A 144,179-nucleotide genomic window follows, 5' to 3' on the forward strand; every position below is an offset into this window, starting at 1 on the left:
ATGTACAGGGAAAGATCCCGTTTCTGGTGAACACGAAGACTGTACTGTCAATGTACAGGGAGAGATCCTGTTTCTGGTGAACACGAAGACTGTACTGTCAATGCACAGGGAGAGATCCTGTTTCTGATGAACACGAAGTCCGTACTGCCAATGTCCAGGGAAAGATCCTGTTTCTGATGAACACGAAGTCCGTACTGCCAATGTACAGGGAGAGATCCTGTTTCTGATGAACACGAAGTCCGTACTGCCAATGTCCAGGGAGAGATGCTGTCGTCTAGCCACACACCAGGAGTGCTGCAATGCCTAATGTCGTCGTTTTTTTCATACGCGGGTATTAAATAAAAGCTGCAGGGGACAATGAGTTTCGTCAATGAATTGCCACGTGCGCCTTTTATTTGCCTTGATCTGTAGAGAACAATGGACAAAACAGGAGCCAACACGGGCGACAATGACTATTGTTTATTCGCCATTAGAGAAAGTTTACTGGCGATGTATTGGGCATCAATTGTTTTACGGACACATAATTACAGATTGTTTTCAACAGGAAGCATTCACATTCTAGAAGCACTATGACAACAAAACGGTTCCTTTAGTCAAATAATAATTTGAATAGAAGATGTTTAAATAAAATGTTAATAGTTAATGTTTTTTAGTGTAGAAGTACTAAAGACGTTCATCATCAGAGGAGTTTGGTTAGAACCTTTCGGGTACATTTTACCGTGTTATACAAACGATGGAATTGGCAAACATCATTGTTCGGAGTTATACAGCACGTGTAGGCGTCACGTTGGCAGCAATGTGAGGCTATTTGATGTCAGTTACCACGTGCAGCAGAGTGGAATATGTGATATAATTACACTATGGCGTGTCAGCTTATGTTGGACGAAAGCCCCAAGGACGCATGTCCTCAACGTTTATCACTTACGTAAATTCACGCGCTCGGGTATGAACTACCCCCGAGGATCGAGTGGTCAGGCTCGGCGACGTGGCTGAAAGCTTTGTTTGTTTGTTTGTTTGTTGGGTTGTTTTACGCCGCACTCAGCAATATGACGGCGGTCTGTAAATAATCGAGTTTGGACCAGACAATCCAGTGATTAACATCATGAGCATCGATTGGGATTGGGATTGATGACAGCGAGCCTAACCACCCGAAACCCGTTTGTCACCTCTTACAACATACAGTCGCCTTTTACGGCAAGCATGGGTTGCTGGGGACCTACTCTACCCCGGAACTAACGGGCCTGAAAGCTTGGTATTGTATCCCGACGGCGAGGATCGTTGATCACACTGTCAGTGAGCTTTTTAGTCTGTTCCAGAACCGATTAGTTACAAGTCATCGTCGTAGAGCTGAAACATCAACAACAACAAAGTGCAACATCAACAACAACAAAGTGCAACATCAACAACAACAAAGTGCAACAACAACAACACCAACAAAGAGAAACAAACAACATCAACAAAGAAGACACGTCACGTATCACTCAAATGTCTACACTGTCTAGTTTTACACTGGATATGTAGTTGCTAAGTATTAAGCGATATGATATTTTGAAATATTTTAAACAAACTGATGAAAAATTCCTTGTCCTTTCAATAAGCAAATTTGTTTGTATCATATTTTTACGTAAAGGAACATCAGTGCTTAACGTACCAGTATGATAAACTGATTAATTTCCATTCAGCTAAACCGTTCAAATATTCAGTTAAAACCTTGTGTTGTTGCTATTATAAAACTATATCGTAATTGGTGTATTATAGGGCGTTTGGTCACATTAGACGGAATTAACAAATATTATGCACGTGAAACTGATGCAACTATAGGTCATTATGTAAATTATAGAGAAATAATATATCAGCCATGACACTCGAATATATGGGTTCTTGAAGTGGAATCAACGAGCCCCGATTCTCATAATGTCTCCATAATCTGATGTCGGTATTTCACTTTTGTGTATTTTTGGAAAGGTTTTTATCGGGTCATATATTTAAACTTTATGCTTTAATTAAAAAAGAATATGAGAGACTGTTCATTGATTTTAGGGTTAGATTAATGCCCCTTCGCCTCAAATGCCTATGGCATTCTTTCATGACACATGTCGACCCGTGAAGATCCGGGGTAGAATAGGTCTTCAGCAATCTATTCATGCCGTAAAAGGTGACTAACGGGATCGGGTGGTCAGGCTGGTTGACTTGGTTGATGCATGTCATCGTATCCCAATTGCGTGGATCGATGCTCATGATGTCAATAACTGGATTGTCTGGTTCAGACTCGATTATTTACAGAATGCCGTCATATAGCTGTAATACTGCTGAGTGCGGCGTTAAACAACAAACAAACAAACAAACAAATCATGACACGTGTCGCTCTCAGTGAAAAGTGTAGATATATCAGTAACGCACCTAAACCTTTCCCTGACAACGACAGCTGTATCGGCCAAAACACCTACGCTTACAACAAAGAAACCATGGCAACGAGTCCGGAATTATACATAACGAGTACGCATATTGGCTTATCATATGTAACTCCATCTTGCTAAAACGTGGTAGAAATGAAAGGGATTCAAGTATTAAACAGACACTGTTCTCTAGCGGTAGAGGTTTTGTAAGTCTACATCGTTCTGCTTGTAAAGCAAACACGTTTTTGTGTTAAGTGATCGCGTGATCGACGTGTGCTATTAGAGAGAGTAGTTAATAAACGATACGCTCAAGTCATATATAATTTCTCTGCACAGGCCTGAGGCGTGGAACCTTTTGCCAATAACTCCGGAGTTTGCATTACAATGTATTCAACTGAAGTAATTTCGCGTGTCACGTACTAGTCTGCACAGTTGTACGAAAGCCTCACGTTGCCACTTTTGGTAGCATAGTTGTTGTTTTTCAATTTCGATTCCTTTTTCTTCATTTCGATTATTTTCATGGCATTCAAAGTTTGAAAAATCGAAAGTTCGAAAAATTACACAAATAATTGAAGTAACGAGATATTTCGATGTAAAAAAATATAATTATGCTACCAAAGTGGCACCATTATTGTTTGGGTGCAGTAGCAAACAGGTGCTTCACCTGTGTCATCGACATGGTATGTATGGAACTTATCATGCATTATTACCTGTGTATGGATGAGTGAGTGAGTTGGGCTTAACGTCGGACTGAACAGTATTCTAGTTATATCACGACGTGTCAGCTTCATGTAAAGGAAAACCCCGAAGTGGTGCAGGTCTCAGACATTTACCGATTTGTTTAAATATGGAAACAAACTGCGAACAGTAGGATCGTTGTAACAATTTATACATATCAAGAAGAAGTTTAACTTCGGGATTGCCCTTAGATAGTAGTTAAAGAACAGAGGATCAAATGATTTTACTTCTGTAACAGTTCTTTTTATCTATACCCACTGACAACACAATCTTCTCCACTGTGTGACATGTGGTTCTATACCTAATGACAACACTATCTTCTCCACTGACTGTGTGACATGTGGTTCTGTACCCACTGACAACACTATCTTCTCCACTGATTGATTGACGTGAGGTTCTATACCTAATGACAACACTATCTTCTGCACTGACTTTGTGACGTGTGGTTCTATACCCACTGACAACACTATCTACTGCACTGACTGTGTGACGTGTGGTTCTATACCCACTGACAACACTATCTTCTCCACTATGTGACATGTGGTTCTATACCCACTGACAACACTATTTTCTCCACTGACTGTGTGACGTGAGGTTCTATACCCACTGACAACACTATCTACTGCACTGACTGTGTGACGTGTGGTTCTATACCCACTGACAACACTATCTACTGCACTGACTGTGTGACATGTGGTTCTATACCCACTGACAACACTATCTACTGCACTGACTGTGTGACGTGTGGTTCTATACCCACTGACAACACTATCTTCTCCACTGACTGTGTGACGCGAGGTTCTATACCCAATGATAACACTATCTACTGCACTGACTGTGTGACGTGTGGTTCTATACCCACTGACAACACTATATTCTCCACTGATTGTGTGACGTGTGGTTCTATACCCCCTGACAACACTATCTTCTCCACTGACTGTGTGACGTGTGGTTCTATACCCACTGACAACACTATCTACTGCACTGACTGTGTGACGTGTGGTTCTATACCCACTGATAACACTATATTCTCCACTGATTGTGTGACGTGTGGTTCTATACCCACTGACAACACTATCTTCTCCACTGACTGTGTGACATGTGGTTCTATACCCACTGACAACACTATCTACTGCACTGACTGTGTGACGTGTGGTTCTATACCCACTGACAACACTATCTACTGCACTGACTATGTGACGTGAGGTTCTATACCCACTGACAACACTATCTTCCCCACTGACTGTGTGAGGTGTGGTTCTATACCCACTGACAACACTATCTTCTGCACTGACTGTGTGACGTGTGGTTCTATACCCACTGACAAAACTATCTTCTCCACTATGTGACGTGTGGTTCTATACCCACTGACAACACTATCTTCTCCACTGACTGTGCGAGGTGTGGTTCTATACCCACTGACAACACTATCTTCAGCACTGACTGTGTGACGTGAGGTTCTATACCCACTCACAACACTATCTTCTCCACTGACTGTGTGACGTGTGGTTCTATACCCACTGACAACACTATCTTCTCCACTGACTGTGTGACGTGTGGTTCTATACCCACTGACAACACTATCTACTGCACTGACTGTGTGACGTGTGGTTCTATACCCACTGACAACACTATCTACTGCACTGACTGTGTGACGTGAGGTTCTATACCCACTGACAACACTATCTTCTCCACTGACTGTGTGACATGTGGTTCTATACCCACTGACAACACTATCTACTGCACTGACTGTGTGACGTGTGGTTCTATACCCACTGACAACACTATCTTCTCCACTGACTGTGTGACGCGAGGTTCTATACCCACTGACAACACTATCTACTGCACTGACTGTGTGACGTGTGGTTCTATACCCACTGACAACACTATATTCTCCACTGATTGTGTGACGTGTGGTTCTATACCCACTGACAACACTATCTTCTCCACTGACTGTGTGACGTGTGGTTCTATACCCACTGACAACACTATCTACTGCACTGACTGTGTGACGTGTGGTTCTATACCCACTGACAACACTATCTACTGCACTGACTGTGTGACGTGTGGTTCTATACCCACTGACAAAACTATCTTCTCCACTATGTGACGTGTGGTTCTATACCCACTGACAACACTATCTTCTCCACTGACTGTGCGAGGTGTGGTTCTATACCCACTGACAACACTATCTTCTCCACTGACTGTGTGACGTGTGGTAATATACCCACTGACAACACTATCTTCTGCACTGATTGTGTGACGTGTGGTTCTATACCCACTGACAAAACTATCTTCTCCACTATGTGACGTGTGGTTCTATACCCACTGACAACACTATCTTCTCCACTGACTGTGCGAGGTGTGGTTCTATACCCACTGACAACACTATCTTCTCCACTGATTGTGTGACGTGAGGTTCTATACCCACTGACAACACTATATTCTCCACTATGTGACATGTGGTTCTATACCCACTGACAACACTATCTACTGCACTGACTGTGTGACGTGTGGTTCTATACCATCTCACAACACTATCTTCTCCACTGACTGTGTGAGGTGTGGTTCTATACCCACTGACAACACTATCTTCTCCACTGATTGTGTGACGTGTGGTTCTATACCCACTGACAACACTATCTACTGCACTGACTGTGTGACGTGTGGTTCTATACCCACTGACAACACTATCTACTGCACTGACTGTGTGACGTGTGGTTCTATACCCACTGACAACACTATCTTCAGCACTGACTGTGTGACATGAGGTTCTATACCCACTCACAACACTATCTTCTGCACTGACTGTGTGACGTGTGGTTCTATACCAACTGACAACACTATCTTCTCCACTGATTGTGTGACGTGAGGTTCTATACCCACTGACAACACTATATTCTCCACTATGTGACATGTGGTTCTATACCCACTGACAACACTATCTACTGCACTGACTGTGTGACGTGTGGTTCTATACCATCTCACAACACTATCTTCTCCACTGACTGTGTGAGGTGTGGTTCTATACCCACTGACAACACTATCTTCTCCACTGATTGTGTGACGTGAGGTTCTATACCCACTGACAACACTATATTCTCCACTGACTGTGTGACGTGTGGTTCTATACCCCCTGACAACACTATCTTCTCCACTGACTGTGTGACGTGTGGTTCTATACCCACTGACAACACTATCTTCTCCACTGATTGTGTGACGTGTGGTTCTATACCCACTGACAACACTATCTTCTCCACTGACTATGTGACATGTGGTTCTATACCCACTGACAACACTATCTACTGCACTGACTGTGTGACGTGTGGTTCTATACCATCTCACAACACTATCTTCTCCACTGACTGTGTGACGTGTGGTTCTATACCCACTGACAACACTATCTTCTCCACTGATTGTGTGACGTGAGGTTCTATACCCACTGACAACACTATATTCTCCACTGACTGTGTGACGTGTGGTTCTATACCCACTGACAACACTATTTTCTCCACTGATTGTGTGAAGTGAGGTTCTATACCCACTGACAACACTATCTTCTCCACTGACTGTGTGACGTGAAGTTCTATACCCACTGACAACACTGGGTATAGAACCTCACGATCTTCTCCACTGTGTGACATGTGGTTCTGTACCAACTGAAAACACTATGTTCTCTTCTGACTGTGTGACGTGTGGTTCTATATCCAATGATAACACTATCTTCTGCACTGACTGTGTGACGTAAGGTTCTATACCCACTAAAACGCTATCTTCTGCACTGACTGTGTGACGTGAGGTTCTATACCCACTGACAACACGATATTCTCCGCTGACCGTGTGAATATTGCTCTTTGGCTTATCGCAATACTTACTAATAAATCCATTCCTTGTGGCAAAAGAACAGGCAGTACAGAAAGTATTTACTACATTGCTTAAGTGTCAAAATGTCAAATTACAAATTGTGAATGTATAATGTGAAATGATATACTCAGTTGAAAATACTGACATTAGTGAATGGCCAGCAAGTCACAATACTACAAAAAACAACTTCTAGACATTCAATCAAACTGAGACGACATATCTTATACTGAATACATATACACTACACACGATCACACGTTGGTATTCAGAGTACTTGGAACACGTGCAGCAATCGAGTTCAGACAGAAAAACAGTTTTAAAGCATACGTGGCTTTTAGTATCGTGTTCACAGTGGTCTTCGTCATAATATCGTATTGATGTAAGCATATTTTACAAAGTATTTACATCACATAAAGTACCAAAAGTTGTCATTTGGGCATTATTATTATTATCATTTACAGATTAACATAAAAAAATGCAGCAAAGAGGGTTTGGGTGATCCTGGCACAGACAGACTGGTTAGGCTCATCACCAGCTCAGGGCCCTTGCCCCTCTACAAGCATCCCAGACAGCGAATGTGACTCCTCCCAGGAAGCGCTGCCTAAAGAAACCCACCAAGAACTTTTCGAAGAATGTGAAGACTCCCCAACACTGCAGCTTTCTGCATTAACCAGATTGTCAGAAGGGATGTATTCCTGGTAGCAAACCCGTGTTCTCTCCCAATGTCAATAAAATAATCGGGATGTTCCAAATCTAAGGCACTGAGAACAATGGGGAGTTGGGCAACTTGATAATCGAGATGCAAGCGTTACATTTCGAAAGCGGGGTCTGCATATTTGCCATGTTTTTCCTGAATCTTGTCAATCACATTAGTGTCCAAAGGGACAAAAGATTCAGACATATTATTATTAAAATCTGGCCACCAGCCACTGTATAATGAAATGTTGAAAACAAAACGTTTATCACAATACCACAGTGACTGGTATGTTATGCTATATACGAAACACAAGTATTGAGAGTGCGGCCATCAACACAAACAGGACAAACATAATTTTATCGAGTCTGTCTGCTGCTTCATCGTTCTTGATATCATCGCCTCTCTCCAATGGACTTGTGCTTTGAACTGCGATCTTCTTACGGAGGCGACAAAGCAACGCTCCCTGTCGGTGGTGAGTGTTTATGACCAGGAGAGTGGCGAGCAGAGCCAGGGCGCTCTGTGACAGAAGCAGAACCAGATAGATGGTGAGGCGGGAGGCAATGCCGGACTTGGGGATAGCGTCATTGATGTAGTTGAGGAACACTGCTTCGGACACGAAGATGGAGACGAGGAAGGAGACCTTCTCCCCCGAGGCCGCGGGCAGCAGGAATACACAGGCGTTGAGGAAGGAGAGAAGACACATTGGAAAGATGACGCTTAGGGTGTAGAAGATGCTGTGACGCCGTAGTCGGAATTCGAGATCAACGTACGGAATACGGTCAGCGACTCGTTTAACGCTAATGGTTTTGTTAACCAAATCCCATTCACTGCTACCAGTAAAGTATGTAGAAAAAATGTTGGTATATTCTTGATTTCCCAGTCCAAAATCTGAGGAGTTTAACAAACTGATAACAGTTATGCGACACACCTGTTCATCATAAGGATACCGTACCACATCCAAATTACAAATTGTCTCAAATTCATTAATCATGAACATGATTGCCGTGCCAGAATGGTCAACGGAGATGGGCACACTTGCGGACAAAGAGGAAATCTTGCTACCTACACCGTTTGCAATCACGATCTTCGGGGTCCATATCTCCTCAGGTTCAAATTCAAGCTTTTCGATATCATTGCTCCTGTCCCATGTCAACCAAGGATCCGTCCAAGACAAAGTCAGAGCGCCACTTAAGCGGAATATCTGATTGGCTTCTTCCACGGCTATCACAGCTATGACAGCGAATGACACAGAGACCATGACCCGACTTGCCGTTCCTTTGGGCGACACCGTGGTGGAGTAGTTGTACAGGAGATCCTGCTTCAGTCGTTGCTGTCGTCGTCTCTCAGGGTCCGCTTCACCATGGCAACATCTCAACAAAAACACCACGGACAACATCAAAGCAGCATAGTTGAATAGAACACTCTGCATGTTTTCCTCAAAATCGAAATCAGAATTTTTAAACAATAAGGGCGTGATATGTTGTGGATGATCCAGATTCAATCCCCTACATGAACGCAATGTGTAAGCGTATGATACGGGTACTTGTTTTACAGTTGTCTATTCTTCAAGGTTCGAGAGTCCTATATGCAGCACATAACACAGGTGTCTATTGCCGATGTTGGCCACCACAGCGTCGGTATAGCCAGGCTGAGGTCTCCTTCCCAGCAATGGCGTCCACAGTGGAATGTAAATCTGCAATACACACAGTAGGGTGAGTCTTTTCTCAACCCAAAGACGGAGATACACACCAGAAGGACGTTCAGAGGGACCTTCAAAACAGTTCCATCAACAAAAGACGATATTCAGTCTCATGCCAAGTAACACCTTCAAGAGAAATTCGGTCTTAATCCAAGACCGAAGCCAACACCAGGAACACTTTCAGAAGAGATACTATGTCCCCAGCATTGACCGAGGTCACACCAGAAAAACATTCAGATTCTACCTGCAAGAGACCGTGGCTAACACAGGTTCTCCCAGTTGCTCCAGCGCTGTCATTACTTCTGTCATGTAAGAGCCGACCAATTGCTTTTAAACTATATATTACAACTAAATCAATGAATTAACATTGCTCAGTTTGTAAATGACTGGTAATACCTCAACCGCCTATCTGCTAATGGACTTGATCTGTTTCTATCTGTTGTTTCCGTTGCTAACATACCGAACACTCCGTTATGTGCTCTACAACCAACAACTATGAAGATATAATATTTCCACATAACTGAAGAGATTTTCAATTTTTTTAATTGATCTAACTTATTTGCACAATTGCATACTGTACAATAGAAACTCCGGACCATACAACTCGATACACTTATCCTATCTCTGCAAACGCTTGTTTCTGTCACAAATCTATTATAATACATACATAATCAACGCAATGGTGTCGTTGCTAATGGGAGGGATGGGCATATTGATTTTAAATTGTGAATAGACCTCAATTTAAGATGTTTCGTGATAAGTGTAGATACAAAACCTTAATGGCCTGCGTTGTCATATTTATTACCCTCACATACTTATACAATAGATCTTATTATCTGTCACTACACGTGTATTTACACTTGCTCTGATTATAGCGACATTTTTGACACCCTTCAACAGTCGATACGTTAATTTAACACTGGCTCTCAATGTCTACAGCGTTGTGTGCTTCCAGTCGACACAGCAGAAAGCAATACAATATAATGGATGGGCAAATATTTTAATGCTAGTATCGGATTAAAATGATAATGAATTTCTTTTAAAAAAACGATCGGAACAGATAATGTTCACTGTTTCAGGCTTGATCTATAAGAGCACTTGGGACGGCTACATCCAAGACAGTGTTTGTTGTGTGATTGAAGCTGTTGGTTATTTCAACGATACAAACACGATGGAGGGAACGTGGCTTTCCAGCAGGGAATGGGTACCCGATATGTGAGATGGATTCAAAAACCCTCTAGCGCCAGTAGGCAGCTTGCTTGTATACTCATCAGGGAGTTGAGAATGATAACTGCAATGCAAACCACTGGTTGGGAAACAAAAAAATCGCATTTGAGCAGATAGTATTACCTGGATACCTGCAGTATAAAAGTGTATACAATGATGATGATGATGATGATGATGATGATGATGATGAAAAACCATACGTAAAGCATAGTGTACAGAGGCGGAAACATATAGCTACTTTGACCAGGGACCATAAAAGTCTCTCTCTCTCTCTCTCTCTCTCTCTCTCTCTCTCTCTCTCTCTCATAAAGAAACGTTTTCATGTTATGATCCAGGATCTAAGTTTCCAGAGACAAGGCTGGACCCCAGGGCGAATGCTATTGGCAAAATGTATTATTCTCTTCATAAGAAACAAATGTATTCAATATGTATCTCTTTATTACATGGTGGGGATAATATCAGCTTGCTTGTTATGGTCAAAGTTCTAACTCAGCCCTCCATTTCTCCAAATTGAATCTCCACCATTGGAGAATGTTTCCAACCAAAGGTTGATATATGTCTCATAGTTCCAGAGAAGAAGTCGTTCAAAGCAATATCGCCAAAATACCCCTATTTTGCTCCACCCCTTGGGGGGTGATCAGCCCTTCCATTAGTACAACTGTAAATTGTTGATATCTATTTCTTAGTTCCAGAGAAGAAGTCGTTCAAAGCAATATAGCCAAATTACCCCAATTTGGCCCTGCCCCTCAGCCCATTGGGGGTCAGCCACACCATTTGTACAATTTTGAATCCCCACCACCTATGGATGCTTCCAGTCAAATTTCGTTAATTTCCGATTGGTGGTTCAGAAGAAGAAGTCGTTTGAATATATTGTTAACGGACGGACGACAGACAGATGACGGACGCCATGGTATGGCATAAACTCACCTTGGTCCTTCGGACCCGGTGAGCTCAAAAAGGAGTCAAACTCAAGTCTAGAATGATCTGGCAAGTCTAGATTGCCTCAGCCGTAGGAAGACTTATTCTGGGCTCCATTTGGATTATTTTTTTAATTTTTGTAGAAACATATTTTTAAATAAGATAACTTTATTTCTGGAACTAAATATCTGTCTATGGTTAAGATTACAACCTGTGTCATCTGGCTGGTGGAAAATTGCTGACTGCAGTGTAAAACAATATCAACACCAACTTCCTTACAATGACAGGGAAGTCACAGTTTGGCTGAACAATAAAAACATACACAAATTGTTTTTTCTCTCATTTATTCAGTTAGAAAAATATAGCGTCAAAATCAGAGTGTTCATAATGCACAGTGCATATCACATTCAATACCATCCTATATATAGCAACCATCATCATCAATATGTTAAAAATAAACATTGATACAGATTTCACATACATCTGAGTTAAAAATGTGGATGATTGGAGTGGAAAGGATACTTCTTTTGATGAAAAATTCAGCTTATGTAATAAGGGAATTAAAAATACTGTAAACAAGCTTACAACATGTAGGTGTGACTAGATTATCTAAACAGTTGTATACTTACACCGAAACAGCCTTATGGATGGTGTTATTAACTGCCGGTGTCAGCAGGTGTAATGACTCGTTTTGTTTGTTTGTTGTTTAATGCAGCACTCAGCACTATTCCAGCAATATGACAGCGCCTGTAAATAATCGAATCTGGACCAGACAATCCAGTGATTTATGTCATGAATCTATACTGAAATGTCGCCTTTACAGTGCATGAAGACGTTGGAATCCACACATCATCTCCACATACACTGTAGCGGTTCCCAGTAGTGAATTGATTGCATACGATTATCTGTCCTCGACTGCTGCCACATTAATCACAGATTTCTTTGACCAACAGAGACTGTCAAGCATTCACAGCTCACTGGACGGCCAGCACCCCCTCCACCCCTGCTGTTGATAATGACTCATGGTTAATGCCGATCCACAGGTCCAGTTGTCAGGTTTGTTTAGCATCTTCCCATGATCATAAAAAGAGATGGTGTTTATTTTCAAACTGTTTGTGCTGGGATGTCATGGTAAGGAACATGTACACCCTATTCTAGACATGGTTAACGCCATATACTGGACTCTTCCAAGTCTGTCTGGCATGTAAGATTTCTCTGAGAATGTTTTAAACATAAAGTGTAGTTACATCTCCCTCCTTGCAGCTGTCTGTGTGGTCAGACTTTTGAGAAACCCTGTGTGGCATTAAAATGGAGATTCTTTGAATCAGATAGATACAGCCTTCAAAATTCATGCTTGTCCACTAGCCCGAGACCACTAAATTGTCCTGAGGACAAGTAAAAATCCAATGATGGCAGTCCTCACTTACTACCATAGACGCATTTGACCAGTTCTCAATGCTTCAATTTGCTACAGAGGGAACTTTGAGTGAGTGAGTGAGTGAGTGAGTTGTGTTTAATGCCGCTTTTAACAGTATTCCAGTTATATCGCCGCGCGTCAGCTTAATGTGGGAGGAAAGCCCGAAGTGATGCAGGTCTCAGACGTTTACCACTTTGCTGAAACCCACGAGCACCAGTATGGTGCTGACAAACCTAGAAATATAATTGGGGCGAACCGGGATTCAAACCTACAATCATAGGTTTTTGGCATGCCCAAGGGACGCAACTCTGCACAGCAAATTGTGGTGCCTTAGACGACTGGGCCACCCGTGCACCCCCGTCTTGAACTGAATAAATGTTTTGTGTCTGACTCAAGCAGGACTAGTTACAAACACAGAGGACTAGTGAAATAAGGCTTACATAGTCATCTGGAACATGAAAACAAAATGAATTTCTACGGCTGTAGATAAGGTGAATGAGGCGAGCAGTGGTGTTTATAAGTGCATGGCATGATAGAAAAGATTAAACAGAATTGCACAAGTCGAACCATATACTTGTTCTGTGTAAATAGTAGATCAAAGGTAAGACACCTAAAACTCTTTTACATAAAATCAAATCAATGACATGATTTATGAAATGAACATATCTAAAATCCTTTTGTAAACCTTCTGAGCACAATTAGGTACATCTTCCCCAGGCAAGGGAGTTAACTGACTATGAAAGTCCAGTTTCCACCCTTGCCGTACTAGGCTGTATGTATGGATGTTTATTTGGGCTGGAATTATGAGTCAGATGAGTCAATTATGCATAGACCAATCAAAATCGCCTACCAAATCAACGTCAGGTTTGTAACTGTGGTGCAGGTTTTGGTGGATTGCTGTATTTGCAAAGCATCTGTATGGTCAACTCTGCATCAACAGATATTTTCCTGATAATTTTATGTTTTTAATCAAGGTGCTGAAGAGATTTGATGCACTTCGCAAGGTAGGACACATTTTATTACAATATAGATCTTAATCATTGGTCAGATCTTTTTGCTGGAAGCAAATGCAAGTGATATGAGAGGTGGAATCTGATTGGTCATAGGAGGGACACAGAAGGGACATCACTCATACTAGCCAATGGTGATGGTGGTACTAGCGAGCCCAGTAATTCCAGCCTAGTCCGGCAAGGGTGGAAACTGAACTTTTATAGTCAGTTAACTCCCTTGCTTCGGGAAGATGAATTAGGTGTACCAAGATGTATATTGCGATCATGTGACTTTCAAGGTCAATCTTAGGTCACATATTCAGAAAGATCCTAATCGCTTTTGTTTCAATGATTGCTGTTGGGTGATGATATATCACGTCATGTGACATGCAGCCACAGTTGCCAGGCAATGTAAGGGGAGATAATTCCCGTGAGGAGTGAAGAAAGGAGGTTGACGCCATGGTTGTCGAGGACTGCGTAGCCGCTAATGTGTTCCACATGGGGCCCCGGGTGTTCCACGATACAAGCACGCCGCCGGTCGTACCCTGGGGGAGTAAGAGTACAATATAGCTCTGTTTACTTCTACATGTATATAATGTTACACCGCATGTGTATAATCAGGAAACAAGTATAGCCTGATCAATCATGCAATATTTAGAATTCGTCACATTTTCAGAGCTTGTTCATGCGATTTTATTTGTTTGTTTTTCAACCCAGCAATATTCCATCCATATGACTGTGGCCTGTAAACAATCAAATCTGGACCAGACAATCCTGTAGGGCTGAAACAATTCACCGAAACCTACAATATCATTGATACTTAGGTACACACGATACTTGATTCTTCAGTTTGTAACATAGGGATACACTATAAATAGAACAGAAACCAAAAGAGTTACCTCCCATAATGGCAGAAGTAGCATGGAGCCACAGTAAGCATGTCAGATTAAGGGAACGTGGTGGCTGAGGATGCGCCAACTAACTGATACATTCAGTAACCATCTCTTCATTTAAAACTGTTTTAAATTTGTTCTTGTGGTGTTCTTTGTTAAAGTTTTTTACAATCCAGTGATTGACATTATGAGCAATCATCCACGCCATCACCGAGTCTGATCACCCGATCCACTAAGTTGCCTAATACTACTGGCATAGAACCCGGGATTATGAACAAAGAAAGGTTAACTGGGAGAATACACATAGTCCCTGAAACAAGGTCCCTGAAACATGGTCCCTGACACATGGTCCCCGAAACATGATCCCCAAAACATGGTCCCCGAAACACGATCCCTGAAACACAGTCCGTGAAACATGGTCCCTGAAACAGGTTCCCTGAAACAGGGTCCCTAAAACATGGTCCCTGAAACATGATCCCTAAAACATGGTCCCTGAAACAGGGTTACTAAAACAGGGTCCCTGAAACATGATCCCTGAAACAGGGTCCCTGACACAGGGTCCCTGACACAGGGTCCCTGAAACATGATCCCTAAAACATGGTCCCTGAAACGTGATCCCTAAAACATGGTCCCTGAAACAGGGTCACTAAAACATGGTCCCTGAAACAGGGTCACTAAAACATGGTCCCTGAAACATAGTCTTATTATGGGCATAGAGTGGCGATACATCTGTACATGTTTTGGACTGATTCATGTTAGGCATCTCATAATTCCTGATGATATTTTTCTTCTCCCAACATCCCCGGACCCCAGGTATTGATATTTTACCTGAGAACTGAAGCAGAGCACCCAGGTAGGAGTCTATGATGGACCCCACGAAGCCTGCGGAGGTGGCGAGGAGGAGGATGGGCCACTGGGGGGGACTGTCACTCAAGGACAGCTCGGTAGTACACAGCAGCAAGGCCACATAGTAGGCTGCTCCAACAATAAACCCTCCGAAAATGCTGCTCACGGTTCCAGTAAATGTCACACCGCCATTAGTGCCTGCAACACAAATCAATATAACAAACATCACAAGGACTGATAGTGTAAATCATGAAATTAATTAAGGAAAAGATTTAAGGAAAAGATATATGGATGAACATCTTCCTTATTACAATTAGGAGCGATGTTTCAGTGTAGGTTCTAACACTGTTATAGATCAAGTATACTTATTACAATTAGGAGCGATGTTTCAGTGTAGGTTCTAACACTGTTATAGATCAGGTATACTTGTTAGAACCAACACTGAACATCACTCTTCATTGTAATAAAGAAGTTGTTCATCCATATGTCTTAACCTTACCTAGTATTGAAACTTCTAAATGTCTCTCAAAGAAATTACATCAAATTACTGCTTTCATTAAAAAAGTAAAGCATTATTATCATGATTATCCGGACATATTGCTGTTTGTTGTCAAGTTAGGTTCAGTGGACATGCCGGACATAATTGCATAAACAACAAGGCTCCAAGTAAACAAAGCAGTTGAGTTCTGGACTTAGTGCTTCTCACCAAGCATTGTGTCAGGTGTGGTTAGTTCAACACAAGTTCATGCAGCAGTTATGTCAGTTTAACACAAGTTGATGAGGTAGTTATGTCAGTTTAACACAAGTTGATGAGGTAGTTATGTCAGTTTAACACAAGTTAATGAGGCAGTTATGTCAGTTTAACACAAGTTCATGAGGCAGTTATGTCAGTTTAACACAAGTTGATGAGGTAGTAATGTCAGTTTAACACATGTTAATGAGGCAGTTATGTCAGTTTAACACAAGTTAATGAGGCAATAATTCAGTTTAACACAATTTGATGAGGCAGTTATGTCAGTTTAACACAAGTTGATGAGGCAGTTATGTTAGTTTAACACAAGTTGATGAGGCAGTTATGTCAGTTTAACACAAGTTGATGAGGTACTTATGTCAGTTTACCACAAGTTGATGAGGCAGTTATGTCAGTTTAACACATGTTAATGAGGCAGTTATGTCAGTTTAACACACAGTTCATGGGGCAGTTATGTCAGTTTAACACAAGTTAAGGAGGCAGTTATGTCAGTTCAACACAAGTTGATGAGGCAGTTATGTCAGTTTAACACAAGTTAATGAGGCAGTTATGTCTATTCCAACACAAGTTGATGAGGCAGTTATGTCTGTTCCAACACAAGTTGATGAGGCAGTTATGTCGGTTGCAAAACATATAGGACAGTATCTTGGTCCTTGGCAACCATATCAGATAATCTCAAATTACAAGGAAAACACTGTTCACCATGTCACCCAGGTGAATCGATCACCATGCTCAAGTACATGACAACACTTGGACCCATGCACAATCATTTGTTTGTTGACCTGACTTATCTCATTTGATTAAACAGCTTACTTTGAATTTCCTATTCTTGATGTTTCTCAAGTTAGATCACACTTGGAGATATCACTTCAGCGGCAAAAGGCATTCAGTATTATTCTTTGTTTGTTTGTTTGTTGTTTAACATCATACTCGACAATATTCCAGCTACAAGATTGGGGTCTGTACATAATCAAGTCTGGACCAAACAATCTAGTGATTGATATCATGAGCATCCATCCGCACAATAGGGATAGGAGGTCATGCATCAACCACGAGACTGACCACCAGATCCCGTTAGTTGCCATTTATGACATGCATAGTAACCTCTTACGGCACGCATGGATCTTCACGGTTACAGTATTATTCTATCGAATTGCTATGACCCTTTACGTTATCATGGAATTCTAAGTCTACAGTCTTAAAGTTGTCCTTCGCTGAATACGGTACCCAAACTATCAAAAAGCAGCTTAATTTTGAAACACTCTGCAAGACTGAAAATCTGAAATCACAATGGACACATGTCTTCTAAAGCCTCCTGTAACCATGGAAACCATATGTCCTTACCACTTACCTCTTGGCACCCTCTGGAAGTTGGTCACAAGCCATGGTTTTGAATGACCAAACACTGTTCCGACCTCAGAAGCAAATGTGTCCCCACAGCAACAAGCCAGCGATCCTAGTACACTGGCAGCCCACCACGTCGAGGAGTACCTTCTAGAGAAGTCAAACGTCTTCTCCGCACAGCCAACCTCGAGCAGGTACAGGATAGCAAACACTGAGGCTACACCACCGTTACACATAACCTGCAGCCAGTTCCGCTGACCACCTGTAACACATGACACATGTCTCAACACAGGACACTTATCTCAAAAAAGGGACATATGTCTCAACACAGGACACTTATCTCAAAACAGAACATATGTCTCTACACAGGACACTTGTCTCAATGTCTCAACACAGGACACTTGTCTCAATGTCTCAACACAGAACACTTGTCTCAATGTCTCAACACAGGACACTTATCTCAATACAAGACACTTGTCTCAACACAGGACACTTATCTCAACACAGGACACTTATCTCAACACAGGACACTTGCCTCAACACAGGACACTTATCTCAATACAGGACACTTATCTCAATACAGGACATATGTCTCAATACAGGACACTTATCTTAAGACAGGACACTTATCTCAACACAGGACATATGTCTCAATACAGGACACTTATCTTAAGACAAGACACTTATCTAAACACAGGACACTTGCCTCAACACAGGACACTGGTCTCAATGTCTCAATACAGGACACTTATCTCAAGACAGGACATTATCTCAAGACAGGACACTTGTCTCAACACAGAACATATGTCTCAACACAGGACACTTATCTCAAAACAGAACATATGTCTCAACACAGGACACTTGTCTCAGTGTCTCAACACAGGACACTTGTCTCAATGTCTTAACACAGGACACTTGTCTCAATGTTTCAACACTTGTCTCAATACAGGACACTTGTCTCAATGTCTTAACACAGGACACTTGCCTCAATGTCTCAATACAGGACACTTGTCTCAATGTCTCAACACAGGACACCTGTCTCAATGTCTTAACACAGGACACTTGTCTCAATGTCTCAATACAGGACACTTGTCTCAATGTCTCAACACAGGACACTTGTCTCAATGTCTCAACACAGGACACTTGTCTCAATGTCTCAATACAGTACACTTGTCTCAATGTCTCAACACAGGACACTTGTCTCAATGTCTTAACACAGGACACTTGTCTCAATGTCTCAACACTTGTCTCAATACAGGACACTTGTCTCAATGTCTTAACACAGGACACTTGCCTCAATGTCTCAATACAGGACACTTGTCTCAATGTCTCAACACAGGACACTTGTCTCAATGTCTTAACACAGGACACTTGTCTCAATGTCTCAACACAGGACACTTGTCTCAATGTCTCAACACAGGACACTTGTCTCAATGTCTCAACACTTGTCTCAATACAGGACACTTGTCTCAATGTCTTAACACAGGACACTTGTCTCAATGTCTCAACACAGGACACTTGTCTCAATGTCTCAATACAGTACACTTGTCTCAATGTCTCAACACAGGACACTTGTCTCAATGTCTTAACACAGGACACTTGTCTCAATGTCTCAACACTTGTCTCAATACAGGACACTTGTCTCAATGTCTTAACACAGGACACTTGCCTCAATGTCTCAATACAGGACACTTGTCTCAATGTCTCAACACAGGACACTTGTCTCAATGTCTTAACACAGGACACTTGTCTCAATGTCTCAACACAGGACACTTGTCTCAATGTCTCAACACAGGACACTTGTCTCAATGTCTCAACACTTGTCTCAATACAGGACACTTGTCTCAATGTCTTAACACAGGACACTTGCCTCAATGTCTCAATACAGGACACTTGTCTCAATGTCTCAACACAGGACACTTGTCTCAATGTCTTAACACAGGACACTTGTCTCAATGTCTCAATACAGGACACTTGTCTCAATGTCTCAACACAGGACACTTGTCTCAATGTCTCAACACAGGACACTTGTCTCAATGTCTCAATACAGTACACTTGTCTCAATGTCTCAACACAGGACACTTGTCTCAATGTCTTAACACAGGACACTTGTCTCAATGTCTCAACACTTGTCTCAATACAGGACACTTGTCTCAATGTCTTAACACAGGACACTTGCCTCAATGTCTCAATACAGGACACTTGTCTCAATGTCTCAACACAGGACACTTGTCTCAATGTCTTAACACAGGACACTTGTCTCAATGTCTCAATACAGGACACTTGTCTCAATGTCTCAACACAGGACACATGTCTCAATGTCTCAACACAGGACACTTGTCTCAATGTCTCCATACAGGACACTTGTCTCAATGTCTCAACACAGGACACTTGTCTCAATGTCTCAACACAGGACACATGTCTCAATGTCTCAACACAGGACACTTGTCTCAACACAGGACACTTGTCTCAATGACACAACACAGGACACTTGTCTCAATGACTCAACACAGGACACTTGTCTCAATGACTCAACACAGAACACTTGTCTCAACACAGTACACTTGTCTCAATGACTCAACACAGGACACTTGTCTCAATGTCTCAACACAGTACACTTGTCTCAATGTCTCATACACGTCATACCTTCCTTGTAATCTTCCTCAAATTTCTTTTTCTGGTGAGCTCGGAGTTTGGTAACCTTTGACCCTGCCAGGAAGAAAACCAGCAGGGCAGAGAAGAAACACAGACTGCTGAGTGTCAGGATGAATCCAACTAACAACCCTGGAATTACAGAGGTTACCAGGGTAACAGGTAACCAAACATGGAATACATTGAGGGGTAGCTGAAAAGTTCCGAGTCAAACTATGATGGACAGCTTTGATGGCGTTGGTTGCTGAATATTTTTCAACATAATCCCCTCCAAGGTCCACACACTTTTGCCACAGATGCTGGAATGTCTTCCCAGTTAGGCGCAAAACTTTTCAGCCCCCCTCGTATTAATTTCTTTAAAATGATTCTATAGACTAAGGCTAAAAAAAATAATAGTCTTGGTTCTCAGGTACCGCCCGCATCATCATAGAGAGTGACACGTTTTGGTTTTTTTTCTATGTAAAAAACTCCAAAACAACAAAATCCTTAAATATTCCAAGTCAAACGGTAGTCAAATACCGTATTCCAGTATTTTACTCATCAACGAATACATTCTTGTAGGGAGGCCCTTTCCCAAATTGATTGTACACAACTGTTTATTTGGTTACATATTAGTTTGAACAATCCCTCACAAAAAAAAACACACCGTCCCCCCACACTATATTTTCAAAAGCCATTGCCTGAGAACCAGTTCTTTTACTTTTTGAAGCCTAATGTTGCAGTCTTTAAACATTTGTGTGTTCCAAGAAAGGGACAGTACCTGCCACAGCACCGGACACATCCAGGCTCCTCTTCCTCAGCCCATACAGTGCAATGAGAACCGGAGCAATGGCTGCCACTAACCACCTCCAGGGGGCTGGGGCCGCATAGTCTGTAACCATGGTAACAGTTAGGTAGCAGGGACCACTAAGGGGTGAGGGGGAGTACTTGGGACCATTTCACTTTTACATTCTACATTTAAAGGTTTCAACCATAATACATTGCTCTACAGAGTCAAATATGGAACAATACCAGCAAATAGGATTTCATAAGTGCTGTGCAAGATTTCATAGTTTATTCAAAAACATTTCATTTGAAGACTTATTTTTTTTCTTTTGATAATTTGTAATTATTATTATTATTATTATTATTATTATTATTATTATTATTATCATTACTGTTGGTGTTGTTTCTTTTGATAATTTGTACATATTATTATTAATATTATTATTAATATTATTGTTGTTGTTATCATTGTTGCTGTTGTTGTTATTGTTATTATTGTTGTTATTATTATTAACAACTTTTAGAAAATTAATTAAATGGAAGCCACAAAAACCATGATGAGTTCTTTGAATTTTTTTTTGAAAGTTAGCAAGTCATGTACATGTACTTTACACACAGCTTATCTTTATTCATGAATCAACAGTCCCAGTCCCAGGTGGCCCAGTCGTCTAAGGCACAGCGATTCGCTGTGCAGAGTTGCGTCCCTTGGGCGTCCCAGAAACCTATGATAGTGGGTTCGAGTCCTGGTTGCCCCGGTTATGTTTCTAGGTTTGTCGGCACCATACCCGTGCTCGTGGGTTTCACCAAAGTGGTAAACATCTGAGGCCTGCATTACTTCGGGCTTTCCTCCCACATTAAGCTGACATGCCGCGCTATAACTGTAATACTGTTAAAAGTGGTGTGAAACCCAACTCACTCACTCACTCTTGAATCAACACCTGCCTCTTTACATACAGACAGCCTAAGATATGATACCTTGTGTTAATCATGGTAATAGAGTCCTAGAACCGTCAGTTGGTTAAGTGTATAGTAACAGTACACTGGACAGGCAAATTTAGGCTGAAGGGGTCATTGTCGGCACAAGTACTACAGATATTGACCCCAGGTATGTTTTCTACACATACAGAAATGCACGATCTCCAAAATCAGAATGTCATATATTTCAAATGATGATGCACCACAAGCTAAGCGAATCGGCAATTTCCCATTGCACTGAGTAAGTACATAAGTTGATGTAAGCTCATGTTTAGCACGTTTAAACATGTCTCCCCACTGTGCACTCCCCTTCCGGACCTTGTCTGCTTGTAAGAGATAGTAAAGCGGATGAACCAGTGTTTAGAGATTTGGAATGAATTTCCCATAATACTGTTTGTTTGTTTGCTTAACGCTGCACCCAGCAATACTCCAGGTATATGACGGCGGTCCGTAAATAATCAAGTCTGGACCAGACAGTAGAGTGATTGACATCACGAGCATCGATTTTTGCAAATTGGATCAACCAAGTCAGCGAGCCTGACCACCCGATCCCGTTAGTCGCCTCTTATGACAAACATGGGTTGCCGAAGACCTATTTTAACCTGGATCATCACAGGTCACAGAAAACTGCGAACATCAGTGACTGGCAGTGGTGTTGGTGCGTAATGAATGGTGTCTACTTTACAAATACTACATGGAACATGGCAGATTTTGTTCAGTTCCTAGAACGAAACTGTCATCCTGTTGTATGAGATGCATTCCAGTGTACAATATACAAAAAACATCATACACAGTGATTACATGACATACTTTGATATGCTGCGATGCACATCATTACATCCTGTATGCACTCGTAATCTGGCGAACCGACACTCAGGCGTACTCGTGCCGACAACGACTCCTTAAGCCAACTTTAGGTATTGTTTGAATGCGTCTTCTGTCCTTTCTGTTATATTGTGTAGTTGGAAATGGATGAGCACATTTTCGAATGGTTCAGTACGTCTGTGTACATTACAACTATAAATTAAAACGAGCGTTAGTTCTGCATGAACTATACCTAGGCCCAGCTGAGGCCTACGGGGTGACATGGCATGAACTCCGATTGAACTCGATAAATAACAAAATCAACCAACCTCTGTTGATTGTCTGATAAAACAGACTGATTAACCAAAACATTAGGCTAGCGGGAATAACAACAGCCAGTGATAACGACAGGAACATGACATTATACTTCTCAAGTCAACCATCAACAACATAAGTCAGCCATCTTTACAAGGTCATAGGTCAAGCCCTATATAACCAAAATAAAGTTATATAGACACAATTAAACTATTAAAACACATCTTTTTAAAAAAAGAATATCAAAGATCATACTTAATTATATAAAATTATTTGGTTAATTTCTGTAAAACAAAGCTTGAACTAAATATGTATGCTGCAAGCGAAATGGAGGAGTCACATGACGATCTATTTTTAGCAAGTCATGTGATTAGTGTCACATGAATGCTGGAGGATACAAGCTGAACAGCAGCAAGGTAAGGACGCTCTAAAGCATCACCCCGTGCGGTAACAATAGATAACGCTCATTTCAGGGGTGCATGTAAACCTGCGAGCCCTCTGATAGGGTAAATAATAATCTTGTCTAGCGTCAAGCTGATTATAAAACCAGACAACCGCGTTTCAGCACTCAGACATTTCGAATTAGGGCAAAACGTTTTGGCCAACTAATCTTAGTGGGCTTGAGTTTCTTAAGACATTTTCATAGATATGTTTCCATTGTGCATTTGGAAAAAGTACTTATGATAATTGTATATATATTCTCTCAATTTCACGTATTTTCATTATCACATGATATTCAGGGTAATTTTTCTCCGGGTATCCCCCAAGAACACCAGGTGTATTTGTTTACGCAGAAACACTTCCTTATTTCACGTCTAGTTTCGTTTCAAAAGGATTAGGAGATTAGCAACAGATTAATTCACACAAGGTTACATAACTTAAAATTTCAGGTTATTCAGTGTGATGTTTTTTTATTGTTTCTTTTATTCAGAATATCTGTACTTTAATTTCCTCATTGGAATACCTAACGTAGATGATTTTATTGGGTTTTTTATTTACACTGAACAAGTGATGCGGACTGGACTAAGTTGATAATTCCTGGAATTCTCGATGTATACATTTCTGTGAATTGTCATGCCACCAAGCAATATCATGTTACTATATATGTATTACCAATATAAAACCATGTGACCTTAGTAACTGCCGATCCCACACACGCCACAGGAAGTTGAGTGGGTCTAGACTCAACCCAACATGACCATGGTGATTAATACAACTTTAGCTGTTCTTGGAAAATGGCTGTTGGCAGATACGTGTATCGGGAAATAAAGCACTTGGGAGGCGCTTGGCTCGGGCCAAGGGGCATGCAGTTCTTGTTTCAAATATTTTGGTCTTAGCAACTTTAAGAAATGAAGTTCACTTTGTGTAAGTTTATTGGGGTATGAACCATCATAGAGGGCCTAACTGTATGAAGGTCTGAGCTTGCGACTCTCACAAAGTGAAAGTCAATTCTTATAATTTTCATATCACTCTTTTATACCTTCAATATGCAGTGATATAGACAGTTCTATTTTGTATGCTTGTCTTCATGTTTAAGCATGCCACTTTTTTACAAAATTGGTATTCCGAATGTTTAACACACCCCCCCCCCACCAACAGCAATACTTAAGCACAATTTGTTGACACATGAGTAGTACAAAACCGTACGTAAAGTTCAAAAAGATATAACCATGATAACAAGCATATTTTTTTGTAAGTGTCAACTTGCCAAATTTGCAGATAAAACATTGAGATATATCTTTAGTTGAGGAGAGGTTGCTACTCTTTTCTGCTAATGTAGTAACATATAATGCATGTTTGAATCCTAGCAATCAAAGTTAGTGAAAATTTAGACTGCAAAATATCACATTGAAAATTCACGTTTTGCGTCCATTGCAGTGGCTAAAATATCAAATACGTAATGGAAAGATGAATGTACTTAAAGTCATGTCAAGACAGTACAACTGCAAAATGCAAAAGTATACATATGACCTTCTTTTCGTCCTGTAAGTAATAAGCTTGTCTAAAAAATATGACCCCTGATTGTGACAAGGGCCAGTTGTCAGTCTAGATACGGATCAATTCGATACATTGACAGTTTAGATGTGCATTTCTTCATTTTGTTCACTAGTATGGATCTTTTTGAGGATATTCATGTACTATCATGCACTATCAAACTCTCTGACATTTCTCAGTGTATACTAAAACGCAGAGCTCAAGATCGAACAGTCTAAATGATTAGAAACAACACCTCTGTATTTATTTGTGCAAGCAAATTCCCAGGTTTTCACCAGGAATGTGGAAGCAGTCCATCAGTGGGCTTTCCTCCCACATTAAGCTGACATGCCGTGATATAACTGGAATACTGTTAAAAGCGGTGTTAAACCCAACTCACTCACCCTGTGGCTTGAATTTGCGAAAAAACAACAATCTTTATTGCCCTACATAGGTGCAGCCATAACCAGGACAAGTTATGAAGCACCACTGCTGAATAGCTGTATGATATATACAGGATTCATGTCATCCAATCAGAATACTTGTCTTCACTGTAGACATAAGACGTTTTATTATCGAAAATTAAGATGTGACGTACCAGTAGACTTAGTGAGTGAGTGAGTTGGGTTTAACGCCGCTTTTAACAGTATTCCAGTTATATCACGGCGTGTCAGCTTAATGTGGGAGGAAAGCCTGAAGTGATGCAGGTCTCAGACGTTTACCACTTCGGTAAAACCCACGAGCACGGATATGGTGCTGACAAACCAAGAAACAATCAGGGTGAACCGGGATTCGAACCCACAATCATAGGTTTCTGGCGTGTCCAGGGGACTCAACTCTGCACAGCGAATCGCAGCGCCTTAGACAACTTGGCCACCCGTGCCCCCACCAGTAGACTTAAATATAATGCGCTTATGTGAAAATGAAACAAATGATGTAAGTGAGCAGTTGTTGTGTCGTTATAAGGAGAGAAATTCGCCCGACATAAATTTCACTAGCCACGGGCTGTCAGTCTGCTTATATTTCGATCCCTGGAGTGACTTTCATGCAACAGCAACTTCTTTTGTCTTTTAGAACTTTAACATATTATTGGTCCTGTCATGCAAGGAATTTTGGAATTTGACTTGTAATAGCTTGAACTGTTTCCTGGGGATCGTTTGAGAAAGAACTGTAAATTCCTGCAATCTCACAGCCTCAGTGCAACACTGCCAGTGCCAGTCATATTAGGAACGCTACAAGAATGATGGAATCTTTTACTTTGGTGATACAATGATGCGTTCTGTTTTCAGATGATACTACAGCTGGCCTTGATGTGTTGTGCTGTACCCTGGGTGGCGGGGGATACGCTATACTTTGAACCACACAGTGCACCCGTACTGAAAAACTTCACATGTCCAGACCAAACCCAGTGTCCAGTCGGAAACACGTGCTGCCAGACCACACAGAACAAGTTTGGATGCTGCCCCTATAAAAATGTAAGCTGGTTTAGGGACTTATCTTCACCTCTGAGGCCCACTTTTAGTCCGCAAACGAGGAATGACATCATACATTGTGCACCTCACTGTCGTGTTGCCTATTGCATGCATTTATTATACACACAGTGGAATGAGCCATTAAAATCTGGCGTTCTTTTTTTGTCAACATAGTCCTTTAGCATTTGGTGTCCTTTTGTGCACACTGACATTCTCTAGTATACATTATTAGTAATAGCCGTGTCATGACGGGTACATGGGGTTTTATGAGTCACGCGTTAGGTTTCATACCAGGAGCCGGAGGCATAAAACCCTATGTACCCTGAGTGATCCTGCTATAACGAATTTATCTTACCGACATGTTTAATATGACATTGTAAAATAATTCATATAAATTCCACATTGATAGAAAACAGCTGCTCGATTGAGCTGAGGTTAGTTGCCCTATGTGACATACATTGGCTCGGAGAAAGTGTGCGGCTTTTTGCTTTGAAGCAGGTTATAAGGGATTTATTCTGTTTCTTAGAAATCTACGTACTGCCTGTATTGCTCGTGGCGGGGTATAAGGGATTTATTCCCCCTCTGAGAAAGTTATTCCCAAGGCGGGTTACGCAGTATTTGATCAAGATCATGTGGACCAATCAGATCTCATCACTCTGACATGGATGTATGATAAGTGGTTTTGCAGGAGCCGGAGGCAAGTGGTATGACACCCTACAAGGGATGCACAAAACCACATGTACCCCTCGTGTGCCTGCTTCTACGACTTTAGCTTACCGACATGTTTCAATGTGCCAAAGGAATTAAAACAATTTGAAAACTGATAGAAAACAGCTGTTTGAGCTGAGATTAACTTGAGAATGTTGATCTCATCATTCTGACGAGGAAGTAAGATAATGTTCTTTCTTTCATTTATGACGTCTAATGTGTTTTGTGTTTTGACTTTTATTAGTAACATTTAATACTTTGTAACATTTGACAATTTTTGCATACTTTTGAAGTTTATTTTAACTGGTGTATTTTTCACTGAATGTCCGCCCATGCATAGTGTAACATCCTGTGATACAGCTGCTTGCAGTGAATTTACTATTGATCACCAACATATCTAGCCCCGGCTCTGTTCCAGTGAGAGGGAAACAGAGTATGCTTCAGGGTTTTACGTGACGCACAAATCTGTGTACGTTATGCACAAATGTAGAAAATGAATGCAGAGAAAAAAAATACTGCTTCCAGGACACACAATATTTAGTGTTCATTGTACCTACAGCATATGAAGAACAATTTTTGGTGTTTATTATTTCATCAATCAATCATGACCACTGTCCACCTGATCATTGTTTCATTCCAGGCTTTAAAAAAATGATCTAAATGTAGTGAGTGAGTGAGTGGGTTGGGTTTAACGCCGCTTTTAACAGTATTACAGTTATATCGTGGTGTGTCAGCTTAATGTGGGAGGACATTTACCACTTCGGTGAAACCCACGAGCACGGGTAGGGTGCTGACAAACCTAGAAACATAATCGGGGCGAACCGGGATTCGAAACCACAATCATAGGTTTCTGGCATGCCCAAGGGATGCAACTCTGCACAGCGAATCGCGGTGCCTTAGATGACTGGGCCACCCGTGCCCCCATCTTAATATACAGACACTACACAATTACATTACTTACAGGACCCCCATATTGTCTGCTAGGACCCTTAAATTTATTTATTGGGGGTCCCCTGGACCATCCATGGGTACAATGTGTGAAGCTCATTTCTGGTGTCCCCCGCCGTGATATCGCTGGAATACTGCTAAAAGCGGCATAAAACCATACTCACTCACCCACTCCCTCTGGACCATCACTTTTGTAGGTCAAGGTAAAACCCTAAATACTTAGACCACATCACAAATCTCAGCAATACTTCTCATGCAACATGTGCTATAACCTTGTGGCCATCTACAAACCAATGGTAACACTAGTCATCTACTCTCAGTAGAGTATCTGCCTGAAGAATGGAAAGTCTGGGTTCGATCCCTGCCTGTGTCATACCAAAAGACATTAATAGATAGTTCTTGTTGTTACCCTGCCTGGGGCTCAGCATTAAGGGGATCAAATAAGGACTGGTCGGCTCAGAGTCAGTATACAGTGTCTGAGTGGGTATTCATGTAAAACTGCGGCATGGTATCTCAGTGCGCCAGCGCTGTAGGATCGGCATCAGTCCGGACTAGTACAAGCAGCCACACACAAACACGTGCATGCACGTTGTTATATAAGTGCAATAATCTTGAACGCGACATTAAACCCCATTTCACCTCACCTCACCTCATCTACTCTCAGGCATTTACCTAGACTTTTTCGGCCCTAAGTCTGCAGCAAATATCATTTAAAAATTCCAAAATCATTTTGATTTATGTACCCAATAACTGCTTTTATGGCTTAGAAGGATAACCAGTATGTCATAAATAACTGGACAATAAATAATAAAAGATTGCTTATTCCAAATTTCTCAAAATCTCAAATGAAAATGTTAAAATACCTCTGCATTTATGAAAATAAGTATCTACCATACTTTTTATAAACTCGACCCGGGGTAGAATAGGCCTTCAGCAACCCATGCTTGTGGTAAGAGGCGACTAACGGGATCGGGTGGTCAGACTCGCTGACTTGGTTGATGTATGTCATCGTGTCCCAGTTTGGATCGATGCTCATGATGTCAATCACTGGATTGTCTTGTCCAGGCTCGGCTTTTTTACAGACAGCAGTCGGAATATTGGAATATTGCTGAGTGCGCCGTTAAACAACAAACTAATTTTTAAAAATCACTACTTTAAACCCATATTATTGTAAATTATTCCCCACTTTTCCAACCAGTGGCACTTTGTATAGAACCTTGGATAAGTCCCTGATTCCCCACACTGCTACAATATGCTACAAGTTGGAGTCGGACACATTTGACTCCCCAAGGCCTTAGTCCATTTCTTGGTTAAAATTACTGAAATAAATGTTTTTCGGCAGGCGGTGTGTTGTTCGGACGGTGTCCACTGCTGTCAGAAAGGGTCCAGCTGTCACCCCAGCGGGAGGGGATGTGTCCATCAGCAGGTGGAGGAGCACACCCCTCAACCCATCAGGACGGACACGGTGAAGGGGGACCTCGAGGGCTTCGGGACAGAGTGGTGTCCAGACAAGGAGGTCATGTGTCCCAAAGGGAAAACGTGCTGTCAGGGCACAAACCAGGAATATGCGTGCTGTCCTTTTGCTGAGGTAGGTACCCATGCTGCAGTTGTGGGGCCAATATGTCTCCTGTACTGTTTCCTCGTTTCCAGAGTCACACAGTTCAGTTTTGAGATTGGTAAAACATAGCTGAATATTATTTAGATGGCCGACCTGGCTTATGGTTTTGCAAGGTTCTGGCAATGGATTACTTGACGCGATGCTCTATCATGTGCCTCAGTCGACACAAAGCATTACGTAGATGTAAATACGAAATAACAAAACAACTGGAAAAGTACTAGTCTGGATTTGCTAGTTTTATCTCAGTGCTCAATACAAAATGTACTTTACAGGAGGTAATTTGTAGGCACTTTCAACATTCAAAAATAAAACCCTTCCGATTGATCAATGTACACAAGACTTATTTATTTGTGTATAATACGCACTCGTGTGTTATATATACCCTTAATTATGGGCATTTAAGTCCTGGAAAAATATATCTGTCATATATAAACATTTCAGGCAGTCAGCATAAACCACAAAATCTACGATCTTTTAACACCAAAATAATATTCTGATAAGAGCCCCCTATTTCAAATTTTGAGAGCGCCCTGGGCGCTTATTACGTCGAATACGGTACCCTTGTTATAGAGTCCAGCATGGTATTTTTGCATCCTTTGTTTCCTATAGTCAAACAGACCTCCCTATATTTGAAGTCCCTTGTCCTGCTGTTGATGTTACATGCGAAAAATATAGATATCGTATTTTCAGTGTTGTCATGAAGGCCTGTTGTTAACAAATAATACATTCTACTTGTACCTTTTAAACACTGCGAAGCTCTGTTGTGGGCAAAAAATTCTCCCTTCTATGGTTGAATCAAGTGTAACAATCAGGAAGTTCAGCTTTTAAAGCAAGACGTTCTGATTTGATTATCTTTTACATTTTACAGACATGCATGGACATATCTCACTGTAGATTACACATAAGAGTGGACGTTTCTTGCACAGATCAATTTCTGTTACTGAGGCTCATTAACATAGGCACACATCTCATTATCATACCTCCATGTCAGAATGATGAGATCTGATTGGTCCACGTGATTTTGATAAAATACTATGCGATACACCTTGGAGAGTAATTTCTCAGCGGGAGAATAAATCTCTTATACCCCGCCATGAGCAATACATGCTGTACGTGGATTTCTGAGAGGCAGAATAAATCCCTTATACCCCCTTCAAAGCAAAAAGCTGCACGCTTTTTCAAAGTCAATGGAAGTTACATGACATAGCACAACTTAACCTCAGCTCAAAAGAACAGGTGTTTTGAATCAATTTTGAATTTGTGTTTATTCTTTTACAATGTCAGATTTAAACATGTGGGCAAGATTAATTAGTTGTAGCAGGATCACGAGGGTGTACATGGCTTATGGCATAAAACCCAACGCGGGACTCATAAAACCCTATGTCACACTTGTGATCCTGCTACACCTAATGGGGGGCACGGGTGGCCCTGTCGTCTAAGGCGCCGTGATTCGCTGTGCAGAGTTGCGTCCCTTGGGCATGCCAGAAACCTATGATTATGGGTTCGAATCCTGGTTCGCCCCGAGTATGTTTCTAGGTTTGTCAGCACCATACCCATGCTCGTAGGTTTCACCAAAGTGGTAAACGTCAAAGACCTGCATCACTTTGGGCTTTCCTCCCACATTAAGCTGCCACGCCTCGATATAACTGTAATAATGTTAAAAGCAGCGTTAAACCTGACTCACTCACTCACTCACTGCTACACCTAATACTGTAGACTTCCAATATGCTAGTAATTATTTCACAATAGGTTATAGATTTGCAAAGACATAATCTCACAAGCTGCAGATTGAATTGTGTCAGATGTGCTCTGCAAGCGACAGATTTGAATTTAAATGTCACTCAGTGCTAACAATACATGTATTTATGGTCTCACTGTAGTAATGAATGATCATGTTTCACTGGAGGCAGTATCTATGCCTTGATCTACTGGGCCCACTTGCACAAAGCGATCTTAGCGCTAAGATGATCGTAACTCCCATACTTTAGCATGGGCTTACAATAGTCGTAGCGCTAAAATCGCTTTGTGCAAGTGGGCCCTGGTCTGTACAGATTGTCATGAACATATATAACAAATGGCTACCGTTAGGGCTTGGCTGCAGTTTGCTTGTATACTGTAAATCGTGCAATTAATGCATCTCCAAAAGAATGCGACCGCTGCCCCCTGGCCAAAAATGCGACTCAATATGAATGTGACACCCCCCTCCTCTGACTGACTGACTGATATAGGAGATTTAACATGCACTTTCCGACTGTAGTTGAGTTGAGTTTTTTGAGTTTTGATATTGATTATGCCATTTTTGGGTCATTTTTTGTTTGTTTACACTTTTAATTTCTGATTTTGAGATGGGTAGGTTTAGGCTTATTTCTGGTATTTTGAGAGATAATTTAGCTGCTTTATCGGTGCTTTCGTTGCCGTAAATTCCTACGTGGGCGGGGATCCCCTCCTCTCATGCATCAGTGGATTTATTTTTAAAGAAAATGTCCTCTGTCAGGTTTTCCGGAGAACCCTCACCTTAATTCAACCTTACATTAATCCAATCACACACAAAATAGCACTGCTTATTAGCCCTGAGTCGAGTAATTCCGCTAAAACAATACATGCATGCTGGCTCGTGTCGGCCTTTGATGCAGTCGCAAAGATCAAAGACACTTTGTTGCGTCTGTTTGGACATGCAGGTGTGATCAGTGATGACATAAGTGAGTAGAACTCTTGTCTTGACCCCAGCAGTGACAATCCCCAGGATGTAATTAGTGTTTGAATGACATTGTTTATGTACTTGTTACAAGTGCTGCTCAATAAACAGTGATGTGGTATAGTTGTTTGTTTTCAGCATATGTCTAGGTTGGTACTTCTGCTATCCAAAATGTCTTATTGTTGATATAAATATGATGTTTAATAATGCGACCAAAGACCACTCGCATTATTCGCATTTAATTCACGCTCGCGTTAATTTCAAGATTTACAGTATTTGGATTCACTGCATTTGTTCCTTATGAATTCAGATTTCTCAAGGCTACCAAGATTTATGGACATGTCTCACTGTAGTTACAAATGAACTTATCTCACTGTACATGTCCTTGCATATCTCAAACAAGGCTACAGCATGCTACAGATTACAGCCATCTTCCAGAGGCAAGTGAGTTAACTGACTATAAAAGTCCAGTTTCCACCCTTGCCAAACTAGGCTGGTATTATGGAGTTACATTTTGGCTGGACTAACGAGTCTACGCATAGCCCAATCAAAATCGCGCACCGAAATCGAAATCCGTTTCGTTAAATGTCGTGCAGATTTCGGTCAATTGCAAGATTTGCAAAGCATGTGCACCGCCAACTCGTCAGCAGATATTTTCCAAATGTTTTCATGTTTTTAATCAAGGTGCTCACGTGATTTGATGCATTTTGCGATGTAAGACCCGTTTTATCACAATATAGATCTTGATTAGCGATCAGATCGTCCTGACCGGGCACCACCATTTTGTTTGAAGCAAAGGCAAAGGATACGAAAGGTGGAATCTGATTGGTCCAGAGGAGAGGATTAGAAGGGACATAGCAGGTAATAGGCACTGGTGGCGCTACGATCGAGCCCAGTAATTCCAGCCTAGTTCGGCAAGGGTGGATTATGGACTTTTAAAGTCGGTTAACTCTCTTGCCTCGGGAAGGTGGATTACAGTTTGCTTGGAGACTTCCATTTTCAGTCGTCAAATTTTCATTCATTTTATACGTCAATGAATAGGCTGCGAATATGCATGAACATGATGCTATGGAATATTTAAATATGAAATATGTACATATAAAGTGATGTTTAAGTATATTGTCTGGTAGGCCGTATGCTGTTCTGACCACACCCACTGTTGTCCTGAGGGTAATACCTGTGACTTGGTCACTAAAACATGTCGTAAGGGGGGCGTGGTTACAGCGTGGATGGAGAAGACATCAGCCATTAGGAAGGACGTTGGTGACATCCAGTGTGATGCCACACATGAATGTGTGAACGGGGACACCTGCTGTATGATGGCCAACCACCAGTGGGGATGCTGTCCTATGCCTCAGGTTAGTCTGACAGCTGTGTCTGTGTCTAGCATGTCGTGTGTTGGCAGTACCACTGCCAGTGTGAACTTCTACCCGAACAGAAGCACCTGCTATACAATGGCCGACCACTTTGAGACTATTGTCTCACTCTGATGTTACTCTGATGTTTGGTGGCTCTGTCTTGAGCTGACTTCCTTTACTTGATTACTTTCAAGCAGCTTAATATTGCCTAATTTGAATTGAGATGTCAAATTTTATGAAGAATGTGCACATGCTGCTGTTTGCTGCCAAATTACTGATGCAATATTGAGCATTATTTACTTCAAGCCAGTCCTCTGGTATCAAATCCAACAGAGACAAGAGAGTCCTAATTGAATGCTTCCCTTTCCCAGGCTGTGTGCTGCTCCGATGGCGCCCACTGCTGTCCCAATGGGACAACATGTGACATGCCACATGGCAAATGTAATAAAGCAGGGGGTGTGTCTGTTCCCTGGCTGAACAAACGTCCAGCTGTAAGGAAAGTGAAGGATGTGATGTGTGACCCCAGCCATTTCTGTCCTGGAAACAACACCTGTTGTAAAAGAGTGAATGGAGAGTGGGCGTGTTGCCCCCTCCCTCAGGTGATTACTGCATGGAATTACAAGCCAGTCACGCCTTGCATGTTGTTTGACCACTCGGTCCTAATTTACAAGTTTACTGTAGTCTTAGGGTTGAGATATATATTTCACATTGACAGATTGGAGGTTATAAGTGAGCATGGACATATTGCATGCAAAGTCTGTGTATGGACACATCTCACTGTAAATCTATGGATGGACACATCTCACTGTAAATATACGGATGGACACAACTCACTGTAAATCTATGGATGGACACATCTCACTTTAAATCTATGGATGGACACAACTCACTTTAAATCTATGGATGGACACATCTCACTTTAAATCTGTGGATAGAAACATCTCACTGTAAATCTATGGATTGGACATTTCTCTCTTTAAGTCCATGGACAAGCAAATCTCACTGAATGTCTAGTGATGAATGCTTCTCACGGTTGTCCTTGTGTGGACATATATCACTCTGATTTTGGAAGAAGATCCCACTGTTCTGTATGGATTGGACATGTCTCACTAGAGGCCTAACATATGCATGTATTACCTTATTTCAATGGAGGCCATGAATGTCCAAGACCACATAACGATGGAGGCAATGTATCTGCATGATCAAACTATCTCAGGAGGCCAAAGATATATGCACCCATCACTCTGTAGCATTAATACATGAATAGATATACGTCACTGAATATGCTGCGAATATGCATGGACATGATGTTATGGAATATTTAAATATGAAATATGTACATATAAAGTCATGTCTATGTATATTATCTGTTAGGCCGTGTGCTGTTCTGACCACACCCACTGTTGTCCTGAGGGTAATACCTGTGACTTGGTCACTAAAACATGTCGTAAGGGAGGCGTGGTTACAGCGTGGATGGAGAAGACATCAGCCATTAGGAAGGACGTTGGTGACATCCAGTGTGATGCCACACATGAGTGTGTGAACGGGGACACCTGCTGTATGATGGCCAACCACCAGTGGGGATGCTGTCCTATGCCTCAGGTTAGTCTGACGGCTGTGTCTGTGTCTAGCATGTTGTGTGTTGGCAGTACCACTGCCAGTGTGAACTTCTACCCTAACAGAAGCACCTGCTGTATGATGGCCGACCACTTTGAGACTATTGTCTCACTCTGATGTTACTCTGATGTTTGGTGGAGCTGACTGCCTTTACTTGATTTCTTTCAAGCAGCTTAATATTGCCTAATTTGAATTGAGATGTCAAATTTTATGAAGAATGTGCACAATTCCTAGGAGACAGCACATGCTACTGTTTGCTGCCAAATAACTGATGCAATATTGAGCATTATTCACTCCAAGCCAGTCCTCTGGTGTCAAATCCAACAGAGACAAGAGAGTCCTAATTGAATGCTTCCCTTTCCCAGGCTGTGTGCTGCTCCGATGGCGCCCACTGCTGTCCCAATGGGACCACATGTGACATGCCACATGGCAAATGTAATAAAGCAGGGGGTGTGTCTGTTCCCTGGCTGAACAAACGTCTAGCTGTAAGGAAAGTGAAGGATGTGATGTGTGACCCCAGCCATTTCTGTCCTGGAAACAACACCTGTTGTAAACGAGTGAATGGAGAGTGGGCGTGTTGCCCCCTCCCCAAGGTGATTACTGCATGGAATTACAAGCCAGTCACATCTTGCATGTTGTTTGACCACTCGGTCCTAATTTACAAGTTTACTGTAGTCTAAGGGTTGAGATATATATTTCACATTGACAGATTGGAGGTTATAAGTGAGCATGGACATATTGCATGCAAAGTCTGTGTATGGACACATCTCACTGTAAATCTATGGATGGACACATCTCACTTTAAATCTAAGGATGGACACATCTCACTTTAAATCTGTGGATAGAAACATCTCACTGTAAATATACGGATGGACACAACTCACTGTAAATCTATGGATGGACATTTCTCTCTTTAAGTCCATGGACAAGCAAATCTCACTGAATGTCTAGTGATGAATGCTTCTCACGGTTGTCCTTGTGTGGACATATATCACTCTGATTTTGGAAGAAGATCCCACTGTTCTGTATGGATTGGTCATGTCTCACTAGAGGCCTAACATATGCATGTATTACCTTATTTCACTGGAGGCCATGATTGTCCAAGAACACATAACAATGGAGGCAATGTATCTACATGATCAAAATATCTCAGGAGGCCAAAGATATATGCACCCATCACTCTGTAGCATTAATACATGAATAGATATACGTCACTGAATATGCTGCGAATATGCATGGACATGATGCTATGGAATATTCAAATATGAAATATGTACATATAAAGTCATGTCTATGTATATTATCTGTTAGGCCGTATGCTGTTCTGACCACACCCACTGTTGTCCTGAGGGTAATACCTGTGACTTGGTCACTAAAACATGTCGTAAGGGGGGCGTGGTTACAGCGTGGATGGAGAAGACATCAGCCATTAGGAAGGACGTTGGTGACATCCAGTGTGATGCCACATATGAGTGTGTGAACGGGGACACCTGCTGTATGATGGCCAACCACCAGTGGGGATGCTGTCCTATGCCTCAGGTTAGTCTGACGGCTGTGTCTGTGTCTAGCATGTTGTGTGTTGGCAGTACCACTGCCAGTGTGAACTTCTACCCTAACAGAAGCACCTGCTGTATGATGGCCGACCACTTTGAGACTATTGTCTCACTCTGATGTTACTCTGATGTTTGGTGGAGCTGACTGCCTTTACTTGATTACTTTCAAGCAGCTTAATATTGCCTAATTTGAATTGAGATGTCAAATTTTATGAAGAATGTGCACAATTCCTAGGAGACAGCACATGCTACTGTTTGCTGCCAAATAACTGATGCAATATTGAGCATTATTCACTCCAAGCCAGTCTTCTGGTGTCAAATCACCCAGAGACAAGAGAGTCCTAATTGAATGCTTCCCTTTCCCAGGCTGTGTGCTGCTCCGATGGCGCCCACTGCTGTCCCAATGGGACAACATGTGACATGCCACATGGCAAATGTAATAAAGCAGGGGGTGTGTCTGTTCCCTGGCTGAACAAACGTCCAGCTGTAAGGAAAGTGAAGGATGTGATGTGTGACCCCAGCCATTTCTGTCCTGGAAACAACACCTGTTGTAAACGAGTGAATGGAGAGTGGGCGTGTTGCCCCCTCCCTCAGGTGATTACTGCATGGAATTACAAGCCAGTCACATCTTGCATGTTGTTTGACCACTCGGTCCTAATTTACAAGTTTACTGTAGTCTAAGGGTTGAGATATATATTTCACATTGACAGATTGGAGGTTATAAGTGAGCACAGACATATTGCATGCAAAGTCTGTGTGTGGACACATCTCACTGTAAATCTATGGATGGACACATCTCACTTTAAATCTATGGATGGACACATCTCACTGTAAATATACTGATGGACACATCTCACTTTAAATCTATGGATGGACACATCTCACTTTAAATCTATGGATGGACACATCTCACTTTAAATCTATGGATGGACACATCTCACTTTAAATCTGTGGATAGAAACATCTCACTGTAAATATACGGATGGACACAACTCACTGTAAATCTATGGATTGGACATTTCTCTCTTTAAGTCCATGGACAAGCAAATCTCACTGAATGTCTAGTGATGAATGCTTCTCACAGTTGTCCTTGCGTGGACATATATCACTCTGATTTTGGAAGAAGATCCCACTGTTCTGTATGGATTGGATATGTCTCACTAGAGCCCTAACATATGCATGTATTACCTTATTTCACTGGAGGCCATGAATGTCCAAGACCACATAACGATGGAGGCAATGTATCTACATGATCAAAATATCTCAGGAGGCCAAAGATATATGCACCCATCACTCTGTAGCATTAATACATGAATAGATATATGTCACTGAATATGCTGCGAATATGCATGGACATGATGCTATGGAATATTCAAATATGAAATATGTACATATAAAGTCATGTCTATGTATATTATCTGTTAGGCCGTATGCTGTTCTGACCACACCCACTGTTGTCCTGAGGGTAATACCTGTGACTTGGTCACTAAAACATGTCGTAAGGGAGGCGTGGTTACAGCGTGGATGGAGAAGACATCAGCCATTAGGAAGGACGTTGGTGACATCCAGTGTGATTCCACACATGAGTGTGTGAACGGGGACACCTGCTGTATGATGGCCAACCACCAGTGGGGATGCTGTCCTATGCCTCAGGTTAGTCTGACGGCTGTGTCTGTGTCTAGCATGTCATGTGTTGGCAGTACCACTGCCAGTATGAACTTCTACCCTGACAGAAGCACCTGCTGTATGATGGCCGACCACTTTGAGACTATTGTCTCACTCTGATGTTACTCTGATGTTTGGTGGAGCTGACTGCCTTTACTTGATTACTTTCAAGCAGCTTAATATTGCCTAATTTGAATTGAGATGTCAAATTTTATGAAGAATGTGCACATGCAGCTGTTTGTTGCCAAATTACTGATGCAATATTGAGCATTATTTACTTCAAGCCAGTCCTCTGGTATCAAATCCAACAGAGACAAGAGAGTCCTAATTGAATGCTTCCCTTTCCCAGGCTGTGTGCTGCTCCGATGGCGCCCACTGCTGTCCCAATGGGACAACATGTGACATGCCACATGGCAAATGTAATAAAGCAGGGGGTGTGTCTGTTCCCTGGCTGAACAAACGTCCAGCTGTAAGGAAAGTGAAGGATGTGATGTGTGACCCCAGCCATTTCTGTCCTGGAAACAACACCTGTTGTAAACGAGTGAATGGAGAGTGGGCGTGTTGCCCCCTCCCCAAGGTGATTACTGCATGGAATTACAAGCCAGTCACACCTTGCATGTTGTTTGGCCACTCGGTCCTAATTTACAAGTTTACTGTAGTCTTAGGGTTGAGAAATATATTTCACATTGACAGATTGGAGGTTATAAGTGAGCACAGACATTTTGCATGCAAAGTCTGTGTATGGACACATCTCACTGAAAATCAATGGATGGACACATCTCACTGTAAATCTATGGATGGACACAACTCACTTTAAATCTGTGGATAGAAACATCTCACTGTAAATATACGGATGGACACAACTCACTGTAAATCTATGGATGGACATTTCTCTCTTTAAGTCCATGGACAAGCAAATCTCACTGAATGTCTAGTGATGAATGCTTCTCACGGTTGTCCTTGTGTGGACATATATCACTCTGATTTTGGAAGAAGACCCCACTGTTCTGTATGGATTGGACATGTCTCACTAGAGCCCTGACATATGCATGTATCACCTTATTTCAATGGAAGCCATGAATGTCCAAGACCACATAACGATGGAGGCAATGTATCTGCATGATCAAAATATCTCAGGAGGCCAAAGCATGCACACATCACTCTGTAGCATTAATACATGAATAGATATACGTCACAGAAAAGGCTGCGAATATGCATGGACATGATGCTATGGAATATTTAAATATGAAATATGTACATATAAAATCATGTTTATGTATATTATCTGGTAGGCTGTATGCTGTTCTGACCACTCCCACTGTTGTCCTGAGGGTAATACCTGTGACTTGGTGACTAAAACATGTCGTAAGGGGGGAGTGGTTACAGCGTGGATGGAGAAGACATCAGCCATTAGGAAGGACGTTGGTGACATCCAGTGTGATTCCACACATGAGTGTGTGAACGGGGACACCTGCTGTATGATGGCCAACCACCAGTCGGGATGCTGTCCTATGCTTCAGGTTAGTCTGACGGCTGTGTCTGTGTCTAGCATGTCATGTGTTGACAGTACCACTGCCAGTGTGAACTTATACCCTGACAGAAGCATCTGCTATACAATGGCCGACCACTTTGAGACTTTTGTCTCACTCTGATGTTACTCTGATGTTTGGTGGCTCTGTCTTGAGCTGACTGCCTTTACTTGATTACTTTGAAGCAGCTTAATATTTCCTAATTTGAATTGAGATGTCAAATTTTATGAAGAATGTGCACATGCTTCTGTTTGCTGCCAAATTACTGATGCAATATTGAGCATTATTTACTTCAAGCCAGTCCTCTGGTATCAAATCCAACAGAGACAAGAGAGTCCTAATTGAATGCTTCCCTTTCCCAGGCTGTGTGCTGCTCCGATGGCGCCCACTGCTGTCCCAATGGGACCACATGTGACATGCCACATGGCAAATGTAATAAAGCAGGGGGTGTGTCTGTTCCCTGGCTGAACAAACGTCTAGCTGTAAGGAAAGTGAAGGATGTGATGTGTGACCCCAGCCATTTCTGTCCTGGAAACAACACCTGTTGTAAACGAGTGAATGGAGAGTGGGCGTGTTGCCCCCTCCCTCAGGTGATTACTGCATGGAATTACAAGCCAGTCACATCTTGCATGTTGTTTGACCACTCGGTCCTAATTTACAAGTTTACTGAAGTCTAAGGGTTGAGATATATATTTCACATTGACAGATTGGAGGTTATAAGTGAGCACAGACATATTGCATGCAAAGTCTGTGTATGGACACATCTCACTGTAAATCTATGGATGGACACATCTCACTTTAAATCTAAGGATGGACACATCTCACTTTAAATCTGTGGATAGAAACATCTCACTGTAAATATATACGGATGGACACAACTCACTGTAAATCTATGGATGGACATTTCTCTCTTTAAGTCAATGGACAAGCAAATCTCACTGAATGTCTAGTGATGAATGCTTCTCACGGTTGTCCTTGCGTGGACATATATCACTCTGATTTTGGAAGAAGACCCCACTGTTCTGTATGGATCGGACATGTCTCACTAGAGCCCTAACATATGCATGTATTACCTTATTTCACTGGAGGCCATGAATGTCCAAGACCACATAACGATGGAGGCAATGTATCTGCATGATCAAAATATCTCAGGAGGCCAAAGATATATGCACACATCACTCTGTAGCATTAATACATGAATAGATATACATCACTGAATATGCTGCGAATATGCATGGACATGATGTTATGGAATATTTAAATATGAAATATGTACATATAAAGTCATGTCTATGTATATTATCTGTTAGGCCGTATGCTGTTCTGACCACACCCACTGTTGTCCTGAGGGTAATACTTGTGACTTGGTCACTAAAACATGTCGTAAGGGGGGCGTGGTTACAGCGTGGATGGAGAAGACATCAGCCATTAGGAAGGACGTTGGTGACATCCAGTGTGATGCCACACATGAGTGTGTGAACGGGGACACCTGCTGTATGATGGCCAACCACCAGTGGGGATGCTGTCCTATGCCTCAGGTTAGTCTGACGGCTGTGTCTGTGTCTAGCATGTCATGTGTTGGCAGTACCACTGCCAGTGTGAACTTCTACCCTAACAGAAGCACCTGCTATACGATGGCCGACCACTTTGAGACTGTTGTCTCACTCTGATGTTACTCTGATGTTTGGTGGATTTGTCTTGAGCTGACTGTCTTTACTTGATTACTTTGAAGCAGCTTAATATTGCCTAATTTGAATTGAGATGTCAAATTTTATGAAGAATGTGCACAATTTCTAGGAGACAGCACATGCTGCTGTTTGCTGCCAAATTACTGATGCAATATTGAGCATTATTTACTTCAAGCCAGTCCTCTGGTGTCAAATCACCCAAAGACAAGAGAGTCCTAATTGAATGCTTCCCTTTCCCAGGCTGTGTGCTGCTCCGATGGTGCCCACTGCTGTCCCAATGGGACCACATGTGACATGCCACATGGCAAATGTAATAAAGCAGGGGGGGTGTCTGTTCCCTGGCTGAACAAACGTCCAGCTGTAAGGAAAGTGAAGGATGTGATGTGTGACCCCAGCCATTTCTGTCCTGGAAACAACACCTGTTGTAAACGATTGAATGGAGAGTGGGCGTGTTGCCCCGTCCCTCAGGTGATTACTGCATGGAATTACAAGCCAGTCACACCTTGCATGTTGTTTGACCACTTGGTCCTAATTTACAAGTTTACTGTAGTCTAAGGGTTGAGATATATATTTCACATTGACAGATTGGAGGTTATAAGTGAGCACAGACATATTGCATGCAAAGTCTGTGTATGGACACATCTCACTGTAAATCTATGGATGGACACATCTCACTTTAAATCTATGGATGGACACATCTCACTTTAAATCTATGGATAGAAACATCTCACTGTAAATATACGGATGGACACAACTCACTGTAAATCTATGGATGGACATTTCTCTCTGTAAGTCCATGGACAAGCAAATCTCACTGAATGTCTAGTGATGAATGCTTCTCACAGTTGTCCTTGTGTGGACATATATCACTCTGATTTTGGAAGAAGATCCCACTGTTCTGTATGGATTGGACATGTCTCACTAGAGGCCTAACATATGCATGTATTACCTTATTTCACTGAAGGCCATGAATGTCCAAGAACACATAACGATGGAGGCGATGTATCTGCATGATCAAATCTCACAGAAGGCCAAAGCGTGCACACATCACTCTGTAGCATTAATACATGAATAGATATACGTCACAGAAAAGGCTGCGAATATGCATGAACATGATGCTATGGAATATTTAAATATGAAATATGTACATATAAAGTCATGTTTATGTATAATATCTGGTAGGCCGTATGCTGTTCTGACCACGTCCACTGTTGTCCTGAGGGTAATACCTGTGACTTGGTCACTAAAACATGTCGTAAGGGGGGCGTGGTTACAGCGTGGATGGAGAAGACATCAGCCATTAGGAAGGACGTTGGTGACATCCAGTGTGATGCCACATATGAGTGTGTGAACGGGGACACCTGCTGTATGATGGCCAACCACCAGTGGGGATGCTGTCCTATGCCTCAGGTTAGTCTGCCGGCTGTGTCTGTGTCTAGCATGTCATGTGTTGGCAGTACCACTGCCAGTATGAACTTCTACCCTAACAGAAGCACCTGCTATACGATGGCCGACCACTTTGAGACTGTTGTCTCACTCTGATGTTACTCTGATGTTTGGTGGATTTGTCTTGAGCTGACTGTCTTTACTTGATTACTTTGAAGCAGCTTAATATTGCCTAATTTGAATTGAGATGTCAAATTTTATGAAGAATGTGCACAATTTCTAGGAGACAGCACATGCTGCTGTTTGCTGCCAAATTACTGATGCAATATTGAGCATTATTTACTTCAAGCCAGTCCTCTGGTATCAAATCACCCAAAGACAAGAGAGTCCTAATTGAATGCTTCCCTTTCCCAGGCTGTGTGCTGCTCCGATGGCGCCCACTGCTGTCCCAATGGGACCACATGTGACATGCCACATGGCAAATGTAATAAAGCAGGGGGGGTGTCTGTTCCCTGGCTGAACAAACGTCCAGCTGTAAGGAAAGTGAAGGATGTGATGTGTGACCCCAGCCATTTCTGTCCTGGAAACAACACCTGTTGTAAACGATTGAATGGAGAGTGGGCGTGTTGCCCCGTCCCTCAGGTGATTACTGCATGGAATTACAAGCCAGTCACACCTTGCATGTTGTTTGACCACTTGGTCCTAATTTACAAGTTTACTGTAGTCTAAGGGTTGAGATATATATTTCACATTGACAGATTGGAGGTTATAAGTGAGCACAGACATATTGCATGCAAAGTCTGTGTATGGACACATCTCACTGTAAATCTATGGATGGACACATCTCACTTTAAATCTATGGATGGACACATCTCACTTTAAATCTATGGATAGAAACATCTCACTGTAAATATACGGATGGACACAACTCACTGTAAATCTATGGATGGACATTTCTCTCTGTAAGTCCATGGACAAACATCTCACTGAATGTCTAGTGATGAATGCTTCTCACAGTTGTCCTTGTGTGGACATATATCACTCTGATTTTGGAAGAAGATCCCACTGTTCTGTATGGATTGGACATGTCTCACTAGAGGCCTAACATATGCATGTATTACCTTATTTCACTGAAGGCCATGAATGTCCAAGAACACATAACGATGGAGGCGATGTATCTGCATGATCAAATCTCACAGAAGGCCAAAGCGTGCACACATCACTCTGTAGCATTAATACATGAATAGATATACGTCACAGAAAAGGCTGCGAATATGCATGAACATGATGCTATGGAATATTTAAATATGAAATATGTACATATAAAGTCATGTTTATGTATAATATCTGGTAGGCCGTATGCTGTTCTGACCACGTCCACTGTTGTCCTGAGGGTAATACCTGTGACTTGGTCACTAAAACATGTCGTAAGGGGGGCGTGGTTACAGCGTGGATGGAGAAGACATCAGCCATTAGGAAGGACGTTGGTGACATCCAATGTGATTCCACACATGAGTGTGTGAACGGGGACACCTGCTGTATGATGGCCAACCACCAGTGGGGATGCTGTCCTATGCCTCAGGTTAGTCTGACAGCTGTGTCTGTGTCTAGCATGTCGTGTGTTGACAGTACCACTGCCAGTATGAACTTCTACCCTAACAGAAGCACCTGCTGTATGATGGCCGACCACTTTGAGACTTGTCTCACTCGGATGTTACTCTGATGTTTGCTGGATTTGCCTTGAGCTGACTGTCTTTACTTGATTACTTTGAAGCAGCTTAATATTGCCTAATTTGAATTGAGATGTCAAATTTTATGAAGAATGTGCACAATTTCTAGGAGACAGCACATGCTGCTGTTTGCTGCCAAATTACTGATGCAATATTGAGCATTATTTACTTCAAGCCAGTCCTCTGGTATCAAATCACCCAAAGACAAGAGAGTCCTAATTGAATGCTTCCCTTTCCCAGGCTGTGTGCTGCTCCGATGGCGCCCACTGCTGTCCCAATGGGACCACATGTGACATGCCACATGGCAAATGTAATAAAGCAGGGGGTGTGTCTGTTCCCTGGCTGAACAAACGTCCAGCTGTAAGGAAAGTGAAGGATGTGATGTGTGACCCCAGCCATTTCTGTCCTGGAAACAACACCTGTTGTAAACGATTGAATGGAGAGTGGGCGTGTTGCCCCGTCCCTCAGGTGATTACTGCATGGAATTACAAGCCAGTCACACCTTGCATGTTGTTTGACCACTTGGTCCTAATTTACAAGTTTACTGTAGTCTAAGGGTTGAGATATATATTTCACATTGACAGATTGGAGGTTATAAGTGAGCACAGACATATTGCATGCAAAGTCTGTGTATGGACACATCTCACTGTAAATCTATGGATGGACACATCTCACTTTAAATCTATGGATGGACACATCTCACTTTAAATCTATGGATAGAAACATCTCACTGTAAATATACGGATGGACACAACTCACTGTAAATCTATGGATGGACATTTCTCTCTGTAAGTCCATGGACAAGCAAATCTCACTGAATGTCTAGTGATGAATGCTTCTCACAGTTGTCCTTGTGTGGACATATATCACTCTGATTTTGGAAGAAGATCCCACTGTTCTGTATGGATTGGACATGTCTCACTAGAGGCCTAACATATGCATGTATTACCTTATTTCACTGAAGGCCATGAATGTCCAAGAACACATAACGATGGAGGCGATGTATCTGCATGATCAAATCTCACAGAAGGCCAAAGCGTGCACACATCACTCTGTAGCATTAATACATGAATAGATATACGTCACAGAAAAGGCTGCGAATATGCATGAACATGATGCTATGGAATATTTAAATATGAAATATGTACATATAAAGTCATGTTTATGTATAATATCTGGTAGGCCGTATGCTGTTCTGACCACACCCACTGTTGTCCTGAGGGTAATACCTGTGACTTGGTCACTAAAACATGTCGTAAGGGGGGAGTGGTTACAGCGTGGATGGAGAAGACATCAGCCATTAGGAAGGACGTTGGTGACATCCAGTGTGATTCCACACATGAGTGTGTGAACGGGGACACCTGCTGTATGATGGCCAACCACCAGTGGGGATGCTGTCCTATGCCTCAGGTTAGTCTGACAGCTGTGTCTGTGTCTAGCATGTCATGTGTTGGCAGTACCACTGCCAGTGTGAACTTCTACCCTAACAGAAGCACCTGCTATACGATGGCCGACCACTTTGAGACTATTGTCTCACTCTGATGTTACTCTGATGTTTGGTGGCTCTGTCTTGAGCTGACTGCCTTTTCTTGATTACTTTGAAGCAGCTTAATATTGCCTAATTTGAATTGAGATGTTTAATTTTATGAAGAATGTGCACAATTCCTAGAGACAGCACATGCTTCTGTTTGCTGCCAAATTACTGATGCAATATTGAGCATTATTCACTCGATGCCAGTCCTCTGGTATCAAATCACCCAAAGACAAGAGAGTCCTAATTGAATACTTCCCTTCTTCAGGCTGTGTGCTGCTCCGATGGCGCCCACTGCTGTCCCAATGGGACCACATGTGACATGCCACATGGCAAATGTAATAAAGCAGGGGGTGTGTCTGTTCCCTGGCTGAACAAACGTCCAGCTGTAAGGAAAGTGAAGGATGTGATGTGTGACCCCAGCCATTTCTGTCCTGGAAACAACACCTGTTGTAAACGAGTGAATGGAGAGTGGGCGTGTTGCCCCCTCCCTCAGGTGATTACTGCATGGAATTACAAGCCAGTCACGCCTTGCATGTTGTTTGACCACTCGGTCCTAATTTACAAGTTTACTGTAGTCTTAGGGTTGAGTTATATATTTCATATTGACAGATTGGAGGATATAAGTGAGCATGGACATATTGCATGCAAGGTCTATGGATGGACACATCTCACTCTAAATCTATGGATGGACACATTTCACTGTAAGTCTATGGAAGGACACACCTCTCTGTAAATCAATGAATGTACACATCTCTCTGTAAATCAATGAATGTACACATCTCACTGCAAATCTATGGATGGACTCATCTCACTGTAAATCTATGGATGGACACATCTCACTGAATGTCGAGTGATGAACCATCTCACAGCTGTCCTTGTGTGGACATATCTCACTATTAATTTGGAAGAAGATCCCTCTGTTCTGTATGGATTGGCCATGTGTCACTGGCGATGTCTCACACCTCACTGTAAATCTGTGACTGAGCACATGTCACAGTTATCCTTGTGTGGACATATCGCACTTCGAATTTGGTAGAAGACTCAACTGCTTGGATTGGACATGTCTCACTAGAGCCCTAACATATGCATGTATTACCTTATTTCACTGGAGGCCATGAATGTCCAAGACCACATAACGATGGAGGCGATGTATCTGCATGATCAAATCTCACAGAAGGCCAAAGCGTGCACACATCACTCTGTAGCATTAATACATGAATAGATATACGTCACAGAAAAGGCTGCGAATATGCATGAACATGATGCTATGGAATATTTAAATATGAAATATGTACATATAAAGTCATGTTTATGTATAATATCTGGTAGGCCGTATGCTGTTCTGACCACGTCCACTGTTGTCCTGAGGGTAATACCTGTGACTTGGTCACTAAAACATGTCGTAAGGGGGGCGTGGTTACAGCGTGGATGGAGAAGACATCAGCCATTAGGAAGGACGTTGGTGACATCCAGTGTGATTCCACACATGAGTGTGTGAACGGGGACACCTGCTGTATGATGGCCAACCACCAGTGGGGATGCTGTCCTATGCCTCAGGTTAGTCTGACGGCTGTGTCTGTGTCTAGCATGTCATGTGTTGGCAGTACCACTGCCAGTGTGAACTTCTACCCTAACAGAAGCACCTGCTGTATGATGGCCGACCACTTTGAGACTATTGTCTCACTCTGATGTTACTCTGATGTTTGGTGGAGCTGACTGCCTTTACTTGTTTACTTTGAAGCAGCTTAATATTGCCTAATTTGAATTGAGATGTCAAATTTTATGAAGAATGTGCACAATTTCTAGGAGACAGCACATGCTTCTGTTTGCTGCCAAATTACTGATGCAATATTGAGCATTATTCACTCCAAGCCAGTCCTCTGGTGTCAAATCACCCAGAGACAAGAGAGTCCTAATTGAATGCTTCCCTTTCCCAGGCTGTGTGCTGCTCCGATGGCGCCCACTGCTGTCCCAATGGGACCACATGTGACATGCCACATGGCAAATGTAATAAAGCAGGGGGTGTGTCTGTTTCCTGGCTGAACAAACGTCCAGCTGTAAGGAAAGTGAAGGATGTGATGTGTGACCCCAGCCATTTCTGTCCTGGAAACAACACCTGTTGTAAACGAGTGAATGGAGAGTGGGCGTGTTGCCCCCTCCCTCAGGTGATTACTGCATGGAATTACAAGCCAGTCACACCTTGCATGTTGTTTGGCCACTCGGTCCTAATTTACAAGTTTACTGTAGTCTTAGGGTTGAGTTATATATTTCATATTGACAGATTGGAGGTTATAAGTGAGCATGGACATATTGCATGCAAAGTCCTTGTATGTACACATCTCATGGTAAACCTTAGAAAATGGATGGACATCAGTGACTGTAAATCTATCGATGTATCTCACTTGATCTGAGCATGGATGCCTCTCACTGGAGGCTACAGACATATTGAGATGTATCTCACTTGACCTGAGCATGGATGCCTCTCACTGGAGGCTACAGACATATTGAGACATATTGAAATGTCTCTCATTTGATCCGAGCATGGATGCCTCTCACTGGAGGCTACAGATATATAGAGACGTATGTCACTTGACCTGAGCATGGATGCCTCTCACTGGAGGCTACAGACATATTGAGACGTATCTCACATGACCTGAGCACGGATGCCTCTCACTGGAGGCTACAGACATTTTGAGACGTATCTCACATGACCTGAGCATGGATGCCTCTCACTGGAGGCTACAGATATATAGAGACGTATCTCACATGACCTGAGCACGGATGCCTCTCACTGGAGGCTACAGACAGATTGAGACGTATCTCACATGACCTGAGCACGGATGCCTCTCACTGGAGGCTACAGACATTTTGAGATGTATCTACATGACCTGAGCATGGATGCCTCTCACTGGAGGCTACAGACATATTGAGATGTATCTACATGACCTGAGCACGGATGCCTCTCACTGGAGGCTACAGACAGATTGAGACGTATCTCACTTGACCTGAGCATGGATGCCTCTCACTGGAGGCTACAGATATATAGAGACGTATCTCACTTGACCTGAGCATGGATGCCTCTCACTGGAGGCTACAGATATATAGAGACGTATCTCACATGACCTGAGCACGGATGCCTCTCACTGGAGGCTACAGACATTTTGAGATGTATCTACATGACCTGAGCACGGATGCCTCTCACTGGAGGCTACAGACATATTGAGACGTATCTACATGACCTGAGCACGGATGCCTCTCACTGGAGGCTACAGACATTTTGAGACGTATCTACATGACCTGAGCATGGATGCCTCTCACTGGAGGCTACAGACATAATGAGATGTATCTCACTTGGTCTGAGCATTGACATATCTTGCAGGAACTTGATATGCATGCACATTTCATTTAAGGAAAGGAATATTAATAGAAATCTACTTGTACAGTACTGTATATGTAAATATAGATTTGACACATGTTCTCATGATGTTAACTGGATGCAGGCCAAAAAAGCCATTCGGATGATTTTACTTCAGCTTGACGTTTTGTACATGTGGTTGTCCATTTCCAGATTTGAATGCTTAACTCACATCAAGCACACAGTGAACTCAGTTCATTACAAATGTTGGCTTTTGAATAGCTGCATATTTGCTTGCGTTAAATTTATCATTATGATTCACTCACTCGACAGTCAACTGGTATCAAATCAACCCGAGACAAGAGAGTCCTAATTGAATGCTTCCCTTTCCCAGGCTGTGTGCTGCTCCGATGGCGCCCACTGCTGTCCCAATGGGACCACATGTGACATGCCACATGGCAAATGTAAAAAAGCAGGTGGTGTGTCTGTTCCCTGGCTCAACAAACGTCCAGCTAGTCAGAAGATGACAGTCATTCAGATGAGCATTGGACATCAACCATAGATTGACAAAATTTCCAAATGACTGGCGATTTGGATTCCAGCTATAGGTCATTTTGGCTGGTTGTCCATAACTATGTAAGATTCATTTTGTAACCATATGAGGTTCATTCATCACATATTATTTGTCTTCTAACAGTGCATATGTTGAAAATTATAGCAAGGGTCAGAGTTCACTCACCCTTGCTGATTTGTGTTGATTCAAGGCTCTATGTCACGTGATGTGATTGGCTGTTGCCCAGCAACCAGCTATTGTTGACCTCACAATATTTCATTTGATTTTACTGTAGAGTAGAAGATTTGTTAAATATTTATTCAGGGTTTTACCTTGAACTACAAAACTGGTGGTCCAGAAGACCCACAGTTACTTATTTCAAGGGTTCTCTGAGGGTGTGAGGTATTACATATCTACATATTTTTTGAATGAGTAAACTTTAGGTTGAACCAGCATCTTGTTTTGTTCCATTCATAAAATTCAGTTCATACCTTAATGTATCAGATTGCTTCTGAATTAAAAATTTTGAATTATACAATATATCGTGATACGTATCGCAATACGGCCTTGTGCATTGCAAAATATTGTGATGCACTTTAAACTTCCAATACCATCCCTAGTCCTTACGGGAAATATGAAAGTCCTGTAAAGTAATGAAATGGTGTAGCATACTGTACTGTAAGATTTATTGATGACTTCACTTACAGGATTTTTATGTTTTAGTACATTGAATATTTTTGTGCATCCCTCGGGACACAATATTTATTTTTAATTGTCCATTGTTTACATTTCTGTGTCGCGGGGTTCTCACATCAATGACAATACCTCAAACTTTAAACCACACAAGTAAAAACCTAATTTAATGATAGTACTGGTAGTTTGTATTGTCAGTATATATGTCAAGTCTTTTTTCCCCAAAGGGTAGAGGAGTAGCCTTGTTGCCAAGATTTGGCCAGGCCTTAATTCGATTCCCAAAATTGGTACACTGTGTGAAGACCATTTATTGTGCCCTCTGCCGTGATATTGCCCAAATATTAAGAGCAGATCAAAACCTCACTCACTCACTCACTCACTCTTCCCCATCTGTGATACATCATATGATCAGCATATCATGTGTAGTGTTTGTAATGTAAGCAATTTCATTATGATTACGGGCGGTGGGGTAGCCCAGTGGTTAAAACGTTCGCTCGTCACGCTGAAGATCCGGGTTCGATTTCCCACATGGGTACAATGTGTGAAGCCCATTTCTGGTGTCCCCCGCCGTGATACTGCTGGAATATTGCAAAAAGTGGCGTAAAACCATACTCACTGACTCATTATGATTACAATGGCCAGAGTGCGGCCGGGTAGCCTAGTGGATAAAGCGTTTGCTTGTCACGCAAAAGACCCGGGTTCGATTCCAAACATGGGTACAATGTGTGAAGCCCATTTCTGGTCTCCCCGCTGTGACATTGCTGGAGTATTGCTAAAAGCGGCGTAAAACCAAACTCACTCACTCACTACAATGGCCAGATGCTGTTATCTAAAAACCTACACAAGTTGGCTTGTAGTCCTGTACAGACTGCATGACATCACTGGAAGGGCAGGACATGCTTACCCTTTTCACGAACATCTAGTGTCATCACTTACTTTCAGGGGCATCACTTACTTTCAGGGGCGGTCAGGTAGCCAAGTGGTTAAAGCGTTGGCTCGTCACACCGAAGACCCGGGTTCGATTCCCAACATGGGTACAATGTGTGAAGCCCATTTCTGTTGTCCCCGCCGTGATTTTGCTGGAGTATTGCTAAAAGCGGCGTAAAACCTTACTCACTCACTCACTTTCAGTGGTCCTTTGCCTTTTGCACCCTATGGAATCTGTTTCGTCAGATATCCAGGATGGTTGTTCGCTTGTATTACTTATTTATTTTTACTAGCATCTTCACAGTTTTCAAAGTTTTCGCAAACTGTAATACATTCTTTTCCCTGACTGACACAAGCTACATCAAAGGCCCACATAAAAATAGTCAGCAAAAAGAAATATATGTAATTCACAATGATGATTCTTTTTCATGTGTTACGATAGGATGTGCAGGATAAATGAGGTGCATGATGGTACACCTTGAGGTACACCTTGAATCTCCATGTATCGTACCACTCAGCAAAGATACTTCTGGGACTTGCTTTTACGTGCATTGCCAACATTGAATACATTTTTGCAAATGATATTATTGTTGTATTTTAGTCATATGTACATGTTACTTTAAGTGCTGTTTTGGCATTCCTCCTCCAGCTCTGTTCTTTGGTAACATGCCAGTTGTTTAATAGGATAGAACAACACGAGGTGTTTTATACAAATCCATTCATAATCTGTAAGTATCGTCTTCCTGTAATTGTCATAGTGCATTGATACATATTTAGATAAATAGACAGGTAGCCACATACTGAGGTCGCTGCTTGTGGATGTTTATGTAAATATATCCATATTTTAAATGTCTTGTATGAGATGTGTGTGAATAAACTTCTTTTGTTATCAACAAGTGTTTGTGAATCAGTATTGCAATATTAGTCATTTTTGACGTGACTACTTTGTCATTATTGGCTTTTAATCCAAGAACTTCACATCTGACATCAGATCAAAGGCATCACTTCACTTGGTCTGTATTTCCTTCACATCAAAGGCATCACTTCACTTGGTCTGTATTGCCTTCACATCAAGGGCTTCACCTCACTTGGTCTGTAATGCCTTCACATCAAGGGTGTTACTTCACTTGGTCTGTATTGCCTTCACATCAAGGGCTTCACCTCACTTGGTCTGTAATGCCTTCACAGACAGGGTATCACTTCACTTGGTCTGTATTGCCTTCACCTCACTTGGTCTGTATTTCCTTCACATCAAAGACATCACTTCACTTGGTCTGTAATGCCTTCACATCAAGGTCATCACTTCACTTGGTCTGTATTGGCTTCAAATCAAGGGCATCTCTTCACCTTGTCTGTAATACCTTCACATCAAGGGTATCACTTCACTTGGTCTGTATTGCCTTCACATCAAGGGCGTCACTTCACTTGGTCTGTAATGCCTTCACACCAAGGGCGTCACTTCACTTGGTCTGTAATTCCTTCACGGACAGAGTATCACTTCACTTGGTCTGTATTGCCTTCACATCAAGGGCATCACTTCACCTGATCTGTATTGCCTTCACATCAAGGGCATCACTTCACTTGGTCTGTATTGGCTTCACACCAAGGACATCACTTCACTTGGTCTGTAATACCTTCACTTAAAGGGCGTCACTTCACTTGGTCTGTATTGCCTTCACGTAAAGGGCATCACTTCACTTGGTCTGTATTGGCTTCACACCAAGGACATCACTTCACTTGGTCTGTAATACCCTCACATCAAGGGCATCACTTCACTTGGTCTGTAATGCCTTCACATCAAGGGCATCACTTCACTTGGTCCGTATTGCCTTCACACCAAGGACATCACTTCACTTGGTCTGTAATACCTTCACTTAAAGGGCGTCACTTCACTTGGTCTGTATTGCCTTCACGTAAAGGGCATCACTTCACTTGGTCTGTAATGCCTTCACATCAAGGACATCACTTCACTTGGTCTGTAATGCCTTCACATCAAGGACATCACTTCACTTGGTCTGTATTGCCTTCACATCAAGGGCATCACTTCACTTGGTCTGTAATGCCTTCACATCAAGGACATCACTTCACTTGGTCTGTAATGCCTTCACATCAAGGGCATCACTTCACTTGGTCTGTAATGCCTTCACATCAAGGACATCACTTCACTTGGTCTGTAATACCTTCACTTAAAGGGCATCACTTCACTTGGTCTGTATTGCCTTCATGGAAAGGGCATCACTTCACTTGGTCCGTAATGCCTTCACATCAAGGGCGTCACTTCACTTGGTCTGTAATGCCTTCACATCAAGGACATCACTTCACTTGGTCTGTAATGCCTTCACATCAAGGGCGTCACTTCACTTGGTCTGTATTGCCTTCATGGAAAGGGCATCACTTCACTTGGTCTGTATTGCCTTCACATCAAGGGCGTCACTTCACTTGGTCTGTATTGCCTTCATGGAAAGGGCATCACTTCACTTGGTCTGTATTGCCTTCATGGAAAGGGCATCACTTCACTTGGTCTGTAATGCCTTCACATCAAGGGCATCACTTCACTTGGTCCGTATTGCCTTCACACCAAGGACATCACTTCACTTGGTCTGTAATACCTTCACTTAAAGGGCGTCACTTCACTTGGTCTGTATTGCCTTCATGGAAAGGGCATCACTTCACTTGGTCCGTAATGCCTTCACATAAAGGGTGTTACTTCACTTGGTCTGTATTGCTTTCACATCAAGGGCTTCACTTCACTTGGTCTGTAATGCCTTCACTTGAAGGGCTTCACTTCACTTGGTCTGTATTGCCTTCACATCAAGGGCATCACTTCACTTGGTCTGTAATGCCTTCACGTAAAAGGTGTTATTTCACTTGGTCTGTAATGCCTTCACATCAAGGGCGTCACTTCACTTGGTCTGTATTGCCTTCACATCAAGGGCATCACTTCACTTGGTCTGTAATGCCTTCACTTAAAGGGTGTTATTTCCCTTGGTCTCTAATGCCTTCACGTAAAGAGTTACTTCTCTTCATCTGTAATGCCTTCACGTAAAGGGCATCACTTCACTTGGTCTGTAATGCCTTCACGTAAAGGGTGTTACTTCACATGTGCCCCATGAAGATCACCTTTCAATGAGAGGTGACTATGCTTGTAAGAGGCGACTAACGGGATCGGGTGGTGAGACTCACTGACTTGGTTGATGCATGTCATCGTATCCCAATTGCATGGATCGATGCTACCAGTTGATGACCGGTGGACAACAAATTTATCTTACCGCACACCCTATGATATTGCAGGTATGTCTCATGCATGCATGCTCTGGTCCAAATTTGATAGAATACCACAATTAGGCATTTAAGAAAACAGATAATTGCCCATGGATCTATTTCATCTAAGGCTCCTCAATTCGCTTTGCAGAGTTGCGTCCTTTTGGCACGCCAGAAACCTATGATTGTGGGTTCAAATCCCGGTTTGCCCCGATTTGGTTTCTAGGTTTGTCAGCACCATACCCGTGCTCGTGGGTTTCACCGAATTGGTAAACGTCTTAGACCTGCATCATTTCGGGCTGGGACGCCATGATATAACTGGAATGCTGTTAAAAGCGGCGTTAATTCAAACTCACTCACTCACAATATTTCATTTGGAAAATAACGTCATACATCATTAATTCGTAACTGCGGTTGGCATGTAATGCCAATAGTTCTGTAATTCAACACAAGAAACACAAGAAATGTACCTTACATGTTAGCGGGTGTATTGAAAATAATAGAATGGGCCTCACCCAATAAGATTCCAACATTTATGTGTGCTTGAGATAAAGGTGCAGATAGACATCTCACATGAGGCATGCATAAAGGTATCCCACTGGACAGGACGGAGGCTTTGTTCACACATAGGGTATGGTTGTTAACTTGTTACGTTGTAGTGATGTAACGTACAAGATTGTTGCTGATGTTTGTAAGTGCTTGAGTTTCAGTCTCCGAGTGGGGGTACATGTAGCATGTTACTGATTCAATACCCTGTGGTTTCCACCAGGGCTGGGATGGGTAACTCGGGTGTCCGGGTCGGGTGGGTCCTGAGAAGGACCAGGGTACCCACAGGACTACCCGGACCTGTGGTTAGTCATGTGATATATAGTTTAATGACAAAAATTATCTAAAACTCTATGGTTACACTACAGGTCACTAATGTTCACATTTCTTTCTGACTAGGCACACTTTCCTTCTGACATACCGTATTCGACGTAATAAGTGCCCCGCTCTAATGAGTGCCTACGGCGTTATTTGCTAATGTTATGGCTAGTGAACAATCCCAGTTAGCACCCTTTCCGATTGATCTGTTTACACAAGACTTATTTATTTGTGTATAATACGCAATCGTTTGTTATATGCACCGGTCCCTTAATTATGGGCAATTTAATTCTCGAAAATATATCTGTCGTGTATAATACACACAGATTCTTCTTTCATATCATTTCAGGCTGTTGGCATAAACCACAAAATTTACAGTTGTTTTTAATCTCACCAAAATTATATTCTAATAAGAGCCCCCTATTTCTAATTTTGAGAGCGCCCTGGGCGCTTATTATGTCGAATACGGTATATATGTTATTACGTCGAATACGGTATATATGTTTGAATAAAGATAAAGCTTCAGTCAACTTCAGTGTATGCATGATCAGATCGTTTTATACGTGTATCTCAAAACATTTTGACAGGGCTATGGTCAAACGTTTCCCAATCTTACATTTTGTACCTATCCCTTGAGACCTACAGCGGGTACTCGGGTAGGGTCGGGTAATAGAAGGATTGTTACAGGGGTAGTAAATTTGGACTCGTCCCAGCCCTAGTTTCCACATAAGGAAATGAAAATCTGCTCAAGTTTTGGCTATTTTTAACATTAAAAATCTCTTGTTCTTAAACTCTTTACATACAGAATTGATTTTAACAACCTGATTCATCATGTTCATGTTTCCAAATCACGAGTATCGGTTGTTGCCACAGTTTTCCTACTTCTGAAGAAACTATGTACCATATTTGATTATGTTGAACGGTAAACATATTTCATGATCCCTAACTTTGTTTTGTTCAGTATAGCTGGGGGCGGTGGGGTAGCCTGGTGGTTAAAGCGTTCGCCCATCATGCTGAAGACCCGGGTTCGATTCCTCAATGGGTACAATGTGTTATGCCATTTGTGGTGTCCCCTGCCGTGATATTGCTGGGATTTTACTGAAAGCAGTACTCTCACTCACTGACTCACTCACTCACTCACTCACTCACTCACTCAATAATTCATATTCCAATTAAAACGTTTTGTGTTATCACTGCTTCTTTCTGTTTCCAGGCCGTGTGTTGTCCTGACAAAGTCCACTGCTGCCCCTCTGGAACAACTTGTGACATGTCAGCCGGCAAATGTAACAGACAAGATGGAGTCTCAGTTTCCTGGATGCAGAAGTCTTCAACAAGCCAGTCTTCAGGAGGCATCACGATCAGTGACCCTGGTGCAGACAGCCAACAGATGAGACAGAAGACCCTGATGCATGTTCAGGTAAAACTGACCTAGCTGCTTCCATCCCTACCATATATCGCCAACTCTAATGCACATAAGGGCACGGGTGGCCCAGTCTATTGAGGCGCTGCAATTTGCTGGGCAGCATCCCTTGGGCACGGAAGAACCAAGGTTCCAACCCCTTTACGACCCGATTATGTTTCTAGGTTTGTCTGGGGGGCACGGGTGGCCCATTCGGCTAAGCCTTAACCCACTCAAACTATTTACAGAATAATAGTAAGCAAGGGGAGGTAAGTCATTCTTCACTGATGCTTTCAATGGCAGTACCATCTTATGTACCAGTATGTTCATGGTACTGTCCTGTGAGACCCCCCATGGACGATGTCTAATGACTTCTATCCATCATGGTGATATCCCACTTAATACCTAGCCCCACTATTTTCACGCAGTCGTGGAATATTTTGAAAGATTGTCCTTGTGCTGCCGAAGTGTACCTACGGTATATGACCATGGATAAGCCAAGTTATAAGGACAAGAAACAGAATTCTGTAGAAAGGGGTCGGCCTATGTAAAAGTTACACTTTCATCAAACTCTTTTTCTGTTGGTAAAAAAATTACATCGTATCTCTCCAGGTAAATGGACAACGCTGTGACAAAGTTTGTCAATGAAATTGTGATAATTTACGATTAAATATCACTAGACGTTATGATTTACTATTTCGATTGTATTTCTTGTTATGCTAGGCATTGTTTTATAGGGTTAAAGATTACCGTCTATATTGTCTTGTAAACAAAGCCGGAAATAGCAATCAGCTGTACACACGTTTTCTCTCAATGTACTGGTGATTACGTTAAGACATACTCAATAATATAACAGAAAAGAATTTTGATGCAATGATAACAATGGTAAGATGATAACATGTTCCAGTAACAGGAGGTGGGTGTGTCAGGGGTGAGATTCTCTATTACGTGTGTTATGTTCTAGTAACAGGAGGTGGGTGTGTCAGGGGTGAGATTCTCTATTACGTGTGTGTTCTGTTCTAGTAACAGGAGGTGGGTGTGTCAGGGGTGGGATTCTCTGTTACATGTGTGTTATGTTCTACAAGAGGTGGGTGTGTCAGGGGTGAGATTCTCTATTACGTGTGTTATGTTCTAGTAACAGGAGGTGGGTGTGTCAGGGGTGAGATTCTCTGTTACATGTGTGTTATGTTCGACAGGAGGTGGGTGTGTCAGGGGTGAGATTCTCTATTACATGTGTGTTATGTTCTAGTAACAGGAGGTGGGTGTGTCAGGGGTGGGATTCTCTGTTACATGTGTGTTATGTTCTACAAGAGGTGGGTGTGTCAGGGGTGAGATTCTCTATTACGTGTGTTATGTTCTAGTAACAGGAGGTGGATGTGTCAGGGGTGAGATTCTCTGTTACATGTGTGTTATGTTCGACAGGAGGTGGGTGTGTCAGGGGTGAGATTCTCTATTACATGTGTGTTATGTTCTAGTAACAGGAGGTGGGTGTGTCAGGGGTGAGATTCTCTGTTACATGTGTGTTCTGTTCTACAGGAGGTGGGTGTGTCAGGGGTGAGATTCTCTGTTACACGTGTGTTCTGTTCTAGTAACAGGAGGTGGGTGTGTCAGGGGTGAGATTCTCTGTTACACGTGTGTTCTGTTCTAGTAACAGGAGGTGGGTGTGTCAGGGGTGGGATTCTCTGTTACATGTGTGTTATGTTCTACAGGAGGTGGGTGTGTCAGGGGTGAGATTCTCTATTACGTGTGTTATGTTCTAGTAACAGGAGGTGGGTGTGTCAGGGGTGGGATTCTCTGTTACATGTGTGTTATGTTCTACAGGAGGTGGGTGTGTCAGGGGTGAGATTCTCTGTTACATGTGTGTTATGTTCTACAGGAAGCGGGTGTGTCAGGGGTGAGATTCTCTATTACGTGTGTTATGTTCTAGTAACAGGAGGTGGGTGTGTCAGGGGTGAGATTCTCTATTACATGTGTGTTCTGTTCTAGTAACAGGAGGTGGGTGTGTCAGGGGTGGGATTCTCTGTTACATGTGTGTTATGTTCTACAGGAGGTGGGTGTGTCAGGGTTGAGATTCTCTATTATATGTGTGTTCTGTTCTACAGGAGGTGGGTGTGTCAGGGTTGAGATTCTCTATTACATGTGTGTTCTGTTCTACAGGAGGTGGGTGTGTCAGGGTTGAGATTCTCTATTACATGTGTGTTCTGTTCTAGTAACAGGAGGTGGGTGTGTCAGGGTTGAGATTCTCTATTACATGTGTGGTCTGTTCTACAGGAGGTGGGTGTGTCAGGGATGAGATTCTCTATTACATGTGTGTTCTGTTCTACAGGAAGTGGGTGTGTCAGGGGTGAGATTCTCTATTACACGTGTGTTATGTTCTAGTAACAGGAGGTGGGTGTGTCAGGGTTGAGATTCTCTATTACATGTGTGTTCTGTTCTACAGGAGGTGGGTGTGTCAGGGATGAGATTCTCTATTACATGTGTGTTCTGTTCTACAGGAAGTGGGTGTGTCAGGGGTGAGATTCTCTATTACACGTGTGTTATGTTCTAGTAACAGGAGGTGGGTGTGTCAGGGGTGAGATTCTCTATTACATGTGTGTTCTGTTCTACAGGAGGTGGGTGTGTCAGGGTTGAGATTCTCTATTATATGTGTGTTCTGTTCTACAGGAGGTGGGTGTGTCAGGGGTGAGATTCTCTATTACATGTGTGTTCTGTTCTACAGGAGGTGGGTGTGTCAGGGGTGAGATTCTCTATTACATGTGTGTTCTGTTCTACAGGAGGTGGGTGTGTCAGGGTTGAGATTCTCTATTACATGTGTGTTCTGTTCTACAGGAGGTGGGTGTGTCAGGGTTGAGATTCTCTATTACATGTGTGTTCTGTTCTACAGGAGGTGGGTGTGTCAGTGTTGAGATTCTCTACTATATGTGTGTTCTGTTCTACAGGAGGTGGGTGTGTCAGGGTTGAGATTCTCTATTACATGTGTGTTCTGTTCTACAGGAGGTGGGTGTGTCAGGGTTGAGATTCTCTATTACATGTGTGTTCTGTTCTACAGGAGGTGGGTGTGTCAGTGTTGAGATTCTCTACTATATGTGTGTTCTGTTCTACAGGAGGTGGGTGTGTCAGGGTTGAGATTCTCTAGTACATGTGTGTTCTGTTCTACAAGAGGTGGGTGTGTCAGGGGTGAGATTCTCTATTACATGTGTGTTCTGTTCTACAGGAGGTGTCAGTGTCAGGGGTGAGATTCTCTATTACATGTGTGTTCTGTTCTAGTAACAGGAAGTGGGAGTGTCCCTGGGTGATATTTTCTATTACATATGTGTTCTGTTCTACAGGAGGTGGGAGAGTCGGTGGAGTGTCCCGGGGGTGAGACGGAGTGTCCATCAGGCTCTACCTGTTGTAAGATGGCGTCAGGAAGCTGGGCATGCTGCCCCATGACACAGGTAGATACATCCTTTCACAGTATACCCTACAGTCCTTGTATACAAGATGTATGATCTCTGGCTCATGGTCCGCAATGATGGCAGGCACAGTAAAACCTCGCTATATGAACAGGAGCACTGGCAGTGATTTATCCGGACCTGCTTTCAGACATGCTGTGCCCCATGTCTGCTGCAAAATACAGTATGATTACCAAATTGGAATTAAAATTTACATCCTCATAATATTTGACTAATATTTTGGCCTTGTAGAGGTGACTTGTATTTCCATGGTAACAGGAAAAGTAAAGTTAAAGGCCTTTTATCTCAGTTTTTAAATTGTTTCATTGAATTCAATGTTTTCAATGTTTAGATACCTCTGAATTTCAGACGAAAAAAACTAATTTTATAAATATCCCAAATTTGAACAAATTGATTTTTTTCCTGAATTTTCTGCCAATGGAACTTTGGTTGAAATCCGTGATAAATCGCTGATTTGTACCCCATAAATCAGAAAAAATATTGTGATTAAAAGAAATGTGAACTTGCATGCCATGCCCTGTTGTTATTATTAGTATTAAGACTTGTCAGAGTGGGTGTCGAAAAAAGCAGCGACTCAAAGCAGTGTCTCTTTCACCCAATCTTGAAAGGGGGAACGGGTGGCCGAGTCATCTAAGGCGCCGTGATTTGCTGTGCAGAGTTGCGTCCCTTGGGCACGCCAGAAACCTATGATTGTGGGTTGGAATCCCGGTTGGCCCGATAATGTTTCTAGGTATGTCAGCACCATATCCGTGCTCGTGGGTTTCACCGAAGTGGTAAACGTCTGAGACTCGCATCACTTCGGGCTTTCCTCCCACATAAAGCTGACACGCCATGAATAACTGGAATACTGTAAAAAGCGGCGGTAAACCCAACTCACTCGCTCACTCATATTTAGGTGTGGGGTGTTATAGTGACTTATCTATGTATGAAATTGAGGCTGATATGTTTTTGGTTGTTTTATTATCCATATCCATTAAGATATCCATAAACAACTTTGGAACAAGAATTTGTAAACATTGAAATAGATTTCTGTTTCTTGCAAAACTTTAAATATTTAATTTTTTACTTATCCTGCATTACTCCTTAATGCATTCACTGCTTGCTTTGCGACAAAAAACCTGGGACAGCCTACCGGCGATGGTCCTGGGTGAAGACAAATAAACTGTTCCTGAATCCCTCTTTTTCACCACACCGTCGATGTTTCTGTGACCTCACGTGACCTAGGTCACCTCTTCACATCACTGCCTGTCGTGCTACAGCTCAGATGTGTGCCAGTGGAGCTCTCGTTTGGATTTATTTAGACCTTCAGTTTTCGTCTACAATTCTAAAATTCATCTGCGACGGGTGATGTATTCTTTTCATATTACTTTCAGCATGTTGTGAAGTTGTATATGATTTGATTAGGCGTAAAAAGACTTTGTCTTTTTTTCCCGTCACGTGCTATCTGTTCACCGCCATTTTGAATTGTGTTACAATTGTTTGTCTGCCAGGGTGGTCAATTTGTTTACAATTCTCAGCTATGTATGTATAACATATTTATGTGTTTTTGAATACTACTAGCTTTGGCGTTTCATTGAGTTGCGTATATACAAATCATTGAATACACATTCAACTCGTTACAAAATTTGCCGATAGATTAACTAGTTTTCTACGGCACTTTTTCCAGTCCCTTTTTCATCAAAGTATCTATATCACGTAACTTATGCTTGCGCGTTGTACTAATTGTTGTGGAAAAAAATATATTTAAAACCCTCATCCACGTTGTTTGGCATGCACGCAAATTTGTGCACCAAATTCTAAATGTGTTTTTTTCGTAAATCTCTCTCCAATGAGTTTTACGAGGTATAGGCAGGTTACTCACGAACATATTTTGCAGCAATCCCATCGTGAGACCAGGAAAATGTCACAATCACTGATTAGCGAGGGACATGGTTCGGTCATTATGATGCAACCATTATCTTCGACGGGTAATATGTCGGGCGTTACTGTGACTGCGGAAGTGCACGTCCCGCCGAAAACGTCCAATCCTGAAGATATTGTGAGTATTATAATTGACCCTAATTTGCAGTCACCTGAGAAATCTACATCTGCTAGATCTGCGAACAGTGCACCAGCGTCTCAAGATGCTTTGTCGGGGGTAGCACAAACCCAAGCGCACAAGCCTACACCATTGAGTATTGCGCCTCATATGCTTGCGCCGAACGCAGCCACTGCCTACCACCCAAGCGCATCTACAATGATGCCAGCCCCAGGGCTATCAGCGTACAATATTACGCAAGCAGCACATGATCAGCTAAGCGCTGCACCAATGTATCCAGCGCAGCAGATGCAAGCTCAGGCAATCCATGTGGCAGCAGTCCATGACACAATTGTATCCTGCGCCCACGCCTACGCCTATGTATCAGACATATGCGTCAGTTACATCTACGGCACAGATTTTACCACCTACTCCAGTGCCTAATGTATATACTCCCATTGTGCGTCATAACACAGTGCATTCATCATTGAGTAGTACCAGTACACCTGCGTGTACTTAGACATCGACTTGTGACTCCTATTCACCAGGCAGTCCATCTAAGCCCTCAGTCATAGGTAGCACCAAACATCGGAGTAGAAGTCGTTCACCATCTCGACGCACACGTCAACATCGTTCTGATTTGTCGGATTATTCGTATGGTGAAGAGGTAGATTCCTCGACAGAATGGAATACTCACCTTGGCCAGGCACAAGTACCTGATTGGGTAGCTGACCGCCTCATTTCAGTACCCTCCCTGGGTAACAGGAAAAAAAGATACTATTTGGACACATCCTACGTCGATTCCGATCGACCCTATGATATCAGATATGATTAGATCTTTGGATGAGGACTTGTCCAGGCTGACACTTACTCCGTCATTCAAGCCTCCCAGGTTTAGGAAAGATGAATTTCCTATTCATGCCTTTGAGGCAGCAGACCAGGCACATAGTTTGGACAGGGTATACAGAGAATGACAGGCTTGTCAAGGCCTACTACTCTTAAGGTTCAGGATACCAGAGTTGCGTTTATTGAAACGGAAATTCGAAGATTATTAAAACCATTAACAGCTTTAGCATCGTCAACACGTGTGGAAGAGCAGGATCTGTCAGAGGATAACCCTAACCGACCAGATGACTTCCAAACTATAGTTGATTTTCAACAGCATCAGATTGACCATATGAGAAATCACTTCAAAGCCGAGTTGGAGGAAATAACTCTTACACGGAGACTTGGTTATTTAGCCCTATCTACTTGGGACTCAGAGTTTAAGGGCAGGTTGTTACGTCAACCTTGGCCTTCCACGTCTCTGTTCAATGAACAGATTACAGACACGCATGCCAAAGTTTCCAGTTACGCTAGGGATGAAACGGCACTCAAGGCTTTGGAGCATGTTTCTCACAATTTATCCCAGCGATCAGGCAGGTCAGGCAATTACAGGCCTAGATGTGAGTCTCTCAAGGAAGGATAGGCACAAGATTCCTTTCGTGGTAGAGGACGTGGCAGAGGGAAACCTCAAGGTTCTTATCAATCCCAACGTGGTAAATACCACAGTCATGGAGGTGATAGGAGGGGTAAACACTGAAATGTTGGACAGTCACGACTGGGATCTCCCGCCCCCAGTTGTCCCAATTGTCTATAGCCCCGTAGACGGAAGAGTGAGTCGATTTTGGAAGAACTGGAGAATCCTCAAGGACGATTATGTTCTCAACGTTGTCACGGTTACCAACTAGATGTAGAAGTACTTCCACTGTTGACCACGACCATCTCCCTTTGGAATGCTGTTGGAAAAGAGAGCCGTAGAGATTATACACACTCCAGTGTTAACACTGGGGTTTTATTCTCGGATCTTCCTGGTACCCAAGAAGGGCTCAGACAAGATGAGAATGATACACAATCTCTCTGTTTTCAACAAATGTTACCTGAAGCGTCCACCCAGTTTCCGCCTCATTCCGAGGATCAGAAGACCAAGTTCCGCCCAGCTGCATGGGATTTGAACGTGGTACTTCGAGGTTTGCGAGGTTCACCGACCAATCAGCATCGTACCTTCAGGGTGTGAATTATTGCGGTTTCTGTATTCTGAGGGTTCTTACCTCCAAACCATCCGATACAGATGCATTAAGGAGTAATGCAGGATAAGTAAAACATTTTGTAAAATCTAAATATTTTTTACACTTGTATACTTATGCTGCATTACTACATTTAAGGCCCACCTGTCGCAGACTCGCCTCCCCACTTTGGCTTCAGAAAACTCAAAAGTGTGTTTTTTTTAATCTGATAATAGAATCGGACCCGTGAAGATCTGGGGTAGAATAAGTCTTCAGCAACCCATGCTTGCTGTAAAAGGCGACTATGCTTGTCATAAGAGGCAACTAGCGGGATCAGGTTGTCAGACTCGCTTACTTGGTTGATGCATGTCATCTTATCCCAATTGCGTGGATCGATGCTCATGATGTCAATCACTGTATTGTCAGGTCCAGACTTAATTATTTACAGACAGTCGTCATAAAGCTGGAATATTGCTGAGTGCGGCAACCAAACCACAATAGCACCTCCTGTATACACACTATAGCACAGCCTGTATATCCACAATAGCATCCCCTGTATATCCATAATAGCACCGCCTGTGTATTCACAATAGCACCTAATGCATATTCACAATAGCATCTCCTGCAAATTCACAATAGCACCGCCTGTATATCCACAATAGCATCCCCTGTATATCCACAATAGCATCCCCTGTATATCCATAATAGCACCGCCTGTATATCCACAATAGCATCCCCTGTATATCCATAATAGCTTCTCCTGTATAATCACTATATCACCTCCTGTATATCTACAATAGTACCTCTTGTATATCTACAATAGTACCTCATGTATAATCACAATAGCACCCTCCTGTATATCCATACTAGCACCGCCTGTATATCCACAATAGCACCTCCTGTATATTCACAATAGCACCTCCTGTATATCTACAATAGTACCTCTTGTATATCTACAATAGTACCTCTTGTAAAATTCACAATAGCACCTCCTGTATATTCACAATAGCACCACCTGTATATTCACAATAGCACCTCCTGTACACCCACAATAGCACCTCCTGTATATTCACAATAGCACCACCTGTATATTCACAATAGCACCTCCTGTACACCCACAATAGCACCTCCTGTATATTCACAATAGCACCTCCTGTATATCCACAATAGCACCTCCTGTACACCCACAATAGCACCTCCTGTATATTCACAATAGCACCTCCTGTATATCCACAATAGCATCCCCTGTATATCAATAATTGCTTCTTCTGTATACACACTATAGCTTCTCCTGTATAATTACAATATCACCTCCTGTATATCCCCAATAGTATCGCCTGTAAATCCAGAAAAGCACCTCCTGTATATACCTTAAAGCATCGCCTCTATATCCAGAATAGCACCTCCTGTATACCCACAATAGTACCTCCTGTATACCCACAATAGCACCTCCTGTATATCCACAATAGCACCTCCTGTATACCCCAAATAGCACCTCCTTTATACCCCATGATAGCACCTCCTGTATACCCACAATAACACCTCCTGTATGCCCACAATAGCACCTCCTGTATATCCACAATAGCACCTCCTGTATACCCCAAATAGCACCTCCTGTATACCCACAATAGCACCTCCTGTATACCCCATAATAGCACCTCCTGTATACCCACAATAGCACCTCCTGTATACCCACAATAGCACCTCCTGTATACCCACAATAGCACTGTCTGTATACCCACAATAGCACCTCCTGTATACCCCACAATAGCACCTCCTGTATACCCACAATAGCACCTCTTGTATATCCAGAATAGCACCTCCTGTATACCCCAAATAGCACCTCCTGTATACCCACAATAGCACCTCCTGTATACCCCATAATAGCACCTCCTGTATACCCCAAATAGCACCTCCTGTATACCCACAATAGCACCGCCTGGATATCCAGAATAGCATCGCCTGAATATCCAGAATAGCACCTCCTATATACTCACAATAGCACCTCCTGTAAACCCACAATAGCACTGCCCGTATATCAACAATAGCACCTCCTGTATACCCGAAATAGCACCTCCTGTATACCCACAATAGCATCTCCTGTATACCCACAATAGCACCTCCTGTATAACCACAATAGCATCTACTGTATACCCACATTAGCACTGCCTGTATATCCACAATAGCACCTCCTGTATACCCACAATATCACTGCCTGTATATCCCTAATAGCACCTCCTGTATATCCCCAGGCTGTGTGCTGCTCTGACCACATCCACTGCTGTCCATCTGGGATGACCTGTGATGTAAGTCAGGGCACCTGCAACAAGGATGGCATCAGCATCACCTGGGAAGACAAGAAGCCGGCTCGGGCCAGGAAGATGCAGCACATGGAAGGACAAACCAAGAGTCTGAGCCTCGCCAGCAGTGTGGGCATCAAGCTCCAGGCAGACTCCAAACCTCTTGGCAATGTGATGTGTCCTGACCAAAAGTCTAGCTGCCCAGACAACAGCACGTGTTGCTCAATCACATCCACACAGTTTGGCTGTTGCCCCCATCCCAAGGTAATTTGTGAACATTAATTTTCGCTCAGGTTACTGAATGTTGACATGTATACTCAGTGTGCTGACAGTGTTTGATGTCCTCCAGCCATGATAAGCTTGAGTTTCACTAACAGTGGCATAACATCCTACCAATCCGAGATGAATTCTGCAATTCCCTGATCGCGGAAAAATTGCAGAAAATGTAACTCACTGCGGAATTGCCAAAAAAGTGGCCTAAAACCCTATTCAATAATAGCTGTATCAATTGTAGGAAGGGTGTTGTACTGCTCACATTCACTGTAGGGTGTGTTGTACTGATCACATCCACTGTAGGGTGTGTTGTGCCAACTGTAGGGTGTGTCGTACTGATCACATCCACTGTAGGGTGTGTTGCGCCAACTGTAGGATGTGTGTTCTACCTGACTGTAGGGTGTGTTGTACTGATCACATCCACTGTAGGGTGTGTTGTGCCAACTGTAGGGTGTGTTGTGCCACCTGTAGGGTGTGTTGTACTGATCAGATCCACTGTAGGGTGTGTTGTACTGATCACATCCACTGTAGGGTGTGTGTTCTACAGACTGTAGGGTGTGTTGTGCCAACTGTAGGGTGTGTTGTACTGATCAGATCCACTGTAGGGTGTGTGTTCTACTGACTGTAGGGTGTGTTGTACTGATCACATCCACTGTAGGATGTGTTGTGCCAACTGTAGGGTGTGTTGTACTGATCAGATCCAATGTAGAGTGTGTGTTCTACTGACTGTAGGGTGTGTCGTACTGATCACATCCACTGTAGGGTGTGTTGTGCCAACTGTAGGGTGTGTCGTACTGATCACATCCACTGTAGGGTGTGTTGTGCCAACTGTAGGGTGTGTCGTACTGATCACATCCACTGTAGGGTGTGTGTTGTACTGATCACATCCACTGTTGGGTGTGTTGTACTGATCATATCCACTGTAGGGTGTGTTGTACTGATCACAGGTTGTGTTATACTGATCACATCTACTGCTGTCCGTGTTGCAGGCTGTGTGTTGTACTGATCACATCCACTGCTGTCCAGCACACACAACCTGTAATATTGCTCTCAAGAAATGTTTGCAAGGGGACTCTATGATTGATTGGTCTGAGAGGACTCCTGCAAAGGGTTCAGGGAAGCCAAGCCATAGTTTGGAGTCTGACCTGATCCCTCCCTATGCTGTTATGTGTCCTGATGGGCACTCGGAGTGTTCTGATGGGTACACTTGCTGCATGCTCAACACAGGCGTATATGGTTGTTGTCCTCTGCCTGATGTGAGTATCTGTGTGAAACCCTTGCTTGGTGCATTCAACATGGCAAACCATCCAATACACAGCCATCAAACACTGCACATCCTGTGTGGTACTCACCTTGACACTTGCTTTGTGCACTGTGTCAACCTCCTCCCCGAACGTTTCATCAAACACAACCTCCTGACAGACCTGCCCTCGTCCTTGCATCAGACACAACCTACTGACAGACCTGACCTTGCCCTTGCATCAAACACAACCTACTGACAGACCTGACCTTGCCCTTGCATCAAACACAACCTCCTGACAGACCTGACCTTGCCCTTGCATCAAACACAACCTCCTGACAGACCTGACCTTGCCCTTGCATCAGACACAACCTACTGACAGACCTGACCTTGCCCTTGCATCAAACACAACTTCCTGACAGACCTGACCATGCCCTTGCATCAAACACAACCCCCTGACAGACCTGCCCTTGCCCCTCCCGTCAAACACAAACTGTTACAAATGATGTTGCTGCTGCTGCTGCTGCTGCTGCTGCTGCTGCTGTATAAGCACCATACACCATGTATACAATCCCTGCTGATACATGGGATGTCTCCTGGCATCTCCAACTGATGCTGTCCCCTGATAAGTCAGTACTGTATTTGACGTAATAAGCACCCAGGGCGCTCTCAAAATTAGAAATAGGGGACTCTTATTAGAATGTTATTTTGTCGAGTTGAGCCTGAAATGTTTATATAGGAGGGATATATTTTTCCAGAATTTGATTGCCCATAATTAAGGGTGCATATAACACACAAGTGCGTATTTTAAGCGAATAAATAAGTCTTGTGTACATTGATCAATTAGAAAGGGTGCTCATTGGGATTGTTCACAAGCCAAATATCGCCATGGGGGCTTATTAGAGCGGGGCGCTTATTACGTCGAATACAGTATTTTGCAGAATCGAACACCATGTTCTATCATAAAACTTTAACAGAAAATTTAGTGTAAGAATTCTGATACAGAAAATTGACAGTTATTTAAATAGAACGATGATGGATGATGTGTCCAACTGTAGTTCATGAGTTCCATGATAATATCTGTCTTAATCTGTTATCCAGTTATGCATATGATCACAGCTCTAAGCTTAGTTTTTCCTGGGAACCACTTGGTTCCTTGTGACCCGTGCAGACCCGGGGTAGAATAGGTCTTCAGCAACCCATGCTTGTGGTAAATGGAGACTAATGGGATCGGGTGGTCAGGCTCGCTGACTTGGTTGATGAATGTCATCGATCCCAATGGCGTGGATCGATGCAAATGATGTTGATCACTGGATTATCTGGTCCAGACTCGATTATATACAGACGGCCATCATATAGCTTGAATATTGCTGAGTGCGGCATTACACAATAACAACAAAAAAAACAACTTGTTTCCTTGCACTTCAGCGAGCCACATTAACATTTTAGAAGCCATCTTGATGTAGGCTAGTTAAAAAAAGAGAAAACAAGACTGAAATCGTTCTGATTGTCAGACAAGTCATTAATAACAATAAATGGATTCCATTAAGCCTAATATCAAGGTATTGTATAGCTGCCTATTCATTTTGTTCCGATGTTTGTTTTGTGCATTCACTAGACTCTCTGTCATGTAAAGGATGTCCATCTGAAAGTGTCAATAAACTTATTATCTCATTACTTAGAGTCGACCACACTTCATTACCCTACATCTTACAGTACATGTATCTCGATTAAACATTGCTATAATAAACTAAAAGTAGATTTTAAAATTTGTCCACAATTTTGTGCATGCAGCCATGATAAAAAATATTTCTAAAATTTCTTTCTGATTTTGGGGGCAAAATGTGGATAAGAACATTGAATATTTCAAATGATAATTGTTTTGCATCTTTCCGAGGCAAGAGAGTTATCTGAGTCCAGTTTCCACCCTTGCTGAACTGGGCTGGAATTTCCAGGCTTGGTCATAGCGCCATCAGTGTAATTATTACAAGTTCACAATGTCCCTTCTATGCCTCTCCTATTAACCAATCAGATTCCATCTCTCATATCACTTGCATTTGCTTCAAACAAAATGGTGGTTTTCAGTTAAGACAATCTGACTGATGATTAAGATATATTTTGTAATAAGACTGGTCTTACCTCGTGAAGTGCATCAAATCACATGAGCACCTTGATTAAATACATGAAAAGATTTGGAAAATATCTGTTGACGCCCAGTTGACAGTACACATCTTTTGCAAATCCTGCAGTGGACCGAAATCTGCACATTGAAATCCATGTTGATAAGTAAGCTGATGACGGTTTATGTTACGCGATTGTTATTGGACAATGTATAGACAATTTAAAATATAACTTCATAATTGCAGCTGAGTTCAGCAAGGGTGGAAATTGGACTTCTATTGTCAGTTAACTCCCTTGCCTCAGGAAGATGTTGTTTTCTTGAGCTAGTGTTGCAGAAATTTACATTTTAAAAATATAAAGTTTGGACTACTTTCTCTGCTAAATGACAGATAAATTGGATCATATAATTTACTCATTTTAAAAATATAAAAAATAATATAAAATTTTTTAATCAGAACTCATCAGGATATCAGTGAACAAAATTGGTTTGATTTAGATACAAAAATTAGGTCTGATCAACTTTACCATAATATATTTGTTGTAAAATTATTATGATGCTTCCCTGTTTCTATTAAGTTTTGTTGTACACGAGGCCATTAAAAATTAATTACCAGATTCTCATCCAACTTTTGAGAAAAAGTGAGGCAGGAGGCTTCTGACGAAGAATGCATGTTAATCCTGTTATTACACTATCTGGTTATGAAGAGTGTTCATTGAACATCTGGACTTATGTTTCTTATCTATTTTATTTATTGTATTCAAAACTTAGTTCATAACTGTTTGCATTAATTTCGGCAGATCGCTCCATCTTACTGTTATTTACAGCAATGACGATCAGATTACCACTACTAGCACCTTGAAACTAACGTTAGTTGACAGAGAATGAAGACATTTATCAATAGTGCCTTATTTTGTCTCGTTGAAAGTCGTATTTGTTGCTGTTTGACTATTACACGTCAACATGTTCTTTTCGAATTAGCAAAAACACGGGAAGTCTCCAACGGTGGCCAGCCAAACTGTACTATATGTAAATAATTCCAGCTATATATCAAAATTCTACACTTGTGATTGTTATTATTAATTAATAAAGCTACAATCAAAGTAACCCAATATTGGAACATGTTATTGCTGGAAAAATAATAGTTTCAGGTACAATTTCTTCGGATCATCGCATCAAAATACCTTCATGTTTTATCATTGGGTCTTTTTTAACCGATTCATCGGTAGATCCTGGAGATAATGTGTGTACAGCTGATTGCTATTACTGGCTTAGTTTAGGAGACAAATAATCTTAGTCTCTGAGTAGAAAACAATGCCTAGCTGAACAGGAAATATAACTGAAATGGTAAATTACCAAGTCTATAGTGATGTTTTATCACGATTTTCACATTTTCATTGACCAAGTTTGCTATCGATCTTCTGAAGCAATACAATGTAGTTTTTGACTGCGCTTTGACTAATACTCAAAATATCAGTGTAATGTCCACATGTGTGCTCGAAGGGAAGTGAAGGGAACTCTTAGCATTCAATCATCGCATAAGTAGTATAGGTAATGATGGTTCTGGACCACTTCCACTGGAGACGGATTCATATACCTATACCACCACTACAGGTGGAATTTTTTATGCCAAAATGATTATGCGTTTTAACGATAGTCATAAGATTCAGCTAAATTGACTCTAGTTCACCACCACCTGGAGTCTATGATATACATTTTTTATTAGACTATGGAAGTCTTAAGACAAGAGCATCTGTGCCTGTGTCTTGCATCTTGACCTCTGCAAGGAGAAAGCAGCAGGGCATCCCAATGTATCAATTACACTCAAGGGCAGGGCAGTGATTATTAATGATAATTTAGTGCTGAAGTTAGCCCCTCAGTATGTGGTCTCTGACCAAGCCAAGTAGTGACCGAGCAATAAATAAGGTTACAGATTGGTAATTTGGATCACGGTTACATCTTGGAGTTCTGATATACGAATGGCTACCTAAATGGAACAATATAATTAACACTGACCAGCCTGTGTGTGCAGATTTGCCTGAATATTTGAAATATATCCTCAGGGTAGGTAGTTCAGATAAACTTTTTTCATTATCCCAGGTGTGTTTGGCACAATACTTTCCAGGTTCATATTTTTCTAGCTTGGCATGTCATTGTCATGATATGATTATCACTATTGCTGAGTGCGTGTGCTAGTCAAGCAAGTCAAGGGATGACTCTGTCCGTGCTGTAACTCCTACCCACCACCTCCGTGGTCTAATGGTAGAGCGTCCGCCTGGAGAGCGGAAGGTCCGGGGTTCGATCCCCTGATGCGTCATACCAAAAGACGTTAAAAGATGGTACTTGTTGTTACCCTGTCTGGCACTCGGAATTAAGGGGCTAAAACAAGGACTGGTCGGCTTGGAGTCAGTATACTGTGTCTGAGTGGGATATTCATGTTAAACTGCGGCATGGTATCTCAGTGAGCTAGCACTATTAATCGGCATCAGTCCGGACTAGTACAAACAGTCACACACACACACACACACACACACACACACACACACACACACACACACATACACGTGCGTGCACGTCGCTTTATAAGTGCAATAATCTTTGACCCGACATTAAACCCCATTTCACCTCACCTCACCTGTAACTCCTACCCGGCTGTTGTCTTCCAGGCTGTGTGTTGTTCCGACGGAGTCCACTGCTGCCCCGAGTACATGTCCTGTAACCTCACCTCACAAGAGTGTCAGGGAGACAGCATTCAGATCTCCCTGCCCCTCTATAGACACTCTCCAGCCCGAGTCCTCCCTAAGGCTAGCAGCATCCAGTGTGACTCCAGCCACGAATGTCCTGATGGAAGCACCTGTTGTAAAATGTCCACTGGTCAGTGGGGATGCTGTCCTCTGCCAGAGGTAAGGAAACCTGTTTTACTTGACATCAGGCTTTAATCCTTAGTGGCAAGTCCTTGTCAACTGGCTAAAGAGTAAGTCCCTATCCACTGGTACTAGGATAAGTCCCTATGTAATGGATCTAGGGTAAGTCCCTATCAGCTGACTCTAAGGTAAGTCACTATCCACTGGTTCTAGGGTAAGTCACTATCCGCTCGTTCTAGAGTAAGTCCCTACCCACTGACACTAGGGTAAGTCCCTACCCACTGATTCTAGGGTAAGTCACTATCCACTGGTTCTAGGGTAAGTCACTATCCACTGGTTCTAGGGTAAGTCCCTACCCACTGGTTCTAGGGTAAGTCACTATCCACTGACTCTAGGGTAAATCACTATGCATCGGTTCTAGGGTAAGCCCCTATCCCGCAGTTCTAGGGTCCCTACCCACTGACTCTAGGGTAAGTCCCTACCCACTGGTTCTAGGGTAAGTCCCTATCCACTGGTTCTAGGGTAAGTCACTATCCACTGGTTCTAGGGTAAGTCCCTACCCACTGGTTCTAGGGTAAGTCACTATCCACTGACTCTAGGGTAAATCACTATGCATCGGTTCTAGGGTAAGCCCCTATCCCGCAGTTCTAGGGTAAGTACCAATCCATCCTTTCAGTCCACTTGCCCGAACTTAGCTCTCCAACATCATTTGCAATACATTGTAGAGTTTTATTAGCTGATGTTACTAGACTGAACAGAATTTTACTAGACTTGGTCGTCAGATTAGTGGCTGTAGTTGCAAACTGAGTGCCTATCCACTGGCTCTAGAGTAAGTCCCCCTTCACTTGGTTCATTGTGAACCCTATCCACACACCCTATCTCTTCCCTAGGAATCTCTGTCCATTCACATCATGACTAATGTATCCTCCTTCCTCTATTGCAGGCTGTGTGTTGTTCGGACAAGATTCACTGCTGCCCCCGGGGAACCACATGTAGTGTAGGTGCAGGCACCTGTAGCCGAGGGGGCGTGACCGTCCCCTGGGCAGAGAAGACAGCAGCCACAAAGACCGCCCTGAAGGCCCCTGGTGCAGGTGTGTTCACCTGCAACGGCACCACAAAACAGTGCAATGACGGAGACACCTGTTGTCGGGCTGCACAGGGGTACATGGGCTGTTGTACTTTCAGCAATGTAAGTCTGACTCTATTATTATTATTATCATCATCATCATCATTATTATTATCATTATTATTATTTACTGCAGGTATCCAGGTACTAGTATCTGCTCAAATGCAGTTTTATTTGTTCCAAGACCAGTGGATCCATTTGCATTCCAGTTATCATTCTCAACTCCTTAGGGGGTATACCACCCAAACTGTCGCAGGGTGCTTGAAGGTTTTTACATCCACCTCAATTATCGGGTACCCATTCCCTGCTGAGTGAACAGAGGCACATTTAAACTAAGTCACTTGCCCAGAGTGATACCACAAGTTTTAGCGCTTTAAGCATCTTCGAGAGCCAAGAGTGCCCACTAGCAGATTTCAGAGGCTATTGTGCACCTTTGCCAATTCAAGTCTACTTTTATTGACTCAGTTGTGGTATCACACGGGTTGTGCATCTTGTGATGAAAATGTGATATCCAATCAGATCACTGTTCCATTTTCGACTGGCTTCACAATGCCACATACTACAGCAGATCACCTGATCATTCAGATAACAAAAGATTCCTGATTTCATCCCTGACAAACCAAATGATAGTTTACCACAGTAAAGATAATTATTGATGCCGCATTTAAAAACGTAAGTTTGTCATTAAAGTCAAACAGGTGCAAGCTGCGCAATTCACGTTTGCAGAATTGTCTGCAGACTGCTAATTGAGAGGATGTTGCATGACTGAACCGTGAAGATCAGGTGTAGAGTAGGTCTACAGCATCCCATGCTTGCCGTAAAAGGCAACTATGATTGTTGTAAGAGGTGACTTACAGGATCGGATGGTCAGGCTCACTGACTTGGTTGATGCATGTCATCTTATCCTAAGTGCTTGGATCGTGCTCATGATGTCAATCGTTGGATTGTCTGGTCCAGACTCGATTATTTACAGACCGCCATCATATAGCTGGAATATTGCTGAGTGCAATGTTAAACAACCCAACAAACAAATGTTGTATGACTATATTTTGTCTCCACCACCAGGCTGTGTGTTGTTCCGACGGGACCCACTGCTGCCCCCAGGGAACCACCTGCGATGTTGAGAGTGGACACTGTCTCAGATCGAACAACGACAGGTCTTTGGCGTTGACATTAAAAAAGTCTGTGTCTGAGGTGAGTACGAAAAACTTTTTTTATGGACGATTGTCCTATGTTTATGAGAATAATTTGTCTTTAAACTTGGGTCTTCAACTGCAATAGAGTCGCTCTTCAATAGCTCCCTGCCTTGAACATGGGTATTCATCAATAGCTTTCTGCCTTGATCATGGGTATTCATCAATAGCTTTCTGCCTTGAACATGGGTATTCATCAATAGCTTTCTGCCTTGATCATGGGTATTCATCAATAGCATTCTGCCTTGAACATGGGTATTCATCAATAGCTTTCTGCCTTGATCATGGGTATTCATCAATAGCTTTCTGCCTTGATCATGGGTATTCATCAATAGCTTTCTGCCTTGAACGTGGGTATTCATCAATAGCTTTCTGCCTTGATCATGGGTATTCATCAATAGCTTTCTGCCTTGAACATGGGTATTCATCAATAGCTTTCTGCCTTGATCATGGGTATTCATCAATAGCTTTCTGCCTTGAACATGGGTATTCATCAATAGCTCTCTGCCTTGATCATGGGTAGTCATCAATAGCTTTCTGCCTTGAACATTGGTATTCATCAATAGCTTTCTACCTTGATCATGGGCATTCATCAATAGCTCTCTGCCTTGAACAGGGGTATTCATCAATAGCTCTGCCTTGAACAGGGGCATTCATCAATAGCTCTCTGCCTTGAACAGGGGTATTCATCAATGGCTCTCTGCCTTGAACAGGTGTATTCATCAATAGCTCTGCCTTGAACAGGGGCATTCATCAATATCTCTGCCTTGAACAGGAGTATTCATCAATAGCTCTGCCTTGAACAGGGGCATTCATCAATATCTCTGCCTTGAACAGGGTCATTCATCAATAGCTCTGCTTTGAACAGGGGCATTCATCAATGGCTCTCTGCCTTGAACAGGTGTATTCATCAATAGCTCTGCCTTGAACAGGGGCATTCATCAATAGCTCTGCCTTGAACAGGGGCATTCATCAATAGCTCTGTCTTGAACAGAGGCATTCATCGTTAGCTCCATTCCTTGAACTCGAGACTTCAATAATATCTTGAACAGATCAAGGCTTCAACACAGCTGAAGTCTCTGCCATAATGAGCATTTGTCAAGTGGGTCAATTATATCCTGAGACTATATAATCCAACCAACACACTTTATACAGCAGTCACGTGAGACGAATGCACCTTGACATTTACTCATGGGTCGTGAGGTCGTGAGGTCGTGGGCCTTGAGTGGAAGTGGAAAGCACTGTTTGTGAGAACTCTTCACTTGTTACAGGGAGGATGTAGTGTTTGATATCCCATAGTAAATTCATCCCCATTCCAATGCTAATCACTTACTGCCTGTGTCAGTTGTAATTTTGAGAAACAGCGCTTAAAGTGTACAAGGTCACGTCATTCACCAACTTTGGTGGTCTTAAGCAGCCTATGCTTGTCATAAGAGGCAACTAACAGGATCGGAAGGTCATTCTTGCTGACTTGGTTGATGCATGTCATCGTAACCCAATTGCGTAGGTCGATGCTCATGATGTAAACCACTGGATTGTCTGGTCCAGACTTGATTATTTACAGACCACCATCTTATAGTTGGAATATTGCTGAGTGCGGCGTTATAGATCACAATTTTTATGATGTCAAATATGTCTTTTTAACTTTTAAACAATTAAATACTAATCATGCTAATAGTTACCGATGTTATATTGGGGATAAAACTTTCTTAGTAAAGTACAGATTCTCATACTTTTTTGGGTTGAGTCCCGTCCGTGAGGCACCTAATCGCCAGCACACAAAGTCAGCGATCTTACCCACTCAGCCACCGAGGCTTCCACAAAAATGAAAATCTGACAACTGGTAGTCTAGATAGCGTACTTTGAGTACCCCTCTGACAAGTGTACATTGGCAATATGGCATTGTGTATTCATGCTAATAGTTATTCTTTTATTCAAATTTGTTGACTTAGTGTGTGACTTCCCTATTTATGCCATAAGTCTGTCCTTTGCTACACAGTAATCTGTCCTTGTTATTTTATTGAGATTATCAAAATATGTTTGATACTCACTAGAAGAAATTCTCAAGATGTTCAAAATATCAATGGAAATTAATTACTGCAAAACGCAGGATACTTTTATTTAAAATGGAAAAATCATAAATTGATCAAAATATTGACAGGGCAATATGTCCAGAGTGATACACGATACACTTCGATACAGGAATAGTGATACAAGTATGATTTCTGCACGTTGGCAATACTTGCTAAACAGTATTTTGTTAGACATAGTACCAGTGAAAGTCTCTGTAATCATACCTCAGTGGTCAAATGGATCAAATGTCTGCCAAGAGAGCGGAAGGTCGGGGTTCATTCCCTGGCTGCGTCATACCAAAAGAAGTTAAAAGATGGTACTTGTTGTTACCCGGCTTGGTACTCGGCATTAAGGGGCTAAAACAAAGGACTGGTTGGCTCGGAGTCTGTATACTGTGTCTGAGTGGGGTATTCATGGCATGGTATCTCAGTGGGCTAGTTCTATTAAATCGGCAATATTCCAGACTGGTGCAATTAGCCACAAACACACACACGTGCATTCACGTTGCTATATCAGTGCAATTATCTTGAACGTGACGTTTCAATAACCTCACCTCAGGACTCCAGATAAGCTTTTGGTGTTGTGGGTATTTTACCCATGCATTTTAAAATCATTGGGTATCAGTAACTCTATCTGGGTTTTCAAATTTCTGTTACCCACTAGTTTTTACACATGTGGGTATTTAAGTTAAATATTTAAATTTTTTAAATATATTCCCTGCAAACTGGTGTTGTGTGGGTTCGAGAGCTTTATCGGACTCAAAAATACCACGATACTTCCACAAGAAAGAGTGATGGCAAATGATCATGAAGTAACTGTCATCGTGGAGTTTGGCAAGGTTGACGGAATGCCTGTTTATAATTTCAAAATAAGTTGCTGATTTGCTAATAGAATACGCAGGGTTACTTCACAATATTTTGATGATACGCTCAAGTTTTATTTTTGTAGCGAATCTGTAATGTTCGTTGCGTATTTGATACGCTTGGATTTTATTTTACTGTGTATTTCTGCGTTTCTGATGTGTATTTTACGCAGATACGCAGCTTGTCTGGAGCTCTGTCACCTCATCACACACGCACTCCCACGATACATGTAAACACTAACACACACACATACTAATTTCCATATTTTCAAGTGAGTGTTAACAAAATATCGGGAAACAATGAGGTAGAAAGGTGCAGTCTAATTAGTGTGATGTAAACCGAAGGAGAGCTGCAGCTGGAAGCTGTTAGGAGGGTATCGGGTTACTGTGGTATTAACCCTTGGAAGGTCAGGTCAATCTGACTTAATGAGGTCACATGCGTTTATTCCACACCTACCTCCTCCAGTTAATCACATGAGGAGCCGACCCATGAGACTGGGCTCACGAGGCCAAGTCACATGTTAGAACAATTGCTAATACTGCATATTTAACACAAGCAACTCAGGCTTGTCAGAATAACTATCAGGAATATCATATGATACAGTGTGTCCTACATGATAGCTAGGGTAGATAGGGTCGCTTAAGATGATCTATATCTGGACATTAAGATGTCCACAATCCATGCTATCAACGGTGCAGCTGACACAAAGAAAGTTCACAGGAATTAGGATTGATTTTGTGCACTGATTCTTTATCAGAGACTTTGATATGGAGAGGCTATTTCAGGTCAAATATGATGTACATTTTTCTCAGGAAAAGGGGGGCGGTCAGGTAGCCTAGTGGTTAAAGCGTTCGCTCGTCACGTGGAAGACCCGGGTTCGATTCTCGACATGTGTACAATGTATGAAGCCATTTTCTGGTGTACCCCGCCCTGATATTGCTGGAATATTGCTAAAAGCGTAAAACCCCACTCAGTCACTCACTCACTCACTCACTCACTCACTCACTCACTCAGGAAAAGGCAATGGGTTTGTGGGTAAGGTGTTCACTTGGCACGGTGAAGGCCTGAGTTCAATTCTCTACATGGGTACAATGTGTGAAGTCCTTGCTTGGTGTCTCCAGTCGTGATATTGTTGAAGCACATTCACTCATTTACAAATACACCCACCTGCTCGCTCACTCGCTCACTCACTCACTCACTCGATCACTCACTCGATCACTCACTCGATCACTCACTCACTCACCACATAAACTTTGAATATACAAAAGTAACACAAACGTGAAACACAGATGTTTCTATCGATCAGCAAGGGCTAAGATCATGTGATATTAATAAATGTGCAAGAAAACTATAAATGTTGCTTCGGTTCCCTGTCCATTCGTCCTGACTATATTTCTAGAGTTTTCAGCACCATACCCCTATACTCATGGGTGTCACTGCAATAGGTAAATGTCTGAGACCTGCATCACTCGAGGCGCTCCTCCCACATGGTGTTGACACCCATGTCAATCAGTCCACGCTGTATTACGCGGCCACAAAATGAAAATTGTGTGGTCAATGTTTGTAAATTCTGCAACTTCAATCTTCACACTATTTTGGGGCAGTTTGGTTGCCTAGTGGTTAAAGAGCTCGCTCGTCACGCCGAAGACTCAGGTTCGATTCCCGACATGGGTACAATGTATGAAGCCCATTTCTGGTGTCACCCGCCAAGATATTGCTGGAATATTGATAAAAGCGGCGTAAACCAAACTCACTCACTCAGTTACACTATTTTGCAAACCTTTAAGCCCATTTTTCATGAATTTGTGCAACTGTTTGACTTATGGCAGGTATTTTTATGATAAACTTATCCATGGCTAGAATAGCCTATTGAAGTGAATCAGGCAATCAACCATGAAAACATACAAACATACACTTTCAGTGAGCCAGTCATGAATTCTGCGGCTGATAAATGCAAAATTCTGCACAATTTCTGCTCAAAATGTGATTTTTCTGCAAGACAGTTACATTTCTGCACCGAGTTGGTATTTCTGCAAAATGTTCGTCAACCGCAGAATACAGTGGGGAATGATCAGTGGCTTTATCCAATGGCTAATGTAGAGAAGTGACAATGGAGGGTTCACTATACAAATATATTCCCATAAATATCTTGTCTTAGAGCTGCAATATTACAGCATTAAGCAACAAACACCCTCATCCATCTTTCAAATGATGAAAACAGCCAAAGCTTGTTTGATCTATACAAAGGGCCCTTCTCCACTTGAATTCATAAACTTCACTGACTTAATGTATGATATAGATGATGCAATGTCCTTGGATTTATCGAAATATACTCAGTGGTCGATATTTGGCCCTTAGTCAGCACCAAATGTCAATAAAAGTTCCCAAATTGGATTTAAAAAATTCCAATTCATGTTAATATATTTTTAACTAATGTTATTGTTTTTTAGAGGTGACTTGTAGTGTAATGACTTTAAAGGCTTTAATGCTTTGCTGATATTGTTTTATTGAATTCAGTGTTAAAGTACCTCTAAACTTACAAATATAAGAACTTTCCAAATATCCAAAGTTCAAGCAAAATAACTTTTTTCCTTCAAATTGGCTGCCAAGGGCACTTAGCATACCTATCAACTCTCACGCATCTCGCGTGAGTCTCATGCATTTATCACCTATGTCATGCTCACACACAAGGTTGGGAAATACTCACGCATTCATATTAAATGTAGATAAAAATATTTTGAAACGATTTTCTCTTTCGATTTATCGCGATTGCAACCAACACGCTCTCTAAGGCCATTAAAATGGTCTTAAAATCATTCAGTTTTCGCTGGGGCGGGGGAAGGGGGAGGGGTTCGCCCCACCACCAAGGCTTAGCCCTGGACCCCTACACCCTGGCTTCTCAATCATTAAGACATCCAGGGGTTGACAGTTTGAAATCCAAGGCATATCTCAGACCTCCATGGTACTTTGGCCGAGTATTGTATGAAACAATATACAAGAGATACACCATTACATAGTTTCACCATGTTGAATTACAGTAACGTCCAAACCTGCACATTTTAGTTCTTTTTAATACAAATCAATTTCGTAATCTGATAATGTGAACTTTGGCAGTAGATATCTGATACCTGGGATGTCAGCTGACCTAGATGATAACTCTATACCATCCACCTGTTGGTTAGTAACACATATATCACCTCATAGACGAGGACTGGGCCACATCGTTTTCAGTGATCATGGGGAAGGTTGTGGTATTAGCGCTGCTGGCTGTTGTGACTATATCGACAGTAAGTACACTGTTACTAGGTGATAACATATTTGTGGTCACACATTGGTGTTACTGTAGCTTTAATGATAACCCTATATTCAAGGACATGAACAGGTAGTATCATGTGTCAAGGTAAAATACCTGATAAGGTCCCTTCTTGGTTTTTGGATGGTCGGGGTTATTTCTTCATGTTACTGAGCGGACAGCCGCTGTTATCGGGAAATGGGTGATGATATAGATACTGTTTATAATTCTTTTTAAAATGATTTTCAATCACGTAAACAATGAAAATAAAACAGAAATAGGTAAGTGGATTTTATTAAATCTTATATTTGCCGAAAATAGTCAAGTTTTGGCTTCCTTGGTCCCTAATCTGGACGTTAACAACGTGTTAGCTTACATTTTTTATTTACAACAAACTTAAATAAGTTGTAAATGCATTATTTTAAATAATGTGAAAAACATAACTTTCATATTTATAAACCATATGATCAGACCTTTCAAATGGTGTATAACGTAGAAGCAAATATATTGTACAAGCAGGTATTTTCTTTGATAAATGTTGGCTTCATCTATCACACAAGAGTCTCTGGGAACTCGGTGTCCCAGCAGTAAACACTTCTGGTTGACTGGTGTTGAAAGAGTTAAGAAAAAAACGAGGAGGGGGAGTTGTTTATCGTACAATAAGACACTGCAGGGAGAACAAACCATGAGGGTCGCCGCCCAAGTGGGTTATTCTCCCTGCAGTGTTTTATTGTTCGATAAACAATGACCATGAGTAGTTTATTTCTTATGTGTGATATCAACATTATGTACAGCTTCTTTACAGATGTTAATAAAATTTATAAGCTTTAGAAATATTTACCCCTATTTAAATAAGGATGACTCCCTGAATACATTCCAATTTTCAGGGATATCAGACAGTGGCCAAACATCAAAACTAGGGAAAATTAGTATGTCTTATGTTCTTAGATGTTCTCACTATTCCCACAAAAATAGCATCGTCCATAATAGCATCAACATAAGTTGAAAGGGTAATTGACCCTAGGATCCGGGGTTGAATAGGTCTTCAGCAACCCATGCTTGCTGTACATGGCGACTATGCTTGTCATGAGAGGCAACTAACGGGATCGGGTGGTCAGGCTCGCTGACTTGGTTGATGCATGTTATCGTATCCCAATTGCAGATATTGATGCTCACGATATCAATCATTGGATTGTCTGGTTCAGACTCGATTATTTACAGACCTGCTGTCATAAAGCTGGAATATTGTTGAGTGCAGCGTGAAACAACAAACAAAATGAAAAAATGAAAGGGTATGTTTGAATATTTGATGTCATGATGGAACATTGTGTTATTGTGAATTAAGCAACACCTCTTTCTTCTTGGGTTTTGGTGATTTATCTCATGGTTATCTGATATTGAATAAGAAGTTGACTTTGTTCATTTCAACACTTGTATGTTTTGGACTTATGTCATTGAATGCGAAGGCAAGTGTGAAATGTGTTGAAATTGGGGAGTTAAGAGCTTTACAGGAATCAGTTTAAAATATTGAAACATAAGTAAGTCTCTTACCCAACATTATTTTTAAAGGAGGTGTAAGTAAATTCAATGAGAACATATGATGACAAATATGTGACTAATAGATTCAACTGAACTTCGAAAAATATTTTTTTTTATTGATTTTTTTATTGCATTTTAATTTGTCGCTATATGGCTGAAATAATGCTGATGCGATGTTAAATTTTAACTCACGCACTCTTGCATTTTACCCGTTCTTTTGTACTTGCATCATATCAAAAGTATAATATGCTGGACAATATAATATGTTCCTGTGACATTGAATAAGATTTAATGCAAAGTTATGTTTTTTATCAAAATCTGAAACAATTTCGGTTTGCAACAGGTAAAAGACTCCTGTAAGTGTTCAAATGGTTTAATTTACCATACTGACTTCAGAAAATGTGTGATTTCATAAAAAACATGAACATGCCAAAATGTCAATTTACAAATCAACAGTGTGTGTGTCCACCTCTGGTTGCGATGCAAGCAACACATCTTTGTCTCATGGAATAGACCAAGCGTCGCACAAAGTCCTATGGGATATCTGTCCATATCTGCTGGAGCTTGTTTCGAAGCGCCTGGAGTGTCTGTGGAACATGTGGTTGACGTCGAAGGCGCCGATCCATCTCATCCCACATGTGCTCGATTGGTGAGAGATCCGGGGAGCGAGCCGGCCAGGGGATGACATTCACGTTATTTTGTTGAAGAGAATCTTGAACAAGTCGAGCAATATGAGACCAGGCATTGTCATGTTGAAAGATAATGCCTGGGCCATGACGACGCAAAAACGGCAGAACAACAGGGCTGATGATCTCGTCGCGGTAGCGCTGTCCATTGAGATTTCCCTCTACCACTATCAAACGGATCCTCTGTCTTGCTGTAATCCCAGCCCATACCATAACGCTGCCCCCCCTGAATCGATCTTCTTCAAAGACACAATGATTGACGTAATGTTCACCTTACCTCGGTACACTCAAATCCGTCCATCGCTGTGGCTGAGGTGAAACGAGACTCGTCAGTGAATAGAACTTGTCCCCACTGCATGGCTGTCCAGCGTAGACACTGTCTGCACCACTGTAGACATGCTTGACGGTGGTTTCCTGTCAAAATGGCACGTCTGGCGACAATCCCTGCACATCTGAGGCGACTACGTGCGGTTTGTGAAGATATTCGTCAAAGGCCAGGGATGCTTCTTGCAGTCACTGTTGCTGCCTGGAATCGATTTCGTAGTTCTGTTGCTCAAATCCAGTTGTCTTGTCGATTATTGGTTACGCGTGGCCTGCCACTCCGAGGATGGTCTCTGACTGCATTCATCTGTTGCCAACGTTGCCACAAACACCAAATGGTGTTTCTGTGGACGTTAAATTGTCTTGCAACATCATGTTGACTCGATCCTGCTTCAAGCATACCAATGGCTCGCAGACGCTCATTTTCGGACTGGCGTGGCATTTTGTAATGTTGAATAATTGCGTAATTTGGTTGTTTTTCTGAGTGGTTGTTGTCAGCACAATGCTAAACAATGCATATGGAACGCACATGTTTTTATACCCATTCTTGGGTAGTGAAATGCATGGGGCTTGCATAAAAGTCAACTTTTGCATGGATTGCATGCTTTTCTGTAGCAGTTGCGTTTTTTGTGACTTGATTCCATACATGTACTACAATACTGAAAACCAAACTTTGCTTGTTTGAAAAATACACTAAAATATTGGTTTTCACAGGAACTTTTGTTGTTGAGTATAGTATAGGTCTTTAGCAACCCATGCTTGCCGTAAGAGGCCTGTCATGAGAGGCCACTTGGTTGATGCATGTCATCAATCCCAATTGCATAGATCGATGCCCATGATGTCAATCACTGGATTGTCTGGTCCAGACTTGATTATTTACAGACTGCCATCATATGGCTGGAATATTGCTGAGTGTGATGTTAAACAATAAACAGACAAACAAACCATACTTGACTGTTATGACATCACACTGGTCTTTGGGACTCGAAAGATATACCATCACAGTTAGAGATAGAAAAGCAACTTTCAAGCTCTCAGTCATCCATAATAACTTAAGTACACTATCTATTATGTTTTCTTCCCAAAAAATATTGAAAACATTGAATATTGTAACAGCAACTCTGCATTTTTTTATGTATCATTGGACATATCCTTATTTCAAAATACCTACAGAAATGTATAAACATGTGGTTATCCATGTGCTGCCTCCTGTGACAAAATGGCCATAAATAATGTTTCAACAAGGTCAGGATTTTTTGTGATTTGATACCTCTGACAAATCAGAATATAGTATTTACCAAATTATTGTCAGTATGCTCAATAAATACTTAAAACACATTGTTTGTCTCGATCGCTTGTGTAATACACTACAAATACCTATCCCAAGGTCAGTAAAGGTTGATTCTTTATGTTGTATAATGCTCCACTCAACAATATTCCAGCTATATGATGGCGTTCTGATGAGTGAGTGAGTATGGTTTTACGCCACTTTTAGCAATATTCCAGCAATATCACGTCAGGTGTCACCAGAAATGGGCTTCACACATTGTACCCATGTCGGGAATCGAACCTGGGTCTTCGGCGTGACGAGCGGGCGCTTTAACCACTGCGCTACCCGACCGCCCCTCGTTCTGATGATGATGACAAAACAACCCAGTGATTGACATCATGAGCATTGATCTAAATAAATTGGTATACGATGACATACATGAACTAAGTCACCACATCTGGCCTCCCGGTTCCGTTAGTCGCCGCTTCGTAACAACAAGCATGGATTGCTGAAGACCGATTCTAACCCAGATCAAGGAGGGATGTTGACAGGACTTTGATTGCTATGTAAAGGAGGGATGTTGACAGGACTTTGATTGCTATGTAAAAGAGGGATGTTGGCAGGACTTTGATTGCTATGTAAAGGAGGGATGTTGACAGGACTTTGATTGCTATGTAAAGGAGGGATATTGACAGGACTTTGATTGCTATGTAAAAGAGGGATGTTGGCAGGACTTCGATTGCTATGTAAAGGAGGGATGTTTACAGGACTTTGGTTGCTATGTAAAGGAGGAATGTTAGCAGGACTTTGATTGCTATGTGAAGGAGGGATGTTGGCAGGACTTTGATTGCTATGTAAAGGAGGGATATTGACAGGACTTTGGTTGCTATGTAAAGGAGGGATGTTGGCAGGACTTTGATTGCTATGTAAAGGAGGGATGTTGGCAGTACTTTGGTTGCTATGTGAAGGAGGGATGTTGGCAGGACTTTGATTGCTATGTAAAGGAGGGATATTGACAGGACTTTGGTTGCTATGTAAAGGAGGGATGTTGGCAGTACTTTGGTTGCTATGTAAAGGAGGGATGTTGACAGGACTTTGATTGCTATGTAAAGGAGGGATGTTGACAGGACTTTGATTGCTTTGTAAAAGAGGGATGTTGACAGGACTTTGATTGCTATGTAAAGGAGGGATGTTGACAGGACTTTGATTGCTATGTAAAGGAGGGATGTTGGCAGGACTTTGATTGCTTTGTAAAAGAGGGATGTTGACAGGACTTTGATTGCTATGTGAAGAAGGGATGTTGGCAGGGCTTTGGTTGCTATGTGAAGGAGGGATGTTGGCAGGACTTTGATTGCTATGTAAAAGAGGGATGTTTACAGGAATTTGGTTGCTATGTGAAGAAGGGATGTTGGCAGGACTTTGGTTGCTATGTGAAGGAGGGATGTTGGCAGGAGTTTGGTTGCTATGTGAAGGAGGAATGTTGGCAGGACTTTGATTGCTTTGTGAAGGAGGGATGTTGACAGGATTTTGGTTGCTATGTGAACTCTGAAGGAGGGATGTTGACAGGACCTTGCTTACAATAGTATTTGCTTTATTGCAGGCTGTCGATGTCAACAATGTAAAGTGTGACTCCACCTCCGAATGTATAGATGGAAGCACCTGTTGTAAAATGTCCTCTGGCCAGTGGGGATGCTGTCCTGTGCCACAGGTAAGAAAAATACCTATCAAGGTATGTTCTGCATCTCTTTGTCACCTTCAAACCAGTTCTTGTATGTTTCATCAAAGAGGTAAATTCCTGCAATCAACTGTGTCCCTTTTGGCTGAATATCCTGCCCAATGACACTAATGGGCTATTTCATATATAAAATCCTGTGAAAAGCTAACTCACTGAAAATGCTCTCACTATTTTCAAAGATTGACATGTCAAAATCATTCTGTTTCCAGGCCGTGTGTTGTGCTGATGGATTCCACTGCTGCCCCTCTGGAACAACTTGTAATAAAATATCTGGCAAATGTTATAGTAAAGATGGACTCTCTATCACATGGTTCAAGAAAACTGCACCGATTGTTAAGAATGTGGAAAATGTAAAGTGTGACTCCACCTCCGAATGTCCAGATGGAAGCACTTGTTGTAAACTGTCCTCTGGCCAGTGGGGATGCTGTCCTCTGCCACAGGTAAGAAAAGCAGTTTTGTACAAACCCATGTGTCAGAAAAGTAATTTTATTCTCAACAGAAGACATATTCTTGATATCACATGGACTTAAAGAGAGTAGCCATGGCATCTCTTGTGTTGGTAGCTTCAAAATCGTGACAGTTATTGTCTGAATTTTGTTGTGGAAAATGGATTCTACTTCATAAGATTTTGGTCATCACAATAGTAAATACAAGCAACTCATAAGAAATCTCTGCTAAAAGAAGAGTTGAATGCACGATTCTTAATTCTGACAATGTAATGGGCATGTGTTTATGAATCAGTATCAAATAGTGATTTTCTCGAAAAGTTGAACCCATCCTGCCCTATTGGTGGTACCTGTCACAAGCACACACAAAAGCAAGTCAATTTTACCTGAAAAGACACAGTAAGATTTGGTACAAGTCAAAATATAGAATTGAATCAAATATCATTTTTGTCACTGATGCTTCAGATTTGGAATTGTACTCCACATGTCTACCATGAAACATTTTGAAAGCTTTACTGATCCTTGAATGTTGTTACCTTGATCAAACAACTTTTGAGCCAGAGTCGTATGATGCTCTTTGAAATCCTCTTGTAAAGAACACACTCGATTGTTTCTCAAATGTTGTGAAATGTAGACGCCAAAGGGCTGGAGCTTCTGGAATATTGTTTGACATAAAGTCAAAATTGATCAAAGCAAAGTTGAAGTCATCCCTCTTTCCATTTCTCCATCTTATCTGAATTTAAAGACATTTCTCCACCTCACCTGGTATAAATGCATTCTGAATGAGTTCATATCAAATTCATTCTGTTTCCAGGCTGTGTGTTGTTCTGATGGAATCCACTGCTGCCCCTCTGGAACAACTTGTGATACAGCATCTGGCAAATGTAACAGACAAGATGGACTCTCTATCACATGGTTCAAGAAGACTGCACCAATTGTTAAGAATGTAGAAAATGTAATGTGTGACTCCAGCCACGAATGTCCAGATGGAAGCACCTGTTGTAAACTGTCCTCTGGCCAGTGGGGATGCTGTCCTCTGCCAAATGTAAGAAAAGCAGTTTTGTACAAACCCATGTGTCAGAAAAGTAATTTTATTCTCAACAGAAGACATATTCTTGATATCACATGGACTTAAAGAGAGTAGCCATGGCATCTCTTGTGTTGGTAGCTTCAAAATCGTGACAGTTATTGTCTCAATTTTGTTGTGGAAAATGGATTCTACTTCATAAGATTTTGGTCATCACAATAGTAAATACAAGCAACAAAACTCTTTCTATATTCATAAGAAATCTCTGCTAAAAGAAGAGCTGAATGCACGATTCTGAATTCTGACAATGTAATGAGCATGTGTTTATGAATCAGTATCAAATAGTGATTTTCTCGAAAAGGTGAACCCATCCTGCCCTTTTGGTGGCACCTGTCACAAGCACACACAAAAGCAAGTCAATTTTACCTGAAAAGACACAGTAAGATTTGGTACAAGTCAAAATATAGAATTGAATCAAACATCATTTTTGTCACTGATGCGTCAGATTTGGAATTGTACTCCACATGTCTACCATAAAACATTTTGAAAGCTTTACTGATCCTTGAATGTTGTTACCTTGATCAAACAACTTTTGAGTCAGAGTCGTATGATGCTCTTTGAAATCCTCTTGTAAAGAACACACTCGATTGTTTCTCAAATGTTGTGAAATGTAGACGCCAAAGGGCTGGAGCTTCTGGAATATTGTTTGACATAAAGTCAAAGTTGATTATTGAAAAGTTGAAGTCATCTCTCTTGTCCATTTCTCCATCTCATCTGAACTTAAAGACATTTCTCCACCTCGCCTGGTATATGTGCATTCTGAATGAGTTCATATCAAATTCATTCTGTTTCCAGGCTGTGTGTTGTTCTGATGGAATCCACTGCTGCCCCTCTGGAACAACTTGTGATACAGCATCTGGCAAATGTAACAGACAAGATGGACTCTCTATCACATGGTTCAAGAAGACTGCACCAATTGTTAAGAATGTAGAAAATGTAATGTGTGACTCCAGCCACGAATGTCCAGATGGAAGCACCTGTTGTAAACTGTCCTCTGGCCAGTGGGGATGCTGTCCTCTGCCACAGGTAAGAAAAATACCTATCAAGGTATGTTCTGCATCTCTTTGTCACCTTCAAACCAGTTCTTGAATGTTTCATCAGAGAGGTAAATTCCTGCAGTCAACTGTGTCCCTTTTGGCTGAATATCCTGCCCCATGACACTGATGTGCTATTTCATATATAAAATCATGTGAAAAGCTAACTCACTGAAAATGCTCTCACTATTTTCAAAGATTAACATGTCAAAACCATTCTGTTTCCAGGCCGTGTGTTGTGCTGATGGAATCCACTGCTGTCCCTCTGGAACAACTTGTGATACAGAATCTGGCAAATGTAACAGACAAGATGGACTCTCTATCACATGGTTCAAGAAGACTGCACCGATTGTTAAGAATGTGGAAGATGTAATGTGTGACTCCAGCCACGAATGTCCAGATGGAAGCACCTGTTGTAAACTGTCCTCTGGCCAGTGGGGATGCTGTCCTCTGCCAAATGTAAGAAAAGCAGTTTTGTACAAACCCATGTGTCAGGAAAGTAATTTTATTCTCAACAGAAGACTTATCCTTGATATCACATGGACTTAAAGAGAGTAGCCATGGCATCTCTTGTGTTGGTAGCTTCAAAATCGTGACAGTTATTGTCTGAATTTTGTTGTGGAAAATGGATTCTACTTCATAAGATTTTGTTCTTTACAATAATAATATTAAACACAAGCAACAAAACTCTTTCTATATTCATAAGAAATCTGTGCTAAAAGAATAGTTGATTGCACAATTCCATGTATATCATGAGCATGTGTTTATGAATCACTATCAAATAGTGATTTTCTCGAAAAGGTGAGCGCATCCTGCCCTATTGGTGGCCCCGTCATAAACACACTACAAAAGCAAGTCAATTGTTTCCTAAAAGACACAGTATCATTTGGTACAAGTCAAAATATAGAATGAAATCAAACATCATTTTTGTACCTGATGCGTCAGATTTGGAAATGTACTCCACATGTCTACAATAAAACATTTTGAAAGCTTTACTGATCCTTGAATGTTGTTACCTTGATCAAACAACTTTTGAGCCAGAGTCGTATTGTGCTCTTTGAAATCCTTTGGAAAGAACATGCTCCATTATACCTCAAGTGTTGTGAAATGTAGACGCTAAAAGGCCAGAGCTTCTGGAATATTGTTTGACATAAAGTCAAAATTGATAAAAGCAAAGTTGAAGTCATCCTTCTTTCCATTTCTCCATCTTATCTGAATTTAAAGACATTTCTCCACCTCACCTGGTATAAATGCATTCTGAATGAGTTCATATCAAATTCATTCTGTTTCCAGGCTGTGTGTTGTTCTGATGGAATCCACTGCTGCCCCTCTGGAACAACTTGTGATACAGCATCTGGCAAATGTAACAGACAAGATGGACTCTCTATCACATGGTTCAAGAAGACTGCACCAATTGTTAAGAATGTAGAAAATGTAATGTGTGACTCCAGCCACGAATGTCCAGATGGAAGCACCTGTTGTAAACTGTCCTCTGGCCAGTGGGGATGCTGTCCTCTGCCACAGGTAAGAAAAATACCTATCAAGGTATGTTCTGCATCTCTTTGTCACCTTCAAACCAGTTCTTGTATGTTTCATCAGAGAGGTAAATTCCTGCAATCAACTGTGTCCCTTTTGGCTGAATATCCTGCCCCATGATCACTGATGTGCTATTTCATATATAAAATCATGTGAAAAGCTAACTCACTGAAAATGCTCTCACTATTTTCAAAGATTAACATGTCAAAATCATTCTGTTTCAAGGCTGTGTGTTGTGCTGATGGAATCCACTGCTGTCCCTCTGGAACAACTTGTGATACAGAATCTGGCAAATGTAACAGACAAGATGGACTCTCTATCACATGGTTCAGGAAAACTGCACCGATTGTTAAGAATGTAGAAAATGTAATGTGTGACTCCAGCCACGAATGTCCAGATGGAAGCACCTGTTGTAAACTGTCCTCTGGCCAGTGGGGATGCTGTCCTCTGCCAAATGTAAGAAAAGCAGTTTTGTACAAACCCATGTGTCAGAAAAGTAATTTTATTCTCAACAGAAGACATATTCTTGATATCACATGGACTTAAAGAGAGTAGCCATGGCATCTCTTGTGTTGGTAGCTTCAAAATCGTGACATTTGTTGTCTCAATTTTGTTGTGGAAAATGGATTCTACTTCATAAGATTTTGTTCTTTACAATAATAATATTAAACACAAGCAACAAAACTCTTTCTATATTCATAAGAAATCTCTGCTAAAAGAAGCGTTGATTGCACAATTCCTTGTATATCATGAGCATGTGTTTATGAATCACTATCAAATAGTGATTTTCTCGAAAAGGTGAGCGCATCCTGCCCTATTGGTGGCCCTGTCATAAACACACTACAAAAGCAAGTCAATTGTTTCCTAAAAGACACAGTATCATTTGGTACAAGTCAAAATATAGAATTAAATCAAACATCATTTTTGTACCTGATGCGTCAGATTTGGAAATGTACTCCACATGTCTACCATAAAACATTTTGAAAGCTTTACTGATCCTTGAATGTTGTTACCTTGATCAAACAACTTTTGAGCCAGAGTCGTATTGTGCTCTTTGAAATCCTTTGGAAAGAACATGCTCCATTGTACCTCAAGTGTTGTGAAATGTAGACGCTAAAAGGCCAGAGCTTCTGGAATATTGTTTGACATAAAGTCAAAATTGATAAAAGCAAAGTTGAAGTCATCCCTCTTTCCATTTCTCCATCTTATCTGAATTTAAAGACATTTCTCCACCTCACCTGGTATAAATGCATTCTGAATGAGTTCATATCAAATTCATTCTGTTTCCAGGCTGTGTGTTGTTCTGATGGAATCCACTGCTGCCCCTCTGGAACAACTTGTGATACAGAATCTGGCAAATGTAACAGACAAGATGGACTCTCTATCACATGGTTCAAGAAAACTGCACCGATTGTTAAGAATGTAGAAAATGTTATGTGTGACTCCAGCCACGAATGTCCAGATGGAAGCACCTGTTGTAAACTGTCCTCTGGCCAGTGGGGATGCTGTCCTCTGCCACAGGTAAGAAAAATACCTATCAAGGTATGTTCTGCATCTCTTTGTCACCTTCAAACCAGTTCTTGTATGTTTCATCAGAGAGGTAAATTCCTGCAATCAACTGTGTCCCTTTTGGCTGAATATCCTGCCCCATGACACACTGATGTGCTGTTTCATATATAAAATCCTGTGAAAAGCTCACTCACTGAAAATGCTCTCACTATTTTCAAAGAATAACATGTTAAATTCATTCTGTTTCCATCCAGGCTGTGTGTTGTGCTGATGGAATCCACTGCTGTCCCTCTGGAACAACTTGTGATACAGAATCTGGCAAATGTAACAGACAAGATGGACTCTCTATCACATGGTTCAAGAAAACTGCACCGATTGTTAAGAATGTAGAAAATGTAATGTGTGACTCCAGCCACGAATGTCCAGATGGAAGCACCTGTTGTAAACTGTCCTCTGGCCAGTGGGGATGCTGTCCTCTGCCACAGGTGAGAAAAGAAAGTATCTTAAATATCAAAACCCATGTAAATGTGTTTTTTATTTGCTTACAGATTTTTATCACGAATGCTTTTCTGAAATTTACTTTTCTAATCTGGGATAATTATATGGAACTGAGTTCATATGATATTCATTCTGTTTCCATCCAGGCTGTGTGTTGTGCTGATGGAGTCCACTGCTGCCCCTCTGGAACAACTTGTGATACAGCATCTGGCAAATGTAACAGACAAGATGGACTCTCTATCACATGGTTCAAGAAGACTGCACCGATTGTTAAGAATGTAGAAAATGTTATGTGTGACTCCAGCCACGAATGTCCAGATGGAAGCACCTGTTGTAAACTGTCCTCTGGCCAGTGGGGATGCTGTCCTTTGCCACAGGTAAGAAAAATACCTATCAAGGTATGTTCTGCATCTCTTTGTCACCTTCAAACCAGTTCTTGTATGTTTCATCAGAGAGGTAAATTCCTGTAGTCAACTGTGTCCCTTTTGGCTGAATATCCTGCCCCATGACACTGATGTACTATTTCATATATAAAATCATTTGAAAAGCTCACTCACTGAAAATGCTCTCACTATTTTCAAAGATTAACATGTCAAAATCATTCTGTTTCAAGGCTGTGTGTTGTGCTGATGGAATCCACTGCTGTCCCTCTGGAACAACTTGTGATACAGCATCTGGCAAATGTAACAGACAAGATGGACTCTCTATCACATGGTTCAAGAAGACTGCACCGATTGTTAAGAATGTAGAAAATGTTATGTGTGACTCCAGCCACGAATGTCCAGATGGAAGCACCTGTTGTAAACTGTCCTCTGGCCAGTGGGGATGCTGTCCTTTGCCACAGGTAAGAAAAATACCTATCAAGGTATGTTCTGCATCTCTTTGTCACCTTCAAACCAGTTCTTGTATGTTTCATCAGAGAGGTAAATTCCTGTAGTCAACTGTGTCCCTTTTGGCTGAATATCCTGCCCCATGACACTGATGTACTATTTCATATATAAAATCATTTGAAAAGCTCACTCACTGAAAATGCTCTCACTATTTTCAAAGATTAACATGTCAAAATCATTCTGTTTCAAGGCTGTGTGTTGTACTGATGGAATCCACTGCTGTCCCTCTGGAACAACTTGTGATACAGCATCTGGCAAATGTAACAGACAAGATGGACTCACTATCACATGGTTCAGGAAAACTGCACCGATTGTTAAGAATGTAGAAAATGTTATGTGTGACTCCACCCACGAATGTCCAGATGGAAGCACCTGTTGTAAACTGTCCTCTGGCCAGTGGGGATGCTGTCCTCTGCCACAGGTAAGAAAAATACCTATCAAGGTATGTTCTGCATCTCTTTGTCACCTTCAAACCAGTTCTTGTATGTTTCATCAGAGAGGTAAATTCCTGCAATCAACTGTGTCCCTTTTGGCTGAATATCCTGCCCCATGACACACTGATGTGCTGTTTCATATATAAAATCATTTGAAAAGCTCACTCACTGAAAATGCTCTCACTATTTTCAAAGAATAACATGTTAAATTCATTCTGTTTCCATCCAGGCTGTGTGTTGTGCTGATGGAATCCACTGCTGTCCCTCTGGAACAACTTGTGATACAGAATCTGGCAAATGTAACAGACAAGATGGACTCTCTATCACATGGTTCAAGAAAACTGCACCGATTGTTAAGAATGTAGAAAATGTAATGTGTGACTCCAGCCACGAATGTCCAGATGGAAGCACCTGTTGTAAACTGTCCTCTGGCCAGTGGGGATGCTGTCCTCTGCCACAGGTGAGAAAAGAAAGTATCTTAAATATCAAAACCCATGTAAATGTGTTTTTTATTTGCTTACAGATTTTTATCACGAATGCTTTTCTGAAATTTACTTTTCTAATCTGGGATAATTATATGGAACTAAGTTCATATGATATTCATTCTGTTTCCATCCAGGCTGTGTGTTGTGCTGATGGAGTCCACTGCTGCCCCTCTGGAACAACTTGTGATACAGCATCTGGCAAATGTAACAGACAAGATGGACTCTCTATCACATGGTTCAAGAAGACTGCACCGATTGTTAAGAATGTAGAAAATGTTATGTGTGACTCCAGCCACGAATGTCCAGATGGAAGCACCTGTTGTAAACTGTCCTCTGGCCAGTGGGGATGCTGTCCTTTGCCACAGGTAAGAAAAATACCTATCAAGGTATGTTCTGCATCTCTTTGTCACCTTCAAACCAGTTCTTGTATGTTTCATCAGAGAGGTAAATTCCTGTAGTCAACTGTGTCCCTTTTGGCTGAATATCCTGCCCCATGACACTGATGTACTATTTCATATATAAAATCATTTGAAAAGCTCACTCACTGAAAATGCTCTCACTATTTTCAAAGATTAACATGTCAAAATCATTCTGTTTCCAGGCTGTGTGTTGTGCTGATGGAATCCACTGCTGTCCCTCTGGAACAACTTGTGATACAGAATCTGGCAAATGTAACAGACAAGATGGACTCTCTATCACATGGTTCAGGAAAACTGCACCAATTGTTAAGAATGTAGAAAATGTTATGTGTGACTCCACCCACGAATGTCCAGATGGAAGCACCTGTTGTAAACTGTCCTCTGGCCAGTGGGGATGCTGTCCTTTGCCACAGGTAAGAAAAATACCTATCAAGGTATGTTCTGCATCTCTTTGTCACCTTCAAACCAGTTCTACCGCATCCGTGGTCAAATGGTAGAGCGTCTGCCCAGAGAGCGGAAGGTCCAGGGTTCAATCCCCAGCCGCGTCATACCAAAAGACGTTAAAAGATGGTACTTGTTGTTACCCTGTCCGGCGCTCGGCATTATGGGCTAAAACGAGGACTGGTCGGCTCGGAGTCAGTATACTGTGTCTGAGTGGGGTATTCATGCTAAACTGCGACATGGTATGTCAGTGAGCTAGCACTATAAATCAGCATCAGTCTGAACTAGTACAAGCAGCCACACACATACACGTGCATGAACGTCGCTATATAAGTGCAATAATCTTGGACGCGAAGTTAAATCCCATTTCACCTCACCTCAAACCAGTTCTTGTATGTTTCATCAGAGAGGTAAATTCCTGCAGTCAACTGTCCCTTTTGGCTGAATATCCTGCCCCATAACACTGATGTGCTATTTCATATATAAAACCATGTGAAAAGCTAACTCACTGAAAATGCTCTCACTATTTTCAAAGATTAACATGTTAAATTTCTTCTGTTTCCAGGCTGTGTGTTGTGCTGATGGAATCCACTGCTGTCCCTCTGGAACAACTTGTGATACAGAATCTGGCAAATGTAACAGACAAGATGGACTCTCTATCACATGGTTCAAGAAAACTGCACCAATTGTTAAGAATGTAGATAATGTTATGTGTGACTCCAGCCACGAATGTCCAGATGGAAGCACCTGTTGTAAACTGTCCTCTGGCCAGTGGGGATGCTGTCCTCTGCCACAGGTAAGAAAAAAATACCTATCAAGGCTGAATATCCTGCCCCATGACACTGATGTGCTGTTTCATATATAAAATCATGTGAAAAGCTCACTCACTGAAAATGCTCTCACTATTTTCAAAGAATAACATGTTGAATTGATTCTGTTTCCAGGCTGTGTGTTGTGCTGATGGAATCCACTGCTGTCCCTCTGGAACAACTTGTGATACAGCATCTGGCAAATGTAACAGACAAGATGGCTACTCAGTGAATTGGGTGAGGAAGACCTCTGCCATAACCAAACCCTTAAAGAAACTGCCAGACTTCTTGTTGCCTTGGCAATGGAAACCCATCAAGAATCGTCACAATGTGAAGGACATTACATGTTCGGACTCCACTACATGTCCAAGTGGAAGCACCTGCTGCCAGCTCACAAGTGGTTCATACGGCTGTTGTCCAATAGCCAACGTAAGTATTATTTGTTTGTTTGTTAATTGTTTAGCGCAACATGGAGATTATTATACTAGCATCAGAGCTCCAGATAAGCTGCGTATCTGCCTAAAATTCGCATCAGAAATGCAGAAATACGCAGTAAAATAAAATCCAAGCATATCAAATACGCAACTAACATTACAGATACGCTACAAAAATAGAACTTGTCATCAAAATATTGTGAAGTAACCCTGCGTATTCGATTAGCAAATCAGCAACTTATTTTGAAATTATAAACAGGCATTCCGTCAACCTTGACAAACTTCACGATGACAGTTACATCATGATCATTTGCCATCACACTTTCTTGTGGAAGTATCATGCTATTTTTTAGTCCTATAAAGCTCTCGAACCCACACGACACCAGTTTGCAGGGACTAGATGAATAGTGTTTATAAATATTTAACTTAAATACCCACATGTGTAAAAACTAGTGGGTAACACAAATTTGAAAACCCAGATAGAATTACTGATACCCAATGATTATAAAATGCATGGGTAAAATACCCACAACACCAAAAGCTTATATGGAGCTCTGTAGCATGTGTGTCATACTGGTTTTATGAAACGAGTGTCAGAATTCTTGTATTTCCCGCGCAAGGGTAATACATGAATTCTTACACAAGTTTTGAAATATCAGTATGTACACGTTAGTGTAATAATTTCTTTATTAACCATTTTGAGCTCCCCTTTAGAAAAATGTAGTGATTACCACCGCCGTCCTAGAAAACCACAATATGTCAAATGGCATCAACAACTTCAGCTTTAAAATAGTTTCTAGTGTGACGTTATTCCGACCTTACGACACACTAACATTCGAATGATGTCAACAATGCCGTTCGGATGACAGAAATACACTGATGCACGAGAAGTGATATTTGCACTTGTGCACATATGATTTTTATGAACTCTGTTATTTCTGACCCTATGGGTAATTATCAGCAATATGTGGTCTTTGTTGCATATGTCATGAGTTAACATGATCTTTTGTAAAATCAATGTGTACATAAAAAAAAATGTCATCCAGATTGGCCTGTAAATAATCAAGCCTGGACCAGATAATCTAGTGATTTAAGCAATAGATTCACACCTTCTGGATTTAGTGACACCCTATCTATCAACCGAGCCAGACACCCGGGCCACGTTTTCTCGTTTCCTACAACCAGCATAAGCTGCATATGTTGGATGTGGATGGGATCTGTGCGACATTATAATACTGGAGTCCTTATCCTTATTGCTTTTTAGGGGGCACGGTGGCCCAGTCGTCTAAGGCGCTGCGATTCGCTGTGCAGAGTTGCGTCCCTTGGGCTTGCCAGAAACCTATGATTGTGGGTTCGAATCCCGATTCGCCCCGATTATGTTTCTAGGTTTGTCAGCACTATACCCGTCCTCGTGGGTTTCACCGAAGTGGTAAACGTCTAAGACCTGGATCACTTCAGGCTTTCCTCCCACATTAAGCTGACACGCCGTGATATAATTGGAAGACTGTTAAAAGCGGCGTTAAACCAAACTCACTCACTCACTCACTCACTCACTGTTGCTTTTTACATCATGTAACATGGTATATTACATTATAAGGTGTGTTCTGGATGATTTGTCAGCAGGGTATAAGAGTGGGCTACATGAGCAGGCAACATGGAAAATAATTGCAAGCCCTTAACCAATCACTGTAGAAGCTAGAGCTGAGATGGTAACTTGGGTACTCAGGTCGGTAGGGTCCTGAGTAGGACCCGGGTACCCACAGGACTACCCGGAACTGTGATTAGTCACGTGATATATTGTTTAATGGTAAACGCTACAAGTCACTAATGTTCCCATTTCTTTCTGACTATGCACCCATTCCTTCTGACTTTTATATGTTTGAATAAAGATAAAACTTCATGCAGTAAACTTCAGTGTATGCATGACCAGATCCTTTTACACATGTATCTAAATACATTTTGCCAGGGCTAAGGTCCAAATCAGACAGTTTGTACCTATCTCTATATATCTACAGCGGGTATCTGGGTAGGGTTGGGTAATGGGGTGATGAGGACCCAGGTAGTAAATTTGGACTCGCCCCAGCCCTATTAGAAGCTTGTGTTTTAATGTAAGATGAGATAAGTTGCATTAACCGATATTCAGTAGTTCAGCCTCCACTTTGACAGAGGCAGTTGGGCAGTACAGTGTTGTGTTCTTTTTGTAGCAAAACATCTACTTCCATGTTGTTTACTTGAAACTTTTATGAATGGTGTCGCATTCATAATTCAACGAACCCTTCTGCATTGCTGTCACATCCGATCCCGTTACTCAGCTCTTATGATAAGCATAGTCGCCTTTTACGTCAAGCATTCTACCCGGGAACTTCACGGGTCTGATCTGGATGAAGTTGGGATATTTATATGTTCATCTTGTGCACAATGTTACAGGCCGTGTGCTGTGCAGACAAGGTCCACTGCTGTCCCAATGGCTACACCTGTGACTCATCATCAGGGACGTGCAACAAGGGCAGCATCAGGATCCCCTTCTCTGGGCGCCACATGCCGTAAAGGGAGACCACTCTAACCCTAGCATCAAGGGGAGTTACAGTGACACACATACCGGTGACCCGAGACAGTGTCAGTGTTTGTGAGTGGGTTTCTTTGCAAAATTCATGTAATGTTTTCATTCTTGTCACCTACATCACAGCATCATCATGTTCAATATTATTGGTTTGTCAGAGGAGATGGATAGCCAAAAAACAACATGGCTGTGAGTTTATTATATTATAATATGAATATGTTAGGATAAAAAAAATAATAGTCTTGGTTCTCAGCCCCACCCACATCATCATAAAGTGTGCCGCACGTTTTGTTTTTATTTCGATTTAAAAAAAACCCAAAAAAATCCTTAAATTCTGTATGACAGTATTTTGCTAGAGGAATACATTTATGTAGGGAGGCCTTTTCTCAGGTTGATAGTACTCAATTGTTTATTTGGTTACATACTAGTTTGAACAACAACAAAAAAAGACACCACCTGCCCCACCCGCACTATATTTTCAAAAGCCATTGCCTGAGAAGCAATTCTTTAATTTTTTTTAAGCCTTACTATGGGTGTTTTTTCCTTCTACACAGAAATAGCAGGCTATTAACCCTTTGTGGTCTTTGTTGAGTGTTTCATGGTTTAACATGGTCTTGTGTATAACAAATGTGTACTTAAACAAATTGTCTTGTCCAAGCAAATAATATAATACGGTTTGATGTATATGGAATGTGGATCAGTAAGGTCGGGATAATTGTATTTTCAAATTTTTCTTTGTCTTTTTGTTTTATGTTCATGGTTTTTCCTTCCAGTTAGGAATCGTGTCCCTTGAGAATTAGTTCCTTGGCAAGACTGACAGAATAATTCACTGAGGACAAATATTCCACATAGCTTGTAGTTCATTCTCTAAATTTGTATGAGTGGTATTTGTAGTCTGTATTGTGTTACCTATAGGATTGACTGTTTCTTGGACACTTTCTCTAGAAACTTAAGATGTCTGCCAACATGTGCCTACAATTATGGATATCCTGAACATTGTTTGTGACTAAAGGTGTAATATTCTGTGAAAAGCTTAACAAAATGGCACCCTTGTGAGTGTCCTGTACTGTTTTAGGGAGTCATCGAGTGAATTCTTACACACTTGGCTTGCTGTTCATGCGATAATGAAATGAATGAATGGTTACTTGATAATGTGTGTCTGATACAACTACAGTAGTGTTGATTGAGGGTTATACAATAAAGGATGTTTGTATATGTGTATTGTGGTATTTCATTCGTCACCACTCGCCCCTTTCCGTAACATGCAAGAAGACTCGTCCCCCTATCAATGAATGTTATGTGTGAAAATACCACAAACCAATCAGAATGCTTGTATGATTTCAAGTTCTTCGGTCAAAGAATCCCTCAGGAATAATGTTTGATTTTACATATGTCTTGCATCTAAACACTCTTATATGTGTTCAATCATGCTGTATAATACCGCATGTTACGATGTGCTTTAAATTGCATCCGAAATTATATAATACATGGGGAAATATACGTGAATCATTACGCAACGAGTTGACAATTATTTTAGCTATGCCCCCTTGCGCTTAGGCGGAACCCGGTCGCAAAAATGCCCACGAGAGGGGCACGAGTCGCTATTCGGCTTGTCCCGGAATAACACGAGTTGGTCACGAATGGATGGTATTTGTGAGTGTGTCATGACCTGTCACCTTGTGAAGATGTGGAGTGTTACGGCTGCTGTGCCATGATGATTGACTGGTGTTGCTCACAGGGAGACTATGCGAGAAGTCTTGTGGGAAATTGCTGCTGCAACAGTCAACATCATCGTACACAGATAGTTTCATCCTGTCGGCCATGGTTTACTTTCAATATAGACATCGATGTTTGGAAATGACTCCATTTTGAAAAGGTGTGAAATGCCGGCCTCATGATCTCGATTATTGTCATCGTGTCGTCTTTTTGCGATAAGTTATTCGTTGCAAGATAACACATTTCATTTAGTGTTATCATTAGCTGTTGTGTTCTACTGAATAACATATCAAATCCATCAAAAAGCAATTATTCATATAAAACATATTTGAAAGTGTGAAAGAGAATAATTCATACTAATGGAACTTTCACATTTTTTCAACCTTCAAAAATTAGATCAATGTTAATGAAAGATAAGGCATGTTAAAGTGGCTTTCTCTTAATATATCTGCCTTGGTGATAACATTTTATCACAGTGCTACCACTGTTTTACCAAGGTATGACAACTTATATCATGCCATTCTGCCATGGCCCTATTACCATGGCAACTGTGGGATACAGGAGTTGTCCATGTCTGGCATCAGATGAAGGGCACTGGCTTCTTATCTTTACATTCCATCATGTATTTTTTCAGGTGATAATAAATGCATCATTTATAAAATATTGTTCTCTTCTTCTTATTAACTCTGTGGTCAAGGGGTAGAGCGTCCGTCTGAAAAGTGGGGGAATCCTGGGTTCGATCCCCGGCTGCGTCATACCAAAAAACGTCAAAAGATGGTACTTGTTGTTAACCTGCCTGGCGCTTGGCATTAAGGGGCTAAAACAAGGACTTGTCAGTATACTGTGTCTGAGTGGGGTATTCATGTTAAACTGCGGCATGGTATCTCAGTTAGCTAGCACTATGAATCAGCATCAGTCCGGACTAGTACAAGCACACACACACACACACACACACACACACTCACACTCACATATACACGTGCATGTTTTTCGCTATATAAGTGCAATAATCTTGGACGCGACTTTGAACCCCATTTCACCTCACCTCAATATTGACTCCCCCCTTAGTGAGGAGGAAAAGATGATTATTTTCTTTTTGAATGAGTGAGTAATATGGTTTTACAACTATTTCGGAATATTCCAGCAATACCACGGCGAGGAAACCAGAAATGGGATTCACACATTGTACCCATGAAAGGAATCAAACTCAGGTCGATCCCACAATTGTTTTTGTTTGTTTGTTTGTTTGTTTGTTTGTTTGTTTAATGCCACTCTCCACAATTTTCCAGCTATATGACGGCGGTCTGTAAATAATTGAGTCTGATCGACCAGAAAATCCATTGATTGATATCATGAGTATCAATCACGCAACTGAGAAACGATACATGCATCAGTCAAGTCACCTAGAATGACCATCCGATCCATTTAGCCACCTCTTACTACCAGCATAGGTTGCTGGGGACCTATATTACCCAGAATCCCCCCGGGAACATTGGAAGAGGGATGGAGTTCGTTGAACAGTACTGTACCACAGTAAGGAACTCTTGAGAATGAGCTCCACATTGTCATGAAGGGAGGTACATTGTAAGCCTAGGCCTGAAACATGACAGGAAAACTGCTTTTATAAGTAGACTACGAGCTGAGTTACCATAAATCTTTATGAACAAGGGCAAAATTGAATGTGGCTCACTAATACCCCTGACTCGCCTAGTGTGTCAGTAGTTTCAAATTAAATAATGGATAGGGTTAGGGTTTGAAAAATTTATAAAAAAAAGGAAAATTAATAAAAACTTTTTATTTCTTTTGACTACACCCCTCCATATGACACACATTATGTGATAAGGTTGAGATGAATCCACTGAATAGTTGAGAAATCCAGCAGACAAAGTTTTCGGACGGACGGACGGACCGACAGACGGAACCTTGGTTTAACCTAAAAGGTCGGGGGTATAATAAGAAAAATATGTGAAAATAGACATTTTGAAAACTAATTGTTACTATAGTGCTTCATTTTTCTTTATTCCGATAAACTACACAAAAGAAGTTAAAGAACACCAGATTGTTTCATTTGACTATGGTCTGTCACTCCATGTAATGATACAGTAATATGAAAGAATCGGGTGTTCTTTTACTTCTTTTAAGCAGCATGTTTTAGTAATCAGCAGTGCGTCGTGCTCTTGGCTCATAAACAACTGAAAGCAAAGGAAATATTTTTTTCTGATCTATTCGTCCTAAACAAAGAAATACACATCTCATTTGTTTCAAGTGCAGCAGCAATTTATTTTGTACAATTCAATATTTACACTGTCTACTTGCATACATATCTAGATTTGCTTATCAATAGGAAAATTAGTACCAGCAATATCCATGATCTCGCTACATTTGCACGAGCAGGTAGGTTCTACAGTGACATACACAGCTGGTATGTTGGAGGTATGTATTAGGGCTGAGACAAGTCCAAATTTACTACCATGTACCCATCCCCCTATTACCCGCCCCTACCCAGGTACCCACTGTAAGTCTCAAGAGATGGGTACAAAATGTCCATTTGGGAATATTTTGACCGTAGCCCTGGACAAATTGTATTTAGATACATGTATAAAACGATCTGGTCATGCATACACGGAAGTTTACTGCATGAAGTTTTATCTTTATTCAAACATATAAAAGTCAGAAGCAATGGGTGCATAGTCAGAAAGAAATGCGAACATTAGTGACTTGTAATGTAACCATATAGTTCTTGATTTTTGTTGTCATTAAACAATATATCACCCAATATTTCAATAGTACCCAGTCCTGACCTGAGTACATGAGTTACCCAGCCCAGCCCAGCCCAGCCCAGCCCCACTAATGTATAAAATGCTTTGGTAATAACTCAATAAATGAACAATTAACTACTTGTTATAAGAATGACTATGGACCTCAGTCTAAAATCAACAGAAATCTTTTTAAAAGAATATTTAAGCGAAATATTTTTTCGGTAAGGCAAGTTAATTCACAGGGCATATACAATGATTTAACATAGACAAAATACCTTAGGACACTTTTGTGATTTGTTAACATTCTTCTATATCACAACCAAGTTCGAAAAACAACATTGACATTTTGAATGACAAAATTTCTGTCAATGTCAGTGCTGGATAATAAAAGGCCCTCGAACCCTGATATACGATTAAGATCAAATCAAGTTTTTTTCATGGCTGGGTTTTCCACTTGGTAGCGGAACTTGATCCAGTCTTCTTCATTGTAGAACAGGTAGGAGTCAGAGGGTATCCCGGGGCCGGTGTGTTCATGAATCCACTTGTCTGTCGGAGCCACAAAGAATCCTGACCCAGCCCACGGCTTCGTCCAAGCACTGCGCTGATATGGCAGCAAAGCAGATAATGGCGTTGTTGAGCGGACCTCTGGAAGTCCTGTGAATGTTATTCCTGTAAGGATATTGTACGAGCGATTAGATGACATGAAACTGGGGTTAAATTATTTTAATATTTGTCTAATTTGTAAAGTAACCAATCTCACCAACAGGAGGTTGGTTGGTTTGTTGTTTAACGCCGCACTCAGCAATATTCCAGCTATTTGATGGCGGTCTGTAAATAATCGAGTCTGGACCGGACAATCCAGTGATTATCCACCAAGAGGAAAGCATTCTCAATTATCAAGTGTGTTGTTTCTCCATTTCATTATGGGGGCATGGGAACCCAGTTGTCTAAGCAACCCATGCTTGTCGTAAGCGGTGACATGTAAGATCGGCTGGTCAGGCTTGTAGACTTAGTCGATGCATGTCATCGTATCCCAATTGTGTGGATCAATGTTCATGATGTCAATCACTGGATTGTCCAGTCCAGACTTGATTATTTACAGACCGCGTCATATAGCTGGAACATTGCAAAGTGCGGCAATAAACAACAAACAAACAAACCCAGCTGTCTGACGCATCATTAGTCGCTGTGCAGAGTTGCGTCCCCTCGACATGCCAGAAATCTGTGATCGTGGGTTAAAATTCTGATTAGCCCAGATTATGTCTCCAGGTTTGTCTGCACCAAACCCTTGCTTGAGGGTTTCACCAAAGTGGTAAATATCTGAAACATTCACTTTGGGCTTTCCAACACTAAGCAGACGCCCTGATATAACTGGAATACTGTTCAAGGTGGCGTTAAACCCAACTCACCCACTTTTTCAAGGTGTAAATAATCAACTAGATAATCAATGATGTCAGGAGGATGGTATTTATATAGTTATAAATCTATATGTAGAAAACATTCTCACCACCAGGGCAAGAGCGGCTGTCTCGTTGACGCTGATATTTTCTCCACTGCTCCTCAGAATCAAACAGGATGGCATCTCGGCGAGTCTGGGGGGGTATAGACCTGTACTCATGGTATTTGACCCATCTTCTTTCTGATGGGACGTAATACCCAGATCCCTCGTACACATACGACTTCCCGTCCCCGCTGGGGTAGTTGTCTACAGGGACACTGTTGTATGGACCACGTTCGGATAATGTGGTTCCCTTCCCCGTCTCCAGCTCACCCCGCGAAGAACCACGAGACATACTGGAAGCTTGATCTGAAATAGTTGCCAGAAAACATTACACATTTCACCCTGTTAGTATCATACTGTAAATCATGAAATTAATGTGTCCCCAAATCAATGCAAATGACAATCCCTAACCTAAAATGTAATATGAAAATATGCAATCATATCATTGTTTCTGCCCATGTTCAGTGAGCCAGATATGACAATAAACTCCAATATGTCGAGATAAAGATTTATCATCCAAAACTGGCTCCCACAGGAGATATCGCTTGGATGAGATCAAGCGATATCTACACTGTAGATATGGCTGCAATGAAATAACATCACAATGCTTTGCAGACCATTGTGACGTCACTGTTTACCATGACGTCACAATCAAATGACATCACTAATGGCTCTGCTACTGAAGCCGTTTTCAGTACTTTTTACACTGAAGACACTGTTAATTACTGTCTACAAATTGAAAAAGTTGAAAGAATGATGTTGGATGATTAATAAAATCTCACCCGAGTGTCTTTTGATATCAAATATATCAACACTCGTTGATAAAAGAGGCAAAAATCCTCGGCAAGCCTCGGAATTTTTCCACTTTTATCAACTCGTGTTGATAAATTTGATATCAAAAGACACTCGGGTGAGATTCTCTATGTGTCACTTTACCCAAGCAAGGGACACTTACATTTTTTGGATTTATTTTATGCTTGCATTAATTTCATGATTTACAAAATCTGAAAGTACTGTGAAACCTTTATGAATCTTCCCCAGTTTAGAATAAGAAGGACCCGTTTACATATTATGTATAGAACATAACTGATACACTGGTATTGACATTCCAATCTAAAACTTAAAGTGTCAACCTAATGATAAGGATTCTAAAGGGAACCATATGACTCTTTTTGTGCCTATTTTCTGTCTCATTGTAGATATAAGTTAGCATCTTTTTCGAAACTGAACGTGAAACATTGTCTCTTTATGTGTATATTTAAGGTAATCAGTGTTAGATACCCAATACTATAGATATACAATATAAGGATGTCATTATAAATCACAATATCAATGTATCAATAAATCTTTAACATTGATACAAATTTATGAATTTGATACTAAAGTAATAATTTAGTGCCAAAGAGTTGTTAAACATGTGTACATAAAGATTATCATGGTTAAGTTGGACAATATGAAGGCCGAATATTTGATTGTAAACCTTAAAGATCTAATAGATCAGACAAGTTCAAATGAAATTAAGCAGGTCTAGAATGGACATTTTTATCTAAGCACATGCAGAATAATTAATTTTGTATTTCGATATAGTGATAGAAATAATATCTTAAATCAAATAATAACACTTCTAATACAATAGCTAACATTGTTATTGTTGAGATGCATGATCAGGAATATATTATCTAATAAAAACTAATATTTACAATATTTACTGAATTTAAGTAACAGCTTGGTTTTACATGGTAAATTTGATTAAAATTACAGTTTACAGCAAAGACAAACACATCTCACATTAAACTCTTCGCTGGCAATACTTTCTCTGGCCACTTCCTGAAATACTAGACAGCCATCTTGTTTACCGTATCGTAGCAACAACCAGGTGCTCGAAGACGCCACCTAGTAGAGAAACAGAGCAAGTATAAACAAACGGTTTGTGTGTCTTATGGTCACTGTTTTCCGTAGTTGACTCGTCAAGGTAATATCAATATTTCCCTTATTTCATTAATGATTCAAAACTCTTTATAATTGTACCTAATTAAACAAAGCATAGATCGATCTACATATAAATGTTCACACGTTATTGATTTGAATGAATATATATCTACATGATCAGTTTGTTCATTCATGTTCGATTTTTTTAAAGTCAAGTGAAATATATTTTGATTATAGGCAGTTTTGTACCTTTTTACTTCATAATCAATAAATCTATCGTACTGTCCCGAAGACATGGCAGATGCGCGATCAGCGTCTTCCAAGGGACATAACTCCATCGGCCTTGTTAAATCTGTTCAGCTTACCAAAATGTGCAAACCGCGATTTGAAGTTCAACTGCACTTATTTGCAACTGCAACTATTTATGCGGTGATTTAGGCTTCCAAAATTCTTTCTTGTTTCGCATAAACGACCGGTCTTGTAAATCGGCTTAATCCTAATAGTTTTGAATTATTTTTCTACATTTTTGTATGATAATTTCCATAAGTACAACTGTGAATTTATTTTGGTTCAGTTGGGAATTCGTAATAAATATACAATTACAACTCCTACCTTCTAGGCTTTCTGAGAGAGTGATGAGAAACGTGACTATTTTTCTTGGGATGTAACCTTTCCTCAGATCAGTACGTAGCTCAGTTCAAGTCAATTGCCCAATGGTTTGGTTTTGTTTTTTTGGTTTAACGCCGCACTCAGCAATATTCAAGCTATATGACGGCGGTCTGTAAATAATCGAGCCTAGACCAGACAACCCAATGATTGACATCATGAGCATCGATCCACGCAATTGGGATAAGATTACATGCATCAACCAAGTCAGCGAGCCTGACCACCCGATCCCGTTAGTCGCCTCTTACGACAAGCATAGTCGCCCTTTACGGCAAGCATGGGATGCTGAAGACCTATTCTACCCCGGATCTTCACGGGTCTTCTCCAACCTGGACTCCCCACCAGTCGGGTATATGGTGTCTGTTGTGCTCTTTCTATCTGATTAAGGCGTCCGGTTCTGTTTCGGAAATTGTAATTCTCATATGCCTAATTCTGCCCGATAAGGGGGTTCTAATGTTCCTAAATGTGTCGGATAGGGTTATCATATCCAATGATTGATATCATGAGCTTCGATCCACGCAATTGGGATCGATGACATGCATCAACCAAGTCAGCGAGCCTGACCGCCCGATCCCGTTAGTCGCCTTTTACGACAAGCATAGTCACCTTTTCAATTGCCCAATGATCTACATGAAATAAATGGGTAAAAAATGGTTAGCTATATCAACATGCGGCGGTGAAATGAGTGAAGCGGCTGGGTGTTTAGTCTGTATTTAACATCAGTCTAAATGCAGAGCTCCAGATAACTTTTCGAGCAATTGAGTTTTTACTCAAAGGTTTCTATTTTAATTGGGTGGGTTATTACATTTTTCATAGGGTAACCAATATATTTTCACTTATCTATTCATCACTCTTTTGGGTTTTTACAAAATGAGTAAATATTTTGAGATTTTAAAAAAATGAAATGTTTTAGATGTACGAGGGCTGGCTGAAAAGTTCTAAGCCTAACTGTGAAAGACCCGTACCAAGTCGGTGGTTTTCATTTATTTCTCCACATAGTCCTCTTCCAGGTTTACACAATTTTGCCAGCGATGCTACAAGGCCTGGTTGCCGGTCAAGAAGAAAATGTCTTCAGCCAACCTAAAAAGACATTCACAGTGGAAATGACGTCATCATTACTAGGAAAATGGCGACCAGCTAGTTCTTTTTTCATTTTGGGAAACCGACTTGGCTTTTGGGGGGGGGGGGGGGGGGGGGGGGCTGGTGATTTCGGATGCTTCCATTGTTTAGACTGAATTTTGGTTTCTGGTTGAAAGTGAGGAATCCAGGTCTCAACCATGGTTACAAATCGGGCCAAAAATCATCGGAATCTGCTTCAAAACGGCATGAACTATCACGGGACGTCAGGAATCTGGCACGTTTCTGATCTGCTGTCAAGAGCTTTGGCGCCCATCTTGCAGAAACTTTTGTCATTCCCAACTCGTTGGAGATAATGTGCTCAACCCTCTAATGACAGAGATGCCCACAACACTGGCAATATGTCGAGTGGTCAATCGTCGATCAGTCATCATCATGTCATGCACCGGGTAATGTTTTCCGGAATGGTTGCTGTTGAAGGCCTTCCTGGACGCGGGTAATCGTCAAGGCTCTCTCTGCCACGCTTGAATTCCGCAGCTTTCTTTACATTGGAAAAGGAAGGGGCATCAACCCCTGAAGTGGAAACCATGTCAGCATGTATCTGTGTTGGAGTTAGCCCTTTCATTTGCAGATACTTGATGACTGCCCTTAGCCAGTTTTGTCCCTTTCTGGTGATTTCAATGGGTAGGTTCACAAGATGGTCTGGTACAACTTATCTTGTAGCTCTGTAAATAGAAGGTGCACGCATTTCCACGTAGCAGGCATCTAGTTTACTGGTTCACATCACAGATCGTGCACGCCGACCTGACACATCCTATAACACCAGACAACATCCAACAACGTACCCTCAACCGGCACACAGGATGTGCACTATCAAACATCCTATTATCCCGTGAAGATCCGGCAAGAGAATATGTCTTCAGCAACCCACGCTTGCCGCAAAAGGCGGCTTGTAAGAGGCGACTAACGGGATCGGGTGGTTAGGCCCGCTGACTTGTTTGATTCATGTCATCGTATCCCAGTTGTGTGGATCGATGCTCGTGATGTCAATCACTGGAATGTCTTGTTATTTACAGACCGCCATCATACAGCTGGACTATTGCTGAGTGCGGGGTTAAACAACAAACAAACATCCTATAGATGCACGGTCCAGTTCACAGAGTGATCTTAGCGCTACGATTGTCGTACGTCTATGTTAAAGCGTGCCGATCGTCTTGTGGCACGAAGCCCTAGGCTATATAATAACCCTATCCGACACATTTAGGCTCAGATGCCCCTTTTCGGGCAAAATTAGGCATATGAGAATTACAATTTCCGAAACAGACCCGGACTCCTTAATAAAATAGAAAGAGCACAGCAGACACCATATACCCGACTGGTGGGGAGTCCAGGTTAGAGAAGACCCATGAAGATCCAGGGTAGAATAGGTCTTCAGCAACCCATGCTTGCCGTAAAGGGCGACTAACGGGATCGGGTGGTCAGACTCGCTGACTTGGTTGATGCATGTCATCTTATCCCAATTGCATGGATCGATGCTCATGATGTCAATCACTGGATTGTCTGGTGCAGACTCGTTTATTTACAGACCGCCGTCATACAGATGGAATATTGCTGAGTGCGGCGTTAACAACAAAGGTTAGAGAAGGTCACCAGCAACCTTTGCTGGTCGTATGTAAGGTAAAGTCGTAAGAGGCGACTGACGGGATCGGGTGGTCATGGTTGATGCATCGTATCCCAATTGCGTGGATTGATGCTCATGGTGTCAATCACTGGATTGCCTGGTCCAGACTCGATTATTTACCCGCCGCCGCCCTTTTGCTGGAATATTGCTGTGTGCGGCGTTAAACAACATGTACCCGATCCTGTTAGTCGTTGCTTACGACAAGCACAGTCACCTTCTACTGCAAGCATTGGTTGCTGAAGACCCATTCTACCCCGGATGTTCACGGGTTCACTGTGTGCTATTTCAGCTATTTCAGCCATGAGTTCCGAGCTGCCGAAACCGCACTACTCCACCCCATCCAACAACTACTTGTCGGGGGACTGGAAGTCGCACGTGTGGATGGGCCAGCAGTATTACGTCCCCTCGGAGCGAGACTGGATCAAGTACCATGACTACCGCTCCCTGCCCAGGGAAACACGGAGAGACGCTATAGACATGCAGTCCGAAGACCAGTGGGTCGCCTTCACACGTCAGAGAGACACTCCTGGAGGTAAGTCATTGGAAAGTTCACGTGATATGTGATGTCATTCATTACGTCACATTAGGGCGATACGTGGTTTTACAACTTGAGATGCCTCGGCGCTCCCTCGTACGTCACAGCTCTCATGTTATATGTGTTTATTAACCTGGAAACATGCACCTACTATTTTCTCCCTGAAACACATGCCCTTCCTATCACGTTTTGACTTAAATAAATATTTCCAAGGACACATTCCCTACGTATATCACGTTTTTATGTAAATATTTCCCACGATAAATGCCCATGCACCTATCACGTTTTGATTTGAATATTTCCCAGGACACATTCCCCACATATATACCGTGTTGATATGAATATTTCCCAGGACACATGGCCTACATATATCAAGTTTTGATTTGAATATTTCCCAGGACACATTTCCTACATATAATCACGTTTTGATATGAATATTTCCCAGGACACATTTCCTACATATATCACGTTTTGATATGAATAATTCCCAGGACACATGCCCTACATATATCACGTGTTGATATGAATATTTCCCAGGACACATTCCCCACATATATACCGTGTTGATATGAATATTTCCCAGGACACATGGCCTACATATATCAAGTTTTGATTTGAATATTTCCCAGGACACATTTCCTACATATAATCACGTTTTGATATGAATATTTCCCAGGACACATTTCCTACATATATCACGTTTTGATATGAATAATTCCCAGGACACATGCCCTACATATATCACGTGTTGATATGAATATTTCCCAGGACACATTCCCCACATATATACCGTGTTGATATGAATATTTCCCAGGACACATGGCCTACATATATCAAGTTTTGATTTGAATATTTCCCAGGACACATTTCCTACATATAATCACGTTTTGATATGAATATTTCCCAGGACACATGCCCTACATATATCACGTTTTGATATGAATATTTCCCAGGACACATTCCCCACATATATACCGTGTTGATATGAATATTTCCCAGTACACATTCTCTACATATATCACGTTTTGATATGAATAATTCCCAGGACACATGGCCTACATATGTACCACGTGTTGATATAAATATTTGCCTGGACACATGCCCTACATGTATCACGTGTTGATATAAATATTTCCCAGGACACATGGCCTACATATGTACCACGTGTTGATATGAATATTTCCCAGGACACATTTCCTACATATATCACGTTTTGATATTAATATTTCCCAGGACACATGTCCAAATTTTCATGTTCCACCTTTCACTTTGTATTGTGCGTATTTCCAAGGATACATGTCAAGACAAGCACATATTATTTCCAGGACACATCGCCGATCTACGACACTGCATACTGTATATTTCCCAGCACAAACCATCACATATACATATTTAAATTTCCTAGGACACAAGTCCGATCACCCCCGCGAAGACATGGGTTAGAATGGTCTTCAGCAACCCGCATGTGTGTCGTAGGAGGCGACTAACGGGATCCGTTGACTTCAATGTCATCGTATCCAAATTAATGTCAATCACTGGATTGTCTGGTCCAGACTCGACTGTTCACAGACGGATGGAATATTGCTGAGTGCGGCGTTAAACAACAAACAAATACACATGCTCGATCTATCACACATCAAAATGTATACTTCCCAGGATACATGCCCGATTAATAACTTCATGTTATGCATATCCCCAGGATATCTCCACAAGGACGTTGGCCTGAAGCAGTCCGGTGTTCCTGCTCTCAGACTTTCAGGCTACACACGCAACCTCCCCTCCATGCCACACAGGGACATCTTCCAAGACCCCTGGCCCAAAGCTGACCAGTGGGTCCCCCCTGCACGTGCAGGAAGGGGTGACTATTACGGCTACTACCACGAGGCCATCGAAACCGAGCGAGAGCGCAGGAAGAAGGAATACCCCACGAGCATGCGCATTGAACCCCGAGATGTACCGAAACTTGTGTAAAAGATTCAGGAAGACCAATTATTGCAGATTGTGTATACCTATCTACGACAATAATAAAAACGGAGAGAATAAAGACGTCTCCAAATGGTGCCCACCCTAGTCTGGGCAGTCACTTGTTTCAGTGTGTCCATTTTTGTTACATTCCGAGCATATCCCAAGAAAATGAAGATTTGAAGGTTGATTTGTTTATATGTGTGTTTTATCGAACATGTATATTATGAAATACATTAGTTCAAATATCATGTCGTCTTTATTTGTTCTCTTTCATTTCTTATATATTTGATCTAGTGTTCTGCTGGATGTACACATTCCCTTCCTGTTTTATGGCTCAGTCGTCTTTCAGGCGACGCCATTCGTTGTGCAGAGTTGCTTCCCTTAGGCATACCAGAAACCTGTGATCGTGGCTTCTAATCCCAGTATAGCCTTGATTATGTTTCTAGGTTTTCTCTGTATTACAACTGTGCTCGTGGGTTTCGCCAAAATTGTAAACGTTTAGGATCTGCATTACTTATGTCTTTCTTCAATACCAAGCTGACATCCCGTGATATAACTGAAATAATGTCAGGTCTTTCGTCAATACCAAGCTGACACCCCGTGATATAACTGAAATAATGTTCAGGTCTTTCGTCAATACCAAGCTGACACCCCGTGATATAACTGAAATAATGTTCAGGTCTTTCGTCAATACCAAGCTGACACCCCGTGATATAACTGAAATAATGTTCAGGGCCCACTTGCACAAAGCGATCTTAGCGTTACATTATTGTAAGCCTATGTTAAAGTATGGGAGTTATGATCATCTTACTGCTTACATCGTTTTGTGCAAGTGGGCTTATGTCTTTCTTCAATACCAAGTTGACACCCCGTGATATAACTGAAATAATGTTCAGGTCTTTCTTCAATACCAAGTTGACACCCCGTGATATAACTGAAATAATGTTCAGGTCTTTCTTCAATACCAAGTTGACACCCCGTGATATAACTGAAATAATGTTCAGGTCTTTCGTCAATACCAAGCTGACACCCCGTGATATTACTGAAATAATGTTCAGGTCTTTCGTCAATACCAAGCTGACACCCCGTGATATAACTGAAATAATGTTCAGGTCTTTCGTCAATACCAAGCTGACACCCCGTGATATTACTGAAATAATGTTCAGGTCTTTCGTCAATACCAAGCTGACACCCCGTGATATTACTGAAATAATGTTCAGGTCTTTCGTCAATACCAAGCTGACTCCCCGTGATATAACTGAAATAATGTTCAGGTCTTTCGTCAATACCAAGCTGACACCCCGTGATATTACTGAAATAATGTTCAGGTCTTTCGTCAATACCAAATAATGTTCAGGTCTTTCGTCAATACCAAGCTGACACCCCGTGATATAACTGAAATAATGTTCAGGGCCCACTTGCACAAAGCGATCTTAGCGTTACATTATTGTAAGCCTATGTTAAAGTATGGGAGTTATGATCATCTTACTGCTTACATCGTTTTGTGCAAGTGGGCTTATGTCTTTCGTCAATACCAAGCTGACACCCCGTGATATTACTGAAATAATGTTCAGGTCTTTCGTCAATACCAAGCTGACACCCCGTGATATAACTGAAATAATGTTTTACGAGTTGTTTTCCAGGTTGAGGTTAACCCAGGAATCTGTATGTACAGAACAAGATTGTGAAATCAGTAAATAACAACACAAGATAAACAAAATAGTTGAGAAGTTATTTTGAAACCCCAACAATCCCAACAAGCATCAGAGATAAACGTACAATACATACTGCCACATCACTAAAGCATTAAGGGGGCACGGGTGGCCCAGTCGTCTAAGGCGCTGCGATTCGCTGTGCAGAGTTGCGTCCCTTTGCCACCCCAGAAACCTATGATTGTAAGTTCGAATCCCGGTTCGCCCCGATTATGTTTCTAGGTTTGTCAGCACCATACCCGTGCTCGTGGGTTTCACCGAAGTGGTAAACGTCTGAGACCTGCATCACTTCGGGCTTTCCTCCCACATTAAGCTGACACGCCGTGATATAACTGGAATACTGTTAAAAGCGGCGTTAAACCCAAATCACTCGCTAAAGCATTAAACCAAACTCTTGGCTTCAGTGACTTGTGTCGGATGGCTGAAAATGCACGTTAGTACATTGTCGTGGTAATGGTGGCGAAAACGAATGAATATAAATTTCAACCTTCATGGTTGGAGATTCCAGGGCAGAATCCATGGGATCTACAATACATCTTATATAGGTTCCCTAAAGAGGAGCTTGTGCTGGCTTACAATACACCATCGTTGACATCGATGGCGAGCAGACTGACGATAACACCATCATCATTTATTCACCAAGTATAGGCCATCGGTCCATTACATGTTGCAACGGTGCTACAGCCAATTTTTAAGATTTCTTTTCTCAAATTATTGGCATAGAAAATAAACATTCCCATATTTTGTAAGGTATTCGATTTGTCTTCAGACATTAACATGTTAAATTTGTGTAGGAAATATATAATACTTATTGGGGGACATACAATTGCCGTCGGTGTTTATATGCACTACATATCAATATAAAAATGGTATTCACTTTCAACATAACCGCAGCGACACATATCACATACGCTTTGGTTTCTTGGCATGCTCACGTATCGACCAGTTTCTGTTTTTAGAATATGTGAGCCACATTTTAACCTTGCCAAAGCCACATGGAAGTTGTTTATAGTGATACAGCCAATATATGGTTCAACGCCAAAAATGGATTTAAATGAGTTCGAGAGAACGTTTTAGAGCCTAGAGATAGGGAAGCATGACAATCCTGCTGGTACATATACAGTAAACTACGTTTATAACGAACACGCTTATAACGAACTGACCGATATAACGAACTTATTTTTAGTCCCGTCCATTTGTTGTATATATGCTATCTTTATGCTTATAACGAACCACGGTTATTACAAACTAAAATTAGTTGTCCCTTTGAGTTCGTTATAACCGTAGTTCACTGTATTGTGATCTCGCCATAAACTCCAATCTATACTTCCAATGGGATGATCTTCCCAGACAAATCCAAATCCCATTTTATATATCAATAATTTCAACTTTGAAACCCAGCTAATGTTTCCATAGCTAACATCAAAAAGTAGACGATAACACAAAAGGTGAAGTTGACAACAGTGAGCATCCAATTATTCCACCACCAGCAACCATTAAGGCACATCTCGCTCAAGTTGCATGATTCGTTGAAAACCACTTGGATGTGTTTTCCGTTACTGACTTGGGCTTTTTTGCGAAACTGCAGACGTCTTTGAGAAATGTGTCACAAAGAAGTGAGAAACAAAAAACACTGAAAGACTATTTTCAGCAGATGATGTGTCAATCAAAGCAAGTAGTCAAGACAGTAGCACTTGCATGTACACCTATAAACGCGTGTTGTATTACAGTAGTAAATCAGAATTGCCTGACATATCTAAAAATATTGGTTCACGCGTTAATCAGATAATCCACTGTAAGTTAAGACTGGGATGTAGTGATCTAAACGGTCACAAATTTGAAAGATTTATTAGCGATAATCCTGAATGTTCATGTGTTTTTTTCAATGAAGGCGCTTTACATTACCTATATACTTGCCCAATTTATACTGAGATTAGGTCTGAAAGCTATTATTATGTTAATGGATATGACCTTCGAACTGTCCTGTTTGGTAACGTCAGCCAAGACAAAGAAATACTGCTGAATATCGTTGACTCTGTACATCATTTCTTCTCTACGAGCAAAAGATTTGTCTAAACCTGCCCTCTTATATATATATATATCTCGCTAACAACTGTTTACCTTTGATTTTCCACATATAACTGAAGTCTATACTACTGTATAATTATACCACTGCTGCTTGTTTGAATTTTGTTGGGGAGAAATATTTAGATAGGCTCTGCCTGTTTATCCATCCCCTTTCACCGTACCAAGTGGAAATAAATATTGTTTAGAAAAACAACGCGTGTTGTTGATGTTGATGTGAGTAATGTCTCTTTTGTTATGTAAAATAAGAAAATTAGTTGTATTTTTGAAATGTCATGAATCATAAATTAAGGAATGAATGAATAAACAACATAACAATATGAATATTTCGTTTTTAATGATTTCATTAAAAGGTACAGATGGTTATTATATATCTGTCGTGAAGATGTCCGATTTTCCATCACAGATCACCTAATTTCGCTTATCCGACATACTCGTTAATCCGACATAATCATATATTATAATCAATAATCAATAAATCGTAGGGATTGTGGGAAGGGGATTCGAGAATAAGTATCAAGTGTAGCCTTTCTGAAATGATTCCTTGGCATCATGGATTTTAAGTGTTGCCGACTCATATGGGGATCAAATGGTCTAAACGGTGGAAAGTAAAAACTCTATTTAAAAAAAAAATACCACAACACAACGGCATGGGTGGTTCGTTCTTGTTTGTCACACGGTGTAACTGGATTTGGGGAGGAAATAAGGACTGCACTGTAAATATGCCGTATGGACATGGCTGTGCAGGCCCGTGACCGTGCGCGCCATCAGTCACCATCTTCCCGGGGCAAAAGAAGATCTTCAAAGGTAAACTTCAAAAGTTTCCACCCTTGCCGAACTAGGCTGGAATTCCTGGGCTCGATCGTAGCGCCACCAGTGGTTATTACGAGTTATGTCCCTTCTAAGGCTCTCCTATGGACCAATCAGATTCCACCTCTCGTATCACATGCATTTGTTTCAAACCAAATGGCGGCGCCCAGTCAGGGCGATCTGATCGATAATCTAGATCTATATTGTGATAAAACGGGTCTTACATCGCGAAGTGCATTAAATCACGTGAGCACCTTGATTAAAAACATGAAAACATTTGGAAAATATCTGTTGGCAACGAGTTGGCGGTGCACATGCTTTGCAAATCTTGCAATCGACCGAAATCTGCACGAAAGTTAACGAACCGGATTTCGATTTCGTTACGCGATTTTGATTGGACTATGCATAGACTCGTTAGTCCAGCCAAAATGTAACTCCATAATACCAGCCTAGTTTGGCAAGGATGGAAACTGGACTTTTATAGTCAGTTAACTCTCTTGCCTCAGGAAGATGTCAGTCATATACACAGGCTGAACTTTGAACACCCGTGGAGATTTAGCCGCCACAAAGCCTGATTATTGGTGAGTGCGGCGTTAAACAAGAAACAATACAAAACAAGCTATCGAAGGGGACCTTTACCATACTTACATTGCGTTACATGCTACTTATATATTTCATTATGTTATGCAAGATGATATATTATAACTATACATTGAACAACATTCGAAACCACAGTGGCATCTGTAACAAATGCTATATTTTGGATAACACTTTCTTTGTAAAGTACAAATTCTCGTACTTTTTTAGGGTTGATTACCGTCCGGGATTCGAACCCACACTGCCAGAGTGAGGCACCTAATCGCCAGCACACAAAGTCACCGATCTAACCCACTCAGCCACCGAGGCTTCCACAAAAATGAAAGTCCGACAAATGGTAGTCTAGACCACATACTTTGTGTACCCCTCTGACAAGTGTAAATTGGCACGGCTCCCATGGCTTTGCGTGTTCACCCAATGTCATCCTCTTTCTTGAGAATTGATGTGATGACTACGTGGTTCAAAGTGGGATTAATCTCCATGCTGAAGATCTACTTCCATTTTGCTTTAAAACAGTTGAACGTGCGTTTATTGGTGATGTAAAATATGATATTGTCGCATTCATGATTCGACAACCCTTTCTGCATGATCAGCGTTGAATTCATATCCCGTATGTATGTTTTTGCTTGGAGTGAGTGAGTGAGTATGGTTTTACGCCACTTTTAGCAATATGCCATCAATATCACAGCGGGGGACACCAGAAATGGGCTTCACACATTGTACCCATGTCTGGAATCGAACCCTGGTCTTCGGCCTGACGAGCGAACGCTTTAACCACTAGGCTACCCGACCGCCCCGCCTTTGCTTGGAAGTTAAGTACAGCCGAGTTATGATAGAACTGCGCCAGTACGAAGCAAGATGGACCTATAAGGTCGAAAGGGCAATGGTTCCTAGGGCAGAGCATCTTCCCGAGGCAAGGGAGTTAACTGACAATAAACTGGACTTTTATCGTAAGTTAACCTTTTGCCTCGGGAGTTGAGCCCATTATAACCATGCCATGGTCCACTGAACATGCATGAATTCGAATCTCTAATTCTCACCGATTGTGAAGAACTGAATTTCGGTTGTTTGATACCCGGCCGCGTCATTAACGAACAAAAGTTAAAAGATGGCACTTGTTGTCTCCCTGCCTGGCGCTCGGCATCAATGAGGATCAGGAAAAAAATAGATGGCATTCGGGTGGTCGGCTCGGAGTCAGCCTACAAAGCGGAAGGCCGTTTATTATTTTGTATTTTACCAGAGACCATATGGTCTCTAATTTACTTACTATATTGGTGTTGATAAAGCGACGTATTCCTGTTCTGTATGCTGTGTCTGAGTGGGGTAGCAATGCTAAACAGCGGCATGGTATCTCAGTGGGTTAGGAAGAAATGGTAAGATAAGCTAAGGGATAAGATAAGACTTTATTATCCCAAGGGAAATTCATATTTCACAGTTGATTAATAGTACTAAATAAGAAAATAAGACAGTTACTAAATCTATGATGAACACATCGACAACTTTTATAATGATTTCCACATGTTTCGAATCTTCCATGTCGATGTTGGTTGTACCGATCTCAATGGTATTACAAGTCATAATATTACCAAGCGGAGATTCTAAGGGAAGTAACTCCTAAGCTGTTCACAGTGGCGACCTCCCGAATGATTCCGGGAAAAACGATTTGAAGGTTGCGGAGAGGCACGAGAAGTGGCGAATGCTATAAATAGTAACTACATCCTGTTGGGGATTTCCAAGATTCAGTTAGGAAATTCGAAAGTGAACATTTGATTTTAAATGTGGTTATGGAATGAATCGACATGTTCTTTTCGGTGTTGAGATAAAGCTAAAGAATTCCCCAATCACAGGTAAGGCGAGTTTATCATAACTTATCAGTTTCTGTATTTGAGGCTCCAGCCAACTTTATGCAATTATGGATAACAACTTCTGTTTCATTGCACATAGCGAGGTTTTGGTGTAGATTCTTAGACCGTGATCGAGCTGGAGTGACAACAACCAAGTGATGAGATATATATGCATGCCATGTTATGATAAGCAGTTTTAACATTGACAACAGCCAGGTAATAGATAACAGGTAACATAGAGTTAATTGGATGAAGCCAGATGTGCTGTAAGAATAACACATAGAACACAGGTAATGAAGCCAGATGTACTGTAAGAATAACACATAGAACACAGGTAATGAAGCCAAATGTACAGTAAGAATAACACATAGAACACAGGTAATGAAGCCAGATGTACAGTAAGAATAACACATACAACACAGGTAATGAAGCCAGATGTACTGTAAGAATAACACATAGAACACAGGTAATGAAGCCAGATGTACAGTAAGAATAACACATAGAACACAGGTAATGAAGCCAGATGTACTGTAAGAATAACACACAGAACACAGGTAATGAAGCCAGATGTATAGTAAGAATAACACATAGAACACAGGTAATGAAGCACACAGGTAATGAAGCCAAATGTACTGTAAGAATAACACATAGAACACAGGTAATGAAGCCAGATGTACAGTAAGAATAACACATAGAACACAGGTAATGAAGCCAGATGTACAGTAAGAATAACACATAGAACACAGGTAATGAAGCACACGGGTAATGAAGCCAGATGTACTGTAAGAATAACACATAGAACACAGGTAATGAAGCCAGATGTACAGTAAGAATAACACATAGAACACAGGTAATGAAGCCAGATGTACTGTAAGAATAACACATAGGACACAGGTAATGAAGCACACGGGTAAAGAAGCCAGATGTGCTGTAAGAATAACACATAGAACACAGGTAATGAAGCCAGATGTACTGTAAGAATAACACATAGAACACAGGTAATGAAGCCAGATGTACTGTAAGAATAACACATAGGACACAGGTAATGAAGCCAGATGTACTGTAAGAATAACACATAGAACACAGGTAATGAAGCCAGATGTACTGTAAGAATAACACATAGAACACAGGTAATGAAGCCAGATGTGCTGTAAGAATAACACATAGAACACAGGTAATGAAGCCAGATGTACTGTAAGAATAACACATAGAACACAGGTAATGAAGCACACGGGTAAAGAAGCACACGGGTAATGAAGCCAGATGTGCTGTAAGAATAACACATAGAACACAGGTAATGAAGCCAGATGTACTGTAAGAATAACACATAGAACACAGGTAATGAAGCCAGATGTACTGTAAGAATAACACATAGAACACAGGTAATGAAGCCAGATGTGCTGTAAGAATAACACATAGAACACAGGTAATGAAGCCAGATGTACTGTAAGAATAACACATAGAACACAGGTAATGAAGCACACGGGTAAAGAAGCACACGGGTAATGAAGCCAGATGTGCTGTAAGAATAACACATAGAACACAGGTAATGAAGCCAGATGTACTGTAAGAATAACACATAGAACACAGGTAATGAAGCCAGATGTACTGTAAGAATAACACATAGAACACAGGTAATGAAGCCAGATGTGCTGTAAGAATAACACATAGAACACAGGTAATGAAGCCAGATGTGCTGTAAGAATAACACATAGAACACAGGTAATGAAGCACACGGGTAAAGAAGCACACGGGTAATGAAGCCAGATGTGCTGTAAGAATAACACATAGAACACAGGTAATGAAGCACACGGGTAAAGAAGCCAGATGTGCTGTAAGAATAACACATAGAACACAGGTAATGAAGCACACGGGTAAAGAAGCACACGGGTAATGAAGCCAGATGTACTGTAAGAATAACACATAGAACACAGGTAATGAAGCCAGACGTACTGTAAGAATAACACACAGAACACAGGTAATGAAGCCAGATGTACAGTAAGAATAACACATAGAACACAGGTAATGAAGCCAGATGTACTGTAAGAATAACACACAGAACACAGGTAATGAAGCCAGATGTACTGTAAGAATAACACACAGAACACAGGTAATGAAGCCAGATGTACAGTAAGAATAACACACAGAACACAGGTAATGAAGCCAGATGTACAGTAAGAATAACACACAGAACACAGGTAATGAAGCCAGATGTATAGTAAGAATAACACACAGAACACAGGTAATGAAGCCAGATGTACTGTAAGAATAACACATAGAACACAGGTAATGAAGCCAGATGTACAGTAAGAATAACACATAGAACACAGGTAATGAAGCCAGATGTACTGTAAGAATAACACATAGAACACAGGTAATGAAGCCAGATGTACTGTAAGAATAACACATAGAACACAGGTAATGAAGCCAGATGTACTGTAAGAATAACACATAGAACACAGGTAATGAAGCCAGGTGTACAGTAAGAATAACACATACAACACAGGTAATGAAGCACACGGGTAATGAAGCCAGATGTACTGTAAGAATAACACATAGAACACAGGTAATGAAGCCAGATGTACAGTAAGAATAACACATAGAACACAGGTAATGAAGCCAGATGTACTGTAAGAATAACACATAGAACACAGGTAATGAAGCCAGATGTACAGTAAGAATAACACACAGAACACAGGTAATGAAGCCAGATGTACTGTAAGAATAACACATAGAACACAGGTAATGAAGCCAGATGTACAGTAAGAATAACACATAGAACACAGGTAATGAAGCCAGATGTACAGTAAGAATAACACATAGAACACAGGTAATGAAGCCAGATGTACAGTAAGAATAACACATAGAACACAGGTAATGAAGCCAGATGTACAGTAAGAATAACACATACAACACAGGTAATGAAGCACACGGGTAATGAAGCCAGATGTACAGTAAGAATAACACATAGAACACAGGTAATGAAGCCAGATGTACAGTAAGAATAACACATAGAACACAGGTAATGAAGCCAGATGTACAGTAATTATTAAGGATCAAGATAAAAAAGGTTTAAACAGTTGTGATAATTTAATTGGATCCCAATTATTGTATCATGCAGATTGACATAATGATTGTTTTCTTTTGGTATTCAATAAGTTTTCACCCCCTTGGGTCCTTGATATTCTGTTTTAATAATTATGTTTAAAATGCGGTTTCAGGTGATTTCCAGTCTGTATTTGTTAGTGTGGTGCCCTATTTAAGTGTGTAACATATAACATATTTATAACTTGCAATTAACAGCGATACATGTAAAATCAACAATAAACGAAAGCTGAAGTTTGATTGATAAATTCTGAGCTTCACATGGGAACTATTGCGTAATAGTGAAAATGAAAGTCAAAGGGGTATATCCACAAAGACTTATTTTGAGTCAAGTGAGCAAATTGTTAGATAAGCAGGATCTGTTACATTTAAAAAATGGACAATGTATACCTTTAATGGAGACCTTCATGATACACTTGATCAACAATCTCATTAAGTCAGATCTTTTACTCCGATACAACACCATTTGATATGCATTCTTGATAAAGGACACATTCACAGAAGATCATGTGAGATCAACTTTCTAATCTGCCGTTCTAAACTACTTCTCAGCACACTAATTACGTGGATCGATGCACATGATATCAATCACTGGATTGCCTGGTCCAGACTTGATAATTTACAGACCGCCGTCATATACCCGGTAGCTGGAATATTGCTGAGTGTGGCGTTAAACAAGAAAGAAAGAATTAAACAAACAAACAAACAAACAAACAAACAAACAAACAATAAGGGTGTGCTATTGAAGGTATACTTGTGTTTGGTTTTCCGTTGAGGTCAACGTTTACTTCTCACCACCATGTCCTTCACACCAACAAGGTTGTACTATTGAGGGTATATTTGTGTTCGGTTTTCTATTGAGATCAACATTTCCAAATAGAGGTGGTAAAGAATTGAAGCCAAACGGTTTAAGACAGCTGACATCTGATTTTCTCTAAACCCCTCCTCCTCTCCCCCATGGGTACCCACATAGCTTCATGCAGGGCATCTTCCTGAGGCAAGGAAGTTAACTGACTATAAAAATCCAGTTTCCACCCTTGCCAAATGAGGATGGAATTATATTTTGGCTGGACTGACAAGTCTATGCATAGTCCTATCATGAAGATGCACGATGTGAGGAATTGTATCAGAATGAAAGATCTGAATTTGATCTATTACTAGGGCTGGGACGAGTCCAAATTTTCTACCCGGGTACCCATCCCTATTACCCGACCCCCTATTTCAAGGGTACCCACTGTAGGTCTCAATGTTCATTTGGGATATTTTTTAACCATAGGACTGGCAAAACGTATTTAGATACATATATTAAGCAATCTGGTCACACTCAAGTTGACTTCAGTTATATCTTTATTCAACCATATGAAAAGTAAGAAAGAATGGTGAATAGTCAGAAAGAAATGCTTATGTAAAAACCTATGCTTACTGTAAAAAGTGACTATGTTTGTCGTAAGAGGCAACTAACATAATCGGGTGGTCAGGCTCGCTTTTTTGGTTGATGCTTGTCATCGTATCCCAACTGCATGGTTTGATGCTTATGATGTCAATCACTGGATTGTCTGGTCCAGACTCGATTATTTACAGACAGCCGTCATATAGCTGTAACATTGCCAAGTGCTGTTATACAGCCAACAGACTCATCTTTGTCTGCAGAATGGCTTGATTATGTGCAGGACTACCAAAGAAAACCAACATAAGACCCCAAAACTAGTAAATCACACAGACTGCAAACATGGTTAGTGCTGCATGATTTACTGCATCAGGTACTACCGAAAATACAAAACGCCGAAAATAAAATGTGATGATGTTTCTTCAATTCTTGAATTAATATTCCTCTTCGATAGGCATCCAGTTTACTTTCCTGATGTGTTTATTTTTCGGAGGTGAGTCCATGGCGCACAGATGACAGGTGATGTCTGTCCGTCAATGTAGGTCAAGGGAATTCCCTTATGACGTCAGGGGAAAACACCTGACTCTTTCTATCTCCGACAGAAGAGAGCTCCCTGTCTTAGCAGCGACATCTGTCGTAGCTGGGACACGGCTACGATAGGTTTAAGACAGCTTCAAGAATAGCTCTTATGGCAGTCGTAATTTTGTCGTAAGTCGCTAAGATTTGTCTCAGCTAAGACAACTTCGTGAATACACCGCCAGGTTTATATCCTCACGATGCAAACTTTCTTGGTGATTTTGCCTTTGTTATTTGTATAGCTATTTAAAGTACGTACAGTTTTCGACATAATAAGCGCCCTACGCTAATAAGCGCCCACAGCAAAATTTGCTAATTTATTGGCTAGTGAACAATCCCAATTAGCACCCCTTCCAATTGATCAATGTACCCAAGACTTATTTATTTGTGTATAATACGTGTGTTAAATGCATCCTTAATTATGGGAAATTAGATTCTGGAAAAATATATCTGTCATATATAAACATTTCAGGCTGTCAGCATAAACCACAAAATTTACAACCTTTCAACCCTGTTGTTTTTCACCAAAGTAATATTCTAACAGCCCCCTATTTCTAAGTTTTAGAGTGCCCTGGGCGCTTATTATGTCGAATACGGTATGTAGGTACTTTTCCGTAGTTTTGTATTCCATAGCTGTGCAGCTCTCTGCTGGTTTTAATTGGAAGGCCTTATGTAAGGATGTGTTGCATAATATACTCAAGGGAGATGATGAATGCTGTGCAGACAGTTTCAGTACTCTATTCCTGTCAGGACCAGGATATTTATCAGTATCTAAGGAGAGGAGGACATCCTTGACATCCTGAGCAGTTATTACAAAGACAGAAATTTTACACATCAGAATGATGCTGTTTAGCTGGAGGTTCATTATCAGGGAATTTGAGATTTGCCTGTGTAAAAACACAGTCATTGAAAATGTTTAGTCATGTACGGAGAATTGCTGACAAATACACGAGAGTAGTCAATGGGAGGGACGATATACTTGATATTGTTATCAGTTCTGAGAAATGTTATGGTGGGTACAACTGCATGGTCACAAGACAGTTGAACGTATCCTTAGCTGGTATGTACTTGTAAAACATTTAAACAACTAAAATGAAAATGTTTCTTCGCTAGGATGACTTGCGATATATATACAGGTTTTTTATATACGGTAGAAGAGACACATGTGCCATTTGAGCACATGGTGGTCGTGGTTGTTGTGTTGGTCCTCCATAGCACCGAGCCTAGCCCAAGCTAGGCGACCCGTGAAGATACCGGGGTAGAAAAGGTCTTCAGCAACCCATGCTTGCCGTAAAAGGTGACTATGCTTGTTGTAAAAGGCGACAAACGGGATCGGGTGGTCAGACTCGCTAACTTGGTTGATGCATTTCATCGATCCCAATTGCGTGGATCGATGCTCATGATATTAATCACTGGATTGTCTGGTCCAGACTCGATTATTTACAGACCGCCGTCATATAGCTGGAATATTGCTGAGTGCGGCGTTAAATAACAAAGCAACCAAGCTAGGCTGAGAGTAAGACCTTCTTTGTATCTGAACCAAGGCATAAATTATGAATAACAGTAATTAATGAGAGGTGACAGTAGTGTCATAGCGACTGATTTACGACAACCATTGTCTGAAGGACATTTGATTTAAAAGGCTAATAACCCTGTAGCCATGACATGTGCATGTTTTCATAAGTTAATAGTAATTATGTATTAGGCGCTAATCCCCATTGTTAATCCTCGCCACCTTTTCATTGTTTATTGACTGTCAGCCAACCTGGGCTACTGTATCACTTCCTGTTAATTACTGTCATTTATAGTATGACATTTATTGCCTTAACTTTCATCCCCTGGGCTGTGTTTGTTCATCACCCCCAGAAGTCCCATGTCCAGAGCAACGTCATTGTCTGTCCATTGTTGTTCATTACTATATAAATGTGTTACCATTACACAGTGTTAGTAGGCTTGGTATTCCGAGTGCTACTGTAGGGACGACCTCGAGCAAGATGTGCCGCTCGTAGGAAACATCCTGGGGTTGAACTGGAGCTCTGCTCACCTCATGTATGCCTGAGCTGGAATGTCAGCTCATCGCTGTGTTTGTGTTGTCAGAGCAGGTATTCCGCTCATTGTGCAATTGTTGTTTATTGTTTACATGTTGTGCATTACAGTGATGTCAATTTTGTCCTTTACTCCCCCAAGAACTAATTCCCCGTCAACATGCGCGTTGACAGTAGCGTGAATCAGATGATGGAAATAGACAGATGAAAATCGTCCCAAAATTGAAAAAAATTGCCACTTTGGTTATAACAGGTTGCGAGTGTTTGACAAGGTGCAAAATTTTAACGATGAGGCCTGCGACAGATTTTTTTATTGGTTTTACAGGGCTTTTCTCTCTGCTCATCTGTTTGCTTACCGTGTCTACAATTTATGCCAAGAATTAGTAAAAACATGAAGATGCCTTCGGTTGTCTACTTGGGGATTAATCCCTGACAGGTGTTCAATAGGTGGAATAGGTTTATTGTACCCAAACAGTTAGTCATAAAAAGATAGTTACAGAAATTAAAGGATATGTTAATTACCGTATTCAAAGTAATAAGCGCCCCGCTCAAATAAGCGCCCACAGCGATATTTGCTAACATATTGCTTAGTGAACAATCCCAATTAGCACCCCTTCCGATTGATCAATGTACACAAGACTTATTTATTCGCGTATAATATGCACTTGTGTGTTATATGCACCCTTAATTATGGGCAATTAAATTCTGGAAAAACATATCTGTCGTATATAAACATTTCAGGCTGTCAGCAAAAACCACAAAATTTATCTTTCAACTCTGTTATTTTCACCAAAATAATATTCTAATGAGAGCCCCCTATTTCTAATTTTGAGAGCGCCATAGGCGCTTATTACATCGAATACAGTATTCACATTGTTGAGATCAAAGGTCGCTTCACACACACAACAATGTATGCCATGCTTAATTGTTATTTTTTTAGGATTAATAGAAATAGCCACACCTCTTGATTGATGTTTGAGTTGTGGCTGACTGCTTGCGAACATATCAATATAGCTGGTAAGCATCACAAGATAGATTATTAATAGTAGAGAGACATTGCAACCAAATCTAAATATCAGCCAGTGAAAACATTTGTCATACATGTCAGTGCCAGTAGCTGATGGCCACATACCCAAATAGATTTGTTTTGGAAGCCGATTACGGAGCGTGGGTTTACAGAATTTTCACTTGGACATTTAAACACTTTCTACAAATGTTAATATTGTTTTTCTCTCGGAAATTGACTTGATATTTCCTCGAAAGTTGATATTTGGAATAAAATCACAATAGATTATTTCACATTATTTGCCCTTTAAGTGAGCCCTTCAGGCACCGGGAAAGTATTTTAAACATGAGTTTGGCATTCTGATACCGGTTTTTGAACCCTGTAAACATGATAAAAGCTTTTGGAGTGTCAGTGACAAATCACTTATAAACCACAAGATCATGCATCTGATCTCAGAGATGTTCAGGGCGATTATGTACAACTGAACAGTCCCCTCCAAACCATGAAGAATCTCTTGCTACTGTCAGTATACTGTAAATCTTGAAATTAACGTGAGCGTGAATTAAATGCGAAAAATGCGAGTGGTCTTTGCTCGTTTTAACTAAACTTTGCATTTAAGCCTCCAAAGTGATTATCAACAATAAGACGGCCTCACTGAACACTTTTCATATTGGTAATAGCGGAAATACCAACTTAAATATAAACACAAACAACTATATATTCCACATCACGTTTTATTGAGCAGCAGTTTATTGGGGGACACATTAATTTCAAGATTTGCAGTATTTCTTTTCAGGTTGCTGCTGAAACTCAGTGTCACTTGCTACAATGTTCCACCAGTCATGTAAGAATGACCTACCCCCTGACAGGCTGTACAGCAAGATCCGGTCCAGCTTTGTTGAGAATGTTCATCCCCTCCAGCTCCGGTTTTACATCGAGTGCTTGACTCGGGCTGATGAGGTAACAAATCCAGATACAGTTAATATTTAGAACTCAATACCTATTGAATACACCAATGCCAGTAGCTTAGGAAGTTTAAAAGTTTTATGAAAAGCAATGATAAGAATGGTATATACTTTGATGTAAATTATGGATCAAGATTCTGTCAGGTTATACACTCCCGTCTCAGGCTTGGCTGCAGTGATCTTAACACCGACAAATTTGCCAGATTTATATCCGACAGCCCGAGATGTTGTTATGGCTATCATACGGAAGATGCCCTTCATTTCTTTCCTACGTGTCCCTTAAACAGTACATTAAGGCAAAATATGTATTACACTCTTCAAAAAAAGAAACACACAGGTAGTATGTAGTTCATTGAACCTGACTACACAACAAATCTGGTATATAAATTGGATATATGTTACTGGAAAATGTTGGTGGCCTGATATTCAACAAATGGTGCATCAAACCACAGCCATTGGCGATTTGCAATATCTTAAACGGCATCATTTCACACTTGTTAAAAAATGTCATGGAGGAAAACAGTAAAGCAAAATGCCCATGCAAGTTATGGTATTCGTAACTCGTGGTAGTGGCTATAAAAAGGCAAGCATAAGCCAATAATTTGTCATTCAATTGTCAACATTTTTCAAGTTCGAAAATAGCAAGACTCAGCGCTGCCGATCGGAACATCGCCATAGGACATATCCAAAGAGGGGAATCACAGTCTTCTGTTGCACACCACTTCAACGCCCAACACAGCACCATGCCGTCTTTGGAACCGATACACACAGTTCAATTTCACTGCAGACCATCCTTGAACTGGCTGACCAAGAGTTACCACCCCTGCACAGGATCGCCACATTCAACTGTTCCACCACATCATCGCAATGTCACAGCTATGGAGACTGCAGGACGCATCCCTGGTTTGAGGAGAATATCAGACCAGACTGTCAGGAACCATCTTTTGCGAAGCTGGAATCTGACCCAGAAGACCAGTTATTGTCCTTGTTTTGCAACAGATCCACCGACAGCGACGCTTGCATTGGTACCACACCTAACAGCCTTGGAAATTGAGAAACTGGAGACGAGTATGGTTTAGCAATGAATCATGATTTCTTTTTCACTGGCGAGATGGAAGACCATTATGTTTATCGTCGTTGAAATGAGCGTTTTGCCCCACATTGTGTACGTGAATTCAACAAATTCGGTGGCGGTAGTGTCATGGTGTGTCATATTGTATCTATGATATAAATATATCAACTTTATTAGGTACAATAAATTTCCTAAAATCTACCTGTGCCTTTGTTTCTTTTTTGGAAGAGTGTATTTCGTAAAAGGCTATGATTTAAATTCAATTCTAAATGGTAATTCACATTTAACGACTTCAACAAATCTTTATATTTTGAAATCAGTGCACAGTTTTATTCTATCTTCCTGCCGATTTAGAGATTTTGTCTGAGATGTTGGCTTTGCAATATGATACTGCGATGTTGTTGTGCTGGATGTAAATAATGACGTAGCTGTAGTTACGAAAGATAATCCAGTAATTAAACACTTGCAGAACAATACTTATCTTTAATGTCAATTATATAATGTGTGCTATTTCTCATGTCACTTTCAATGTAATTTGTATGTGTATCATGTTTGGGAGAGGCATTCAGATAAGCAAAATATGCTTGTTTGCCAATCCCTCCACTTTATGGAAATAAATATGTTTATATCAGGTGACATGTCTTTATGTGAAGGATGTTACAACAAGCTTAAATCACCAAGCATGTGCACTTGATGAGGTTATTATGAATTAAGGCCTGAGGGATGTTATGTTATGGTTAAAAGACTCTTCCCTAGTTTTCATTGACGATATATCACCTCGAGGGAGGGAAAAGCCCAAGATAGTGATTTTGTTTATTTACTTGATCACAGAGACAACAGCAGCTTCTGAAACTGATGTCGTCTTTGGCCCATTACTGAGACGTGTTCAAATTTCAATGTTTATTTCAAAATAGGGTATCCAGCATGCACAATGACATATTTGACATTTTAGGCCTTTTGCTTTTTGTTAGTTTGCTTACAAAACAATTGGCTTAAAAATCAGTGTAGGTGGTTGAAGAAAAATACAAATCACTTTCAACTTTGTGATTAGTACTGCTACATTTGTATGAAATGACTTGTAGGTCACACTATCATTGAAATACAATTGCGAAACGATTCCGAAAGATATTGATTTGTATTTTTTTAGAATGAAGATGTTTATAAGTAATACTGACCATTTCTTAACAAACAGTGTTGATAAGATATTGTGTTTTTTTCATTTCCAAAATTCCCAACAGTCGTCTAAATTTTTGTTGTTGTCAAAAGTCATTCTATTTTTTTTCTAATTTTGATTTATTTTTGTCAGTCAGTCTCGTAAACCATCAAAATAGAAACATAAGGCCTTGTGGCAAGTTCCAAAATAAATGCGCAGCATAAAGTATGAAATGTCCTAAAACCTAAAGGTAAATATAATACCTTTTCTTTTACAGACATTTCCTGCTTTGCGACATGCGTTTCTTTTGGAAGTAAGTATATGTGGTGCCAACTTTGAGTTATTTGGCATCTTCAGATTAGTTGATTTTCTGTAAAGAATAACATATTTTGCAGGAACGTATACTAGAAACATTTAACGACCATGGAAGGACTGAGGCTGCATCTCTGATGCTCCGGTTACTTACACAGCGGCCTGGCTGGGAGGACCAACTGCTCAGAGCTCTGCGGGAACCTCAGATCAATCTGAATTATTTGGCCGATGAGATAGAGAGCAGAAGACGTAAGTCAGACAGTGATAGTTACCTTCCGGGTTAGAACAGGTCACCAACAACCTTTGCTGGCCATAGTCATAAACGACGAGCCAATCGGGTGGTCAGACTCGCTGACTTGGTTCATTGCATGAAGGTGTGGATCATTACTCACAGACCTGTGAAATGCGGGGTAGAATAGGTCTACAGCAACCTTTGCCTGCCATAGGCATAAGAGACGAGCCAATGGATCGGGTGGTCAGACTCCATGACTTGGTTCATTACATGTCGTCAAACCCTGAAGGCGTGGATCATTACTCACAGACCCGTGAAATGCGGGGTAGAATAGGTCTACAGCAAACAATTCTTGCCATAAAAGTCGACTATGTTTGTCATAAGAGGCGACTAACGGGATCGGGTGGTCAGGCTCACTGACATTGTTGATGCATGTTATCATATCCCAATTGAGTGGATCGATGCCATGATGTCAATCACTGGATTGTCTGGTTCAGACTCGATTATTTACAGACCGCCGTCATATAGCTGGAATATTTCTGAGTGCGGCGTTAAACAACAAACCTTACTTACAACATCATCGGCATTTTCTGATATGGACTGGCCGCTGTCACCTTGCAGAAATGCTGATTGTGGTGTTGAACCAAAAACAAACAGAAGTGTTATCATGAACACTACTTTGGAAAATAGGTAACGCCTTCATTGTTAGCTCAAATGAGTGAGTGAGTGAGTGAGTATGGTTTTTCAGCAATATTCCAGCAATATCACGGCGGGGGGACACCAGAAATGGGCTTCACACATTGTACCGGGTCTTCAGCGTGACGAGCGAACGCTTTAACCACTAGGCTACCCGACCACCCCTAGCTGACGTGACTGGAGGTCAAGCGAACTTTTGTTGTACCATGTTTTGCAATGTGTTTTAATTCGGACCTTGATTTGATATTTGTACTTTGATCATACTGAAAACTGAAACTCCTAATGACCTTCACAAAAACATTTTGTTTCAAACTCATGTAAAATGGTATTTGTGTCATTGGTTGAGGGTTCAGCATAAATTTTTTTTTGGGGGTGATATTTAAAATCTTGTCCTTGATTGACCTTTGTAATTTGACCATGTTCTTAAATTCTCTCAAAATCCATTTCCTCACACAGTAAACATTAGAAAGCATTAGAAAGCGATGGACCAATGAAGTTGAAACTTTACAAGCATGTTCCCACCACTGATAACATCTAAATTTGTCTAAGGCGCAGCGATTTGCTGTGCAGAGTTGGGCCCCTTGGGCCGCCAGAAACCTATGATAGTGGGTTCCAATCCCAGTTCGCCCCGATTATGTTTCTAGGTTTGTCAGCACAAAACCCGTGCTTGTGGGTTTCACCAAAGTGCTAAACGTCTGAAACCTGCATCACTTCGGGCTTTCCTCCCACATTAAGCTGACACGCCGCGATATAACTGGAATACTGTTAAAAGCGGCGTTAAACCCAACTCACTCACTAAATTTGTTTAAGAAGTTTGAGTCTGATTTTCAATATTTCATGGCAGCCATATTGAAAAAAGCTATTTCTGCCAACTGCTTAGCCATTTCTGTTCAAAATGTACTGTAATGCTCTTAAGTTATCTAAAATGCAGTTTTCTGTACACATCTTATCTGACATTGCAAGACTGTGGAAACGTAACTTTGGAATGTATGGTTCTCCTCATGATGACACACAAAAAGATTCAAATCATTAGTACGTTTAGTTTTTGTGTTAAACAAATGGAAACATTCTTGTGCATTATAAACATTATTCTCCTCTGAAAGTTTATGAGGCTCAGAGTTGAAAATTTGTGTAAAGAAAGTTTAACTGTTGTATATTGCAACAATGTTTTACAACATTAGGATCATTGGTACACATTTAGAAACCTAGTGGAAATTTAGACACTTTTTACATATTTGTTAATATTTTGGCCTTAGTGTTTATGCAGAAAAAGCAATACTGAAAGCAACTTTCTGTAAGTGGCTGTGGTGACATTTTAGACTCCATATCCAGGTGAGCTACAGCACTATTTTGGGGCTTGTGGCTTTGTTGACTTGGATGGAAAGCCCCCCCCAAAAAAATAACAATATCAAAATATAAAAAAAAATATAAAAAATTGTAAAAATAAAGATAAAAAAACTCCACAACAAAAATTATGCAAAATTAAAGTAATTGTTGAATTGTTAATACCATATGGTAGTAAACAGACATTTTCAAGAATAGTTACCAGGCAATTAGTACTTGTAATTAACCTGTAATTAACACAAGAAACTATGGACTATATTCTCTGTTTTTGTAGGGCAGTCGGGTAGCCTAGTGGTTAAAGCTTCGCTCGTCACGCCGAAGACCCGGGTTCGATTCCCGACATGGGTACAATGTGTGAAGCCCATTTCTGGTGTCCCACGCCGTGATATTGCTGGAATATTGCTAAAAATCATACATATTGCTTAAAATCATACTCACTCACTATGTTTTTGTAGGGTTTGCTTACATGGATCACTTCCAGATTGGAGTGGGGCACATAATAATAACAGTAAACAAAGTAGACACAATGTCTGGATGACAACTTCTTTCATTACTGTAAGGCGACGTTTCAGTATAGATCCTTATACATAGTATATGATTTTTTGTTTGTTTGTTTGTTGTTTAACGCCGCACTCAGCAATATTCCAGCTATATGACGGCAGTCTGTAAATAATTGAGTCTGGACCAGACAATCCAGTGATTGACATCATGAGCATTGATCCGCGCAATTGTGATCGATGACATGTATAAACCAAGTCAGCGAGCCTGACCACCCGATCCCGTTAGTCGCCTTTTACGACAAGCATAGTCGACTTTTACGGCAAGCATGGATTGCTAAAGACCTATTCTACCCCGGAATCTTCACGGGTCACACGGTATATGAACATGGTACAGAATATATATAGTGGGTGGAGGATTAACAGTAGAGTATTAACAGTAACAATAATTGCATACATGAGGGAGATTAACATGAGTAGGTTAAGTAATGACAACAGAAGATAATACTGAAACAACATGATTCGCATCTATACCGAAACGTCTCCTTTAACAGTACTTAAAGAAGTTGTTAACCAAAGATTGTGTCTACATTGTTGGTTGGTTTGTTGTTTGTTTGTTGTTTAACGTTGCACTCAGCAATATTCCAGCTATATGACAGCGGTCTGTAAATAATCTAGTCTGGACCAGACAGTCCAGTGATTGACATCATCAACAACGATCCATGCAATTGGGATCAATGACATGATCGATCCTTATGATGTCAATCACTCTATTGTCTGGTCCAGCCTCATCCGTCAACTTCTAAGAAATGCCTTTCAAACAATAGATACAGTAAATTATGATCAACTATTTGCCAAAACAGAAACGTCAAAATAGAGATGAAAATTATATGAATGGATCACTATTAGTTTGTGATGACACCAGGTGATCACAAAAAGGTAAGCGTGTTCTACTGTTCTACTTTCACTCCAGGTGAGGTTCTGATGGTGATGGACATTGAAGGCCAGGAAGAGCCCATGGATGTGGATGAAGAACCAGAAAGCTCAGCTGAAAGATTCCAGATCTTCAGGGATGTAATCAGCAGATACTTAAAGGAGCTGGTCAACACCCCCGACCACTTAGAGCAAGCTCTACGACTTGTGGGACAGGTATTGTAACAATCTCATCAAAATCAGATCATAGTTCTCGCTGCCTCCAAACAAAGATCTGAGGACATCCAAGTACAGGTCACGTCAGACCAAACTTTCGCGAACTTTGACCGACCAATGGAATAACTAACTAGAAGTCGGCAATAGCCAATCAGAAAGCAGGTTAAACGAGCTTTACCTCACAAGTTTCAAACTGGCGACTACGCTTCGAAACATATACTGGATTGAAAAATTAAAAACTGAACAAAAGAACATTCTGGAATGGCTAATAGATGGTCTAGATTGTGTGAATACAGAAATGAAGCCCATAACTGTCGTTCGGAATACCCTGTGTGTTTTTTTTGAGGTTGCATGATAAAAAATCGCATTACAACTGTCACTTTCATGATCTGCTAAGCGATGCTCTGATTGGTCCGATGAAAGGTCGTTCTGGTATGACCCGTAATGGGATGTCCTCAGATCTTAGTTTAGAGGTAGAGAAAACAAAGATCGAATTTTAGTGAGATTGGGTATTGTAACAGTTATGGAATTTGGATAACATGAACATATTTTATAAACCCATCACTGTATTACCCTCCATTGCGTGAGGTTCCTGACAAACTCGGGGAAACCTAGTAACCAGCTCATCTTCCACGCCTAGGTTTTGAAGCAGTTCTCTTCCAAACCTGGCTTTTGAAATAGATTACTTCTTAATTTACCTGCTTTGAAGTTTTACAATTCAATTGTAACACCTAGGGTTTACAACAAATAACGTTTAATAAACTTGCCTCTTGATGTGAACCTATAATTCTGTTTATAATTGGTTAAATGTCACAGTCACATGAAAATCCATCACGTGAATCGAACCTGCTACCACATATACCGTGTTAAGTTTTGTAACCCACTGTTTTGCCAGGTGATGAGCAGTTGTTAAGTTTTTCATGTCATGACTCCAACTAGTCCATGCTGCACGCTTTGAGCGAATTCCTTTTATACAGCGATACACAGTATTGTTTCACTATAAGGTGTGTCACTGTTTTCTTTTTTTTTTCTGGGATTTCTTGAAATTTAGGCGGCCATCAGGCTTTTCCCTCGCTCGTGGTTTTACATTTTCAACCAAAACCTCGGATGCGTGTTTTATCCCATACGTCATATATGTCATATAAACATGTTTTATCTAAAAGAAGTCATCTATGAAAAGAAAAAAATGCATTCACTTAAGGAACTTTAGGGTCATGAAAAAATTAGAGAGAGGAGGGTTGCCAATCTTTATCACAACTATAGTGGGTAGTGGGTGGGGAGCATAAAAGAAACGTTGTGTTTACGTTGTGGTAAAATTAGGGATATTACGTCCATATATCATTATTCTGTGGACTCCCATTTATGTTGTCACAACGTCATGGGCTAACGTTGTGTTACGTCATATTCTCGTCGTCACAACGTTGTGATAATGTTGTATTTTATGATGTGGGAACGTTGTGGGAACGTTGTATTTTTATGTTGTGGGAACGTTGTATTTTACATGGTGGTAATGTTGTAATATTACTTCCCTACAACGTTATTCTATGGACTAACATGGACGTTGTCACAACAACATGAACTAACTTTGTGTTAGAAGCATGAAATATGTCGTGACAACGTTATCTCATGACCATTCCTTGCAAAAATGTCGTAAAAACATCCCCAAAACATTTCGCGACATGTTCCAGAAATAGTTTAGTTTTCATTACACATTTAGTATACAGATTACTTCGTAAATAGATCTATATGTTTTAAAAAAATAAAACTAAGAGATGGTTGTTGTTACCATGGTTACGTTGTGGAATAATGTTACAATGTAATGTAATACCAACGTTGTCATAGAGAGATGCAGTTATGTTCTGGAGATTTTCGTATTGAGAGAAGAAAATTCAAATGCCCAATACATAGGAAAGTAATGTATTACTGCCTTGGTATTCTGACAAAATCCAGTTGATTTTGATGAAGCAGTTCTATTCCTATATGACTATCAAGAAGCAAACTGTATAACATTTCACCAACGTTTCAGAAATGTAGTTACAAAACCTTGTGTGATGTCCGATGCACTACGTTTTCATAAAGTAAATGTGCAACGTTGTTATAATGTTGTGAAATAACGCTGCACAATTATGTTAAAATAACAGTGTGACAACGTTGTATCACAATGTTTCCAATCCAAACCTTACCACAACGTTGTGACAACGGCGTGTGTTGGCTGGGTGTCAGGAAAAAATGTTGTATGGGAAAAGAGGGAGGAAGCAGGATGGATTCACTGCATCCAGTCTATGATTTGGTTGGTTGGTTGGTTTGTTGTTTAACGCTGCACTCAGTAATATTTCAGCTATATGACGACAGTCTGTAAATAATCGAGTCTGAACAACAATCACATCACATAGTATGCATTTGACACTACAAATTAATATGTCTTAACTATTGCAAATTCAGAGAGGAATTGTAGATTGAATGTTGAAGCTGGTGAAATTGCTACTGTAGTTTCAAGACTCTTAGATGCCATCCACTATAACTTGCTGTATGTTACTAACAGTGGGTTCGCCACTGTGGTCTAATGGTAGAGCATCTGCCGGAAGAGTAGAAGGTGCAGGGTTCGATCCCCGGCCGCGTCATTCCAAAAGATAGGACTTGTTGTCACCCTGTCTGTCGCTTGGCATTAAGGGGCTTAAGCAAGGACTGGTCGACTCAGAGTGTGCTGTGTGCGTGTGGCTGCTTGTACTATTCCAGACTAATGCTGATTTTATAGTGCCTGCCCCCTGAAATACCATGTCATAGTTTAACATAAATACACCACTCAGACGCAGTATACTGACTCTGAGCCGACCAGTCCTTGTTTTAGCCCCTTACTGCTGAGCGTCAGGCAAGGTAACAACAAGTACTTTCTTTTAACGTGTTTTGGTATAACGCAGCTGGGGATTGAACCCCGGACCTTCCGTTCTCCACACAGACACTCTACCACTAGACCACAGAGGCAGTCCATAAACTCTATGGATCTATGATGTACTGTCTGTGTTGATGCATGGACTGGTTACATTGGTTACCAGTGTCTCGTCTGAAAATGTTTGAACATTTGTCTCTTTTATCCAGGACACTTATGTTTATATTTTATTCCATTATAGTGACAAGTGACTTGTATCGTCAAACATTTGTATTAATATATTGTTAGATGCATACCTTGTATTCATTATGCGTGTCCTTTGCATTTGAATACGTAACTTAGTTGAAGCGGTTTCATCTGTTCAATGAAAACTGTTCACTATGACTATAATTCAAAACACTTTTTTTTCACTTACCTGTGCAGAGGGTGTTTGATGTCAGTGACATCTTCATTCAAATAATAGGAAAATAGACTTTTGGAAATGTGGACAGATGTATGCTACACAATATTGTGAATACAATGTATTCACATCATAATAGTTTATCTACATGATGTCCAAATTAAACTTTCAACATTTTTTGGCAGATGCCACTGTGTAGAAGGTACATTCACAAAAAAAGGTAACCAACTCACAAGTTTGTAACAGAAAAAGACAACTTATAGTTCAGTTAGTGAGTGAGTGAGTTGGGTTTTTAATGCTCCTTTGAACAGTATTCATTTATATCACGGCGTGTCAGCTTAATGTGGGAGGGAAGCCCCATGTGATGCCGGTCTCAAATGTTTACCACTTACTTGAACCCACGAGCAGGGGTATGGTGCTGACAAACCTAGAAACGATCAGGGTGAACTGGGATTCGAACCCAAAATTGTTTTCTGGAATGACCAAGGGAGGCAACTCTGCACAGCAATTTGCATTGCCTTAGATGACTGGGCCCCCATGCCCTCCTTAAGGTTGTGACCTGTATGTTAGTGTTGCTGTGTTTCAGATGAACGACATGATATTCCGAAGTGGATGTTATGGCTGTTTGGAGCTCAGCTTCCAAGTCAGGAGTGTCCGGTCTCTACATAACCTGAGGACCTTGTACAAGGGGGGAGCACTCCGTGATGCTCTGTCTCGGGGGATCCTCACCATGGCAACAAGACAGAGAATCCAGAAGGAGGCTGCCAGCAGAGGGGTGAAGGTCACGAATCTCTCTCTGACACTTACAATATCGGATGAAGATTTCTCTGAATGTGAAAGGTTTCTGGAGTACAGTGGTGAGATTCAATTTTCCTTCTGTGAGAGAGTGAGTGAGTGAGTTTTATGCCGCTTTTAGCAATATTCCAGCATTATCACAGCAGATAACACCATCGTACCCATGTGGGGAATAGAACCGGAGCGAACACTTTAACCACTGGGCTAACCACCACACCCTTTCTTCAGAGAAACATTTTCAATTACTTACAGGTTATCATGAATTGATATCCTTATATTTATCAGAACTGTACAATGAAACATTTGATTACATTAATGAGTCCTTGAGACAGCTTAGACTAGAAAAAATAATAGTCTTGGCTCTCAAACACTGCCCGCATAATCAAAAAGTCGTTTATATTTCCATTTTCAAAGAAATCAAGAAATCCTAACTCTAAAAAACAGTGTGATCCAATATTGCACATAGTTACATCCCTTTACAAGCACGCTGCTTTACTGCACAAGTCTATTATGGTCATGGCAGCAATAGGAGTTTGCATGCTTGTTTATGTAGGGAGGCCCTTTCCCAGGTTGATGGTACACAACTGTTTATTCAATTACATACTAGTTTGGACAAGCTAAAAAAAAACAACACCACCTGCCCGCCCGCACTATATTTTCAAAAGTCATTGCCTGAGAACTAATTCTATTATTGTTTTAAGCCTTAACAGCATCTAGGCTAGTTTTTCTGTGATGCAATCAACATGACCATGGATATCTCTTAAAATTTATCACACGACATAATGCCTATTCAATTACCTCTAACCATATCTATTCCCATAATAATATAGACTGTGTTCTAACACATCCAATATGTGATTTGATAGAAAATAATTACTCTTGTTTGCATGCAAATTGTGATATAACTTCATGATGTAATTCTAGCTTTAAAATCTGTCAGCCAGTCAATCTCCTTAAAATCAGATCTAAGTTCTTGCTGCTGCTAAACAAAGATCTGAAGACATCCAATTGGGGGTCGCGTCAGAACAACCTTTCGCGAACTTTGACCGACCACTGAAACGACTAACAAGAAGTCTACATCGGCCAATTAGAAAGCAGCTTTCTTGAGCTTTACGGCACTCGTTTCAACCTGGTGACTTCCATTTCAGACTACACTTGAAAAATATGTTGACACAGTTCTCGATTAAAATTTTGAAAACTGAACAAACGAACATTCATGAATGTCTAATATATGGTTGTGATTGTATGGCAGTGCTTCCCCTGTACTGTGCAACGCCTCCTCCATTCAAATGTTTATCCCACAGAAGCAAGAGACAGACGATAATTTTGACAGAATCAGAACGTAACTGTCGTTCGGAATACCCCGTGTTAACATTTTCGAGGTTGCATGATTTGAAAACACATTCCGACTGTCACTTTCATGATTTGGTAAGTGATGCTTTGATTGGTCTGATGCAAAGTAGTTCTGATGTGACCCGTAATTGGATGTACTAAGATCTTTGTTTAGCAATAGCGAGAACTAAGATCTGATTTTTATGAGATTGGTCATCCAGTATATATAATGTTATTGTAACAACTTTGTACAAGGGCCGATGGCCGACCAACAGAAATACTTGTCATCCAATGCTGAATTTGTAGTAGAAAGTGATATTTTAAAGGTTTGCAAATTTACCTATTTTTCATTTATATCAGATTTGCCATCACCAAGCAGTTATGTGGCAGCCCTGGCAACTCCTGTTGACGCGTTGGGTGAAGAGCAATCATCGAACGTACAGATGTTGCTTGATGAACTTCCTCCCTCGTACCAGAAACTCCTTGAGGAAGTGATCAGTTTGACCTTTGGTAAATCAGAACTGCAACAACAAGTGATGACAATGTTGTCGAAGCCTTTATGTGATATGATCAAGGAGAGCATGGATCGTCTTCATACATTCTTTAGCATTGGTGAAAGTGTAAGGAATGATTTGACTAAGATTGGGTTGAATCTTTTGATAAGATCCTTTATAATGGGGGAGAGAAATGTCCATATCGCAACAGGAGACAAGAATGTGCTGGTATGGGGTACTGATGAGAAGGAGTTTGTCCTCAGTCGGAATATAGGTGCAGAGCTTTTGGATCCTAGCCTATCCTCTCCAGTAGATACTCTGATGTCCCTAGGTTGGTTAGCCTTAAGTCCTGGTCAGAGTCACATGTATTATATCCCTGGGTCAGTTCGAAGGGCGTATCTGCTTTGTCACCTCCTTCCTCTCAGGGTTGATGAGCTGCCGCTGACCCTGTTCCTAGACCCGAAGGGTACACTTGATTCTTCTGTTGATTTCAGTCTCTTCAGTTTCTCTGGTATCTTCCTGGCATATACAGCATGCTACAGTGGTCAGTTGCCATGGTTATCACATTTCCCCACCTCATTTCTGTACTTCCCTGATGTGGCCCTGTTTATGTCTTCAATTCACGCCCATGAAACATCCACGGCAGTCAAAGACAACCTGAATGTGGTCTTAGAGCATTTTGAGTTCAGATCTTTCCTCACTCACCACAAGTCTTCTGATGTGGACAGGCACTGGAAAACATGGAAAAGAGTTGGCGCCAACTTTGGCCTTGAAACATTTGAGTTAATCAATAAGCTCAATCTTGACAGTGATGCTTTTGAAGAGGGTATATCAGTTGTAAAGGAGACACTGCTTATTGGAAAGGGTAACGTGGTACCACTTGCATCCAAAGCCTCTGATTACAACTTTCAGCTTGCCTTCAGATGTGTGGCCCTCCTTGACCTCCTACAGTGCGTGGAAAGTGTGGATTCTTTGTCCTTTTGGAGAACAGATAGTGCCAAGGCTGCTGTGGAAGAACTGCCAGAGCCTACAGAGAAAACTCAGC

At 41.2% G+C, this 144,179-nt stretch overlaps 6 protein-coding genes across 17 annotated transcripts in view; 3 read left to right on the plus strand and 3 right to left on the minus strand.

Annotated features, from left to right (window-relative positions):
* Positions 1–7,990: 7,990 nt before the first annotated feature.
* Positions 7,991–9,124, minus strand: LOC139464622 (acetylcholine receptor subunit beta-type unc-29-like). The gene has a single exon (XM_071246148.1). It carries the CDS (start codon positions 9,122–9,124, stop codon positions 7,991–7,993), a length of 1,134 nt encoding a protein of 377 aa, XP_071102249.1.
* A 4,660-nt stretch (positions 9,125–13,784) lies between these two features.
* On the minus strand, positions 13,785–23,430 carry LOC139464410 (transmembrane protein 19-like). The gene is made up of 6 exons (XM_071245943.1): positions 23,305–23,430; positions 21,192–21,302; positions 20,426–20,563; positions 17,787–18,041; positions 15,667–15,882; positions 13,785–14,490 (listed from the first exon to the last, which is right to left on the minus strand). The coding sequence occupies exons 1-6, from the start codon at positions 23,390–23,392 to the stop codon at positions 14,324–14,326; spliced, it is 975 nt and encodes a 324-aa protein (XP_071102044.1). The 5' UTR covers positions 23,393–23,430; the 3' UTR covers positions 13,785–14,323.
* A 218-nt stretch (positions 23,431–23,648) lies between these two features.
* LOC139464904 (uncharacterized) lies at positions 23,649–103,187 on the plus strand. Of its 11 annotated transcripts, XM_071246495.1 has the most exons (46): positions 23,649–23,706; positions 26,554–26,739; positions 29,735–29,980; positions 33,836–34,063; positions 34,435–34,662; positions 36,992–37,219; positions 37,600–37,827; positions 38,659–38,886; positions 39,248–39,475; positions 40,191–40,418; positions 40,790–41,017; positions 41,738–41,965; positions 42,356–42,583; positions 43,298–43,525; positions 43,916–44,143; positions 44,856–45,083; positions 45,472–45,699; positions 46,414–46,641; positions 47,031–47,258; positions 48,095–48,322; positions 48,703–48,930; positions 57,632–57,835; positions 61,147–61,254; positions 67,587–67,898; positions 68,897–69,163; positions 73,933–74,169; positions 75,074–75,319; positions 76,322–76,450; positions 88,094–88,201; positions 88,438–88,668; positions 89,489–89,719; positions 90,557–90,787; positions 91,024–91,254; positions 92,089–92,319; positions 92,557–92,787; positions 93,622–93,852; positions 94,095–94,325; positions 94,485–94,715; positions 94,952–95,182; positions 95,419–95,649; positions 95,892–96,122; positions 96,282–96,512; positions 96,749–96,979; positions 97,573–97,803; positions 97,952–98,245; positions 100,678–103,187. In XM_071246495.1, exons 1-46 carry the CDS (start codon positions 23,671–23,673, stop codon positions 100,795–100,797), a joined length of 10,062 nt encoding a protein of 3,353 aa, XP_071102596.1. In that variant the 5' UTR covers positions 23,649–23,670; the 3' UTR covers positions 100,798–103,187. The 11 variants fall into 11 exon arrangements, with proteins under 11 accessions (XP_071102596.1, XP_071102585.1, XP_071102593.1 ...); XM_071246484.1 differs by lacking the exons at positions 88,438–88,668; positions 89,489–89,719; positions 90,557–90,787; ... (1 more) ...; positions 92,089–92,319; positions 95,419–95,649; XM_071246492.1 differs by lacking the exons at positions 88,438–88,668; positions 89,489–89,719; positions 90,557–90,787; ... (2 more) ...; positions 95,419–95,649; positions 96,282–96,512.
* A 1,617-nt stretch (positions 103,188–104,804) lies between these two features.
* Positions 104,805–108,663, minus strand: LOC139464411 (uncharacterized). Its single transcript, XM_071245944.1, has 3 exons — positions 108,575–108,663; positions 106,793–107,092; positions 104,805–105,954 (listed from the first exon to the last, which is right to left on the minus strand). Exons 2-3 carry the CDS (start codon positions 107,076–107,078, stop codon positions 105,710–105,712), a joined length of 531 nt encoding a protein of 176 aa, XP_071102045.1. The 5' UTR covers positions 107,079–107,092; positions 108,575–108,663; the 3' UTR covers positions 104,805–105,709.
* Positions 108,664–108,673: 10 nt separating this feature from the next.
* On the plus strand, positions 108,674–114,754 carry LOC139464412 (uncharacterized). The gene is made up of 3 exons (XM_071245945.1): positions 108,674–108,758; positions 112,429–112,671; positions 114,374–114,754. The coding sequence occupies exons 2-3, from the start codon at positions 112,440–112,442 to the stop codon at positions 114,643–114,645; spliced, it is 504 nt and encodes a 167-aa protein (XP_071102046.1). The 5' UTR covers positions 108,674–108,758; positions 112,429–112,439; the 3' UTR covers positions 114,646–114,754.
* Positions 114,755–121,596: 6,842 nt separating this feature from the next.
* Positions 121,597–144,179, plus strand: part of LOC139464413 (uncharacterized) — a 24,334-nt gene continuing 1,751 nt past the window's right edge. Inside the window, exons 1-6 of one of the 2 annotated variants that reach the window (XM_071245946.1) lie at positions 121,597–121,690; positions 130,603–130,766; positions 133,392–133,557; positions 137,051–137,226; positions 141,100–141,370; positions 143,001–144,179. The exon at positions 143,001–144,179 is cut by the window's right edge and continues 1,751 nt beyond it. In XM_071245946.1, the coding sequence (XP_071102047.1) occupies positions 130,635–130,766; positions 133,392–133,557; positions 137,051–137,226; positions 141,100–141,370; positions 143,001–144,179 (1,924 nt within the window). In that variant the 5' untranslated portion in view covers positions 121,597–121,690; positions 130,603–130,634. Of the gene's footprint in view, positions 121,691–130,602; positions 130,767–133,374; positions 133,558–137,050; positions 137,227–141,099; positions 141,371–143,000 lie in introns of those variants that run through there. The other variant, XM_071245947.1, reaches the window with a different exon arrangement.

Source organism: Haliotis cracherodii, unplaced genomic scaffold, assembly GCF_022045235.1.
Source record: "Haliotis cracherodii isolate W230 unplaced genomic scaffold, xgHalCrac1.p SCAF_17, whole genome shotgun sequence".
In the NCBI taxonomy this organism is placed as follows: Eukaryota; Metazoa; Mollusca; class Gastropoda; order Lepetellida; family Haliotidae; genus Haliotis; species Haliotis cracherodii.

Bases quoted from the DNA above. Each gene is read 5' to 3' on its own strand.
- LOC139464622 (XM_071246148.1), bottom strand. From the start codon at position 9,124: ATGCAGAGTGTTCTATTCAACTATGCTGCTTTGATGTTGTCCGTGGTG.
- LOC139464410 (XM_071245943.1), bottom strand. From the start codon at position 23,392: ATGTTCCTGTCGTTATCACTGGCTGTTGTTATTCCCGCTAGCCTAATG. The intron at 20,564-21,191 runs GTACTGTCCCTT...CTGTAATTCCAG, and splicing joins TGTGTCCGGTGCTGTGGCAG to GGTTGTTAGTTGGATTCATC. The intron at 15,883-17,786 runs GTAAGTGGTAAG...TTTGTGTTGCAG, and splicing joins CTTCCAGAGGGTGCCAAGAG to GCACTAATGGCGGTGTGACA.
- LOC139464904 (XM_071246495.1), top strand. From the start codon at position 23,671: ATGAATGCTGGAGGATACAAGCTGAACAGCAGCAAG. The intron at 88,202-88,437 runs GTAAGAAAAATA...TTCTGTTTCCAG, and splicing joins GATGCTGTCCTGTGCCACAG to GCCGTGTGTTGTGCTGATGG. The intron at 92,320-92,556 runs GTAAGAAAAATA...TTCTGTTTCAAG, and splicing joins GATGCTGTCCTCTGCCACAG to GCTGTGTGTTGTGCTGATGG.
- LOC139464411 (XM_071245944.1), bottom strand. From the start codon at position 107,078: ATGTCTCGTGGTTCTTCGCGGGGTGAGCTGGAGACGGGGAAGGGAACC. The intron at 105,955-106,792 runs GTGAGAATGTTT...ATATCCTTACAG, and splicing joins CAGCCGCTCTTGCCCTGGTG to GAATAACATTCACAGGACTT.
- LOC139464412 (XM_071245945.1), top strand. From the start codon at position 112,440: ATGAGTTCCGAGCTGCCGAAACCGCACTACTCCACCCCATCCAACAAC. The intron at 112,672-114,373 runs GTAAGTCATTGG...GCATATCCCCAG, and splicing joins TCAGAGAGACACTCCTGGAG to GATATCTCCACAAGGACGTT.